Source organism: Tachypleus tridentatus, chromosome 8 (genome assembly GCF_004210375.1).
Source record: "Tachypleus tridentatus isolate NWPU-2018 chromosome 8, ASM421037v1, whole genome shotgun sequence".
NCBI classification, from domain to species: domain Eukaryota; kingdom Metazoa; phylum Arthropoda; class Merostomata; order Xiphosura; family Limulidae; genus Tachypleus; species Tachypleus tridentatus.
In genome coordinates, this window is record NC_134832.1 from 31,775,604 (window position 1) to 31,919,782 (window position 144,179).

The 144,179-nt window shown below is 33.9% G+C and overlaps 2 protein-coding genes across 4 annotated transcripts; one reads left to right on the forward strand and one right to left on the reverse strand.

The window, feature by feature from the left end:
* Positions 1–13,646: 13,646 nt before the first annotated feature.
* Positions 13,647–52,649, reverse strand: LOC143222106 (general transcription factor IIH subunit 1-like). Of its 2 annotated transcripts, none has more exons than XM_076448054.1 (13): positions 52,528–52,649; positions 49,306–49,488; positions 41,887–42,088; positions 38,639–38,735; positions 34,633–34,789; positions 30,235–30,384; positions 27,814–27,893; positions 25,177–25,461; positions 20,519–20,725; positions 20,101–20,191; positions 18,488–18,603; positions 18,047–18,139; positions 13,647–17,046 (listed from the first exon to the last, which is right to left on the reverse strand). In XM_076448054.1, the coding sequence occupies exons 1-13, from the start codon at positions 52,541–52,543 to the stop codon at positions 16,939–16,941; spliced, it is 1,785 nt and encodes a 594-aa protein (XP_076304169.1). In that variant the 5' UTR covers positions 52,544–52,649; the 3' UTR covers positions 13,647–16,938. The 2 variants fall into 2 exon arrangements, with proteins under 2 accessions (XP_076304169.1, XP_076304171.1); XM_076448056.1 differs by lacking the exon at positions 52,528–52,649 and adding an exon at positions 52,065–52,459.
* On the forward strand, positions 52,568–77,174 carry LOC143222107 (ciliary microtubule-associated protein 3). Of its 2 annotated transcripts, XM_076448057.1 has the most exons (8): positions 52,568–52,673; positions 59,150–59,298; positions 61,998–62,102; positions 63,734–63,861; positions 66,988–67,111; positions 67,446–67,558; positions 68,417–68,492; positions 76,954–77,174. In XM_076448057.1, exons 1-8 carry the CDS (start codon positions 52,655–52,657, stop codon positions 77,020–77,022), a joined length of 783 nt encoding a protein of 260 aa, XP_076304172.1. In that variant the 5' UTR covers positions 52,568–52,654; the 3' UTR covers positions 77,023–77,174. The 2 variants fall into 2 exon arrangements, with proteins under 2 accessions (XP_076304172.1, XP_076304173.1); XM_076448058.1 differs by lacking the exon at positions 61,998–62,102.
* Positions 77,175–144,179: the final 67,005 nt, after the last annotated feature.

Sequence of the window (144,179 nt, forward strand, 5' to 3'; positions counted from 1 at the left end):
TTATTTACTCTAGGTGTGTGCAATTTTTGCATAACACAACTTCAAGAAAATCATTAAAATGATTTCATTCTACATACCTTAGTTTCATGTCATCCAAAATATAACAGAACTAACTCTCATTTCTCCCATAATCACTTGGTTATTCTATATAAAGACATCGTTTCTAGCAAGAAATGTGGTTTAAAAATACAAACTAATTTATACACACATGAGCTGGCTTATATTAGAAAACACCAATCCTCTTTTTAACTACTAGAATATAACAGTTTTTACAATGCCTCTCCTTTGGAATCTTATTCCATTTACAAATTTAGTATTACTTTAAGATACAACTGGGACAAAGTAAGTATATGGACTTACAACGATAAAATCGATTCCCCTCGTTTGATACAGTAACCAGCCCAACGTGGCTTTGCTTTGAAAGAACTAAACCTTTGTCATCCCTTGTAGATGATATCTAATCTGTCCATGGGAGTATGATAACTTAATATATTATGTGTTTTTATCTTTAAATAAGATGACATTCTCCTGGGATCTGAAATTATATGATGTATTTCATTTTTTTATTGTAGAAAAAATTTTGAGTATACTGACTACCATTAAATAAGCAGTCCATCGTGCAGTTGAGAGCAGACATCATGATTTATCAAGAAGCTAGGATGCTTATTGGCTAGTTGAAGACAAAGAGAATCAGAATGGCCAAGAATTCGAACAAATGTGCATAATGAAAGTGTAGCATCAAGTGAAGTTCATTTGGTCAAAAGTTCAACTTGGCATTATAGATTGAAAAGGATCTTAACTTTTCAATTATGACAATTACCTGCTCTAAAATCCCTTAGAGATTGTCATAACTTAGTAAATTGATCAATCAACATTTATGCGGGTTTTATGCCCTACACTGCCCATAAAAGATGCATTCTTAATCCCTAGACTTCAATGGGTATCTGATTAACCAATACTTTTAGCTATACTAATTTCTGTTGTCCCTGCCAGACAAAATAGCAGAAATGACAGTCATTTCTCCCACAATCATTTGGTTACTGCACATAAAAACTTTCTTTTTAGCAAGAAATAGGGTTTAAAAATACAAACTAATTTACACACACATGAGCTGACTTAGATTAGAAAACACCAATCCTCACTTTTACGACTATAATACAACAATTTTTACAATGTCTCTCCTTTGTAATCTTATTTCGTTTACAAGTTAAGTATTAGTTTTAGGTACAACTTCCAAAGCTCTCGCAATACAGTTGCTACTTTATACTTCCTCCTAATACACGTACAGCCTGCATTTTCATGTTATTGTTACTGCACGTTGTATTATAACAATGTTCATAAAATATTAATAAAATATGTTTATAAAATATTTCATTTTGCATTACTGAAAACATTTTATTATAACTAAGTGAAACATTGACACACAAGTTTATACATGTTATGATATCTAAGCTTTTGTCCGTGAAGCTTATATTCTACTTATAATGTTCTCCTTCTGAATTATTTCAATTCAATCCAGTCGAAATATCTTACTCTACTCTATATGATAATTACTAGATAAAACTGTATTTTCTCTCAGACATTGCATGCGCTTTTTAGTACCATAATCTCTCTCATAAAAATTCACTTCTTGCCAAATAATTTAATTCCAAACTGAATCATTATTTTACTATAATTAATTAAAATTATAGGTTTAAAGTATCTTAAATGTTAAATTCCCAGTTTAAATGCTCACATTGTCCAAGAACGAAACAAACAAAACATTCTACAAACGGACAAAGTCTCATTGTATGGCAAAATAATCCATCTGTGCTCCTGTGTTCTGTACTCAGATGATGCAGCATTAAAAGAAAAGTCATATTCTTGAAACATTGCTTGTTTGTTTTTTGAATTTCACACAAAGCTACTCGAGGGTTATCTGCGCTAGCTGTCCTTAATTTAGTAGTGTAAGGCTAGAGGGAAGGCAGCTAGCAATCACCACCCACCGCCAACTCTTGGGTTACTCTTTTACCAATGAATAGTGAGATTGCCCGTAAAATTATAATGCCCCCACGGCTGAAAGGGCGAGCATGTTTGGTGTGACGGTTAAGTATGAGTTAATTTGCCACTGTAAACGTATTCACAAACAAGAATAAACCAGCAGCTCACTGAATAAAAACAATGTTTTTATTTCTTGAAGTCAATCAGGCGAGCAGGTTTTGGCATTAGTCTAGTCTTACATTAATCAAACAAGAAATGATAAATTTATTAACTCACTTAAATGCCTTTCTGTTCAATGGGGAACTTTTAAAAATGAGATAGTTTGAATTTTTTCAGTTTAACAAAAAGGGGTTTGAAACATATAATACATCCCAGTACTATAGTTTGATGAAAACAAATAAATAAAAATATAAAAAGATGCAGAAAAAGAAAGATGATTTCAGAAAGATTATTTCGATATCTTGTTATTATTATTCTTGCATAGTTTCTTTGAAAATGAAAAAACAGTACATGTAAATATTTAGGAACTCAAAATTATTGATTTCAGTTAAATTTGTTTCAATAAATTACATAGATCCAACAAAGCTGTCATTTGACATGTACTTCATTCTTATTTGACAATTGTAATATTTTGTAAGTACCTAAAAGGTTGGACTGTCAAAACCATAAAGCTGTATTGTATTCTAACGTTGGGTGGATTCTTTCAGATTATTTGGTGAAAATAATTCAAAGTTCACTCCACGTGACAACAACAAATTATTTTATTTTTTCCTATAACGTTGTCACAAGTTGAAATACATAACTCTGTAAATAAATGTGAACCGAATTTTTAATACAGCATTTATATCACAGGGACGGCGGGTATAAGTATTAAAAATTTAATGAAAATGAAACACAAGAACAAAGTTTCGGTTTTCTTAGTTCATCCTGAAGATGAAACTTTGAAAGTCGTCCTCACGAAATACAACATTTCGATCAAATTAAGAGATGCACGCCTAACCTAATTTCGTTACTTAGCTCTGACTAGTAAGTAAAAAAATTGAGTAACTAACAATAAGTAAAATAGAAGTGATAAATCTCATTGAATACTAAATAACTTCTCATTAAATACTTTGCTTTGATGTTCCTGAACGAGTTGACTGCTCACTCTTATTTATAACCAATATGACTATTCAGACCGCAGTCGAATTTAATAATTCTCAGCCTCATACGCCCTATAACTAACATCTAAATTAAAACACTGAAATTATGGATTACAACGTTTACCCTTCTTAAATTGTGAAGTCCCCTGAGCAGTCCCAATATAAAAAATAAAACAGTTTATTAAACTGTCCATGCAGTAAGTTTTTGATGGTGTTTTTTTCTAAAACACGTGGTATTCAACTTGGAAGACCTTTTGGTTTGTTTGGTTTGATTTGAATTTCGCGCATAGCTACTCTAGAGCTATCTGCGCTAGCCGTCCTTAATTTTGCAGTGTAAGACAAGAGGAAAGGCAGCTAGTCATCACCACCCACCGCTAACTCTTGGGCTACTCTTCTACCAACGAATAATGGGATTGGTATGACATTATAACGCCCACACAGCTGAAAGGACGAGCATGTTTGGTGTGACGGGGATTCGAACCCTCGACTCTCAGTTTACTAGTCGAATGCCTTTTGTCCTTACCGTTACTGGTTGTACTGTTGTTGGAGGAGTTGCTCCTAGTTATGTGGTCGAGTGTAACCACAGGAGCTAACCTTATTGACCATAAAATGGTCTTGAAAGGAACTAGGAGCTTTTCCACAGACAAATTATTCTCTAGTTTTTCTTTCGCCAAAGTACTTTCAAAGGCAATCTAGATGAATGACCTTTGACTCTGACTGCCTGTCTTTCTGAATTCTTTAATACATATCATTAATCCTCTTCAATGAACTGTAAGGCTCTTTTGAACATATATGTAACTTTGGACTTTGTCTTTTCTTGGGACGAGAATTTTTCAGCCATACAATGTTACCTCAACAATATCCAGTTTCAGCAGTATTAACACGATAGTGAATTTCGTTTTGTTACGAGTTGATTTAAGTCTCTCATGGGTGAAGTGGCATTTAACATCTTTATTATTCACATACACAATAAATCTTCTGACCATCAATCGCTCAGAATATACCAGTGTCTGTTCCCTTTACACACAAATTACTAAATGAATAATTATTCCTAATAACTCTTGAAAAATGTATTTCACTTTTTGTGGTAAAGGATCATCCTTCCTGTTGATACGAAAAGTTCAACCTGTGGTGTAGTAATTTTCATGTAGTACATATGGATTTCTTGGTCATAATCTGTGAAACTGTTATAGAATATATTCTAACCACACAACCATGCCTTTGCATAAAGCCAACACCCAGTATACACTCTTCCTCAGTGTCATTTACCAATACATCATTAGTTATATAGAAGCTTTTACTTAAATTCAGATGTCTAAGTACGCACTGGTTTCTTTGTGTGTTTAAAATTAAGCACAAAGCTACAAAATGGGCTATCTCTGCTACGTCCATAACAAGGATCGAAACACGACTTCTAATGTTACAAGTCCGCAGTATATACCGTTGTGACACTAGGAAGCGGTAAGCATTGGAAACTAGAAATAGTAACTAAAATAAATATGACCACATATTCGAGATTAATAAATCATTTATTATATCCCACTTTTCGATTCACGTCTTTATCAAAGGTAAAATTTCTATAATAGAATAAATTCCAACATACAATGTGAATGAAACATAGCATGTCATGACATGTTATCTCCTGATGCAACAATCAGTAAAGTAAAAAAAAAATGAGAAAATAAATATACCGTAAAGTAAATATGTATTAGAGGTAGCGAAAAGTTTATTTGTTTTTGAATTTCGCGCAAAGCTACACGAGGGCTATCTGCACTAGCTGTCCCTAATTTAGCAGTGTAAACCTAAAATGAAGACAACTAGTCATCACCACCCACCGCCAACCCTTGAGCTACTCTTTTAACAACAAATAATGAGATTGACCCTCACATTATAACACCCCCACGGCTGAAAGGGCGAATATGTTTGGTGGGATGGGGATGTACCGAAAAGTAGTGATGTTTTTTGTTAGCTTAAATTCAAACATTTTTAATTACATGCTTTCGTCGCTTTTCAGGTGAATGCGGTAAAAGTAGGCAAAGGAACCATTCTTTTTCATCAGTTTTCTGTTTAAAAAATAGTTTACTCCTAACTAGAAGAAAATGACTGATCACATTCCCAAAGATAATCACATTCAACATTGCGCCCTCTACGAGTTTCATAAGGGTAACAAAGGCAACACAAATATTTGTGGGGTTTATAAAGACGCTTTTGGTGCTACAAATGCCAGAGGTGGTTTAAAAACTTAAATCAGATGAATTTGACCTTTCAGATTACTTGCCATTATTCAGGAAAACTAGTAGAAATGTAAAATGACCCCCAGATATTAAAGGTTAAGTCAGATCCCCATCAAACCATCCAATAGTTGTCAAAAAATAATAATTCTTCTTGATCTAGCATTCAAGAACATCTTAAACAGACAAGGAATAATTCAAGAACATTTTAAACAGATCCTGAAGATAACCAGACAGGAATTTGAGTTCCACACAAACTATCAGGTGGCAACAAAGCCTGACACATAACAATTTGCCAGACTGATAACCAGACATGAGAAAGAATCATTTATTCACGAGACTATTACAGGAGATATCGTGAAACCTCGTTGAAACATATAGAGTGACTTTTATAGACACTGGTTGGTTTAAATGAAGAATTTTAATAGTGCATTATAAAACATTGCTTACTTGTGAATTTTAATATTTTAATTGTTTGTCGCATTTGTTTGCCTTAACCGAAAAAGAAACAGAAAGGTGATTGCCACATAACTTGCCCTGGCAAACATTAGAAATTAATCAAAATCTATTTCTTCACAACCATCTTTCATTAAAATTGTAAGATGACCATTACTAATTTATAAGTAGGACATCTCAACCAACAATGGATGAAATTAGCGATCTAAAATCAATCAATCTGGCACTTGTATTTTCAACATACTTCTTTTCTTAGTAACTTTCCATTTATTAGGAAAGCCAAATATAAAGATCTTTTGAAAATTGAGACCTCTGTTTGTTGTTCTAGGATACCAATCTGCAAAAAGTGCCTTTAAAATCCAGTATGTTGGACAATGGCTTTATCAGAAACAGATACTGAGTACAAATTAATAACGTAACTAATGGCTATACTCTGATCCATCCGTTCAATAGCTTTAAAAAATTCATTCCCCCAGTAAGTTGAATATGTAGCATTTAGAGTCTCATAAGCTTTGTAGAAATATCAATATCTTACAAACTGGGGTAAGCTTACAAGTCTCCACTCACAGTCAACTCTCGGGCTATTATTTTACCAACGAATAGTTGGATTGACCATCGCATTGTAATGCCCCCACGGCTGAAAGGGCGAGCATGTTTAGTGTGACAGGGATTTGAACCCTCAACCCTTATATTACGAGTCAAACGCCTTAACACACCTGGCCATGCCGGGACTCCTCTCTTAGGACGAATATTTTCCAAAAATTATCGCCAAAATAATATTGATAATTTTAGGGTAAAAATTCTACAATCAGTACTAAACTATAGTTAGAACTTAACCTCCTTGGCAGTTAATTCGAGACAGTATCAGGGTATTAAAGCTAAACAAAAATCAGTCACCCTGATGCTGTCTTGGGGTAAACTTCACTTTCTGATTCTCCAGTGCTTAGCTCAAAATTTTTTTTCCATGTGCTACTGCCATTTATTATTATTTGACATCACTAAACATTGCAGGTAGACCCAGTACAAACACTTAAAGCTCTGCTGTCTTTCTTGCTACATTGCATTGTGTATAATTTTCTGCCTTAAAGACTGTCACACCCAATACAAATTCTAATTACTGAAGCCAGATTACATGTATATAAATATCACGGTCTTTAATTTTTAATGTGCATGTCTTAATCCTAATAAATCACTAACAGCATATCGATATGCTATTTCTTATTATAACAAATACATTTCGATTCTAAGACAACGCCTCTGGGGTTGGATTATTTGGAGATTGTTTGTTTTGAATTTCGCGTAAAGCTACTTAAGGGCTATCTGCGCTAGCCGTCCCTAATTTAGCAGTGTAAGACTAGAGGGAAGGCAGCTAGTCATCACCACCCACCGCCAACTCTTGGGCTATTCTTTTACAAACGAATAGTGGGATTGACTGTCACATTATAACGCCCCCACTGCTGAAAGGGCAAAGCATGTGTGGTGCGACCGGGATTCGATCCCGCGACCCTCGGATTACGAGTCGAACGCCTTAACACACTTAGCCATGCCAGGCCTTATTATTTGGAGTTAAACATAAAGCTACACAATGGATTATCTGGGCTTTGCCCACCACAGGTATCGAAACCTGGTTTTCAAATTATTTTTGCTGCTTCTGTGACTTATGGTCATATGAAGGAATTACTGATTATTGCAGTTTATTTAAGTTCGTTTTATTTTCTACAAATAAGAAATAATGTGCGGGCACGAATACAGAATTTTCAGGAAAGGAGAAAGTGTTTGATAGAAGGAGTGTGTATGTGAGTTTTTCTCGGTCAATTCTGCCATTTTATCGTAAATTGTATCAATGTTTTAGGAAAAGTTATCCAAAAAGGGATTATAGGCCTCACCCCTTTGCAGTGCATGTAAGAAACATTAGTGGTTACTACCTGTTCTGTTGATATATACGACTGATAAGTAATAAGGGAACTAAACATTGTGAGAAAAAAATAACAACTGTGGTGCAAAAAAATTAACATGAACAATAATTCCAAGGAGTTAGTAAAGAGAACTAAAGTTAAGCCTAGTTTCATTACAAGCTTGTGTTGTTACATTGCTTTAATTCATGTCCTTAAATAGATTCCTTTAAAGGTTTATACTTCGGGAAGCAGTAAGACATACAACATTAACTCTCTGCTTGTGTAATCACGTTCTTCTACCTGCTTTAATGATATCAGTTCCTAAATTTTTTGGATTTTTTAAAAAACAATTATGCTGTCATGACACCAATCTGTGATTCAGAAAGTTCAGATTATCTTGCTTCATTTCTTTGTTCTGTATAATAAATGATGTCTCTTCTCTTTGAGAGGACATTGTAGTAACATATAGCATGTAGGTTAAGAGAATTGGCACTGAGATATCCTTCAGTAGCCAATGATGATATTGAATACATGCAGTAGCCATACAGCTGAAACCATATACGTGACAAAGGTATGAAAATTAAATTTTATGGTGAACAACTGCCAAGTTTTTGATATTTTTAAGAAAGATTATGTTTCCAGCTTGTGATCTTTGTCAGATCATACAGTTTACAAGCTGGCTGGCGATTCTTAAACCTATTATTTAATTTTTACATGTAACAGCCAACCAACAGCACGAGAGAACAGAAATCTAGAGGCACTGTAACTTTCTGGTAGATTTTCAAGTGAAGACTCTTTCAAAAACAGTATGTTTAATTTACAATAAAAGATTGCCATTTCTTAGAATAAAGATATTTTCATTCATTCATTGAATTTTGTTGTTGAATACTACCCTTATTCCTTGATCAAATCTGCTGTTATTTGTTGGTTTGCCAATCTGAAACTTGTCATGAACTTTTTATCTGAAAATATCACATGTTGATTCGTCTGTGGCAAAATGGCCATTGCCAATCTTGCAAGCTGAAGAGATGCATTGTTTGTTTGTTTAAACACAATGGTACACAATGAATTAGCTGCATTATGTCCGCCACAGGTGTCAAACCAATTTTTCTTAATATTAAAAGCTTTCAGACTCACTGAGGGAGCCTGAAGTGATGAATAAATGTTATAACTGTCCCTGGATAAATCAGATGAATGTTAAGCCTTTTTCAATTCTTCAGAAAAGTATCAAATTCAGAGCAGTTATTACATCAAATTATTTCCATAGAATTATTCTTCATAGGCGTAAAACTTAGTATATTAATCAAGGACTTGAATGAGTGACACTTCGTTTAGAATCGAAGAATTGATTGTCATGAAACTGTGACATCACACAACAGTGACATAAGTAGTGCAAACTCCCCGAGAAGAACAGCATTATAAAAATTTGTATACAATCCCATGCTCTCTCTCCCAAACTCTCTGTCTGATAAGTAGTTTGAGCCCAGTTTTAGTTATTCACTTATCTTCTTAGTTTAACAAGCAGAGTTAACTACTTCTTCAAGTCTTTTAACAAGTTCTTATGAAAGGTCAGGAGTTAAAATAAAGGTGTCATCTCTCATCTTGTACGTCTGTCAACTTTGACAGTTTAAGTATGGAATAAATAGTTTTCACTAGATCTTTACATTTTATGAGGTTTCTTTATTTACTATAAACTCAGTCAAAGTCAAGAGAAAATTTAACTCTGTAATACATTTCCTACTTGAACTTCTTGTATCTTGAAGGTACTATACTCCATTACTTGAAGGCTAAAACAGTGAGTTTTGGAATACCAAACCCATAAGCAATTTTTAGTGTTTAAGGCTTTTTTTTTTTTTTTTTTGTTGTTGGATGGTGGGTTGATTTAGTATTTTATGACACAACGTAACTAGGCTATCTGTGCCAAACATCCGGTAAAAAGTTAAAATTAAAGTAAATTTAGTAAAATTCATAAAAGGAAATTAAGGTAAAATAAAACAAAGTTAAAAAAAAATATATAAATAGCATAAAACCAATGTTTACATCTAGTCTACAACGTTAAGAGAAAAACTACAGTAATACAAGTTGTAGAGGGCTTCTGTAGTGTAACTGTAATTATCATAACTCGCCTGGAAGACTAAGAGGTAAGTACTAAAACCACCGTCAGTCACCTGAAGTTAGCCTTTCCAGTCCTGATTCCGAGTTATTTGACGTCATGGTCATTTTCAAAAAGCAATAAAAGTTTTAAAAAGACGTGTAGCAAAATTTTAATAACAACTCGCCAGGATGACTAACGGGTAGTTCAAACAGCAGCGCTAATCACCTGAAGTTGGCCTTTCAAGTCCTGGTTTCAAGTTATTTAACATTACGGCCATCTTCTAATTTCAAATCGAACTAGATGTACTTTGATTCTTAAAAGGAAATCTCATTAAAAAAGACTAATGTATAAATTAAAAAAAACTTAAATAGCATTAAAAAGATTAATGGCCTTTAAAAAACTAAAAACATTACCAAGGTTGACAGTGTCACCATCATCAATAACACTGTCTAATGTTATGGATAAACCTTGGGACAGAACATGTTTAAAATGGTGCCGTCGTTGAGAGCCGTAACGACGGTAAGAAAGTAAAATGTGGCTTATTGTGACCCGAGTGTTATACAGACTACATACTGGTACATCAGTTCTAAGATAAAAGAAAACGATGATTTAAAAACTGTGACCAATGCGTAGTTTAGTTAGAACAACTTCTTCTTTCCGATCCTTAAGGGAACAAGACGGCCAAGTTCAACATACGGTTTTATTTAGTAAAGCTTATTTTCGCGTTCCTAACTCCAAGTCGACTGCTAGCTGGCACGCAGCTGAGCCTTGAATACAGGACCATAGGTCCATGTATGGAACAGGCACAGCAGTGAAAGTGCCAGAGCAGATAGATTTAGCTGCGGTGTCGGCGAGCTCTTTCCTGCGAATACCAACGTGGCCCGGTATCCAGAAAAACTGGATAGAAGTAGATGTTAAAAAGAAATGGGCCAGTCGGGTTTGAATATCGGCGAAAACAGGGTGTGAACTATTGTGAAGCGATTCCAGGGCCAGTATAGAACTAAGCGAGTCAGTATAAATAGTGCAGTTTGAGTACTGCTAAGCTTCTATGTTATCCAGAGCAAGAGAAATGGCATACGGTTCAGCAATGAACAAAGAAGCTGTAGAGGGGACTTCTGCGCGCAACCACCAAACCACAACAAACCATGACAGAGCCCACACAGTCACCTGATTTCGAACCATCTGTATAAATAGGAATGGAAGGATGGTTCGAAAGATGTTCAGCAAATAGCAGACAGTATTTCCAATCGGGAGTGTTCCATTGCAGTAAGCTATGGTGGGATGGGCTGACCAGTGGATACAACAATGTTATCCAATGACAGACCCAATTCATCCAACTGCACCTGGATACGAAGGCCAAAAGAAGCAATGACAGATCGTCTGTTCTGAAAACGTATGACCTACTGAGGAAGGAAAATAAAGCCCTAGGTGGGATGCTTTGGTAAGGAACAAAGTTTTGAAGCATATAGTAAAGACAGTTGCAAATGGCAGAGGTGCAAAGAAGGTTCATAAGACTCTATGTATAAGCTCTGAACTGGGAAAGTGCAGAAAGTCCCAGTGCAGAGCCAAAGTCCTTGATGATGAATGGGGTCCAGCATCTTTAAGGCTGTGGTCCTGGCAGAGTCATAGACCAGTGATCCATAATCAAGTTTCGATCAAACAAGAGCAACAAGAGCACAATATATCTTCAGCATTAGAACATCAATCCACTCCCCAAGTGGTGGAAGAGAGGATGCGGAGGATGTTCAGTGTTCTTGTACATTTGACCTGTAGCTGCTTGATGTGTGGTATGAAGGTCAGCTTATGGTCAAAGATAAGCCCCAAAAACTTTGTCTCAGGGATCACAGGCAGCACAACTTCACAGATACAGAGTTCAGGATCAGGATAAATATCCTTTTGGCAGCAAAAGTTCATGCAAACGGTTTTAGAGAGAGAGAAGTTAAAGCCGTTTGCTGTGGTCCACTTCGGTAAACGATTGAGGGCAGTCTGGAGCTGCCGCTCAATGTACCTCATGTTTGACGACTGACATGAAATGTGAAAGTCGTCAATATAGAGCTCGTTTGTTGTTGTTAAGATAACATTCTGTACACTTTCACATTAGAATCTTTTCTGTTAGAAGGATGGCGTATTTCAACATCACAAGAAACTCAATATAACATTAAAATACTATAGTTAAACCTGGTGGATATTTAAACAGAATTATAATAATTTATAAAATTTTCTTTGTTTCTCCAGAAAGTTTAAGCTCCTCATTGTTTTCATACAGAAAAGTTTCAACATCTTTGAAGTTCCCATTTTTATGGTGCATTTACCAATCCAGTATTATTTTAAATGAAAAAGGAATTATGCTTTGACTTTTTACAAAGTTTTATCAACTAAAAGTTTGTTTTTATTTTTTTAACCTAATGAATTGACTTTGGTATTACATTCCCAATAAACTATTTCATAAGAAACAAATGTGGGACAAAACATTAGAAATTTTTGCAAAGCATTTTTCTCTCAGTAAGTTAAAGACTATAAGAATGTGCATGAGAAGTTTTCAGGTCTTGAAGAAACCATTCTCATGCATAGTATATGTAAAATTGAATATAACTAAACTGCATATAAAAGAAAAACAAGAAGGGCATACGTTTATACCAAGAATGTGTATATATATATATATATATAGGGCTGATATGATATGTACATATAGATAGAGAAGTTTAAACAATGGTTTGTTACAAAGATTAAAAATCGTGAGAAAGTTTAATTAGAAACAGACGTGTACTGTCAAGTACTTTAAAGTACTTAGTGTAAAGAAATATAGTTTCCTTCTACAATTTGAAATAATTCTAGAAGGAAGAAAAGAATAATTGATTTATTTCATATTTTTATAGTGGTTACTAGGCTGATCAAACTGACTGACTTCACATTGTTTGTTTGTTTGTTTTTTGAAATTTCGCACAAAGCTACTCGAGGGCTATCTGTGCTAGCCGTCCCTAATTTAGCAGTGTAAGACTAGAGGGAAGGCAGCTAGTCATCACCACCCACCGCCAACTCTTGGGCTACTCTTTTACCAACGAATAGTGGGATTGACCGTCACATTATAACGCCCCCACGACTGGGAGGGCGAGCATGTTTGGCGCGACGTGGGCGCGAACCCGCGACCCTCAGATTACGAGTCGCACGCCTTACGCGCTTGGCCATGACAGGCCCTGACTTCACATAAAATTAGGGTAGTGAATATAGCAGATACAATATTAAAATATATAAAAAAAAAAGGATGATAGTTTATTTTAGAGATTTTAGAATTATACAAAAGAAATTTGGTAATTTTTAGATGAAGAAAAGTATTTTTAATTTTAAAATGAAAAATCACTTTACACTCGGAGCAGTGACTACTTTGACTCCATATATTAAAACATTAATTTTTAGCAGAAATACTTTATTAGAAATTCTGATTTTTCAGTACAGAAGACTTATAATGTTTACTGAAAGCTTGCCAAATTTTGTGAAGATACATAAAATGTATCCTATCGGAAGATGTATCAGTACAATTGTATTACGGCTTCATGGTATCGTATCACTACACTCCTAATAAATGTATATACAAGCATATATACGTGTATGTACATAAAACATAAGCATGTTATTTCCAAGAAAGGATAAATAAATTTCACAATCAAACTGCAAACATCAAAGTGTTTTGAAATTCAAATATATGTGCTTTTCTAAGTCAAAAGAAATGTTTATCTTGTCACTATCAAATGCATATTTTTTGTACACTTTTTCTCACATAAAATGGAAGTAGAAAAATATAATTTTGTAACAATCTGAAAAGATTTTGATACAAGGAAGTGACAAACTATTGCATTTTGTATAAATTTTGTTTAATGCTGCCAAAATTGTGTTAACGAATAACTACGTTACAGAATATTGTGAAGGCCATGTACAGTTTATTCCAGGTTTTAATTTCTTACATATACATTTACACCAAGAAAATGTATGATTACGTGGTAATTGATATGAAAAAACCTTTGGGCTTAAAATATTAGTACATGTACAACTTCTCTATTTACTATTAGACTCTGTCTTTCAGGTTTCATATGTTTTCTCTCTCATCTCACCTTTACTAATGCTGTGCTTTTTTCTTTCAATAATGAAAAATAGTTAAAAACGTAACCTCATACATAAACACACACATTCATACTATGGTATTAACACTGTACAGATCATTGTCCACAACATAACATAGTACATTGCACATTATGAAACACAAAACAAATGGTACACTGTTTTTCGTTTATCTTACACTTGCAGTAAATACAATATTGAGAAAATGTCCAAGGTTGGTAGATGTAGCATTAGGTAATTAATGATTACTTTCATTTCAACATTAGATTGTTACTAACCTTCCATAATTAACTCTACAGTTCAAGGAAAAATGTCATTTGCAGTTAATTACAATTCTCTAAGATATGCACGTGACAGAGCCAAAGGTTAAAACATCGCTCAATCTTTCAACCTTGTACAAATGTGTGACAACGTATGCAGATAAGGTATTACTATGACTGGTAGTATAAGGCAACGATGGTAAGCATTTCTACAAAGTCAATGATTATAAAAGATATTTCCCCCATATGCTAATGCCCACAACTCAGTCACAAACAGTTAAGTAACACAGATGTACCATATAATGCAAAAGTTGTTACTTGGTACTAAATTACAAAATTTTCTATTTAATGCTTCTGTTATTATTCTAGATTACCTATAAGATTGTAAGTATGAGCTCTTAATAAATTAAAAATATCCTTATGGTAAGGTTGTGGAGATGAGATATCAGTCACAGTTGTGGTTTATATATATATTACCACCTAGATCTTACCTCCAGTTAGTTACTACTTGTTTGTACAATTCTTATTTACAAGATAATAATTGCATTGTAATTTATAACCTTTATTTCAGCTGCTAATCTGAGACATTTTTGAGGGCCTGCCTTTCAAAACAAGAAAACCCTGGATTGAATCCCAACTCTTATCACTACAGACAGTCCTTTTAATAACTCCCCTGAAAATGGAAGCAGATTATTATATCACATATAGAATATAAACTAAATAGTGAATACCTACATCAACTAATTAGGAATTAAATTCATTTGAACATATAAAGTGTACAATCCATGAGATAAACATTTCAACAATTATCAGTTGGAAAATTATTTTTTAACTACAGTGAAAAAGAAAAACCTCGCAGACAGTCAAATATAGCGTGAGATTCAAAATTCACTAAAACTATGTATGAGTGAAGTATTAAAATAACATGTGCAAGGAAATTATGACTCAAGCTTCCCAACTTCTTTTAAATGTAGGGTAAATTATTATAAGATTGCCTTTACCTTTTGTTTAATTTCACATTTTGAAATTATTATGTGTGATTTTAAATCAAAACATAGTTATGCTTAATTACAACAAACATTCTATAAGTATCATCAATTTTTATTAAATATCTTTAAACAAAATATCCAAACTTTGTACCTATTTTGGCTTCAGATATAAGATGGCTACTGAATAAAAGCAATAGCTTCAAATATTTCATTGCAATACTGAGTGCAGTCTAATGATAAAACAAATACAGGAGCATCCTTAAACAAGATAAAATAAAAACATACTGACTTAAAAAAAGACACCATTAACTTGTATGTGATTAGTTAGTAAGAACATATTTAAGAAATTATTTAACTTGAAAAATCTTTTCCTGCAGAAAAACAAAGTAAGCTAACACATCACTCAACATTTTTATTTTATCAAAGGTGAAATTATTGCTTGAAATATGAACTGATTTTAGTTGATGTAAGTTCTTAAAATACTTGATATACAAATGTGTTGTGACAACCACTTACAATCCAGTGTTTTTCCAAATACAAAAAATATAAATGCTGATACATTAATCATGTCTAAGAAATTAATTCTTTATGTGATAAAATGCTAACCAGCTTATATTTTCCAAATATAAAACTATTACGTATGTTACAGTACTTTATAATATCTTTGTCATTTTGTGTGTTAATATTGCTTAACAAACTACAAAGGAAACTCTTTTCCTTGATGGGAAAGGTCTTTTTTTTTAAATTACCAAATATTGGAGAACAAAGGTGTCGTACATATACAATACACGTAGATAATTTTTTTTACTTCATCATTTCAATTATGGAGATCTTTCTGTAATTAAAAGACCTAAGCTGTTTTAAGGAAATGAAACTGTAATGTTACTAATATCTATAACTATGTATCATGTTACCTTTGCTTACACACTTCTATCTGGACAGTCGAAATAACCTTGCTGAGGCTGGTTGAAGTCTTTTTCTATGGATAAACCTGAGAACCTATATACTTTTTTCAAACCAACAAATCTTAAACATTTAAACAATTTCATTTCTATTAACAATAAAGCTGCATATTTCAGTATTATGTAGCATATGCTTATGCCTTATTCTATGTTACAAATACAGAAGGTTTTATAACTACAGCCTTCTACAGTAAACCAATAATTTATTACTCAAATTCTAGATGCTTACTAACCCAAACTTTACCTACATTAACCTGAAACATTTAATAACTTTGTTATTTGTACCAACTGACACATTTCCATATAAAACAAACAAGATCAGCTAAGTACTCAAGCTGTCAATATTTAAAAAAGGTACAAACAGAAGTATATCCCTGTGAACAATTAGATATCTATTGACTGCTGCTCAAGAGCTTCCTAAATATCAGCTTCTAAGTTTTCTAATATTTTGAAAAGTGTAGAATTAGAACATTCAAACTACTTTTTAAATATTTCTTTAGTTTTTTAAAAGGTTAACATTAGTTCTGTAATTTTTGTTCAAAGAAATGATAGACTAAGTTTAATACATTCCAAGTATCTACAACAAAAACTATAATTGTACTTTTTTATAAGTACTGGAATCTTTTTTTTAGCTTCTTAAACATAAATACTACTGCAATTTTTCAAAATGTGACAATGATAACAAATGTCTGTAATAATGGTGCATTAAAAAAACAACCTGTGCTGGGATGTGAAAACGTATGAACTTGAGAACTGACACATTTTGAGGCTCAAAGGACAAAATTACAATAATGAGATGATGCAGAGATAGCCCGTCAAATTAAGATATGTCGTAGAGATTTTTGAGTTGATAATTTTCTGTCTTGCCACTTGTTGAACTTATCATATGCTGTCTGGAGCATGTCTGTTAGGTGAGATGTTAACTGTCATAAAACAAAACATTGTATTATCAAAATAATTAATTCAAATTAGGAATTCTGACTACAACAAATAGACAGGTACAAAAATCTGTTAGAAAACAAGGGAAGGACCTGAATAGAAACCACTGTGGAACAGAACAAAATAAAAAAAAAGACTTCTCCTTAAAATAAATATGTTGTTTCAGACATCTTAGAAACTCATAGACTTATATTAAATATAAAACTGTTTTTATTCTTATTCTATTCTTCAACCATAAAAGTAAAAATCTTACACCAAGAAACAAAAACACTAAGTGAAATACATGTAGCAAACAATATTAAATATCTGCAACTCTTAAACCATTCATTTTTTTGTTGTTTACCTTTGATTAAATTATTATTTTGATGAGCATGTAAAGCTATGAGTGATATTTTTTTAAAAGTAGTTCATGAAATGATATTGTGGGGCAACCCAGCATTAGTGGCTCCTTAATTCTGAGGTGACAAACTAGAGAGAAGGCAACTAGTGAACACTGCTTATAATCAATTCCTGAGCTTGTCTGTTAGATTGTTGTGTCTAAAGCAAAGCCACATTGGGCAACCTACTGTGTCCACCACAGTTATTCAAACCTCAGGTTTTAGCAATGTTAAATCCATAAACGTACTGCTGTCCCATCAGAGAACACTCTTGAACTTCTTTTTACCAATCAGTAGTGAGATTGACCATCACATTATAACACACCCACAGCTGAAAGTGGAAGCATGTTCAGTGATGGAGTTCAATCCCTCAATCCACAGATTACATATTGAGTGTCTTAACCACCAAGACCACATAATGAACGTTTATGTACAAGTCATAAAAAATGTGTAAATATATTAACAAGTTCAATAATAATTTTAAAGTATATTATCATATTTCATATTGATACATTTTTACTATTTTTTTTGCAAAGCAAAAATATTGCTTTAATAACAAAATTATTGAGTAAAAAAAAAGGCCTAAAATTCAGAAAGATAAATATACCTCTATACTGTAATGTTCCTTCATGAGATGTTCCTGAAATGGCTGAAGCTTAGCAGAATGGAACCGTTCTAAACTTTCTTTCATTCTAAAGACCTATATAAAAAAGTAAATAAATTGTACAAACATCTAATCTCTTTTTCTTTTTAACAAGTAACTTTTATCAGTATACAATTTGGATTAACAGTTTATTTCTAAAAAATATTAATTACATCTTACACTATTTTATATATTTTCTTTCTAGTATCTCACTACATGATTGGTTACTTACGCTATACTAATTCTTTCCCTAAATAGTCAAATACTATCATTTTTATCAAAACATTTAGAAATTATCAACTATGATATGAAAAAAAAGAGCAATATTTTTTTTATTTCTTCCTTTATTATGTTTCCATAAACAGATTAATAAAAGTTAATTTGAATATGATATTGAGTCCTTACTTTTTCTTCCAATTGAGGAGTTGTAGTAGGAAAACATGACCAGAAATGCCTTAAAAGTTCAAAAAGGGCACAATATAACTGTTTTATTTCTTGCTGAAGATCAGGGGGAACTGTTTCTGTGAAATAAGAAAGGTCAAAATATTTGGTGGAAGTAAAACTATAGATGTTTATTAAAAAACAAGGAATAAAAGACTAAAACACTTTGAAAGGTACCTTTTACTTCAAAAACAAAAAAAGGTAAAACATTCTATGTACCTTGAAAAACAAAACTTGATTACACTTCATTCCATTCAACCATAACTTTCCAGTCAAACTAGTGACCTTTAATGTTAAATAGTGAAATGTAATTTATTTTAATATCTTTTCATACTTCTTGACATATATTTATAAGTTTCTCATGAAGCATACTTATGCCTACAAAATTTAGTTTTCAGTATGTATATGCATATAGATATTTAAACACAGAGATGTACAGGACATTCTCTTTTCAAAAGTAATTTTGATCATTTCAAAATGTTTATACTTTATGCAAAATAAGCATGTACTTTTAAAAATTTTACCATATATTATGTTAGGCCCTTAGTTTTAATTATGGCATTCATTTAGAATTAGTATTATATCTTTATAGTATTTAAGCTATACTTTCTTGCAGGAATTATATGTTAGATAAAAAATTCTGTTCTATTTGAAAAAAATTTATATGGTTAGACAAATAAACTTGCATTGATGTATCTTTATTTAATAAAACTACACACATGTACCTTCATCAAACCTACACATAAAGCAAACAATACAGTAATTATATTTATAATGATGTACAAAGTATGAAACAGTTATGAGAGTTCAATGTGTAACAGTTTCATGGGTTGAAATAAAGAAACTAACAAAAGCAAAGAATAAAACTCATAGTAAAGAAAGACAAGTTATTAAAAGTGTTTATAGCAGTCTATGAAATGAACCAAACTAAATAATTGCAAAGTAAATGTAACATTGTAATGAAGGAAAACTCAGCTGAATATATATAGATGTCTAAATGTGTGTTCCCAGAGTGATAAACATATGGTTTTAAACAAACTGAACATTGCATATATTAGACCTAAATAAGTTGAGAAAGCCCATAGCAACTGTATTTAGTGTAAAGTTCATATTTTTAAGAGCTTACACATGGGATAAGTGTCATTTGTGTGAAATACTTTACAAATAAAAAAAATTAAAATTGAAATATAAGCCAGTTGTCACGTGACAACAATGTTATGCCATCATGTACGATATGCAATGCATTGAAAAGTTTGACTAAGAAAAAAATAGGTAAAACAATTCTGAATGGAAAAGCTAACATGCCTTGTGGACTTCTCAGACGAAGGCTATTCTAATGATATGTGATTTATAGTGTTTGATCAAGAAGTTTGTGACAAATGTTCCAGACAGACAAACACAAGTATATTATTTATATATGTGTCATAAATAAAGGACAAAAATCCCTTACCATAACAAAAAGAAAGTATTTCAATAGTGAAATCAGTATTCATTTCTCTATTTAAAAAATAACTTTTAGGTACAATGAAAAATATCTGCTAACTGAGAAAAACCTACACTCTTTAACATATTTTTACCTATAAGTGGAACTTGTGATGAACTCTTCATAAGAGCTCCACCTGGTGACAGTTCCCCTAGAGCACTAATGGCTTGAGTAGACGTTAATACCTGCACATATAAAAACAAAGTTTGTATAACATAATAGATACTGAAGTTCTGCTCGGCAGTCTTTAAGTCTAAAACATTTACATAAGTTTATATATATATATATAAAATCAAATATAATAGACCTACATTTAATAGGCATTTAATATATATATATTAAACATGACACCTTATGCATGTGTCATTTGCTTTCTTTTTTCAGTATCTCATTTGTGTAGGCATGGTTCTTGACAAAGAAAAAAAAATCAATGACTTCCAAAAGTTTTTTTAAACTGTAGTGGTTAAATTACAGGTTAGTATTGAAACACACACACATAGTTAGGTACTTACCTGAGTAAGTTGTGGTTGCCATTGGCTTATTTCTGATCTAATAAGGTTATATTTTTGAAGAAGATCTTCGCTTGAGATATCATCATGATCTGTGTCAGGAATAGGTCCACTTAAGTACCTGTCAGATCTAGTTAGGTTAAGTGTACTTCCTTCTTTTTCATTATGCTCTTCTAAATCTTCATAATACATTTTTTCCTGCAGCTTTATCTATGGCAATTAATACAGATTCAGTGAAAATTAACACATTAATACTTTCAGATAAGAACCACAAATGAACTTCTCATTTGTTATCTCTGGCATTAATCTGATGTGTGATCTGTCTTCTAAAATTTTAGTTAGAATATAAAAAGATCATACAGTAATGTGTAAAAGTGTTAAGACAAAGTCAAAAATTAGACTTCAGGCTATTTTCAGAGAACAGAGGAAGATAAACCACAAGTGAAATGTCAAAATTTTATTAATTCTCATACTTAGTGCAACAGAATCTCAGTGGAGGTGCTTCAGTTCAGCAAAAGGTTAATATCATTGTGTTTTATTAACTGGAGACAGTTTTTCAGGCATTGTTATATTTAATAAAAGTGTCCTTTGGGATTTTACTCCAAATGTCTCTAATACACTCCTATAAAGTTTCTTTGGAAGTAACTTTAGATTTTTCAAGTTTTCCAATGTATCAAATCCAAGACTGTTCAATTAAGTTGAGTTTGGAGCTTGTTTGGGATCATTTCACTGTTTGAATGACTCCAGCAGCTTCTTTCTTAGTTACATAATTTCTACATAGGTTTGATGAGTGTTTGGGCTCATTACCTTCTTGTTAACAGAATCCTTTACCAATAACATACAAACCACTAGATATACCATGACGGATCAGTATCTGATGGTACTTACTCTGGTCCATTATTACATCTATTTTGCAAATACCTCCTGTCGCTTCAGCAGAAAAACATTCCCAAACCATCACATGCTTCATGGTTGTATTCAAGTAAATATCTTTCACTTATCTTCCACCAAACATACAATCTACATACATTTTAAATAAAATATTTCAAGCTTAAACTCATCTGTCCGTAATATCGTTTTCTAATTGCCAAGTCTAGTTTTTGTACTTTATACTAAACTTCAGTCTCTTGACAATATTTGAAGATCAAAATAAAGTTTTGTAACTGCTACACAACCAAACACACCATTCTCATTGAGTCTTCTTGACACTGTAGACCTGGACACTTTTCTGTTGTTTGGTACATGGTTGTTTATCTTATTCCCGAGATCAGTGTCAATCTTCCTTTTGTATCATTGACTTTAAGTGTTCTGTCTCTTACTTTCACATTTTCAAATTCATCTCAGTCTTATGATACAGGGGGCATTTGACAGTGTTTGGGGAGCATTTCAAGTCTGCAGCAATTTCTTGGAGAGTCCAAAAAGCTCACCTAAAGCTTTTATGCAAACTTTCTGCTATACCTACAATTCTCTACATTTTTTGGGCTGTGGCATAACATGAAAACCTAACATATAGTGTGAAACACCACTTTTATCAAGGTTTATTTTTGGAGTGCTTTTAAACTGATTTATTCCAGCATATATCAGTACCATATGTTAACTCCTTGCTAGTTTCTTTCTACATAAGAAAGACACTGCATGAAGTATTATCACAGCTATTTCAGACCCTAAATTTGATTGGTATGTTCAGTCAAGTTGAACCTTATAACATGCTCTTGTTGGAAATATATGGGAATTCTAAATAATGATAAGTAATCTCATCCTGGCTAATTCAACTGTCAACATGGATCAGTGAAACATTATTATAGTGTTAAAATTTACATTCTGTACTGACAGAGAAGAATTAGCAACATAAAGTGGAAAGAATAACAAAATATTCTCTTGTCCTAATACTTCTACATACTACTGTATGTCATTTGAAGTTTGCCAAAACAAAAACCAAAACCAGCACAGAAAATAAAAAACTGATTTTTTGTTGTTTTTTAAATATGTATTCATATTGTGAAGTTCAGTTTTTATAACCACTTATTGTTTTAATAAAAGAAATAAGCCTTTATTGCTTTATTAAAATTGTATATACTGTTTATAATGACTTATGATTATATATGTTAGAAACTATAACTTTCTTGTGGCTACTATGAAATTAACGTATGATGATCATCATTGCAGATACTGGCCAAACATGATACTTATTGATTTGGTTAATTTGCAGATTTCTCACATAAAAGTTGTCCCATTCCATTTTTATTAAAATAAGAAGGGTACAAAAATGTTAAAAATTTAAAGGAAATACCTGTTGTGTTGAGCCATATTAGTAAAGCAAAGAAAGCACATTGAAGAATGTTAAACCATTTGTTATTGGGTGTAACCACAAAACAATGCAGTGTTTTGCAAGGAAAAAGTCCCAAGAAACTGTAAACAAGATAACTCCTTTTAATTTTTTTTCCAAATGGAAAAACATATGAAAGTAAGTTTTCACATTGGACAAAATGATTTACATAAGTGTTGGCTGGCTGATGATACCAAAATTCAAAAGGGCACAAAACATGTTCCAAAAGTTTTTGTTTAAGCTACATACAAGGGCTATACATGCTAGTAGAGCTTAATTTTTAACTAATAGTCTAAAGGGAAAGGAGGTGGTGAACAACATGCATTGTCATTCTTATGGTGCACCCATGGCCATAAATTGAAAGTGTATTTCCAATAATGCTTACCTCCACTGACAATACAGCTATTTCTTGATCTCCAAGGTTTCCACTCTTTACCTGTCTAAGCATAAGAACTCTTCCTCCAGTTTTTTATACCACACTCAAATAATGCCTTAGACAAATTCTAATTTGCAAAATTTTTCACCAACTTCATGGGTTCCCTCTAATATCTAGGTATTGTATATAAACACCTCATTCAGGTAATGCAATCACTTTTCAGACACATAAACTGGCTCATAAACTTGTCCTAAAATTGCTAAGGGGAAAAGTGCTCAGCTTTAGACAAAAGTTGGACTGAAGATAGATACCTCAGGACAGTCGTGAGAATAAAACAAATCCAAGACAACTATCACTTGTTTAAAATGATCATAGATTTCACCTAGAACCCCACAGATTCAAAAAGGGGTCCCATCGATTGGGAACTTAAACAGACCTCATCCTGGTGATGAAAAACCAAAGTATGCTGATACAATAAAAGTGTGGGATAAGGCACAACTATCCTACCATGTAAGTGAGTGGCAAAACTCTCACCATGAACAGCAATATCAGAAGGAAAGACAAAATAGTTATTTGTTGTCCTTTCTGCTAACGAAAATAAAAGTGGGGGATAAGGCACAACTAATCCCATCATGTAAGTGAGTGGCAAATCTCTCACCATGAACAGCAATATCAATAGGAAAGACAAAATAGTTATAGGTTGTCCTTTCTGCTAAAGATGAAGGAATGGAGACAAAAGCAATAGGAAAAAATCCCTAAAACTTCATAAGTCCATGTAACCAACTAAAAAAAAGGGGCTGGAGATGGTTGATAAAAATGTTGATGCCAACATGGTGAAAAAGGGAGCCAGTAAAGGCGAGTTAAAATTCTTGCCAGTCATTCCCAGGTCATTTGCAAAACCCTCCTCAAAACCCCCTCCAGAGAAACACTCTCAGTTTGCATATGTATCTCTATGTTGCAAAGGATCATATCACAGAAAATGTCAACTGAGAGTAACCCCATCCCTGGCTGATGACAGACACCAGATAGCAAAGGTGGAAGAGAAGTATGGTTTATGTTTGTAGTAGAAATATTAACTCAGGAAATCCTAACTGTCTGTAAATTATCAAAGTAATTTATAAACATAAATGAAAAGATAATGATAGAAATGCCAACTGCCTTCAAAATCACAACATAAATAGTGAATAATCACAATACTACTGCTGATATGATCCCATGACTTAACACTTTGTTGAGAAAAAGTGATTATGTTACCTCAATGAGGTGCTTATTTATTTACATACATACACACACACACACACACATTATATATATATATATATATATATATATATAGAGAGAGAGAGAGAGAGAGAGAGAAGGCTCACTAAAGTTGGTGGAGAACTTTGCAAATTAGAATTTGCCAAAGCATTCGAATGGAATATAAAAGACATGAACAAGTGTTTCAAATACTTAAAAGAGCAAAAAGTAGAAAACCCTGGAGAAAGAGAAATAACTATACTGTTAACAGATGGTAGGTATATTTTGGAAGCATAATTTTTGCAAAAATAAAACTATGGATCCTCAGATTCACAGTCCAACTCATTTTGCACTATGCTGCAACCAGCACTTTTTGAAGAAACTATAGTGGTTTCAAGTTACAGCTATATTATTTAATCCACAAACCCTGCATAATATCAGGTTAACATGCTGGCACCATTATACATCATGGAAATGCCAACTTTATACATACTGGTGACCAATAAGGTATAACTCCATCAAGACAAACCATCAGTTAAACATTTAAATCAACAGGATGGTTCTTTTAAAAAGATAAGTACAGTGAGATATTTATTGTACCATTTGCAGATATTTCACAAGTAATTTTGTACCTAATATGTTGCTCAAACAGGTCCTCAGAAGTTATTGTAAAACCTTAATACATAGCATGTTACTCAGTTGAAAGTTGAAAATATTCACCTTTTTTTTAATCTTAACTTCTTCATCTTCATGACCTCCGTTATTTATTTCAGTCGCCGTTAGCCTTTGGTTAACTGCTCCATTTGGAACGGAAGTGGAATTTTTTTCAGAAGAAAGCACCCCATTGGCACATGTGCGAGTGTTGACTGTTTCTCCTGACTTTTCACTTTCACAGACTCGAAGAACCATCATAGAATGGTGGTTGAATCTGCGAATCATTGACTGGTTAGCAGCATGTATTCCTTGAGTTCTGCTGTTTGAATCTGAACAGCACACTCCATAATCCTGTTAGATTAAATAATAAAAACATAATAGGTTAAATTATCATTTTCAATATTTATGTTAATATAGAGGAAATTTTCAAGACAACTCACTAAAATTATAATTTCTTTTTTTGGCTCTTAACTATTTGTTGTCAATTTTCTCAAATCTTGTGTTCCATAGAAAATCTTGACAGAGATACTGTGCAACAGAAAAAGAGACCGAGATATACAACACATGTAATACGTGCTGTATATCTTAAGTTCATTTTCCATTTTATAAGTTGAATCAATTTTCAATACACAAATTAAATACAGTCTAACTGGATTCCACATTTTATAAGTTCATATAACTCGAGGGAAAAGATTGTACAATTATTTTCACATCTATGATCTCCCTAAATGAAAAATATACCAAAAATTATGGTTGAAATTATTTATATTTTATTTAATGTAATAACTCCCAAGTTAATTAACACAGTCACTAACAGTGAGAAAAAAATACGGACTTGAAACCTTGATTTAAGTGATCAATTAATTCCAACGTAGAAATAAAATAGTTAGATGAGTATGTGAAAATTCCTTTTCGAAAATCTAATAATTTAATTGTCATTTAGGGTGATGATTATTTCCCTTCATGTGTTTCTACTGGCTTTTAAATTTCAAGCTTTTTCAGCTATAAATATGCACAGAGTTTAAAACCTGGTACAACAAGAGCATGTACAGGTTAAACAAAAAAAAGAGCAAGAAAAAATACTTTAAATCAGAAATGTATAACTAGTATTTCAAATCTCCTTCACAAGTACCTTCCATTCAAAACCAGAAGTAATCAACTTGGCTATATCTATTGACCCAGTATTTATGGCTTAAAATCTGTGATGAATTGTTATAATGATTGTGAACAAATCTACCTACTTGGGGTACAATAAATTATCAGTTTCCTGGCACATACTGTGCTTCACAAGCTTAGCATTTAGTATTGTGAAATTTGTACTGCAGATGATAAGTTCTGCTAACTGAACTAATGCCCCTTGGGTAATGATTTAAAATTCCTAACAGAATGACTTAGAAAATTAACAATCTAATATACTATACTGTCACACTTTTTTAGGGCTACTATGTATAATATTAGCATGAGAGACGTATCAAGAGGCAATTAAAATGACATTCAAAAAATAAACACAAAGAAAAAATCTATAGACAGAAGAATAAATCAACAAATCTAAAGTTGAGTTGTTTGTCAGTTAAGAAGAGCAAACTGTCCTTTTTTCTCAAGAACCACTTTTATATTGTTATACTACTACTGTAGCTGCTTCTTTAGTAGTCTGTTCTGCTCAATCCAATGTCCTTGAACCTTCTCCACTGTTCACAGATGGCAACTTCTAAGATCTCATTGCGTAAGTAGATCACTCCCATTTCTTTAGCCATCTATCTTGTGGAACCAGCCATTATTTTCAAAGTATGACTATAAACTTATAAAATGTTGGCTTTACAACCTTTGTAAGGTTTATGATCTTGTTAATTACCTTAGTCATGAAATCACTGCTCAATCACCATGCTTTATTTGGGATTGTAAATACATATGTAAAGTGTATATTTGTATTGTTCTTTGAATTTCCAATAAAGAACCATTCCAAGAAGAATATATACTCCTTTCTTTTCTTTTAAGATACAGAACCATTCTAAGTTGCTCAATTACCATGTTTTGTTTCTTTTATTGAAATGCCCTCTTTCATAATCCTGGTCCTAATTTTACAGATAAAGGTGTCACCCTGGATTGGCTTGAAGTGTAATTTTGTAACCATCGGTTGTCCTACACTTTGTATGAAGCAAGTTTTTCTACTACCCAGAAAGAATGTTGAGAGAACATTTTTACAAAATGTTCTGTCCTTTGGCTGTAGATCATTTAACATTCTTGTTATAAGAAAATCCTTTCTCTTAAAGAAATCTCCAACCCATAAGCCTGCCTGTTAGTGGCAACAGTGTACTGTCAGATGATGAAGATTTACTGTAAACCATACATATAAGGACTAAAATGTGACATCCATAACATTACCTACTTCTGTAGTGACATGCCATTACATTAGTAAATACAAGTCATTCTTTTAACATGCAAACAAGTCCATTAAGTTGAAATGAACTCTCTTACTTTAACTTATAAACCCAAAAAATTCAATCTATAAGATTGATTTCATCTTAAAATTTGTATTTTAAGGCACTAACAATATAGCATGCTGTAAAATGTCTATTTTTTTACAGTATACACATAGAGTTAGTATCAGTTTAAATCTTGTAAGCAGTATATTAAATATTATAATTTAAAGCAAAAACACATGTATGAAACATCCTTTTAAAAATAATCATACCAACAGCTTACCCCACTTAGAGTTTTGTCTTCAAACGAGGTAATATTTATAAACGGATCTTGTAAACTGTCTTTTAAAGCTTGCTTGATATCTTAATAAATCACAAAAAAAAACTTATGAAAGCTATGAACAAACATAAACATTAAAAGTTATTATTTCAATATCTTATTATTATTCTTCCACCAGTCATTTCACAGTCAAAACACAATATACTTTAATATTCAATGATTTAAAATGATTAATTTCAGTTAAATTTATTTCATTTAATGATATAGCTACTGGAAAGAATTTTTTTTATAAGTGTTCACAAAAATGTAATTTCTATTTGATGATTAAAGCATTTCAAATTGCTAGAAAACATAAGATTGAAACCTTGGTGTACCTCATGGCTCAGTCTTAGGACCTTTACTCTATTTGATTTACATCAACAGCATCGATGTAAGAATGTTCAATAAATTATTTAAATTTACAGATGATATTAAGATTTTGGGTGTTTTTAGCTATAAAGAAGATGCTGCTGATTTACAAAAGGATTTAGATAAATTTGGTGAGTTGGGAAAATAAATAACAGATGGATTTTAATTATAATGAATACAAAATAATACATGAGGGTTATATAATATTAATTATAAGTACAACTGTAATGAGAATAACCTTTAACAGTGTCATGAAAGAAAAGGATCTTGGTGTAATAATAACTGATCAGTCTCATAAGCCATTCAAGCAGTGTGTTAGAATATATAGGATTTTAGGTTGTATCTACAGAAATGTTGAATGTTAAAGAGATTTTAATTTAACTGTATAGGTCACTGGTTGGGCCACTCTTGAAGTATTGTATTCAGTCTTGGGATCTTTACTTTAAGAAGCCCATTGAATTATTATAAATGGTTCAGAGGAGGGTTACTAGAATGGGGCCTGGGATTGAGAGTTATTATATGACGAGAAGTTAAGATATCTCAAATTATTTCATCTTGTAAAAAAAAAGAGTCAGCAGGCATCTGACTGAGATGTTTAAAATTGTAAAGGGAATTAATAATGTTGAAGCATCATCCTTTTTCACACTTAACACTGAGAACAGTACAACTGGGGACACAAATGTAAGTTTTGGTAAGTTATCTTCAGCTAAGACAGTTTTATTTTTCTAACAGAATGGAATAAATTGACTAGGTGTGTTGTAAAGGCAGTAAATTTAAGTGAGCTTAAGAGAAAGCTCGATTACTATATGAATGAAAAAGGCTGATTTTAATTTTATAACAGTTTAGTTTAGAGGATGTGACAGCTGAGAGAAGCCAATAGGTCCAAAGTTGTTCCAAAAAATTATGTTATCAAAAATATATAACTGTATTAATTTCTATCGCTGTTTGAAATGAGAAATGATGTGTTTCTCCATTCCTTTTTAGAATCACTTGAAATAATGAATAATCAGATCTTTTTTTTTAACATTAATTACAACTAAAAGTTGTGTCTGGAACATATTTCTTGCCAACATTTTCATCTTACAATTTAAGCTCTTAAAATATACAGCAAGTACTCATTTGCTGTCTATCTAGAAACCACTATATATTATGAGATAAAAACTAGAAATATAATATTTGAAATTCTAAATGCCAAATTAATGTACAGTTTGAAAAAACGATATACATTTTTACAGTTTTATAAGTTATACTTTGAATTAAAGAATTGTATACACAACAAGCTGTTTTATAAAAAAATATAAAGTTTCTTTAAATAAAAAAATCTTGGATTTAAATAAAGTAAAACAATAATAAATAAAGAAATAAAAGTAAAACAATGCACAGTACAAAATCCAGGAAGAGAAATATTCTGATAGAGATAATTTAGGTGGGGTGTTCATCATGAACAACCAAACAAGGATGTAATGGGAAGGAACAACCTAATTGAAAATGACTTTTATAGAAAACATTGTCCTTTATGCTTGTGTGTCTGCAACAGGTAATTGCTATATACACAACTGAGTTACATCATAGAGAACTAACTTACATAAAGTTCATGTCCCTAGTTTATGAAAGCTGGTCCATAATAACTCTTTAAATATTCTTTCTTTCACAGGTGGCTTAAGAAGAAAACAAACTAAACTGAAATGGGCCATAGACTTCCTAGTTTAATTGTCACTTTAAAAATAGCATCAACCTGAGCTGCTTTTGTAAAGTTTTCCAATACCTTCTCTACAAACAACACACAGAAACAGGGATTTGCTGTCCATTTGACCTGCATTTGTTCCAGACAAGAAAAGAAACTGACACAATATTAAACATAAATTCAATAACTTACAGAGAAATTTGATATAATATGTGACTTCAAAGTTCTTGACAAATGAAAAAAAACTGATCACATATGGAAGGTAAGATCAATTTTATATACAAAGTAAGCAAGTACTATATTATTCAATTTTTAATCATAAGCCAACTCACCTTGTTCATCATTTTTGGTGCATTCTGAAAACAGGTCTTTAGATCCCGTATTTAGTCGGTCTCTGTGAAAGTAGTGAGATTGGAAGAATCTTGTCCAAAACTCACTTTCTGACAGTTTGTGAGGGACATTTTCTAGGTGTTTTCTTTTAACTAAAAAAATGTTGGATGTGTTGGGTACATCAATTTAATTAATCCTTCTGAACTTTAGTCTTAAAATTATTCAATTAACTTTTTGGACATTTCAAAGTAACCATCCATAGTTAGTAAATATTCAACTTTCTGAATTTTAATTAACATTTTTCCTTTCCTGAAAATGTATTTCAGATAGTTATTCACCACACTGCACAACAAAGACCTGTTACCTCATGCCATTGTTATGGAGGTTTTTGCTTGTGGCATAAGCCTCAAAAAATGCTCCTATCCCTAAATGTACTAACATGTATTGTGTCAACCTATGATGTAATTAACATTAGACTATAGCCCTCCACCAACAGAGGCTATACCTCCTCATAAAATAATAGCAGTTAACAAAGGCTTGCTCTTCATAAGGGAAAATATATATGCATCAGAAGTGAGGAGTTATACAGAAGAGAGTTATATTGTGAAATACATTTTCAGATAAGAAAAAGTTAACTTTAAAAACCTTTACTTATCTCTCTCTGCAACAAAGAGCTAGAATCTTGTATTAAGAATATGGTGGAAGAGTAAGTGCAGATAAAGAAATTACAAAGCTATTGTCAAAAAAAGAGATGGTGGTAAAAAGATGTGCATATGGGTGGACTAAGATTACTCAACTAGCCATTATTTTATAGGTGGTTGGCAGACTAAGTGTGCATAGTGTGAATAGAGCAATAAGTTAGGCCATTCCATATTGGACAAATACTTACCAGAGTAATCATAAGCAGAGAGAAAATATCACAGACCTGAGGAGAGCATATGACCCAACCAACTGACAAAACACCTGAAATGGCTTGGCTTATCGTGTGATAAAGTGGCTTGTACTACACATGTTTTCCTCGTGAAGTACAGTCAAAGGATATAACAAGTTAATTAACCCTTCTCAACTATCTTGCGTGGAGCAGACACAGATGAGCTTAGCACTTTCTATACTTTACTGCACGATGCAGATTTTTTGAAAAAAGAAATACCCCTGTGTGGCATTGATGGACACTTAGTGGTTTATGTTGTCTCTTGTGTATATGTATATATTAACATTGATTTTGTAACAACACTATGACAGAAGGACAACTGAGGCTGTCATAAAATGTACTTACATGTCAAATGTTACAGGAATGGAATCCATCACTATGCCAGCCACAGAGAAGCAATTATAATGTGTTGTGAATGATATCAGAAATCTTGGAAGAAGATGAATGTAGAATAGGCATAAAGAAAGAGAATGATTCAGAAATTAGACAGCCAGAAAACAGAGATTTAAAGTTCAAATGTTTCCCTATTGTTTGATGTAAGACAATAGAGTATACTTGTCTAAATGGATTATCATCAGATGACCTCAGAGATGAGACTGAAAATAACAAGTTCAATAAACAGACAACAGTTTCAGGACATTGATATGAAGGGACTGCATCTCTGGAAACCTTGGATAGGGTGTAAATGTCCAGAACTGCTCCTTCCCACCTCATAAAATGAGGCTTTGGTGATCAGTTGCAGATCCAGGCAACGTGGGGGAAGAGCTGCCCAGTGTTCATGTGGGATCAATCAAGACCACAACAATGAAGGGAAAGATACTAGAGACAATAGGGAATATCTGGGCACATTCTATTGATTAGACAGGTTCCACTCAAGAGGATTCATAGGAGCACATTGAACAGGAATAAAGAACTTGAACAAAGCCAGAGTTCCCAAAGAAATAGAATTTCTCATACACAAAGATTAGAAAGCATAAGAATTTTTGTAACAATAAATTTTATGTCTAAAAACTTTAAAGAAGGTATGTGACTGGGCCCACTTAACACCCAAGTTGAAAAACTCTCCCAGGTAAACTTGTATAACTTGAATAGCCAACCTAAAAGGACATAGGAAGAAGAAACCAATTGTTCATATAGTACTAGAAATGGAGACTTAATGAACGTATTCACCATATTAATACTCTCACAACCCAAATTAAAATATATGAGGCCATGGATAACCCAAGGGTAGAACACATTAATGAAAAATCCAATTATAATGGATACATTAGAGAAAGCAATGAGAGATTAGATAAATTGGAGTGGGAGAAGATCCTTCCAAACATCAGATTTGGTCATTCAAAGAATGGGAAAAAACACCAGCTGCAAGTTAAGAAAACTCTCCATCTTGATCTAAGGAATGATAAAGAGACCTATAACAGGGGGCAAAAAGGAGCATTAAAAATGCTAATAGAGATTAAGAACCTGTTCCATGATATTCATAATCCATAGAGAAAATACAGGCTCCACTAGGCAGATAGGATCTAAGGGGAATCGAAAGACAATCATAGAAGGATAAAAGAAAAGGCTGATTGCTATAAAAGAAGAAAGTATAATGCAAAGATCAGCTGTAAAGAGAGTTCACAAGATAAAAAAAAAGGAAAAATTGAGCTCCCACTAAGCTGGAGATGAGATTGTATCCAAAAGCAAGTCAACAAGAGGGGGATCTCGGTAAGAAACAAGACAAGAAACAGGAGAGGTGCAACCCATTGAGACATATGAAGCTGAGAAATATGTTGGAGGTCTCTTGACCATGAAGTTTGGAAATCCAGTCATCAGAGAAGACAACTGATAAACAACCTCAGTTCATGCTTCTAAAGTGTAGAACATCAACAAAGATCTCATCTCAAAGGAAGAGAGCTAGACAGAGGTCTTTGAGATATGACTAAGATAAACAGACAGACAGGCATTCTAACCAAATAAATTCCCCGAACAAAGAAATTGGTCAAATGAGATACTGCAGAAGAAAAAAGAAACAAAAGTGATTTAGCAATCAGAACAAATGTCCCCATTGAAGTTCTTGGGGTTGTAATGGGGAGCCTTTGAGAAAAAGTGATGTGTACACACATAGCATAGGTACTGAGTAAAAGTAAGACAAAGACAAGCAGATTAAGAATGAATAAGAAAAAAAGCAGCAGAAGTCAAAGCTTCAAGATGTAAAAGAGATTCAAGGAAAGCAGAATCTTGATCATAGGCCACAGAAAAAGTAGGAGTCACTGAGAAGCTGAAATGAAATAGTATCAGTATGAACATCAATATCAGGAGAGCAAAAAAAATATGTTAGTAGGAGAAAGATCATGAAACAAAGATAGCCCAATACTAGCCAAAATACATCTGGGTTTGGTTTGAATTTTGTGCTATCTGTGCTAATCATCACTAATTTAGCAATGTAAGACAAGAGTGAAGGCAGCTAGTCATTACCAGCCACCACAAACTTTTGGGCTACTCTTTTACCAACGAATAGTTGGATTGACTGTCACATTATAATACTCCCACGGCTGAAAGGAGTAAGCATGTTTGGTGGGTCTAGGATTTGAACCCGCAACCCTCAGAGTTCAAGTCAGGTCTCTTAACCACCTAGCCACGCCAGGCCAAAACATCTGGGGATAGATAAGTAAATCATCAAAAGACAAGTTAGGCTCAGCTGAAGCAACAAAAATATGTGATCAAAGAACATGGAGAAGGTAGAATAGACCAACCTCCTTTTGCACAATGGCTGGAACACTGTTAACTATCATTGTACCTACGGCAGGAGTGGGTTCCAGAAGTAAAGTGTCAGTGCCTAGGGAGATAAAAGAGATGTGGATCTGGAGATTCATTGCCAAAATGATTCACAAAATGTTTTTCTTTCTGGAAAGTAGTAGTAAGTTGAATTAACAGTAAAAAAACTTTACTACAAACAAGATGAGTAAGACAATAAGGTTTAACTGAAATTTACTAAAAACAAAAGCAATGCCAAAGCCATGCAATTCCAAAAACCAGTATACAAATTTTAACAAATCTGAAGACAAAAGTATGAGCTTTTGTTCACACATTAGTGCTCATGAAGATGTGTCATCCTCCAACTGGTTAAGGGCTATAGTCTAACAAAGATTACAACACAATACAGATAAGTATGTGTCGTGGTAAGAGGTTCATTCAAGACTTGTGACATGCACAAAAATATTTTTGGCAGTAGCACTTAGTCACAACTCTTTCTTGGGTAGGGAAAGGACTAAGTATTGCAGAAAAAGCAAATAAACTATCAGATAAATACTGTTAAAACTATAGTTTTTTGCTTATGTTTATTTGTAAAACATATATCCCTTAGTAACAAAACAAAAAGTAACAAGAAAGCTTTCAATTTTTAAAACTTGTAGGATGGAAAAAATACAATCATTTTATATGATTTTATATGAGTTATAAGTAAATATAACTTTTGCATATTTACCAGCTGGATATGTTCGGAATATTGATTCGATAATATCTGCTGTAATATTGTACTTAAGACCATTACATCCATCTGTTTGAGGTTTAATATCGGCAAGAAAAGCAGCTGAAACTCCAACATTCTGCTTTACAGTCTGTTTAACAGTAGCTTTTCTTTGCTAAAAGGAAGAGAGAATACTTAAATACACATATATTTATTGTGCACATTCTTACAAGTAAAATATTTCTTTCCCTACTAAGAATTTCTATAAACATGTAAAGTCCATTGAGGTCTTTACCAGTTGTAAAAGATTGAAATTACACTTGAAAATAAATGATTCATCTTTCAAAATGTATCTTTTAGTAATTAACATACAAGATCTGCTAAGGTATTGTCAAGTTTGAGTGTTTTAAACTAATTTTAGTCCTGTAGAAGTGTGATACATTGGAACAAGTAAAAATATTTGTGAAAGTTGGACAAATTTACTGATGTCTTGATTGTTTGCCTAAATTTCATATTTTTAAAATTAGGTTAATTCCAAACATATGCTAATGAAATACGAAATGCCTTTCCTTTTTAAGTTGCTTTCATGATGTCATCAATTATATGACTTAAGGTTTTAAATGTCTATGACACAATACAGATCATACATCAAGTTAACAAGAGTTCTCTATTCTTTCAACTTCCAAAAGCATGCAAAAGCTCTGCTTTCCCTCCATAATCCAAATTTCTCAGATGTGGTCCTGGCTGTGGAAATGTGTTTCAGAGGTAAGTTAGCTGTTTAAAATTTATTTTATTTATAAAAATGTAAAATTCAAATCAGAAGATTTGTCTTTTAAAATACTGACAGCCAGAATTCCTGTAATGATATGGAGGAGAGAACAGGAGAAAGTTATAAGGACCACCAAACACTGGGATAACTGATAGTAAGATAACAGTATGGCATGTAGGCATACCTTATTCTCCAAAGTTCTACAGTAATGCAGAATTATTCCAAATTATTGATTATTTGGTTTTTGCACTGTCATGGCAATGTTTCAGGGTGTCTAACATTATATTTTTAGCCACTTTTAACCTTTATTCTTTATTTTAGATAATGTCTTCTGTCCACAAGAATATTTTAGTGTTTAACCTTGAGCCTCAGATGAACTAGAATTTATGTTGCTAGCCAAACTATCACATCAACTAAACCTGACAGCTGGAAACAGCTATCATGGAACAGAGTTCAAAAGACAAAGCCATCCACTGAAAAAAGAATATGAGAGACTTCTCAAAATCCAGCCCATTTCTTTGTTCAGTTTTACTTAACTTTCATTGTCACAAGTCAACAGCTTTTATCTTGACAAATCTAAAGCTGGCATGCTATTCAATAATACAGTAGAGACAATCATTCACTTGTCTATGCAGGCATGAGAACTATTTTTCTATGTTTTACCTAAATAAAAGTTGTTTACATTGTCATTTGAATCTGTTCAATCTGTTTACTTCACATGCATCTTAAAATTCAGTAGTTATCAATTACAGACCATTTTCCATATTTAATGATCAAATCCAATATTAGTGGGTCTGCCTATCCATTTCATGTTGAAAAATTGGTTTTACCTAAAAATACCACAACATTCTAAACCACATAAAGTGGAAAATGTGATGAAAATGAGGTTTAGTAAAAAGAAATGGATTGTATTTATGAGATATTTATAAAGCAAAGCATTTTTTTCAGAAGGGTACTCACTATCATAGAAAACATTTAAGTAGCATATAAAATGGGGGAGGCAATAAATAAATACCTGCAAAACAATGTATCTTCTCATATATAATCACAAATGGTAGTGTAATAAGTATGCAGGGTCAGAGGACAATGAACTGTCCTGTACCTGCAATCAAATGTTCTCATAGGATGGAGCTAGTAATCTACAATAATAAAAAGGTGTGTCTATGTGTGTGACTATGACAGCTGGAAAGAACCTAGAAACCTAAAGTTTGGCACACATATTAAGTAGACCCTGAGGGTATATACCTAGGTATTATTATTTATCCATATGACTGTGCATTTGCATATCTATGAGAGGCAAGCTCAGGAAAGTCCGTATAGAACAAGAGTGGTTTCTTAAATAACAATTTGTAATATGTAATATGCTTAGCAATAAAAGTATATAAGTTATACTTTTACACTAAAATGGGTTCAGAATGCACACACTATCAACCTAATAACCTGAGGAAAGCCAGGTACTTTTACTACTTAATAACTAATAAGTGAACAAGCTCTTGGGGCTGAGGCCCCCCTTTGTCTTCACTTGAAGAGACTATCAAAGTTACTGGGTACCCAAGAATAATTGAAAGACCCAGACAGACATGAGGATGGGCTTAATATCCCTAAGACAATGACAATACTAATAGGGTAAGTTTGTGTGTGTGTGTGACTGCTGTAGCTCCAAGATGAAAACCGAGAAACCAAAAATTTTGCACCCATACTAATGCAAAATCAGGCTGACAGAAAAACTAAGTTAATGTTTCACTTTTCATGAGGTATTTTTTCTTTAACATATCAACACCTGGATATTACTACTTATCCATATTTTGTAGATTTCAGATTCTTCTAGTAAATGTGAGATTAGTGATGCAGAGAAAAAAACTTTCAAAATCAGCTGAATACTGGGGAAAAAGGGAAGACAGGTGCCTTGAACAAACCATGATTGGCAAGGTGTCAAGGGAAAATAAATGTTGTGTGGCATAAAACCTGCCTCAGAATAATGACAATAACTGCTATGTAAATATCATTGAAGATGAAAGTATCAAAATTAGTCAAATCCAAACATACAGGGTAGAAAATTATGAGTCAAAGCAGAAAACTACATGGAAGAGCCAATCCTCAAAAAAATTATATCAGAGCAGTAAACTCAAAAAGTAAGATGAGTAGATGAAGATGACTTTATTAGTAAACTGTTGGAATTTAGCTTATTTTTAAAAGTATGAGCAATGACACAAAAATCAGGAGAAACTGAAAAACAAAGATTTAAAAATGAATATTCTAATATGACATACACCAAACATTACCATTACATAAATTAGTTTAAGGATGAAGAAAGAAAATACCAGAGGAAAAAAAATATCAGACTAGCAAAAGCTTCTTTGGAAAAAGAGGTGACTGATAAATCTATCTTCTCATACAATGAAGTAAAAAATGACTGGGAAATTTGTTTTTTTATCATCATGAAAAAAGGATAATCTTCACAATTCAGCATTCACATCAACATGAAATCAATCATGAACAACAGTAGACAACACAGAGTTTATGGCCTGAATACATTGATCAATATAGGCTGACAATACAACCATGCAACCTCCATGCATGCTAGAAGCAAACTACTAGGTTAAGGCCTCAAATAAAGTTCCAAAATTTCCACTTTTGGTAAAAACATTTGCAGAAGTATTTATCAATGACTTTAGAATTCTTTGTGATCAGTTTAACAGCAGAATGACTGTACAGAATAAACTTGAACCATGATGAGAGAGCTCACATATGTTTTCCAAACATATGCACATTAAGTTTGTGGAAGGTTGAGAAGAGAGAATTCTGGGTAAGATGACATATGCTCTGCATTACATCAAGGGCATGCAGAAACTTATAACTGCTAACAGCATAAGAGAAAGCTCAACAAGGAAAGGCTTTTCATATTTCAAACCATGGGATATGAACACAGGGTTTGAAGTCTTTCTTATATGAACATCGTACACAGGGTTTGAAGACTTTCTTATATGAACATCATACACAGGGTTTGAAGTCTTCCTTGGTAAAACTATTTTTTATTTTTTTCCCAAGAAATTTCTAGAAATATTTTCTTTTTGAAATTAAGTCTCAAGATGAACATTAACTGAAGTTATGTATCCATGTCCATAAAACACACTATTTTTATTACATTACAAATTCAGTTGCTAGCGTATGTTCTTATGCTAATAATGTGACATTATTTTCTGAAGTAAAAGTTTTAATCAGTCTCACAGAATACAAGTTTTTTTTTAAACTTACAGCAGCATGGTTGGCCCAGAACTCCTCAGGAGTAATGACTTGACTAACAACCAAATCTCTATACAGCTGGAAAAGCTGGGGGTCCTCTTGTAGCATTCTACATTAAACCATATTCATATTCACACAAATGTAGGTTATAAGGATTAAGTACAGTGATGTAGAAACTATTAATAGGCAGTGTAAAAGAAAAACTTCAATAATTTCTTCAAGATGAAGCACTATAGTTACAATTCAAATATGTTAAATATTTTGAAAAGGAAAAAACATAAACCCTTCTCTAAACCCTTTAAAACCATATGACACAGAATAAATTCTAATAAAATAAAATGTATACATTATTCAGAGCCTTTGGTATTTAAAGTATATAACTAGTAAAAAATTATTATATACACATGTGAATGAAAAACAAACATATGGTAAAAATTCAGTCCATCAACACCATGATTTAATCGCACATTTCACCTCATTTATATTTAAATAAAATCTATTCAGTACTGTTCAAAATAATTTAATATTTAAAAAAATTATAATTTATAAGCCACCATACAGAGAAAAAATTCAATTTACAAAACTACGCTTTTCTATAAAAGCTGAATACCAAAAAAATTCCTCACAAATAAAGCTTTATTGTAATCATAAACATAAAAAATATCTATGAATAATGGACAAAATATAAAGTACTAACTCCTTTAATGCTGCAAAGAGCAGTAAGATGTTAGGATGTCAAGTAAATGGATATGCATGTTACAATGTGGTCAAACTATACTACAATTTATTATTCCTGTTAAACTATAATATTATAGATGTAATTCAACAGTTATAAAATACATAAGTAGAGAATCTGATATGAAGGTATTCTGTTCTGTGAAATACATAATTTTGCACAAATAAAAATCTTTCACAAAAATACAGTATTAAATTTTATACTTTTACAATTAAAATTAATTACAATCTTGCATCTGAAATACTGAAAGACTTTCCTTGTTGAATTTGAGCCTCATTTTGTCAACAAAACATGTGACTAAAAATTCAATGTAGGAAGGGTTGAATGTAGTTTTAACAATATAAGCATTTTTCTTCACAATGTGAATGTTGGTTGAGAACTAATGTCTATTAGCATGAATTTCATGTTTGGTAATCTGCAGAACTATTAACAAATTATTTTGACTCTTGTATCTTAATAATTTACAGAAAATGTTTCACTTTTCATGAGGTATTTTTTCTTTAACATGTGAGAAATCAATGAGAACTAATATTATCAGGAAAGAATTTGAATTTTTGTAACTTGAATTAGTATTTGTAACATATATCAAACCTTGTACCTTAATGAAGTTTTGATGTTTTCTATTCAACACAGGATCTCTCCCTTAACCAGAGGCACTTCTGCAGAAAGGATAAGACACAAAAAGTAGAAAGTTTATCTGGTTTTGGGAGAACTTATAGAGGATGTAGCATACAACACTCAAACCAGACAAAAACTGACCAAGTTATGACTGGCTACATCATTAGCAGAAACTCCATTGTTAATAACTTACTGTTGTGTTACTAAGGGGTCAGCTACACAAGTCTTCTTCTTTGCCTCTTGTTGCATCTGTTTTCAGACTAAAATCAGGCAAATCTTCAGCAGATAGCTACTGATTGTGACTGGAACTTTACTTCTCTTTGGATTGTCATCAACCCACCATTATTCTCTTAATTACCTGCATGTGCAAGGTTCTGAAATGTTCTACTTGCAACCTGTGCAGCTTCTGTGAATACAATTATGATGCACTTTGTGATGGCAGTTGTTGAGGCAAATTCATCAATCAAATCTGAATATGCTGTGGCAGCACTCACATGTAGGCTTGGCACTGAGGGACAATAGTGATAGTAGTGACAGTTATTTATCAGATCAGAAGATTATGAACAAAGTCTCCAACTTCAAACAAATACTGAAAAATGGCCACATAATTTGTTTGATAATAATAATAAAAAGAAATAATTTGTGTGTGTGACCATTGTTGGTAAAGTAAGGCAATTACTCGAGAACCTTGTAGGTGTCTTTTTGACTGCTCATAACTCTCTACTAAAATAACTTATCAACATATAGCTTGCATATTTGAATACAATAGATTAACACTTTTAAACAGTTTATACACCACCTCCAAGAAGCAATTATTGGAGTTTCTTGTTCATTGCTCTTACATCATAAAACATTACTTCCCCTTTGGCTGAGGAACAGATCCCATGTTAAAAGAACAATAAACATTTACACTGAACAATCATGTATGCAAATGTCATAAAAAATGTCCTTTTCGTCTTTTCAGAGTTCAATGAAAGTACGAACAATAATAAGTCCACCAAAAACAAAACTGTTTCTCAGCTTGTACAATATACTAAATAGTATATCAATTAAGTGGAATGGTTACTTTATCCTCGTGATTCCAGTGCATTTTTTTCTTTTTCTATTAATGATAGTATGAAATAAAAAATAAATGTGTAACACACCTTCACCAAGCCAGTTTAATTTTGAATTAGAGAGAAAACTCATAACTTGCATGTGAAACATTTTTAGTTGTGATATCTTGTAATTGAGTGCACAAATTTATCAAACGTACAACCAATCAGAATCACTTTTACTACTCTACAGTTATATGACCTGCCTAAACTACTCATTAAAGAGGTTAGATACAAAGAGTTCTGAATGAAGTTGATGGTTATGCTGAGTGTCTCAATGACTGTGAGGTTAAAGCTATTCCACAGCAAGACAGTTTGAACCAAATGGCCTTATCAAAGATGACAAACTGATCAACTTTTCTAGTAAGAGACAATAGATCTAGTAGTGCTTTCAAAATCTGGATAGAGGGAACAAGTATTAAAACTTGATGATACTGCTCCCATGCCCCCTAATAAATATAAAACACTAACAAATAAACACTCCTGTTTGAGACAAAGCTCTAAGAGATGACAAAACCATTCCCCAAATACCTTTATCTTTCAAATGCAATGCAAAACACTATCTACACCAACTCCTCCCTTACAGAATGAAACCATCCAGACTACCATATTTATTCCTAAATTTTGAAAAGCTTCCCATGCATTCACACATGCATAAATATTTCAGTTATACAGGTGCTATTTCAAGGTTATTAGAACTAAGAGGTGTTGCTATTTAATGTTTTCAAAACCTTTAATGGTCATTTAGAAATTTAAAGCTTTCAAAAATAACCAAGCCATGCACCAATCCTACCACCACAGTTCTGACATACCTGTTCTTCTCTTCCAATTCTTTATTAATTTTACGTTTGAATTTGGGCAGTAGTTGTTGAAGCAGCTCCTTCACGTCATTCCTGTCTTTTAGTTGGACTTCAATTCCCATGGGATTGACAAAATGAAAGGTAGTAGCATCGCCACTATGTAATACTACTTGTAGTTGAATTTTTTGCTTTCCTTCAGGTGATACCTTCTGCACTTAAATTAAAATATAAAACATATGACAGTCATAATATGATATTTACACCTGTGTTAGTACACTGGTTAAGTTCATAAATTCCAGTATTAAATTTTACTATCAATAATGTATAACAACAAAAATCTCAAAACCAACAAAGTTCAAAGAGTTTAAACACAAATGCTTGGCTTTTTTTGGATTGTACACTGAAAGTTAACATTTTCTATACTCACATGTGTATTTCAGACAGGTACTTACCTCACTTCACAACAAAGAACTGTTATCTTGTACCACTGCCAGGAAGATTTCTGTGCATGTCACAAGTCTTTAACAAAACTCTCACCACTATATGTATTAATGCAGACTACACCAACCTATGATGTAATCATCATTAGATTATATCCCTCCACTAATAGGAGAATGACACATCCTCCATGTACAGTAATTCCCCTAAGTACTAGCATTTGAACAAAGACTCATTATTGGCAAGGCAAAAAAAAATATATATATACATTTGACATAAAGAGGAAGGTTCTGCAGAGAGATGAGTATATAAGTGAAATAATTTTTCAAGTGAGGAAAATTTTAACTTCAGAAACATTTACTAACCTTTCTGTGCAACAAAAAACTAGAATCACACATTGATAAGATGGTGGAGGGGCTGATATGTGCATAGAAATTTAAAAGATGAATTCTTATCTGTAACCAAGCATCAGAAAGGGAAAACTCATGGAGTGTGTTACTCATTTGAAGGGAGGTAGCCTATGAAGGTATCAATTGATAAGACACTACATCCTTGTCATACACAGAATATCTTTTGCCCAGTGAAAGTGGTAGGGCTATATGTACTGTGAAAAGAACCTTCTGTTGCACAGGTGAACAGTATGAATGACAGTTCAACTGACCAAAATATCTCCCCAGACAGTTAGCAGAGCATTTTTGTGTAATATGGCTGCAGTAGAAGTAAGGTTATACTGTAATGGTGAAATACCTACTAGAATGACCAGATGCAGGAAGGAGTCATTCTAAACCCACAACCCCAGGAAAACACAAAACTCAACTGTCTGGCCTAACCACTGGAAATGGTCTGATTCTTAGTGACAGGGGCAACTTTTACTACACTTCAAGAAAAAAGCCTTTTGAGCAATCAAGGGCAGCATTCATTACATACCATACCATAAGAATTACACCAACCCACAGGAGTTCTCTTCATATTGACCTTAGGACTGTGGCAACATCAAAAGAAATGGAAGGGGGTACTGTTTAGAGGAAAACACTTAAGAGATGTTCAGACTAAATAGGAATGATAAATAGGAGGTTGATTGGAGGAAGGGTCAGGAAATAATATGAGATTGTTCCAGTGGTAAGACTGACAGAAATGTGCAAAGCAATTGTCTCCACAAGTGAACAAGAGAAGAAAATATAATCTAAAAGAAAGATGGCACAGGGAGTATGATACAAATGGTTTGAATGGGAGAGCCAAATAGGGATTCCAGTTCAGAAGAGGAACCAGATGAAAAGAATGAATGATGTAAAAGGTTCTGACGAGATCTATAAGTACCAGAGAAAAAAACAGAATGAATGAAGAACAGACAGAAAGTCATGTACAAAAGGATTCCATTATCAGTGATATGAACTATGAGAAGGATACAAAGAGAAGTAAAAAAAAAAAGTGACTGGCCAATTTGCTCATACCACTCATGCCAGAGCTGAAGAATCCAGATCTGGACTTGATTATTTGGAATTATGCACAAAGATATATAATGGGCTATCTGTGCTTTGCTCACCATGGGTATCAAAACCCAGTTTCTAGCAGTCTGAGTCTGTAGACATACTGCTGTGCCATTGGTGGACCCGAAACTGGAGAACAAAATAGTGGAAGCCAGGTGTGACAAAGAAAGGCAGCAAAGAAAGGACTCCTCAAGAAGAAGCAAATACATTGAAAACATCATAAGAGGGAGAAACAAGACTATTCAAGGTATCTAGTTTAAACAAGGTAGTTGTTCCATTGCCAAAATTGAAACTTCCTAAACATGACAGATTAAAACAACAAAGCATGGTTTTGTGTCCAAAATAAAAATCTATAGCTAGGGGGATAGAGGTCTCAAAAGTGAGTGCTTCCATGTAAGCAGATGGAAAAATTATAAAGGTGTTTAAATCAAAAAGAAAAAAGGCCACATGGTGAGCAGCCAACATCTCAAAGTCACTGATAAAACAAATGCTCTTCCAGAGACAAGATTCTTGAAACTGAGCCTACATCCAAAGCTATACCACAAACACAAAGCCTACAAGATATAAATTCTGTTGCACTGGAAAATAAGGAAAAGAAGATAATCTTGGAATCAAAAGTCCCATATTTCAAAATATGAAGAAGACTAAGCCTGCCTATCACACAAAGTTAAAAAATGATATCCAAGGAAGATACAGGGTTGACATCAAGATTGTTTGTTTGTTGTTAAGTGCAAATTTACACAATGAGTTATGTTCCTTATAGGATCTTCTGAGTGTGCTGTCAGTTACACACTTATACTTTAGATGTTCCCAAGCCGTAATGCAAACTTACAGCCTCTAAACTTCTTGCTTTATTGATATATATATACAATAAAGTCACATGCCTTGCTCATCCCATCTTTCAAAAAATGTCAATAATCCTCTCTGACATTTACTATTAGATTACTTATAATCAATGGAAAGAGCAGATTCTACTTTATATGATTTGTTATGAGGCTAGTTCATCTAGTACCAGATTAGCAAATATTTAGCCTTAACTTCATTGTTTTTCTTTGTGTGTTTAGTTCAGCCAGCTAATAAAATGTTTTTCAAATTTACCTATAGTTTAGTCAGAATGCAAGTTTAATCATAATTATTTTAGTCCATTCAATTTTTTTAATGTGTGATAATATTTTTTGTTCTCATTTGTATATTTGAAATAAAAATAATATCTTGGACCAACTCACTATAAAAAGTAAGTCTACAATGCTTTATTTTTTCCATTGTGAACTGCCTAAGTCCAGATTATGTTCTAAATTCCCTATTTTGTTGTACATATTTTTTTTTAATTATTGTCATAAAAATGATAACTGAAATGTAAAAATTAGAAACTTATGATGTCATGTAAGACAACGTAAATGAGTAAAACAAATTAATTACTATCTCTTGATATTTAATGTCCTGTCACATGCATGATGCATTTATAATTCGAACATTACTTATAACATGATTGTCTGTTGACATAAGATATGACTGTGATAATTGGCTTCCAACATTCTCTAAGACTATGTGTGGCATAAAGTAATAAAGCTAAATTAACCCAAATCTGAAAAGTTTATTAGCTTGGGCTGTAGAAATAAATCAAGTGTATTTTTCTTTTACAACATGCAATCAACTTAGAAATTATAAAATGGTACTTCAGATTTATTTCATATTTTTCAGCTTTTTATTTTACCACAGCCTACTGATCTTACTACAGCTAGTATTCAGGTACAGAAAATAGCAGATAAAATTTTACTGAAAACAAAAAGATTGATATTCAATTAGGCAGTATTAGAGGTTATGCAAATGAAATATGAAAACTGTAAGATGAAACAAAAGTATTATTATTTTTGACAAGAAAATCATTTGTACTCAGAATGATTCAGTAAATTCACAGACAAATCTTTATCAAAAACACTATTAACATTTTTTTGTGCACAAAGTATTTGTAATACTTAATAAAAACCTTCCAAATTTCATGGAGATGAACTTAACAGTTTTGGAATAATAATAAACATTTGTATGTATAGTTTCACAGAAACTGGGTAGGTACAAAGCACCAATGCCATTCTTCTAAATTAGTCAAACAATAGGCCTAAACAATGCAACATCTAAATCAACCAAACTTGACATGGCACATGGGGCCATCTCCAACTTCAAGGAAACAGTTGTTAATAGAGTAGTTAATCAATGTAGATGAATTAAATGAAATGAAAGATGGGCAAATAAATCAGGGTGTAGAGAGAGCATTTAATCATCCATATTATAGGGGAGTACCCCTCTCAGAATGAGAAAAAAAAAATTCATACTAAACTGGGAGTTCCACAACCAAAGTTGGTTCAATTAGTACAGATCTGTAAAAGTTTGTCAACCTCCTGTCTTTCCCACAATTGACTACCGCTAAACTACTTCAGCAAAAGATTACAAAGTGCAAGAAACAGCCTCAAAGAAACATGGCATTTAAATCTGATGAGGTAGAATGAGATGACAGGAAAATCCCCAGAAAAACACAAATGTAAACCAGAAGTATGTGGCAAAGGGAGTCAACAGATGTACAAAGTGGAATAGCCAAACTCCCATTAGAATGAAACTGAGTGTTAGAAACAAGTTGCCTCTAACACCTGCAATAACCACCCTTCAGAGAGGGAAGTGTCTGATAGAATAAAGAGGACTAGAAAAAGGGGAGTGGTCAAACATAAGGCTGGAGAGAACAAAAAAACATCGTGGAGTCCCTAATCCAAAAGAAAAAGTAAAGAAACCAAAGCAAACAGAAATAACTACTACTGAACTACTTCAGCAAAAGATTAAAAAGTGCAAGAAACAGCCTCAAAGAAACTGACAATGACTGAAGAAGGTCGAAACATTGTTTATTCCTCTACATAGAGCTTTCTCTACCCATACCAACTGTTTTTACATATATATTTTTATCAAAGAAACTTCATTATGAAGAAGTTGGTGCAACACAGAGGTCCCTGAGAGATGAGGAAAAGGCACATATCAGAATGTAAGGCATTTCAACAAAATATATCTCTGAAACAGAGAAAACTTAGTTAACTGGAAAGCAATAAAGAAACAATGAAACCAAAATAAATATGTGAAACTCTCCCCATTAAAGTTGAAAGGACCACAATGTAAAACTCCTAAAATAAGGTGAAGGGTCAAAGCCCAATGAAAAATTTGAAAATATATAGATTAAAAGGAAGAAAAATATATCAAAAGCATCAAACTTAAAAAAGATATTCAAGTGACTGACCTGCAACAGGGTGGTACAAGATACAGCAGCAAACAAACGAAATGTATCTGTGTAATAAAAGCATTAAAAGCTGAAGGTAGGATTATCCAATTCTTGTTGGGAAGTGGAATTCAGAAACAAAAGTAAGCATGGAAACAACCTACTAAAGCCATCAAAAGGTGGAGCATGTTCAGCTGAAGTAACAGAACCAGGAAATCATGGATTTGAGATAACAAGGAAACCAACCACCTGGTGTACAATGGCAGTAATAAAACTAACTGAATGACTGGGATTTGAGCCCACAACACTTGGATTACGAGGCTAGTGCCTTAACCATCTGACCATACTGGGCCAGTGTCTATGGGTATTACCACACATGGAGGATGTGTCACCTTATTGGTGGATGGTTACAATCTAACATCACAGGCTGGCATAGTCCACAGAAACACAGGTAGGCTTTGGGCATTTAAATTCTCTTCTTCTCAGTGGCACAAAGTAATAGCTCTTTGTTGTGGAGAAAGGTAGGTAAACATTTCTGAATTAATGTTTTTTCTTAACAATATAACCCTTCTATAAATTGCAGCTATGGCCATAAATAAAAACTTAGTCCTATTGCCCCAGGGATCCTTTACTATGACACAAAGTTTTAGTTAGTGTCATATATTCAAATAATTTTATTGAACTAGTTTTTGTTTATGTTATAATAATTAGAATAGCATAAAATTGTAGCTGATTATCCATATTTTAATGGTACATAAGTTTTAAGTTCTTAATTCTACAAGGCAATATTTAAAAAAACCCTGAATTTCCTCCAGTGTGACATTTTCTCTTAGCATGTCATCATCCCTATTTTATCCACTACCTCTTGAAAAAGTACAAAATTAAACTCAAATTCCTCACTATAAAATCATCATTATTAGATAAACTACATTTATTATAATCTTGAACTCTGTTTGGTTACGAAACTATCAAATAGAAAATCAGACCCTTCCTGCCACACCCACCTGTCCCATCTCTTCTTTCATAGTTCGTGAATAGTTCACTCTTACATTTAATTATATATTACCTATAACCAATAGAAACTCATGATTTTCATCTATGAAATGACCTGTTGTATAACATCATGTTCTGAATGGTTAAATGAGAAAGTTATACCTTCTCATTAGCTTCCCTGCTTACAAACTACCGTCATATATATATATATATAATTGTACTGTTTTCTATGAAACATCACTACTTATAAAAACATTCCTTTTAACCTGCAATTATTTTTTTAAACTATTTGACAACACTGGTTGGTCTGAATATATCAGTATAAACAAGGATTCTCTTAAAAGACACAGTGTGTTAGTATTGTATTCTGAGAAAAAAGTTACATTTCTGAAAAACTCCATTAATAAATCACCATTGACAACTTTTCTCACACATAAAGTACAACAAACTACCTGAAACTGTTTAAGTAGAAAACATTACTGTTATATTTGTTATAAGACATTACTGTTTGGCCCATTACTTTTTCTAAACATTACATTCTTAATATAAACCCTATATGGACCATCTTAAGAATGCTATGTTTAGAAAATGTAATAGGCCTAATACTAACCATCTTATGATAAATATAAATGATATTAATAGTTTAAAAATAGCATTATACCATAGTTTGAAAGAAAATAGTTATGTAACATAAACAAAATTTGATTACTCCAAGACAAGAAATAAAACCTATGATGTGCAAAAACAGCCAATAATTTTCAATTTTTACTTGTTTAAAAAAAAAAAAATACTCATTAAACATAGATTCAGAAATTTAAAAAATAAGCTACAAACAGTTCTCTTTTTGTTTTTATGTTATTTATTTAGTTTTAACACTGTCTTTACCTAATAAATCTGTTTAGAAAAATAACATCATAACCAATACTGGTGTAAAAACAAAAGTTACAATTAGCTGAATACTTATGTAATGGCATGCCTAACAAATTTAATTCTTATACTGACAACACAATAAGATTTCATTAATTCTAACGTTGGTATCTGAGAAATTTTATACTTTCAAACGTGAGGGTAAGCTGAGTACCAATAACAGACATACATATAAAAATATTTATGTATATGTACAAAAAAAAATTGAAGTACAATAATAAAGTAGTTTAAATTTAGATAAATCAAAGCCCAAATAAATTTGTTTTAGCTAATTTTTAACAGCTTATAAGAGTGCTTTAAAAATATTTAACAAAATTCTAATTTCATACTTACTTTTAATGTTAGCATACATGTGACTGACAGTAAACGTGTCCTTCCCATCTAGCATCCACGCAATTCGTTCGGCCATCAGATACAGGGTCCCATCATTCTTTTTATGACGAACGTGGCTAACCATCAACAAAACATCTTCTGATGATGTTCCCATTTCGTGAATTCTTCTTTCACATGCAACACCTCAAAGTTTAGGAAAGGTAAAAAATAATTATGGTAAGAGATAACTGTGTGTTGACATCCTTTGAAATAACAAAGTGAAGTACTGTAAAAATATAAATGTTAGTAATTTTAATCAATTTTCTTGTGACCTAATTAATATAAATCCTTATAAAACTAGCCTTTAAGCTAAGTATATGTAAGTTGTAACTCAGACAGTCTAAAGAGCTATAACATTCAGTAAACATCATTCAATGTTCAATGAGTAACTTAGAAGTACTGATTTCTTGCTGCAAACAGCACTGGGTCAGTAGTGAGTATGTAACATCTCATATTTGTTACCCGGAAGAGGACTCTGCTTTAACAACAGACTAATTGCTACATAGAATATAACTATGGTTGAACTTAGGAGTACAAAAAGTGCAAAAGTACAAAAAGAATTATTGTTATGAAAAGGGTTGTATCCTACTTAGTAGTTTAGATCTAAGAACTATTACTGAAGATGGTTTTGAGATGAGAAATCAAAAGGTATTTTCTGCTGATAGATACACTTTCACTCAGTGAGGGTAAAAATATTTTTAAATAATTGTAGTTAAAACAAGGCCAAAATAAAATATTTTTCATGAATACTTACAAATACCAGCAAAATATTTAATTGTTGTTGTTTCTTTAAATGCAACAGATACAACTCAGATCTGTATCAAATTCTTATTGAGGCACTCTTACAATGTTCTGTGCAATTTTAATTTCCTTGTTTTGAACAAATCACTGATTTGCTGGGAAAGTGTAGAAATGAAGGATACCCAAATGATTTGGAGTCGTTAACAGATGTTGACTGTATGTTAGACAAATGCACACATCTTTAATTTATTTTCTTAAAGAAATGGCAAACTTTAAAAAACATATTTCATTTCTATGAAGACAGAATGTACAGTTGTAAATGGTGAATTAAATGTTAAAGAATGTCAGTTTTTGGAAGCTTATATACAGGTTTATTCTTAGGCAAAATACAGTGTCCTTCATGTGGTTGGTATCACGGTTTATTTAAGAAGGTGATGTCTGCTGTTCACTTCCTTCATGTCTTTAAGAGAGAAGGCTAGATCTAAATATAGTGTAATCCCACTAACTTGTGAGTGGAATGCCAGAAACACAAAATTTTGGATCAATGACCCTGAAAAACTACTTTTAGACACTAATCATGGATGGGTGATATTCTAGGTATATTTGTTGTTTCTTGTTAGAGAGGCTACCTCCAACATAATGAAAAGAATACTCCCCTCCAGTTCTCAAGCTGTTTTCACAAACAAAGTGAATTTCAGAGCTCTCAACATGTCCTTTTAAGACAACTTTAATATCACAAGTATCACCCCAATAACATAACCCCCTGAATCTTTTCCAACAATCCGATGTCTTTTCTTTTGTAAAACGTCCAAAATATAATATTCCAAATGTAGCCTAATCATGAACCTATACAATGAAATTATAGGTTCTTTAAACCAGTATTCAATATTTCTGTAGATACAATCAAAATTCCTATTTGCTTTACCAATAGCAACAGCATATTGCTTGGATGGCTTAAGGCACTGCTTCTCAACTGGGGTTCTGCAGAACCCCTGGGTACTTGACAAGCATCATTTTTCATAATGACAAAACATATGTCACTGCATTATTTTAAATTAGTGAGTGAAATTAGGTACAAGCTGGTGTTCAACAAATTTTTATTATCAGAGAGAGCACACTTCTCATTACATGCAAGTGTGCTCATGTAATTGGCTCAGGAAATTTTTCATGCTTTGTACCATATATGAGTATATACCTACATTAAAAAACACATACTTTCTCTGTAATTACTGATATAGCACTATTTTAATATTTTTTGTAATGAACGTGTTAAGGGTTCTATTAAACAAATTGTAATGCTAAAAGAAATCCATGGTTTCAAAAAGGTGGAAAACTACTGACATAGGAGACTGATCAATCAGAACATTAGTCTTTTTTCTTCCATAACACTGTTAAAGATATTCTCAACAAAATTATACCTATAATTAAAATTGTAATATTTCATATGCATTACCTTATAGTAAAATCCTATCTCTCATTTATTCAGCCAACTTATGAAATGATCCAAATCCTGTGGTAAATCACTAACATCCTTCTGTGGTAATTATGAAGTGAACCAGCTTTAACAGCAATTATTATTCACTTTGTGAGAAGGTACAGGAAAGACTAAGACACACAATAGGATAGCTTCAACCCCAGCAAACAACCCCCCTCTCTACATAATCACAACTGATTCCAGCATCACATTCAAAACTTTTACCTCGTTGTATAAATCATTAAATATTAATACATTTACCAGTCATGGCCTGTTTGACAGTCGAGAACTAAACTGGTTTCAATTATGCCCACACATTATTTACTGTATACTTTTACATACAGTTTTTGATTTAAAAGTTCTATTATTCAGATTAACGTTAATCATATTTATACACAGAACTATATCAGTATAATGTATTATTAATATACGCAGCTAGAAATAATACATTTCTTATTAAACCTTAAGCCTTTTGTTCTGCGATAAATAATATAAAATACAATACCTGACCACAATCTCTGGTACAATATTGTTCCTTGTAACTTTGATTCTTTACGATCTGATTTTACTGTGCTTTAACGATGACAGTTAACTTACTATTTTACCTTTTAACGTTTTACTATTACTTAGTAACTATTTTTAGGCTTATCACTGATAGTAATACGTAACTCTTATTGTTCAATATTGATTACATAATCACAACAAAATTGATGAAATACATCTGTATTAATATATTTTGACGAGTAAACCGTTAATTAACTTCAGTAAACTTTTAATAAACGAAATAATAATTAATATGATTAAAAACGTTCCATTGAATACAACTTCGTTTCCTGTATCTACTGTAGGCTGCCATGTCGAATAAGAAATGGGCACCGGAAATACATGTTGTGCCCGTGGGACAAGAAACGTTTTACCATAGTAACAGAAATAAACACAAAAACCACAGAATGAAGCAGCATACTTACCACAAGCTGGCAACATTTTTCATGTTGATTAGCCTTGTATAATCAATAGCATAGCATGCAACGAGCTTCAAAAAATTGACAGTATTCAAGGAATTCAGAAAATTTTAGGTATACTTAATATTTCCATATGAAGAAAGAAAGTATCGGTAAGTAGATTCAATAGAATGTACATGAACACAGGTTTCGTAAATAATGTAAGAAGCGATAAATTGGAAAAGTGACTTTATATTATTGTAACCTTGCTTTCTCTTAAATATGCAGTCATAAGGAAATGTATGGATGAGTGACAGAAATAATGCACGAAAGTAGCGAGTGTCAAATAGGTCATAATGATTGCTTTGGTATGTGATTTTTTTTTAAGGTCCATTCATAACGAAAAATTTTTCTGGTGATATTTTCCTCATAAAAGATATTTTTAATAAATTAACTTTAGCTTGGATTATGATTATTCATAATTTATAAACTACTTAAACTGTAGCGCAGAATAAAAAAAAAATAAGATTCAGCAAAGTGATAAGAGGTCGTTGAGCCCAGAAAGTTCACTTTTTATGTATCACAGCAAATAACTCGAACTTTGGTTTATTTTTGTTTTGAGTTTCGCGCAAAGCTACTCGAGGGCTACTTGCGCTAGCCGTCCCTAATTTAGCAGTGTAAGATCAGAGGGAAGGCAACTAGTCATCACCACCGACCTCCAACTTTTGGGCTACTCTTTTGCCAACGAATAGTAAGATTGACCGTCACATTATAAAGCTCCCACGACTGAAACGGCGAGTATGTTTGGTGTGACAGGTATTCGAACCCGCGACTCTCAGATTACGAGTCCAGTGCCTTATCCACCTGGCCGGACCTAACTTGATCTTAATAGATGAATTAGAATCAATGTACTTACTTAATAAAAAAAATACATTGTCAGAAAAACTATATCACAAAATAATGTCAACAGAGAAAGATTATCATCAGTTACTCTGTTATTCAAATTTTCATTTCTAATCTTATTTATTACCATTTAGACTTAATAGGCAAATTATCCAAACCTTTAATTTTGAGCACCAGAAGTGTGTCACCTCTAAATCCTCCATGCTATGGAGTGGACGAAATTCGTCGTAGTTTCTAGGACTACTTCATATTTCAAAATCCTTAATTAGGGTATAACACATTATTTTCACCATGTTGCTTTCCTTTCTCTTTACAAGAGTACCGAAACTAAACATACTTTGCAATAGATTTTATACAGATAATTTATAAAACTGTACTCGTTTCGCTACAACTAAACTACCAGCCGAAGGCTACGATTTATTGTCACCAGAGTTCCTTTGTTTAAATAACTCTCTCGATATTTTTTTCCCTGCTAAGATTATCTGTGGTTGTCCTTAATTATAAGCTATTATCCAGAAGGAAGGCAGTCTTTTAACAGTACTCTACCACGAACATATATGGCATTAACTGTCGCTCTTACAATGCATCAGCATTCTAAAGTACAGGAAATATTTATGGTTTGACACAGTGAAAAAGTAAGACCTTTTCAAATTCCTATATCGTACAATTAACTACTTTCTTAATTAAGTTGTTGTTTGTTCCTTTTAGAGCAAACCCTCACAATGGGCTATCTTTGTTATATTCACCGCAGGGAATCAAATTAAACCCATATTTTAGCGTTGTGAGTGAATAAACATACCGTTGCATTACTAGAAGTTCCACTTTCTTCAGACTGTTCTGAATTTAAAAAAATTCTTCACGGAATTGATGTTCCATGTATCTTAATATTGTTATCAATTTTGGTATCATTACAGTCTAAAAAGATCTCCAAGCTGTTGAGATAAACATCGAAAACTAAAGAACCAGACCAAGGCCTATGGGCTATTACGCTAGCCACACACTAGATGGTATTTTATATTTTTGTTTCTGCTGATACAGAGTATCAATCGAACTTTATTTGGATAATTTGTATATATTAGTGCCGTAAAGTGCACCACTGATACTAACATTGGTGTCATATGCGATATATTTAATACCTGTATATGTTTGTTGACAGGGAATTCCCAATGGATACAAGAAAAGCTTTCTTTCATACAGAGGTACAGTCCATCGAAATACAGCAAAACAATAACAGCAAAATAAAATAAAATGTTCCGAAAAGGGAAACTTCGATCTGCGATACAAAAATGAAATGAATTATCATATAGCAAACTTATCCAATGTGGAGCAATGCCCATATCCACAAAGTGAAGACTATGATTATAATATAATGAAAGAAAATTTTCCGACCTCATACACACAAAGAGACGAAGCTGGTCATATCTCCTAGTACCATTAACAAAATAATAAAGAAACTTAAGTTAACGAAAACCCACAAAATTCTTGACATGCCTCGAAATAAACGCCTGTTTTCTAGAGAAAGATTTGCTATTAAATTGAATGACAGTGGTATCGTTCGACTACATACCTGTCGCCTCATTAGATAATATTCCAATGGGCACAGCATGGCCAGCTGGCCAAGGCACTCGACTCGTAATCCGAGGGTCGAATCCCTGTCACACTAAACATGCTCGTCCTTTCAGCCACGGGGGTGTTATAATGTTACGGTCAATCCCACTATTTGTTGGTAAAAGAGTAGCTCAAGAGTTGGTGGTAGGTGATGATGACTAGCTACCTTCTCTCTAGTCTTACACTGGTAAATTACGGACGGCTAACGCACATAGCCCTTGTGTAGCTTTGCGCGAAATTCAAACCAAACCAAAATATTCCAATGAATTTTCATGTATTTGATCTGCCTAAACGCAACCTAGGAGACTGATGTTCAGATAAATTGAATGCTTATGGATAGGTTGTTGATATATATTCATGATGTGCTAAATCATGTGGATCCAAGAAGTTTTGATAAAACTGAAATAGAAACCCTTATAACCCTAACGCTTTCAAAAGGTGGATCTTTCTTCTTCAGGGGCAATCTGGGAATGCCCAGTCAGTTGAACAAGTGATATATAAAGATTTAGTTTAGTAACGTCATAGATGTCATCGGACGTTTTGGGAATTGTTTATTTCTCTGTGTAGTGTTGTAAGCGTCTCATTTCTGGTGCTATGTACCCGATGGCGAAAATGTATATGAAAAAATGTTGGTGGTATTTTAACTTTGGAATGGATAAAATATGTGTGTGTTTTTGAGAACTGTGTTCAGGTGTTTAAAGTAAAAAAGTAAAGATAACACCTGGAGAGTGATTGAGAAAGATATGTTATATAAATCAATTTTAAAACGTGAAAAAAGGTGATATATATGCATGCAACGTCAGGCAATAACAACAAACTAAGCCCAATCGATTAGGAAGAACATAGTTTCAAGGGCAGCGCGAAACCTGAAACATAATTATTGCAATTTGCATTTAATCTAATCTTAAATTATGTTTAGCTAGAATTTGACTTATATGTCATATCCAGCATATTATAACGCTTCCATGGCTGAAAGGGAGAGCATGTTTGGTGTGACGGGGGTTTGAATCCATGGCCATTAAATTGCGAGTCAAGAGCCGTAAAACACTAAACCATATCGGGCATTGAAGACTAGGGTAAAGAGCATGGAGGGACGGAAGTAGAATGAGCGCGTGGAGAACGGAAGCAGAGTGAGCGCGAAAGTATCTGAGAATAATGATACTTGAGAAAATATCACTGAAGAGAGGAAAGCCTGAGCCAAGGCCGATGTCAAATATAAAATAAAATAGTAATAACTATATTAACTTCATTTTATTTACTTTGGGTACCTATTATTAAAAACAAAAATACTGACAAAAAAAAAAGACATGTAGCCATTTATCATAGTAAAGTATTGAGCAAAAGTGGTTGCTTCCGGCTGTTCGCTTCTCTGTTCTCAAATGTTCAGGATTAGGGACAGTACAATGTTACCTGAACAAATATCGTACTGCGATGGGATTCCATAATTAAAGAGAGGAGAGTTTCTGTTTTATCCGGCTAAACTCCATAGCTTGTAAACTAAATTGAATGTCGTGAACATATAGGTTTAATAACTTATTTCAAATTGGCAGATTCTGCCGCTAATGTTTTGGCTTTTTTTTTAAATTTCGTTTTTTAATAGACGTATCTTTTTTTTTAATATCAAGGTCTTTTCTTGAAGATACCCTAACTCATGCCATTTAATTTATTTCTGCTTTAAATTTTAATTTCTGTATAAAACTTGAAGAGGTCTTATACGGATTGTAATGCATAATTAATATTGCGTTCCTTCATTTCAGAATGCTTATTATATAAGTTATCACCATCAAGAGAAAAATATGTGTTCAATGGGCATTGAATAATAATTAATAGTAACGCTGGGAAGTAACTATTAAAACACTGAAAAGCAACAGCTTTAATAGCAGACAACATTTATACCACAGTTGATAGTTTAAACTATAATTAATTGTTATAAGTTATCTAATCATACTACAAACGTAGTAGCCGGCTTCATCTTTGTCATTAATGTAAATCAAAAAGTTAAAAGGTTCTAAGACTGAGCCCTGAGGTATCCTACTTCCAACATTAATCCAGTTTGTAGCATCCCTCTACACTCTTCCATCTAGCCATTCTTCTATCAAATCTGCTAACTTATTCCCCACACCTATAGAGATAATTTTTAGAAGCCTTTTATGTAGCAAATTGTCAAATTATTTCTGAAAATCATGATACACCAAATCTGTATGTGTTTTCTTATAGCAAAGCCACATCAAGCTGTATGCTGAGTCCACCGCAGGGAATCAAACTCCTGATTTTAGTGTCGTAAATCCGTAGATTTATCACTGTACCAGCATGGGACTACACCAAATTTAAACTCTTACTCTCTTCTACTTAAGCAGTAACATTTTCAAATAATATCAAAAGATTTGTAAGGAAAGATTTTTCCTTAGCGAAACCATAGTGACTATCCAATAAAATTCCGGCGGGGCAACTATGGATTAACGGGCTTAATACGATAAAATCTGGGGTTCAGTTCTTCGCATTGGTTACAGAAAATAGCACAAAGTGGCTTTGCTATAAGAAACACACACAGATTTGGTGTATCATGATTTTCAGAAATCATTTGACAAATTGCTACATAAAAGGCTTCTAAAAATTATCTCCAAAGGTGTGGTGAATAAGTTAGCAGATTTGACAGAAGAATGGCGAGATGGAAGAAAGTAGAGGGATGTTACAAACTGAATTTAGTCTGACTGGATTAATGTTGGAAGTGAGATACCTCAGGGCTCAGTCTTAGAACCTTTAGCTTTTGATTTACATTAATGACAAAAATGAAGGCGTGGTTAATAAATTACTTAAATTTACAGATGATATTAAGATCTTGGGAGTTGATAATTGTGAAGAAGCTGCTACTGATTTACAAAAGGATTTAGATAATTTGGTGAGTTGGGCAAATAAATGGCAGATGAGTTTTAATTATAATAAATGTACGATAATGCATGTGGGTTATCATAATTTGAAGTATAAATACAATTGGGATGGGAATAACATCGACAGTGTCATTAAATAAAGGGAATTTGGTGTAAAAGTTGATCAGTCTCTTGAGCCATCCAAGCAGTGTGTTGTTAATAATATAGTAAATAGGATTTTAGACTGTATCTACAGAAATATTGAATACAAATCTAAAGAGGTTTTAGGTTAACTGCACAGGTCACAGGCCACATTTGGAGTATTGCATTCAGTCTTTGGCTCCTTTCTAGAATGTTGTCTTGTGAACGAATTGTTATATGAGAAGGGGATGAGATCTCTCAAAGTGTTTTCTTTTGAAAAATGAAGAGTTAGAGGAGATTTGATTGAGGTGTTTAAAACTGCAAAGGAAATTGATACTGTTGATGCATTATCTTCTTAATATTTAACAGTGAGAATAATAGGACACAAGTATAAGTCATGAAGGGTAGGAGTCATCTTCAGCTAACTCAGTTTTATTTCTATGTCAATGACTTATATCAAAGTTCTGCAGAACTGGTAAATTGTAATCTTCTTAACAGTGAACATTGTCACTTACCAACGTAGTAAATGTGTAGTTTTAATTTCTACACTTTACCGCACGCTGTTTGCTGTTGAGTGAACCATACAGTCCACCACATGAACATGTTTCGGTGTGATAAAGCGAGAAAAGGTATTAGAGTGATTATCTATAACTGTTCAGACTGTATTGTGTATGTAATGTAATAACATATTATAATATAAGTATTAATTTTCTTGTTGTTTATCACAAAGCGATACAATAAGCTATCGGTGCAGTGCTCACCAAGGGTTAAGGAAGCCTTATTTTTAGTGCTATAATTATTCAGCTAAACCACTTTTGGAGGCGGGAGACATGTAAAAATTTAAGAAAACCTTTGACAAACACTCTGAAAATCCCACGTGTAACCCTCAAACAATTAAGGAAAGAATTAGTTGCAAAAAAAGTTTGAAATCGAACATTTATTTTACACAATTATGACTTTAGAGATTAAATAAAATTAAGATTTAAAAATTTAGCTAAATTTTTGTGATTCAGAAGTTAGCCTAAAGTTGACGTAAAATTGGCTATTCTTTCTTGAACATTCTATTTCAGATGAAATTTTGACTTCCATTGTTGTTGTTATTTTTAAGCTAATTATATTTACTTTTCTAGGAGGACAAAAGAGGAAAGCGAAAATGGCTTTTGGATCAATCCAACAGCGCCCTCTTTTGCCCAGCTCAATTCCTATGGATCGCATGGGAATAGCTTTATGTAGTAATAGTTCTCCACATCTTGGACCGGGATCATACGATTGTGAAAAAGTACTTTTTGGTTTTATTAATTATGATGTTGTTATGATTAAGATAAAATATCAACGAACATAAAGTTTCTGTTATTTTCTTCAACGTCTCTTTGAATATTTAAGTCGTACACTCGGATCATGCGATATACATATGTGACATATCTGACTTAGTATATAGTGCCATTTTCGTAAAATTTGCTATTACTCGTTAGAAATTTTATTTAACATTGATAAAATGTTTTAAAAGTTTAACAGTAAATGAGTAAAGGGTCTGAAATATTTGAAACTTTTAAGAACGAATAAAGAAGCACGGGGCCCGGCATGGCCGAGCGCGTAAGGCGTGCGACTCGTAATCCGAGGGTCGCGGGTTCGCGCCCGCGTCGCGCTAAACATGCTCGCCCTCCCAGCCGTGGGGGTGTATAATGTGACGGTCAATCCCACTATTCGTTGGTAAAAGAGTAGCCCAAGAGTTGGCGGTGGGTGGTGATGACTAGCTGCCTTCCCTCTAGTCTTACACTGCTAAATTAGGGACGGCTAGCACAGATAGCCCTCGAGTAGCTTTGTGCGAAATTCCAAAACAAACAAACAAACAAACAAACAAAGAAGCACGGTATGAGGATATTCGTTATTGCCTTCTGCAATACGTTTCTAAAGATTTAAAAACATTTTAATGCCATCATTCCATCCAATATTTAATGTATTGTAACCATTGCTCTGCATTGACGTAGCTACAACCTTCTATACAAAAATACTACATGCCACCCATATAGGTGAATGGTGCTTTGCAGTTTTGAATAAAATTGTGTTTTTTAAATTGTTTTTCTATCTTATTTAGGCACTCGACTAGTAATCCGAAGATTGCGGGTTCGAATCCCCGTCACACCAAACATGCTCGCCCTTTTAGCCTTGGGGGCGCTATAATGTGATGGTCAATCCCACTATTCGTTGGTAAAAGAGTAGCCCAAGAGTTGGCGGTGGGTGGTGATGACTAGCTATCTTTCCTCTAGTCTTACACTGCTAAATTAGGGACGGCTAGTGTAGATAGCCCTTATCTAGCTTTGCGCGAAATTAAAAAAAAGCAAAATAAATTATATCTTATTTTATCCTTATATAATATTTCTATTTAGTATTTTTTATTCACCCTTCATAGTATTTGACTTACATTTAGATAAGCTGTGATTTATTACACTATTTTATATTTTTATCCATGATGCTGGTTCTGTGAATATATATACATATATATATAACATTAAAATTAAAAAAAGGTATTATGCAAGTCTGTCTCCTTCCATCAGAATAAACAGCAATCTTTGTAACAATTCATTAATTATTAATATTCATATATGTTATCAAGTAATAAAATAGCTATATAAAAGATGTAGGGATGGCAGTACCAAAAATAATGCAAACAATAATACAGGGATAATGGAGTTATACATAGATTATCTCTCCATAACTTTCAATATTAAATATTGATATTACACGGTAAAATGCATGAGTACAAAATAGACACGAGGTCGATGAATTCAACCGACGTAGTAGCGAGAGTCTGTAATAGTCTTTAATAATCAAGACATGTTTTGACTCAGCTTGGTTTTTCTCGTACGTAGGTCTCTTAGTTACATTATATTGACGCCTACCTTGACATGACCGTGACATTATGATAAACAAACTGCATACCAGCACCAGAAATATATAACTTTCAACTGCTGTATTATTAGAACTAAGTATGCATTTTACGGTGTATCATTAAATTTTAATATTGAAAGTCATGTAAGGATGATCTATGTATAGCTGTATCATTCATATTTTCTTGTTTGCATTATTTTTGACACTGCTGTCCCTAATTTCACATTTACAAAATATTTTTATTACTTGTTTATGACATTTTCCCATGACAGAAAGTTAGAGTATTCTATGAATGTGTGGGTAATAAAATTAAATATTATGTGTATTGATTATTTTTTTTACTTCTTCACTTCATACATAATTAGGGGCTGGCATCATAAAAAAACACCAATTGTCTAGCGTACAAAGCATTAAACATTCTACATGTTACAGTCATTTAATGTTCGTCTATTACTGGTTAATAATTCATGTTTCACTGTGTACTTAAGATTTTCAAAAGAACGCTAGATTTCTATATAAAAAAGCTAACTTCAAGGGGTAATGACAACATCGTTTACGCTAAAATTATGATTTAAAAAAAAATTATTACTAGATATTATGACTAAGCAATGACATCGTGCACTGGCCAGGAATACATTGAGTGGATTTAGGTTTGAACTGACGTTAATGATAGACTAGTTGTACAGTTATCTCGACTGAAACAAGAAGAAAGATGAACAATTTGACAGGTTGGTCACTTTCTAGATTGGTATCTTAGCGATGGTTTCTTACATTTTTCTGGTGCTTATGAGTAGAGAAACAAATAAAAGTAAGTGGAAATAATATTTTAAAGTAAAACTCTCTGTCTTTGTTGATTTTTAGCGTGTATATTTGTTTGTATTGTGCCTATTGAGTACTTTGACCATCTTTACATATATACTCAATTGATTCTATATTATAAATAAACGATATTTAAACAACAAAATTTGAAACAACTGTAAAGCAAAACTTAGGCTTAAATCATAGGATTTTGTTCGCAACAGCGTTTTCACAATACTTTTAAATAAGATTATAAGACTATCAGATTTACTATTATTATTTGTTGTACAGATCACATCTTTATCGACTTCTTTGAACAATCGCAAATTCAGTAAACGTGGTTGGGGGTTCGGTGCTAGAACCAGCGATCGTGTAGTTTTTCCAAAACAAACAATGGTGAGTCATTTCTATAAATAATCTTTAAGTAGATGATAGTTAATTTTTATTTATACATTAGAAAAAACTATAACGAATTCATTTCTAGCTTATAAACATTTATATACTGATTTTTTAAAGATATATTTGAGGATTTATTGTTCTTCAAATACCCAGTTGTTTAGTAAAAACGACGACATTAAACTGATTCTCAGAAAAATAAGTGTACGGGGGGATTTTCAGAGATAATTTTACATCTTTTAAAGTAAAACTCTCTGCCACTGTCGATTTTTTAGCGTGGATATTTGTATTATGCCTATAAAGTACTTTGGTTATCCCTACATATAAAATCAACTGAATCTATGGTACCAGAAATAAACGTCTTTAAAATACCAAAGTGTGAAAAACTGTAAAGCGAAACATAGACTTAAATCACAGTTTTTTATAGGGACATCTACACAATTTTTGCTCGAATAAGGTTATGAGTTAGAAACTTCTGCAACTAGTTTTTCCCAAATTGTCATATATATTCAAGCTAGGGAAAGCTGCCCACCACGTCGTACCCCGATGATCAGAGGTAAGAATGCTGGACAGCCTGTTAACTGTTTTCTGTTCATGATAAACTGTTTCGTGTACTCACAGCTATTGCAGAAAATCGTTGATTTATTCTTACCTGAAACTATATGAAAAGTAAACCAAGACGTCAAAATACAAAAACAAGTCATTTGCGCCTATGTTTTGTTTCTTTGTTTTGGAATTTCGCACAAAGCTACTCTAAAGCTATCTGTGCTAGCCGTCCCTAATTTAGCAGTGTTAGACTAGAGGGAAGGCAGTTAGTCATCACCACCCACCGCCAACTCTTGGGCTACTCTTTTACCAACGAATAGTGGGATTGACCGTCACATTATACGCCCCCACGGCTGGGAGGGCGAGCATGTTTAGCGCGACGTGGGCGCGAACCCGCGACCCTCGGATTACGAGTCGCACGCCTTATGCGCTTGGCCATGCCAGGCCCCACGCCTATTTTCAGAGGTCAAAACATCAAAATATTAAAAAACAAGTTATGTACGCCTATGGTCAGAGATCAAGACGTCAAAATACAAAAACAAGTTATGTACGCCTATGGTCAGAGATCAAGACGTCAAAATACAAAGAGATATGTGTTGCTCACAAAATCACGTCAAAAGTAAAGCGGTAGAAAATCATAGAAAGTTATGTTTCAACACTACAGTTCATGTACACGTACAAACAGGATCGCCTTCTCTCCACCCTCCAGTGTCTCAGTGGTAAGTCTGAAGGCTTACGTTGCTAAAAATTGGGTTTTAATACCCCTGATGGGCAGAGCACCAAACCAAGAATATTTATACTTTCTTATGTTTATGCTATTTGAAGTAATATGTAAAAGTGAGAAGTCTGTATTCACTGTTTTATTAACATGCAACAACGCCCTCTTTGTGTAAAATGTTTACAATACAATTACTTCGCTATATTGACCACTTTACCATAACTACATACTTATCTCATTTCTGTAGATTTATTCCAAGAGTCAATGTGATATGGCATGAAATATTAACTCTCACAATTTATTTTACAGTAATCATGTTACGGTCTACGTTTGATATTTTAAGGCTTTATAAATTGTGACTTCTTAGGATGTTCCTGCTCCATGTGATCTCCAGCCTGACCAATCGGCTATAAAAACGTTCAAGCAGAACCAAATACCATTCGGTATCGGAACTCCCAGATTTTTGGATTACTGTAAATCTGAGGATATTCCTGGGTGAGTGAATACAGTAAATCTGAATTGGAATTATAGCGGAACAGCTTATCATAATGTTACTTACTGGGTAAGCAGTTGTGACGTCACTCTTTAATAATAATAAAAAAAAGCGGGAATTATAAAGAAAGTTCCGTGAGAAGGAGATCGTGAAGCCATTAAAACTGTCTTGCCACAACAAGAATTTTAATAATAATGTAGTCATTTTTCTTTTTGAGCGTGTGTGATTGGAGTTTTAAGTTAGGGCGTGGGCAAGGGGTGGGCGCTTGCTGCGGTTGAAGCTAGTTATTCTTCTCTGTGGCACCGCCGCACCCAGCGAACTATACTTGCTGTTAGAATTGTACACAAATACTGCAGTATCTGCACCCACTAGCTGTAGAGTGCTACAACTGTCTCAACCGTTTGTCTAGTCTACCTCAGGCTCCTGATTCGACAAAAACGTGCTCCTTCAATAAATTACGGAGGTTAAAGGTGATGTGGGGAAAGAAGACCAAATAGTACAAAAAGTGTTTAACGTCGTTTTCAATAATTATGTCGTAACAAGAAACTAAACGTAAAGTAAATAGTTACGGTTATGATTTTTGCTTTGTCTTTTTTACGTAATGGAATTTGTAAAGTACAATTGGAGAAGTCGAAGATAGACACCGGTTATAAGTTTCATGGCGTGAAAGGACGCTAAACTATCCATTAATTCATTTTAACACTAATAGCTGATGTTTACCATAGACTTCACTAAAAGAACAAAATAAGAGAGAATCCTCAGTAACCGCGGTTGTGATTAGATCTCTAATCGGTCATGGGATGGAGCTTTATGCTAAATGTTTGCAAATGAAAAAAAACAACAAGAAACAAACTCAGGACCATTCTATAAGCCGCTATGCCACGGCTAAAAAGTGACAGTTGATCACTGTTAAACTCTAGAACCATTAAAATCATAACTAGTTTGAATAGCTTTTAATATGTTTCTACATCTTTGAATTCGCTAAAAAACTAATTTTAAGACTCGTAACTGTTTTATACTTCTAACTACTTTTCAGTAATTTGTTCATTTTGAATTTCGGACAAAGTGACACGAGGGCTATCTATGCTAGCTGTCCATAATTTAGCACTATACGACCCACCGTCAACTCTTGGGCTACTCTTTTACCAACGAATAGTGGGATTGACAGCAACATTATAGCACTCCCACTGCTGTAGGGCAAAAATGTTTGATGTACCAGGGATTTGAATCCACGACCCTTAAATTGCGAGTCGAGCGCCCCATCGCCACCTGTCCATGCTTGGCCTACTTTTCAGTTATTGGCCTAACTAATTTATACTTAACTAATTACTAATTTTAGAAAACTAGCTAAAATAATGTATTCAATAAAATGTTGTCAATGATATTTTTATTTGAGATCTAGAGTTAACAACTTGTGTAAGCTATGAAATATGCACATATATATATATACACACTAACTGTTTGCAACACAATTTCTCTATGTATTTGTATATTTAAATACACGTATACTGAGGTTCGGTTGCTTATAATATGAAAAACAGTGGCGGCGCCAGGATATTTTCATTGGGGTGGGGGGAGGGGTTGAGGTAAGCTGTGGAGGGGCTGACTGCTAGTACCACTTCTTACTTCCAAGTTGTGTTAGTTTATATGAAACGAATGGGAATTTCTCTCCTTATATTGTCATTAGGGCTTAAAAGGATATTCATTTGAAACATCGACATCTGAGGAAAAAGATATAACATACATACTATTGGGTCATTTCACGAATAAGGAACAAATAACAACTAAACATAGTTCAACATTACGAACAACTGCTCCGCGGCATTGAAATCACCAAATTATATTAATAGCACACGAAAATCCAGAACATATCCGTGAAATACTCTTAGAGAAAGTGTTTATCTTTAACCATATAGCACAAGTACTTAATTAGAGGGTAGTGATAATGTAAAGTTACAAGGCTATTTAGCGAACACAAACACAGCTTTAATAGGGCATGTTGTAAAACTGTGGGCAGCTAATGGAAGTGAGCGGGGGGTGTGGCGTGTGGCTGGCATCTGGATCTCGATCGGGCTGAGCCGATCGTTAGCCGTACCCAGAGCATACACCATGGTCAGCGGCTTGGTAATCATACGCTTAAGGGTTCGAGACGGGAATCGCGCGCTCGAACAAAGCAAACCCGCATAGTAGCACCAAAACAAAATGTCTAAATTGCAGTTGACCTTCACAGAAAGGCTGGTTTCTTCATAAGTTCACATTATTCATACAGGTCAAACTGTGATTGTGATATTGTTCTTATTATCATAAGTGTGACAAGCACCTGTTGCAATAATGTAACTACTACATTACATTAAATTAGGCACTTGTAAATAGTCCAATGACAATTTCAAAATTCATTCTAGAATTGTTTAGAAATATTATTTGGTCAGTTAACATGTAAGGTTATTTTCTAATCATAAGTATAACATTAATTGAATTGTAAGTCACAATTTTAAGTGTATGCCACAATCATCAGTACAATTTTGGATGGCTGATACACAATGCAAAATGATCTCACAGAGGACACAACATCGGCTAAATGCTTCATAGTTTTGACCTATGCACAATACACTAACACATGCATGCTGTGTTTTACTTTTCAATAAAAGATAAATGAAATTAATGGGTAAATAACTGTGAAACCTTTGGTTTATCAAGTAAAATCCCTGATGATCTGTTGTAACTTGAAATCAACGTGGTTGTCTAATCTTCGTCAAAGCTCAAGATGGAATGGCGTTACACAGGGAGTGGCAATACAGCGCATGAGTTTCAGTGCATTCAGTACGTTGCTATGGGATGCATGACACATACTTCCGTCTTAAGAAAGACGTTGAGTTCTACAGATCTATGTCTCTTTGATGTTAATTGTTAAGCAACAACTACGATTGTGTTTTCCATATTTTATGAATATATGTAGGTAACAATATTGGGGTGGCTTGGCTTATTTGGTGGGGGCTTAAGCCCCCAAGCCCCCCTTGGCGCCGCCACTGATGAAAAATTCACAGTGATTTATTGTGTAACGAATTTCTCTGTTAAATACTTGTTGTTAAAATATATTTGCATTCAGTTTATTTATATTTTGCTATTAGACCAGGAACATACAGTAATGAAATGGAGCAGAAACGTCAGTATATGATTGAAGGATCATTTGGCGGACCCATAACTATTGTGCCACCAGTCACCATCAAGTGTGTTGAAGAAAACAGTGACAGAGTAAACAATTTTAAGAATTTGTTGTTCAGAACGGATACACCAGAGTGCCTCCTTTGTGTGTTTGTAACATACTGTATGAAAGTCACTTAGTAGCAAACAAAAAATGTCAAATAAGTGCTGATTTACATTAATTCAGCGACATCTATAAAATTATAGACGAATTAATTCCTGTGAAAATGGCGAAGCGAAATGTAAAATAAATAAATAAATAACATAAAATATTAGGTTATCAGAAAGAGAAATTTAGAAAATATATTATTTATACGTATACCTGTTGACAGGTAATTTTGTTATTTAAAGATTTTTTTATAATTCTTTTTCTGTCCCCTATTAGTGTTACCTGTGTCGTTCGTCTCCAGTTGGTGATTATTACTGCCACAGAAAAGAAGTTTTATGTCGTCAGTGTTACAAAAATCAGTGGGAAACAGAGAATGTCTTGTCTAAAAGGTACTTTCCATACATTCACTTTATTTTTATATCATTAATGATGAAATGTTTACCATTTTTCGCACCATAGAAAACGCGCGTTTATGAATCTGTAATTTAGACTCGTCTTTTATATTTGAATTGAAATCTTTGTAATATTATGTTAGTTTTTCTTTTAAAGAATTCACATTCTTAATCCTTCTCTCTATATGCTTCATCAAATGTTCGATGTTTATTTCACCGTTATTTTATTTATATACTTAGTTATATAGGTAATTAGAAAATGTATACTTATTTACACGTATGAAGATGATACAACATTCATGCTACTTTTACACGTATGAAGATGATACAATATTCATGCTAATTTTTACACGTATGAAGATGATACAACATTCATGCTAATTTTTTACACGTATTAAGACGATACAACATTCATGCCAATTTTCTCAAAAGGGGCCTAAGGCCACCTGGAGAGGTTACCTGTTTTAACCACTCGCACCATTATGCAGTTGTGTGTTGTGTGTCAGTCAGTCATTAGAAGCTAAAATGACGTCACATTAGGGACGCTTAACATTTTAATTTGTACTTTTGTGCCGTTAGTAAAATGTGCACATCACAAAAAGAATTATGCACCCTGTAGGGTACAACACAGAATGACATATGAACTTGAAAATAAATAAAAATATATTTGTTACTCTTAATTTTAGTTTTATTCACTCTTGAAATACAGCAGGAGAGGATAAATAACAGAACTTTAATATTTTTCATATTATTTTAATTTCAAATGACTATATAATGTTTTGGTTTAATGTCGTGAGTTTTAATGTATATGAGTAATTCTTATTAATTTAAATAATAAAATTTACGTTTTAATAGGAAGTTGATGACATTTATCAAAGTGCGGGATTGTTCTTTCATGCATGACCACCAGGGGACCCCTGCTGCCATACAGGTATTGACTTCACCATAAGACAATTTTGTACAGTTCAGAAAATATCCATACAATGCTAGATAACTCAACCCGCTAGGTGAATTCTTTACTAATGTTTGGTAGGTCGTTATAGCGCAAAGCTTTCTGCGCTCAGTCCAGGAGGATTTTAACCGGATTTAAGCAGGATTTTAACATTGTACGTCTGTAAGCTTACTAATAACACTATTTGTGGAACAATAAATGTATGTGGGGTACAATCCATAGTTTATATTACTTGCTTTTATTTTCAAGCTAAATGTTGTTTGAAGAACGAAAAACTAGACTTCTTTTTTCTTAACAAAGCTATATTTTCATAACTTGCAAAGTAAACAAATATTCTTTGGACAAAATACACCAATATTTTCATGTAAAATTTAGCCTTTGCTCTGTATTTGATTTATTTATAGAGATACAAGTTAAATTTGTTTTTTGAATTTCGCGCAAAGCTACACAAGGGCTATCTGCACTACCCGTCCCTAATTTAACAGTGTAAGACTAGAGGGAAGGCAGGTAGTCATCACCACCTACCGCCAACTCTTGGGTTACTCTTTTACCAACAAATAGTGGGATTGACCGTAACATTATAACGCCCCACGGCTGAAAAGGAGAGCATGTTTGGTGTGACGGGGACTCGAACCCGCGACTATCAGATTACGAGTCAGACGCCTTGACATACCTGTCCATGCCAGGTCTCTTATAAGTTAAGACATGCATCGTATGTGTGAAATATTTTATACAAACAATTTTATCATTGACTCCTGTAAGTTATTCTAATAAATACTGCTTGCACCACAATTGTTAATACTTGTAGCTTTGGGATTGATAATCTGTATATGAGAGAATGAACGAATAGTAAGTTTTATGATATTATAATCATTACGCAAACGGTTATTGTATATTTATATTGAATTAGTTGAAACGAGTTTGATTAAACGTAATATATGAGATAATGTTTTAGGATACAGTCTGAAATATATAATTCTGAAATAAGTACAATAATATTATTTTTGAATATTCTAGTTTCCTGTTATAATAATAATAAAGTTAAAATCAAATTGTTCTCAGAGTATGTTTTGTTTTATAACATGATGTTTGAAAACTATTTAGGCGATTTTAAGCAACATTTTTAGGCTTCGTTTCTTTCAAGGAAGCTATCCGATCATACTTTGCAAAGCAAATAAATATTCTTTGTACAAATACACCAATATTTAAGTGTCTTATGCCTTCACTAGATGGCGATACATTTTAAATATACAGCTCTAGAGTTATGTATGTCCGCTTACCAGTGTAAAATGGACCATTTAGAAGTTAATAAAATCAAGTAGTTTCAGTAAATAGAAATTTAAAAAAGCATAGTATATAATATAAATGTATGTATATTTTCTTATGGTTCAAGTACTATTTCCTAAAATTAGAAAAGGCCAACTTGATTTATTGTTCTGTTTTCATAAAGTTAAGTTTTCTGTTGTTTTTTAGCGATTTTTCATCAATGTTTAGAAGCGCAAAAGTACACGATTGGCTATTTATGCTTTTGTCAACCGTGAAGAATAGAAATCCGAGTTTTAGCGTTGTAAGTCCATAAACTTGTTGTTACCATTTTTTAGAAGAAACCATTTGATTTTAAATATCAAAATTATTTTTTCTGTATTTATAAAAAATGTTTTTGTAATATTTCTATTTAAAGCTGTATATTCATTTTTATATATAACTCTAGAATGCTTCCAGGTTTTATGGAGCCTGGATTCTTTGCAGTAGGTGTCTGTAACTTTTTGCCAATACAGTTGAACAATAAACGCAAAGCTCACAATTCACTTGTTTTAAAATAATTATTTTGTTTGTTTTTCGAATTCCTCGCCACGCTACACGCGGGTTATTTTCGCTAGCCATCCGTAATTTATCAATTTAAAACCAGAAGGAAGGTCACCACGTTATAACACGCCATGGGTGAAAATGCGAGTATATTTAGTGTGATGGGAATTTGAACCCCCGATCCTCCTATTACGTGTTAAGCTTTCTAACCACGTGGCCATATTGGACCTGCAGAACAATTCAAACATATGTACAACATTTCGTTACGCTATTTGATATCACAGTTTTATCCAGAGCTTTAAATAATTGACTCTTTTTTTTCCACACAAATGGGTCAATTACTTTATAACACCATTTGATAAGATAAATTATTCTCTTAAGTTCCTGTTATTACAATACAAGCTGTGGAACTCATTTTAGAAATCGTTCCTCACGACTAAACTGACTTCACTTACACTAACTTATCTTACTTCCTCTTTGAATCTGCACGTATTTATAATATGCGACCGAAAAATCTAGTCCCGCAGTAACAATAATATTGCACATAACGAGAAAACCTTAGAAGTTTTGAGTAAGATTAGGTAAACATTATCACCAAAGCCTATCACAATATGCTTTTCGTATAGAGCTACGTAACGAAACTTGTTATAATTGTTGCTTTTAAAATAATTAACTTTTAACATTCTCATTATAAAAAATAAATAATCAATAAATGCTAAAGCACACAATGATTAAATAATAACTCTTAAACTGAACAGTCTTCATATCCAACAAATATAAAACATTTTTGCATAATTGTTGCGGTTTCTGTGATGTAAAAACTTCCACAAAGAGCTAACATTCTACTTTAAATTATTTTACCATGTGAAAAATATTCTATTTAACTAAATCCATCAGTAGATGCAAATGTAAACAAGGTTAAATGCCTCTCATTTGATAAGAGAAACATAAATAATGTATTTAATTAACTGCTATGTTCAACATTAATTTCAGACCCGGCATAGCCAGGTGAGTTAAGGCGTTCGACTCCTAATCTAAGCATCGCGGGTTCGAATCCCCGTCACACCAAACATGTTCGCCCTTTTAGCCGTGGAAGCATTATAATGTGACGTTCAATCCCACTATTCGTGGGTAAAAGAGTAGTCCAAGAGTTGGCGATGGGTGGTGATGACCAACTGCCTTCCCTCTAGTCTTACAATGCTAAATTAGGGATAGTTAGCGCAGATAACCCTCGTGTAGCTTTGTGCGAAACTCAAAACAAACAAACAACATTAATTTCATTTCCTCATCTCTTAATCACGTGAATATCAAGTGATAGAAAATAACGAATTCATTATATATTTTTTATCTTTCTTTTTTTTTTTGGTTGAAACAAACATTGGAATATATTATATTATAAAATTATATTTCCCTTCATTCCTTATCTTCGTTGTTAACAAAAAATCAAAGTCAGTGAAAAGATTTATTTGAGAGGGTTATAATGAATTTCGGTTTTGAACTTTGCTTGAGACTGAAACTTTTATCACACAGTTCTGAACTACGTTTTTACACCTAAACCTTCCTTTAAACAACACTTCAGAAAAATATATACTATTTCTAGATTACAGGTTCCAGTAAAATGTATGGTATATAAAACATTTTTTCGCTCTGGTATGTGGTGTAGTTTGTTAAGTGATAAGTTTGTTTTTTTTTGCTTTTATTTAACCTCAGCTTGTCTCTGATTGACGTGGCTACTTAATAAATATTCCAGACTCATTAATTCTTTATCTTTATAAACAAATAGTATGATCGTTAAAACGTACAAAAATAATAAATTATAAGCTATGAAATATAGGCTTAAGCTTATTAAAATATGTGTATATATCTAAGAGGCTTATATTTCAACACCATTATGTGTCGTTTTTGCTAAAAACAGTTTAATGACTTTTAAGGAAGCATCAGATGAATTCGTTTTCAACCAAAAGCCCATTATATATTTTTCTGTTACTTACAATTTATAAAGCTATTAAAATGTTTACGATGCTACACAAGAAATTGTTCTCACTCGCGAGCTAATTCCTTGTAAAGCCAGATGTCATTATCTTTACCTTAGCCAATAAGAAGATTAAGAAAACAAATTATTCAGTGAAAGAAAAGATCTTTTAAAATCTTGTTATACAAAGTAAAACAGCTTTAAATATTTTCGGGTTCATTTCCTTTAAGTATAATACGCACGTGATAATTTAACGCTTGTAAAACATTAGTTTCGATGCGTTAATATCAGCGGAAAATCTGTTAACGACATATTTTTGGAAAGTTTGCTGATTTACTGGCCTTATTTGTGTTTATTTGTGTGCAGCAATTAAAAGAAAAGTCATATTCTTGAAACATTGCTTGTTTGTTTTTTGAATTTCACACAAAGCTACTCGAGGGTTATCTGCGCTAGCTGTCCTTAATTTAGTAGTGTAAGACTAGAGGGAAGGCAGCTAGTCATCACCACCCACCGTCAACTCTTAGGCTACTCTTTTACTAACGAATAGCGTGATTGACCGTCACATTATAGCGCTCCCACGGCTGAAAGGGCGAGCATGTTTGTGTGACGGGGATTCGAACCCGTAACCCTCGGATTACGAGTCAAGCGCCTTAACCACCAAGTAATATCTTTATGAGATTTGGAACGAGTTTTATATTGTTATCACATCTTATATCTCTAGAAGGGTTCTTTTGAATTATTATTATGTGGTAAAAAAATAAAGTAAGGTCCACTCCACGTGACATAACGAATTAATTCATTTCTTCCCTGACGTTTACTACGGGTTACATTTACTTTTACACATGCTGTAGGCTTAAGTTTTCAAGTTCCGCATTTTCATTTTCAAAAGTATCTACGATACTTGTGTTACTTAAGCCTATTTGACAAAGACAAAACTTACATAATTTCCTTAATAATTGATAGAATGACTAAGTATACGTTACACCTTTCACTGCTTAACAATGAACTGAAACACTCATTGAATATTCTTTAACTCCACTAACTGCCTACTCATATTTATAAATAACGTACTTTTGTTTCTCATTATTAGACGAATCTTCCCGATTATTAAAATTCAAGAACAGTCTAGGTACAGCATCATCATCATCACGACAAGCAGCTACCTCTAAACAACTAAATTATAACTTTGACAATATAGCTTACAACACTGTCCCCTTCCTGGATTGTGAAATCCTTTAAACAATCCTAGTACACAAATAAAACCGTTCATTAAACTGTTCATTTAGCAAGTCGTTTTGATGCTTTTCTATTTCGAAATTTATACTATACACTTTCCTTGTCATCATTTGCTGTCCTGTCACAGAGAGACCTCTTCTTGGGTAGATGGTCGAGCAATATCACTGTTGACCGTATTAATGATATCTTTTGAAAATGGCCTCGACAAAAGCTTTGTGTTAGCAAATTCTTCTCCTTTAGAGTTACCAATTTGACCATTCTTTCAATAACGTACCTTCAAAAGACAATTACATTGGATAATCTTCGATGTGAACTGTCTTTTACTCTAGGTTCTGTAAACTAAATACGTTCTTCAGTCCCATTTATGTCTTTACAAACATTTACGTAACTTTTGAATTTGTTTTCTTGTTTAGCTATGAAATCATGTCTTGTCAGCATTAGCATCATAATGACTTTTCATTTTATCATAAGCTGATTTAATTCTTTCCCAAGTAAAGTCATGCATGATATCTTTATTCTTTCGGTCCACGATAGCTCTTCCAACGATGAATACCTAAAAACATAACAAAGTCATTGGTTCCACCACCACTTACATTTATACTCTTGGTATAAATATTTTACTATTTGGCGTTACAATGATCATTCTCGGTGTTGGCACCAGAATTTCAACTTTTGGTGCAATAATTCTGTGTAGTACACAGGAAATTCCTGGTCATAAACTGAGAGGCTATGTGAATCTAGCCCAAACTTTCATCTATTAAACGTAAATTACCCACAAATTATGAAACAAAAAGAAATTTCCTATTGTAAAGGTGATTTACAGCTCTCCTACTGCTGGAACTTTATGTCTACGCGCTGCTTGCATCAACTCACCATTTTTCTTCATTGCTGGAGACAATCCTTCAGGTTTCATTATCAACTCGGGTTTAATTACTGTAATTGTATAACTAGCGTCGATCAACATATTACAAAGCTTCCCAATAATAAAACCATGGACTCATGGATTGTCCTCCTATTTACTTGATATAGATAGGATATTCTTATCTGAACGTTGCCCCGTAAGTTCATATAATTCCCGTTTCTAGATGTCTAGTTGGCCTTTTATTGATTATTTGATATGGTTAGACTTAAATATTTGTCCATGAGTATCGTCGTCATGGTGTATTAACAGCTGTTAATTCATCACATTGTCGAATGTAATGACCAGGTTTATAACAGTTCCCTCTTTTGCTGACATTTTTTGTGAGGAGTTGTTATTCGCTACCAATTTTTGTCTGCAGTTTCTGGCAAAATGTCTTTTCAATCCACACTAACAAACATCTAATAATTTTCCTCCATTCTGTGTAACCAACTGTCTAACTAATCCTTCAGTTCTTCTAGACTATCATCACAGTGAGTTACTGTTTCAGTACCACTGATGCTGATGATTCTGTAACTTCTATGTGGTATTTTTAATTGTTTATTTATGTGCAACTGTAATGGACTCAAGTTCCATCATCAACAGGAAGCATCTTTTAAAGATGTGCAGCTATATCGCTTCAAACCAATTCTAATATCCTCATCTGTTGTGACAACAATGAATTAGCCACCTGCCAACTAATCCATCACTTCACGTGGAAGTTCTGGGTAAAATAATTTTCTACAAGTTCGGCTAAGAGTTTTCCTTTTCTCTGTACCTTGTTCTCGAACTATTCTCTGGATATACGTCTTTCTTGTGTGTCACTCCAATAAATAATGCAGCTATTCATGCTTAATAGTTGCTGCGCCTCTGAGCTGGAAGGTAATTTTCTTAGAACTGATCCTTTTAAATGAGCACCAATACTGACAGCTTAACCTTCACTGTTCCATCTGTTTTCTATAAAATATTTCAAACTAAACATGAGAGCTTCCAATGGTATCTTTCTATTATAGTCCGTTGGTTTCCCAATCGAGCAGTATTATTGAGTTGACCAGCTAAATTCTGGAACTAATTCTGGTAGCGACAATAGATGAAACAGCAGTAAAAGGATTAGGTGGAGGCCAAATAAGTCCTATTCCATACTTTGTTTTAGGTTGAAAGTCTTGGACAGATGCATAAAGAGATATGATTGGTCTAATCTTTGCATTTACCAATTCGTCTTCTCATTTTATTTTCTCACTGATTTCTTTTCTACTTGTTTTTTACCCTTTTGTGCTTTCTTCAACATGTTATAAGAACTTCGTACATCTTCAACACCTTCATGAACCTTGGCTTCTATAAGGTTCATTTTTCTGGTCTTCTTCGAATTTCCTGTCCTGTTCATCTAATTTTCGGTCTTTTTCTTCTTACTTTTCTTTTCAACTGTTTCATCAGGGCCTGGCATGGCCTAGCGCGTTAAGGCGTGCGCTTCGTAATCTGAGGATCGCGGGTTCGCGCCCGAGTCGTGCCAAACATGCTCGCCCTCCCAGCCGTGGGGGCGTTATAATGTGACGGTCAATCCCACTATTCGTTGGTAAAAGAGTAGCCCAAGAGTTGGCGGTGGTGGTGATGACTAGCTGCCTTCCCTCTAGTCTTACACTGTTAAATTAGGGCTAGCACAGATAGCCCTCGAGTAGCTTTGTGCGAAATTCCAACAACAACAACTGTTTCATCGTTTTTAGAAGATTTCGATCTAGTTTTTTGCACATATTATTTTATCAAAAGTTAGGGAAAAGCAAATATCTCTCAAGTAACTCTGTGCGAGATTCAGCACAAACGAAATGTTCCTGATAAAAACAGTACTTTAACTCTCGACGTATTCATCTCTATAGAGTCTGAGAAAACTTTCAGCTCATGAAAAAAAAAAGTTTGAGGAAACTTTGTTTTTGCCTCCTATAAATAATAATCTAATTCAGGGAATCATGGGAAAGGCACCAACAATACTGCTAACTCAGTAACTCAATTTTAGCATGTTACTTTCTGCAAAATTCATTGATCAGTTTATGAATTTCACCGAAAAACGCTTTTAAAAGGCTTAATCTATACTAAGAATCCACTGCCTGATCTAAGGACATATAACTAAACTTCTTGTGGGTCAGGCATTGCCTGGTCGTTAGGGCGCTTGACTCGTAATCTGAGGGTTGCGGGTTCGAATCTTTGTCACACCAAACATGCTCGTCATTTCAGCCGTGGAGGGGTTATAATGTGATGGTCAATCCCACTATTCGTTGATAAAAGAGTAGCCCAATAGTTGGCGGTGGGTGGTGATGACTAGCTGCCTTCCCTCTAGTCTTACACTGCTAAATTAGGAACGGTTAGCACAGATAGCCCTCGTGTAGCTTTGCGTGAAATTTAAAACAAACCAGTCTTATAAGCTAGAACGAAAATCAACAAAAAGTCTTCGTGTTGTTATCGGATAGATGTTGTTGTTTTTTTGTATTTCCATAAAATAATCTCAAGATACTTGTTGTTATTGTTTTATTTTGCAGTTAGTAAATGCCAAAGACTTGAAAAAACTACAACGCAGAGAAGCGTACCTGAGCAAATACTACAGTTAAATACGCCACAACAATATTGGTAGAGATGATGGAAACATCCTGTAAATATAAATTACACGACTCCACCCACAGAAAACCTGAAATAGAGTTTGATTGAAGATCCTAACAATTTATAATAGCACCAGTGTCTAATGGTTCTTTAGATGTTTCGAACACCATTTGAAAATAAAATAATAATAAAAGAAAAGTAATAATGCATTTTTTGTTTTGCACTATTTGTTTATATTATCGACTGGTCATGGTTTGATATGTTAGCATGCTGGGCTGCGGATTGCAAGGTCCAAAATTCGAACCGCGGTATACCGCTTAACATGCTTTGTAGTTTCAGCTGTGGGAACGCTGTAACTGACCATTAATCTTTCTCCTTGGTTAAGTGTGGCTGTATAGGCTACAAGTGCTACTAACTGGTGATCTTGCCTTGGCCACCAGTTCTAAATTAAAAATGACTGTTCATAAACCTTTTAAGGGGTCTCTGGTGTTACGTAATACTTTGTTAAGGTTGAAAATGACAGTTACTTGTTTGCGTTTTCAATGTTTATAAATAATGCCTCATGAGCATTAACTCAAATGTAGAACCGATTTATTTACGCACACTATTGTAAAATGTTCGGGTAAACTATCAAGTCATCCCATAAGTAATGTTCAGACAAATAAAAGAAACTAATCCAACTCCACTTTTTCAGATCATTAATCAAATAAACCCTTAAGAAGGTAGATGTGCCTGAGGAGCACATTAGACATATAATGCTTTACGAGTTTAAAAAATGCAATAGTGCAGTGGAAATTACAAGAAACATTCAAGGTGTTTATGGTGTGGAGTCTCTCAGTGAAAGAAAATATCGAAGGTGGTTTCAGAAGTTCAGATCAGGTGACTATAGATTAAGTGATGCGCCATGTTCAGGTCGTCCTGTTGAGTTTAATGATGACTTGGACTTGGTGCTGGCTGCACTTGATGAAGATTGTGCTGTAACAATTGAGGAACTAGCACAGAAGCTTAATTCAACCCATTCAACAGTTCACTATCATCTGCAACAGCTTGGAAAAGTGTCAAACTTGGAAAATGGGTCCCCCATGATTTGACAGAAGCCAACCTTAGAGCAAAAGAGGTCATTTGAACTTCTCTGCACTCTCGTGAAAGTAACTCATCTTTTTAGACAGATTATGACTAGAGATGAAAAATGGACATTTTATAAAAATGTAAACACCGGAGTCAATGGCTCAGTGCAAGTAAACTGGCTAAAGCACAGCGCAAAATGGACCTCCACCTTAGGAAAGTCTTGTTAAGCGTTTGGTGGGATATTGTTAGTGTGATCCACTTTGAGTTACTGCCACTCAATGTAACGATTACATCAGACTTCTACTGTCAACAGTTAGAGCGCTTGAATGTTACACTGAAAAAAAAAAAAGGTGCCTGCTTTGATCAATCGTAAAGGTGTTATGTTACACCAGGATAATGTACGGGCCCATACAGCAAGGATCACATCTGCAACGATTGAAGAGCTAGATAGGGAAAAACTTCCACATCCTCCTTCTTCTCCAGACCTTTCCTCGTCTAATTATCATCTATTCCAAAATTTGCAGAACTATCTTGATGGAAAAGAGCTTGGACCACATGAAGATGTCAACACTACCCTCTCTACATTCTTTTCCTCCAAACCCTTAGAATTTTACAGAAGTGGCATTCAGAAACTTGTGAATCGTTGGCAAGAAGTAATTAATAATAATTAAACATACATTATTGACAAAATAACATCAAAACCGTTTGAAATTCTTTCTCTTTTTCTGAACCTAAAATCGGAAATTACTTAAAGGATAACCTGGTACATATACTTAGAGCTATGTCAGATAGGTCCGCCAACCACGAGATTCGTTGAAAATATGGAATAATACTAAAGACGCTTACTAACTAAGATTAAGTTAAATTTAACACAGGCAATGTACAAAGAGTGATAAACTAAACAAAAAATCGTTGTTACAACACTTAATATAAAAACAATGTGTGTACCAGTTTGCCAAAATGAAAACTAGGTAGGAGTGAGAACACAAGGCTGCATAACTGCAGTATATCGTACCTTGACTCGGTTTTTATGCTTTGCTTTGTCCTGCGCTCATTAGCTTATGTTTGAAAAAGACAGCTTGTAATTATGCTATGTGACAGGTGCTACCACGTAACAAGTCATTCTCAGAGAACCTACTTGAGACATTTAATCCTAGAAATTATCTGAATAATCTTGAGGAAAATTAGTAAGTTAATCCTTACACGACGTGGCATGTAGCAATGATTTTCTCGAACTATAACAAGTATCACCTAACTTTGAGAATCACATAGCGCAAAAGTAACTTGAAAAAATGATTTTAAATGTTTGCTTGACCGTTAGTTATATCAACAGATTTGCGCATACCTAGAACAAAGAATGAACTGAGAATCAAATATATAGGTCTGATGGTTAAAGCACTCGACGTCCCAACCTACGGATCACGGGTTCGTATCCTTAATCCAAACATGCTTGTCATTTCAGCCTTGGGGACATTATAATGTGACGTTCAATCCCACTATTCGTTGGTAAAAAGTAGTCTACGAGTTGGCGGTGGGTGGTGATGACTAGCTGCCTTCCCTCTAGTCTTACACTGCTAATTAAGGACGGCTAGCGCTGATAGCCCCCGTGTAGTTTTGCGCGAAATTCAAATTCATTCTTTTTTTAAAACCTTTGAGCAAAGCTATACAAAGTTATCTGCGCATGAATGTTCCTGCTCAAAACAACAAATAACAAAACGTCATTTCTTGGACGACTCTTGTCTATCCGAATAGAACGATTTGTTCGTAGTTTTTATAAGCAACTCACGATTCCAAAGAGGTTCACAGTCCCACACGTTTGATAGAGCCGAGTAATTATAAACATATAACAAACTTAATTTCATACTTATACTTCACATACTGATTAAATTATCCATTAATAGAATAAATTATAATAAAGTAATAGAATAAATTATCAAGAATAACCATTTTTGTAGTTTGAAATGTGAAATTTCTCGTTCGGATTACTTACAATCAGTTTGTTTTTAAGTTTTTGGTGTACTTTCCGCTCGCCATGGCCAGGTGGTTAGGGAACTCGACTCTTAGTCTGAGGGTCGTTGATTCGAATCCACGTTATACTAAACATGCTTCTCCTTTTAGCTGTGGGAGCGTTATAATATTACGGTGAATCCCACTGTTTGTTGGGAAAGAACTAGCCCTAAAGGATTTGACGTAGTTTCAGTTTAGATTTTGTTGCTTGTGATTTTGTTTGTTTTGAATTTCGCGCAAAGCTTCACGAGGACTATATGCGCCTAACCGTCCTTATTTTAACAGCGTAAGAATAGAGAAAAGGTAGCTAGTCAGCACCACCCACCGTCAACTCTTGGGCTACTCTTTTATCAACGAATAATGGGATTGAGTGTCACATAATAGCGTCCCCATGGCTGAAAGGGCGAGCATATTTGGATTATTTGTGATACATTTTTTTCTCTGTCGCGAAAGGTTTAGCATCATACGTGTTACGTTTTGTTATTTGAAGTTTTTAATTTAAATACTTAACAGAATAGTTCTAATAAAATTCTGTTGTGTTACAAATATGATTTTCAGTATTAATCTTTGTGTTACAAGTAAACGTTTTTATGGCTTTAGCGGAAAGTTCCACTATGTGCTATTTGTGCTTTGTTCACTGAGGGAAATCGAACCCTGAATTTTATCATAAGAAGTATTTAGCATTATTTCCCATTTAAATCAGTTGTGAATAAAATAGTAATTTCATATCAATTTTTTGTCTTCCACAAATCAGTGTTAAGTAAGCTCTTTTTTGGGGGATGGCAGAGATGACAAGGGAAGTTGAAATGCTATTATATAATATATATATATATATTATGCACGTTTTATAACGCCGAAAGCAGGCGAAGAATTTTAAACCAGTCCAAATAATACCTTTGTAAAAAAATCAAAATTTTCCCTAATTTATCTGAATTTACTTCAATATTTTAAATCAGAGGTGTATACGTCTAACAAATATATGTTTTAGCGTTTAATGAGAGGAGTGTGTGTGTGTTTTCTTATAGCAAAGCCACGTCGAGTTATCTGCTAAGTCCACCGAGGGGAATCGAATCCCTGATTTTAGCGTTGTAAATCCGGATGAGGAGAAACGTAGGTCAAATTGTCCTAGTAGTGGAAATAAATATTTTCAAGACCATTATGAGGTTCGTTGTTACAACATTCGTTTTGTTTAAGAAGAATATTTAGCCGTTGTGTCACTTAAACCTTGTCAGACGTAGTGTTTCTGTTTTCCCCTACAGATACAAATATTCGAATAGTTAAGAGTTAAAGATATTTTTAATTGTGTGTATTTTTTATGTTTATACCTTGAAAATATATTATAGTTTATTAACAATGATTGATTTCGATAAGGTGTTTTATTAGATTGGATTTCTAGTATTATTTAAACGTAAGGAATAACATGCTTCCGACAATGTCAGTGTTTTCGTTTATCGAAATAACCCATAAAGTTACCGCACAAAGTTTATAGACTCTATAGATACACTGAGAAGTTACACGATTTATGACTATTGGGACTAAATAAGCCCTTACCATGACGTTGGACTACTCTAGTCTGACCTGAGTACCCAGAAACTTTGATTCTTACAAGGTCTAACAATGACATTCGACTCTTAATCTGTAGGTCGTAGGTTCGAGTCCTTATTACTGAAGATGATTGCCCTTTCACTATTAGGGGCGTTATAATATGACGGGCAATCCCACTATTTGTGTGTACAGAGAAGGCCAAGAGTTGGCGGTGGATGGTATTGACAAGCTGCCTTATCTCTAGTCTATCATTTCAGATAGCACATCGTGTAGCTTTGATCGTATTAAGAAAACAACAACAAACAAATATATTCTATACTTTCTAGCCAAACACAGTCCATCTATAAAGTTCTAAAAAATGGATAAAGAAACACTCACCACAGATATATTAATAATTGAAAGTGGGTACAATACACAAAAATGAAACCAACTATATCGGTGGATAATAGAATTCTCTACACAGCATCAGAATCTTGGTTACTGGTTAAACTTTTTTCCCAAGTTTCCGAAATGAAGGCAAAATATTATTCTGGAAGTGGATAGACGAATAGTTAAAATTTAGTTGTACGATTTCATTAAACAAAGGTTGTGGTATAAGTCACTTTTATAGGTTACATCTCGAGAACTGGGCGTGAAACGTATTCTCAAACGTCTGTACATCTGAATAATCCAGGATATAATATTTGATTGTTGTTAAAGCTACAGAATGTTCTATTCTATTTCTATGTGTGGGTGGAGGTGCTTATACACACATGTTACAAGGATCTTTCCAGCGGTTTTTGGTCCTCAGGATAATTTGCTTTTCCATAAAGCGCTTATAATTTAAGCTTATTTTCAAAGTAGCAATAATTATAACGAGAAATATATATGTAAAAGCGGCTCGTTTGGGTTGAGAAAATATTTTACGTAGAGAAACGTTGTTCGTTGTTCGGTCATCGTCAGCGTTGTTCGCTCCTCTACGTAAAATATTTTCTCAACCCAAACGAGCCGTTTTTAGATATATATTTCTCTACAAGTGGGTTTTCTCGACATCACTGAATAATTACAACGTCTAAGACTCGTCACATTTTCAGATATTTGCCGTATCTTCAACTCTATTTAATAATTTATAATTATTTTTAAATTTCATTATTTCCAGCGAGTTTCGAGTATTGGATTCTGTAATATCTCATATTTATGCACAAATGCAAAATTGATATTTAAGAAAATATAAAGTGTAAAATTCATCGTTTGATACTTCTCTCCTGAAGATGACGTGTGACACGTCGAAACATATAGAGTCATTATTTTGAAATGACTTTAATTTTGTATTAATTTTAACATCGTTTATTAATTATTTTAACATTATACATAAGTGTCGATATAAATATGAGCACCTGAATCTCGCTCTCCTAATTTCAATTTTTGATCAGTTAATTATTTTATTATTATTTATGAATTTCTTCAGTTGCAACTAGCGAATGGAGTTTAAGACTGATAGAAGGTATCCCCACCGCAGTGTGAGCCCTACTTCCTCAGTTACCTTCAACACCTAGGATACATTTTATATCCCACAACATAGCCTTTATCCTGGAGATCCTTTTGATGTGTGTAACGTTTTTTATTTTTGTTTGTGCTTGTTGTTTATTAATAAATATGTATATATATATATACAATCGTCCCTTAACTTAAACTACCAATCACGCCCAGCATGGTCAGGTGGTTAAGGCACTCGACTCGTAATATGAGAGTGACGGATTCGAATCACCGTCACACCAAACATGCACGCCCTTTCAGCCGTGGGGACGTAATAATGTTTCGGTCAATCCCACTATTCGTTAGTAAAAGAGTAGCCCAAGAGTTGACGGTGGGTAGTGATGACGAGCTGCCTTCACTTTAGTCTTACACTGCTAAATTAGAGACGGCTAGCGCAGATAGCCCTCGTGTAGATTTGTGAAATTCAAAACAAACAAACAGTAGCTTTTGGACTACTTCATTTCCATCAAACAGTGCGATTGACCGCAACATTATAACGCTCCAACAGCTAAAAGGGAGAGCATGTTTAGTATAACATCGATTCGAGCCCATGACCCTCAGACGGATAGCGCAGATAGCCCTCGTGTAGCTTCGTGCGAAATTCAAACCAAACTCTCTAGTCTTACACTGAAAAATTAGGGACGACTATAGCAGATTGCCCTCGTGTAACTAACTATGCACGAAGTTCAAAACAAACAAACTACCAACCAGAAGGAAGGAAACCTTCCGTGACAACTTTTGGAAACTCCATGTAACGTACCCAACCTTTCATATGTTTCTCCGATCAAATTTGGTTGTTCTTGAGTGAAATGTTTATGAAACTACTTAATAGTTTTACTTAAATAATATTTTTCCTGGTTTACGAGTGACTAAGGACGTTATGAATTTGGAAAGCGTTGGAAATGTACGATTTCCCCCCCTTTGCACAGTGGCTCTGGGGCTTATTACGCTAAAAACCCGGTTTCGATACCCATAGTGGGTACAACAGCACAGACAATCCATTGTGTAGTTTTGTGTTTAACAACAAGCAGTCCAACTAAATCACGGACGTAAATTCCTGCAAGTTTGGTTTGTTTGGAATTTTGCACAAAATTTCACGGAGGCTATTTGTGCTAACCGTTCCTAATTTAGCAGTGATAGACTAGAATGAAAGGCAACTAGTCAATATAATCCACCGCCAACTTTTGAACTTTTCTTTTACCAAAGTATAGTGGGATTGCCCGTGATATTATAACATCCCCATAGCTGAAAGAGCGAGTCGGTAATGGACATTTGAATTTACTACTATAAATAAGCTCGCGAATCGAGGATCCTAATCCACCAAGCCATGCTAGGTGCATTCCTCTGAGAGTTTATTATATTAAGTACCATTCTAGATAAATTAAACCTTACGCAAGTACGTTTATTAGTTAGTAACTAGTGGATCTGCTGTTATTATTAAACAGAGTATTGTAGGTGGGTAAATAACTTTATCTGCGAACACGATTTGAACGTTCTTTATTTTGTATCATTACTGAGAGACGAATTTTACCGGTTCACCAATTGCCGATTGTTGTCAAAAGTGTACAGAAAGTGTACAAGAGCACGTGTTTGTTACTGTGACATCACTACATATATCACAAACTTCTAATAACGCATACATTTTGATAAAACAATTGTGTATGTGTATGTGTTTAACTTCGTAAAATTGCGAGTGAACATTTCGGTATCTCTTGATTGGACTCAGCTTAACAGTTGGGCTGCGGGTGAAAAGCGCCAAGGTTCGCGAGATAATGATGCCGTACACATCCCGTATTTTCATCTGTAGATGTCTTTTGTAAAAGTGACAGTTAATTCCGCTATTTAGCTCAGAGAGCTGACCAAAGTCCCTGTGTTCACTGATAGACTTTTCAAATCTCTTTCCCTCTCACACACACATAAAAATATGATTCTAAAGTATCGTAGTAACTCGACAGCTGAGCAGATGGCATATTTCACGGAGATTACACCCTCCTGAAAATGAAATTCTAATTATCTACATAAATATGAGTGTGTGTGTATGTTAGGGCCAGTTTCAGCTCACTGAGATACTGAAAATTGCGTTAAACACACATTTTTACAGCTCATTATTTCTCGAGTTCTATAGTCAGTGCATACAAATTTAGTTCATGGCAAAAAAATGATGGGCAGAAAAGATTTATGGCGATATTTTGCCATCGTTAGAGAGGGAACGGGCGCGAGCAATAACGAGGGAACAGAATGTTGTGACGTTAGATTAGTTGGTTATTATCATAACTGTGACTATTATTCTGATCGCCTCCTCTACATTGTGTGAACACGTGTTTAACAATGTATTCCATCTTTTCCTTCGTTGCAAACAGATCTTAATGAGTGACAAAGGTTATCGTTTGTCTTTTAACACATTAGTCTCCAGTAAATGGATTATTAATCCTTGTACACGTGAGAGTCGTCACTTTTGTTCTGTAGTTTGACCTTGTAGCGTGACTGTTTGATACCGTAAATGACACTCTTTCAACCATGTCACCTTTGTTGACGAACTGACAATAACACAGCAGTTAGAGATTGTTCATAGACGTTACCCATCGGGAAATTGGTGTTTAGGGACATAATGTTTGAATAAAAGCACTTAAGGTTCTACAGTCAAGCGCCATCTGCGAAAAGACTCTTACATTAACTACTTGAACAGAAACTCAGAAATATCAGAGTGCTCTTGAATATTGGAGGGAGTTCGTCGCCTATACGGGAGTGCACTATATATACACATTAGGATCTTTTCGAAAGTATACGATATGCACATTAGGGCAATCATTACTGAGAGACGAATTTTACCGGTTCATCAATTGCCGATTGTTGTCAAAAGTGTACAGAAAGTGTACAAGAGCACGTGTTTGGTACTGTGACATCACTACATATATCACAAACTTCTAATAACGCATACATTTTGATAAAACAATTGTGTATGTGTATGTTTTTAACTTCGTAAAATTGCGAGTGAACATTTCGGTATCTCTTGATTGGACTCAGCTTAACAGTTGGGCTGCGGGTGAAAAGCGCCAAGATTCGCGAGATAATGATGCCGTACACACCCCGTATTTTCATCTGTAGATGTCATTTGTAAAAGTGACAGTGAATTCCGCTGTTTAGCTCAGAGAGCTGACCAAAATCCCTATGGTAGCGAATATTTTAACTGGTATTTCTCCTTCTAGTCTGTAGGTAAAAAATAGGGACGTTTACATCTCAACTTTAGGGTCTTTTACCATTCAGCCCAAATGTACATCACATGCCATACAGGCAAAAGTTTCCAATTCCATAATTTTCCACATTAACATTCTATTACTTTGTTCGTTTTTAAACACAAAGCTACACAAAGAACTATCTGTAGTTTGTCCACCACGGGTATTAAAAACCATGTTTCTAGTGTTGCACGCCCACAAAAATCCCGCTGTGCCACTGGGGCGGCAATTTTCTTCATCCTCGTTCTTCGTTCAGCACACAGTACGAACATTAATTATTAATTTATAAGAAGCGCATACTGTTGTGAGATTCGCTCCTAGTCTGTTGCAAGCTTTCAAAAACTATACAAATATATAAAGTAATTACAAAACAACATTGGTTGTTGTACTCGGGAAAAATGTTTTTTCATGTCTTTAGAATCTTTAGCTATTTTATTTCAGTGTTTAAAAATTTCATATTGTCTTCGAATATAAAAGATAATGTACCAGATCTAAAAGCAAGTTTGAAATATTTTGTTCTGAAGCCTAAAAATGGATGTATTAATATCAAAAAACGTTTTATCTAGTTATAGTCTGATTTGGAAAGTTAGGATTTTTGTATACGCCTGATTACGATGGTTGTGTTGTGGGCCTTACCATTCAAATGTTTCACATAACAGCTTGATATACCTCAAAATAATTTAATTTTCTACACGAAAGACGTCCAATCATATGACCTTTGAACTAGAGTGAATGGTGTTAAAGGTCAAGAAAAAACGGGATTGGATTGTTACCACTTTGTATACTTAAAATTAGTAATAAGTTAATATGGACATTTAGAAAAGTTATAAAATTCTATTAACGTTGCTACCAAGCGTGAAATGTATATATATTCACTGATAACTTCGTTTGCAGTGAAAGTAAAACGGTTTTGAATCGTTCGGGCTGGTTGAGGACCTAGCATGGCCAGGTGGTAAGAGCGTTTGACTTGTAATCTGCGGGTTCGAATCCCTGTTACACCAAACGTGTTCACCTTTTTCTTCGTGAGGGCATTATAATGTTAGGATCAATACCACTATTCGTTTGTGAAATAGTAACCCAAGAGTCGGCGGTGGGTGCTAAATTAGGGACGGCTGGCGCAGATAGCCCTCGTGTAGCTTTGCACGAACTTCGAAAACTAAACCAGTCGATCTGATTGAGAAAGTTCCAACATGCGTATTATAAATATTTAATACTTTATGTGGAATGTAAAGTATCAAATACCATTTCTAACATTGATTCACTTCTCACATAGTAATTATAAGTAGCGTTTAGAGATTTAGTTTATACATATGTTTGGGCGAATATATTAAAGTATATTAAAATCATTATGCTAACTAAATCCGTTGTATATGGATTTAAAAAAATTAAAAAAGAGCTTTGCATACAAAAAAGAATATGTTTTTAAAATAAAATAAATATCTTTATTAGTGTGAGCAAGAATACTGTTGTGATTTAATAAACCTGGCTATCTACTTCTAATTGTTTTAAGGAGTCAATGTTTATTGTTATTTCTGCCACCTAACGGAAAGAAAACTTTTTGTTTATTTTATATAAAACAACATAAAAAATGTATTAATTTAAAAAGTCAGAAACTGCAAAACATTATTTCATTATTAGAGAAAATTTTAATAATAATCAAGTTTGCTTTCTTTATCTCCAACTAAAAACATAAAACGGTTGGTTTATAGTATTAGTTGATAGTGCTGGTTTATAGTGTTGCTTTAGAGTGCTGGTTATTGTGTTAGTTTATAATGTTAGCTTATAGTGCTGTACCAAGTTTATAGTTTTTCTTGACGACGAAGAATAAAGTATATAAAAAACCTTTTCGAATTGTGTCACAAATCTGATAAAAAAAACATCAAAGGCAAAAGATTGATTTAATTGCAGTAAATTCCTTGTGTGTAAAAGAAATAAATGTAGCAAGAGTTTAAAAAAAAATCGAAGAGAGCGTTTTGTGATACAAAAGTTATATTTGTTAGAAGCTCTATGTGTAAGCATCCATACACCACCCCTTTCTATCACTTCGATCCATTTAACACAATATTGCTTAGACACAAAAACCAGAACTTTCGTGGATCTTTGCTGCTTCGTTCTAAGAAAGCACCTCTCTCTCTCTGTCGTGAACCTCATGAGCAGAACGTGAACTGACAAGCGTGCGATTCACTGCGAGCTCATTTGTGCCAGCTAGACCTCGTAGAGATCGTTTTAATTCGCCGCCTTCACAAGAATTTTTCCGCCCTGTTCACCGAGTGTGAACAGCGCGATAAGAGTCCACTGCCTACGACTAAAGGTGCCCCCTAAGGAAACCTCAGCACGCGCTCGGAGAGCTCGGTGGTATTTCATTTCACGAACTCGGTGTCATTACGGGCACATGTGTACACTGAAAGATAGTTGGGCGGCTTTTCGTAAACGAGTATGTGTGGTGCTTGTTCGATCTGGAGGTCGACGCCGAAACCGAGAGTTTTGATCTAAATGCAAATCAATTATATTTAAATAATTTCCAAGCCGGTTCGTAGCAAGCCATATTTCCACAAGACTGGTAGCCACGTGGTTTTCTTAACACTTTCAGTGAGAGCTCACTGAATTTTTGTTGTAAGAATGAAGAGGAAAACTTTTAAATATCACGTTAGATCTTCTAGGAAAGGCATTAGAAAACAGAAAGAAATACCACACAAATTTTAAGTTCTGTAGCTAAGACATCGGGAACTAATTGATTGTTCTCTTAGATTCTAAACTGACATATGATTAGCTCAATTCGAACAAAAGAACGAACCTTTTAGTGAAGGGGAAGGGAGGGGCGTCGATGATTTCGTTAATCTACAAAATATATTCACTTATTTCGTGTAATTTCCATCAGTTCATAGTTAGTTTCAAAGGAGGTTTGTTTATGCTAACTTTATATCAGCTGACGCTTCTTTGCTATGCGGAGTTTTTCTATATCTTATTTTTATGCTTTCAGTTCGTTGACTGAAGTAAATAAAAGACTTCGTAATAATAATATATATATACACACATATTAATATTTAATTGGTTTGTTTGTTTGTTTTGAATTTCGCGCAAATGTGTGTTTTTCCTATAGCAAAGCCACATCGGACTACCTGCTGAGCCCACCGAGGGGAGGCGAACTCCTGATTTTAGCGTTGTAAATCCGTAGACTTACCACTGTACTAGCGGGGGACGAATTTCGCGCAAAGCTCCACGAGGGCTATCTGGGCCAGCTGTCTCTAATTTAACAGTGTAAGACTAGAGGGAAGGCAGCTTGTCATCGCCACCCACCGCCAACACTAGGGCTAGTCTTTTACCAACAAATAGTGGGATTGACCGTCACATTATAACGCCCTCAACGGCTGAAAGGGCGAGAATGTTTGATGCGACGGGGAGTCGAACCCGCGACCCCTGGATTACGAGTCGAGTGCCTTAACCTACCTGGCCGTGCCGGGCCTTGTTTAATTGGAAAAACATTGTATTGCAGACACATATATTTTGTGCATTTGTTAAAACTTAATCTCATATAACAGCACAAGAGTGTCTAGTTTAAGAAAATATTGAAGATCTAAATGAATACAAGAGCTTTGAAATGGGCATTTATTTTATACATATTTGTAATATGTACACTAAAGGGGAAAACTGGGTGGTGTTGAGTAGATTGAACACTGTTAAATCACTTTAATTAATAAAAGGAAAACTGGGTGGTGTTGAGTAGATCGAACACTGTTAAATCACTTTAATTAATAAAAGGAAAACTGGGTGGTGTTGAGTAGATCGAACACTGTTAAATCACTTTAATTAATAAAAGAAAAACTGGGTGGTGTTCAGTAGATCGAACACTGTTAAATCACTTTAATTAATAAAAGGAAAACTGGGTGGTGTTGAGTAGATTGAACACTGTTAAATCACTTTAATTAAAAAAGGAAAACTGGGTGGTATTGAGTAGATTGAACACTGTTAAATCACTTTAATTAAAAAAGGAAAACTGGGTGGTGTTGAGTAGATCGAACACTGTTAAATCACTTTACTTAATAAAAGGAAAACTGGGTAGTGTTGAGTAGATTGAACACTGTTAAATCACTTTAATTAAAAAAGGAAAACTGGGTGGTATTGAGTAGATTGAACACTGTTAAATCACTTTAATTAAAAAAGGAAAACTGGGTGGTGTTGAGTAGATCGAACACTGTTAAATCACTTTAATTAATAAAAGGAAAACTGGATGGTGTTGAGTAGATCGAACACTGTTAAATCACATTGATTAATAAGAGAAAAACTGGTTTTATTCACATAATACTGAGACAGTAAAAACAAAATGAAAGTAGAGAATATTTAGAACAAAATTATGGTTTGATAGTTCAGCACTCGTGGTTCGAGAACTATTGGATTTTTAATAACTTTGTGGCCATGTTTATTCACAGACACCAACTTTTATCTGTTTGTATACCAAATACACCTTAGCATTCTATAGAAACGATCTGCGGTGTTTGACGGGGCTGATATATTACTTTTTAATGATGTCTCATCTTTAGTGGGAAAACTTACACCGGGTGTTATTTGTCAATAAATTAGTGTTAACAGTAGTTGGTAATAACATTACATACTGTATAAATACACTAGCTGGAGTACCGGTCCCCTGGACATAAGTTATGTAACTTCATGATTAATGAAAAGTTATCCTAGGACATGAAACGTTACTTCCCTTGTACGTAACTATAAAACACACACAAACTGCAAAACGTAAAATGTGAAGCCGCAAGTTTACATGTTCCTCCGCATGGATCCAAGAAATCTTCATACCAGTTTTGGGAAAAATCTTATAACTGGGGCGAATATGTGGTAAAAAAAAAACGCCAAAAATCCTATGAAAAGTACAAAATGCAAAGTCTAAAACAAAAAAATGTTTTCGTATCTTCCCATGGATTGCCCAATGAAAGTCTGTATAGAATTTCGTGAAGATTCGTCTTCAGTGTACGAAGTAGTGGTAAGAAAAGGGGAAATGCATAAAAGCCCATAAAAACCACAAAAAGCAAAATTAAAAATTGAAATTTAGTGTGTGTCTCTCTGTAGATCGAATAAACCTCCATACGAATTTTAATGAAGATCAATTTATATACTGCGTAGTAATTACATAGATATACAACAAACAATGCTATTATATTGGTAGAGATACAATTTAATATTCATTAGGCTTATATGAAAGTTTTTGTTTCTCGTATTATTTTAGCATGCACAAAAATACAAATATTAATTATATAGTAATTAAAGTTATTACACAGTTAATTAAAATAAGTTACTTACGGGTATAAATATGGGGAAATAATAACGTGCTATCTCTGACATTCTCCCTATATGTAAACACGTGGCCTTGCTTGGCCAGATGGTTGAGGCACTCGACTGTAATCCCCGTCACACCAAACATGCTCGCCCTTTCAGCCGTAGGTGTGTTATAATGTGATTGTCAATCCCATTATTCGTTGGTAGAAAAGTAGCCCACGAGTTGGCGGTGGGTGATGATGACTAATTGCCTTCCCTCTAGTCTTATACTGATAAATTAAGGACGGCTAGTGCAGATAGCCCTCGTGTAGCTTTGCGCGAAATTCAAAACAAACCACACGTAAGCATGTCATATGAATATATGTAGGACGTATTTCAAAAATACACATGTAACCGTATTTCCGCCACTAGTGAGAATGCATAACTATACAGTATTTTTCTTTAGACATCCGTTTTAATATTATACACCATCTTACATATCCTCTTCGTGACAAGTTATGAATAAGACCTCGAACATTATACACGTCCAGGAAGAAGTTTCCGGCACAGGTTTTGTTTATCCCTATAGGAGGCGCTTATCCCAATACACTTTACGTTCTGAAACTTTTTATTAATTGTAAATACACATATCAGCATTGTATATGAGTGTATCTATGTGTGTGTTTAATATTTTAAGAGCTAAAAAACAATTTGTAAAAATTAAAGAATTATATTTTTAGAAATGGAGACAATGCCAAGTTAGACGTTTACTTTTCTTTTTGTTGGTAGACTAAAAGTGTTACGATTTTTTTTAATTATGTCTTTTTACTTTGGAGTCTTTAGTACAACAATGTAAGTTCCATAAAGTAAACGTAATTCTTTTAAAAGCTTCTGCCTTCGTATATACATAACTGACTGAGAGAAGCCTAGACATCTATGAATTTCAAACACAAAAGCGCAACAACGTACTGCACAAAGGACAGACTTAATTTCTTCCATGCATCAGATGATTCTGACAAAACTTGCTCTATGTGTGTGTAAAGAAGATAGCATTGAATGCGAGGAGCCATTTCTGTGTGGAAGACTTGATGAGGCTTTGCGTTATTCACCATCGCGAGTTTTATACCTCGGTGGGTTTGTTCGGACCTAACAATAGCTGGTCATCTTCTCTTTCTGAAATCCCGTTTGAGTGTGAAATTTCTCATCACCCGAAAAACGAACGCAGGAATGCAGAATGCTGAATAAACCTGTGTGTGTTTATGGTTCTCGGTCGGCATTCTCTTGGGTTCTATAGGTGGCCTCTGCATTTTTCTGAGACTTTGTACCTTATACATCTTTCTAACGTCAAAGTTATGAAAAAATAATACTAATTAAAAGGGAGGGGGGAAAAACACTCGTTACTGGTGAAGGTAGACTTTAATGGAAAAAAATAAATAAAAAGGTTTTTTTTATTAAGTATTCTTAACAATATTAATACTTATTTAAAAAAACGTAATATACTAATTTCAAGTCACTTTTAAAAGCTATCGTAATAATAAGACCGACATTGATCATCTATTTGTTTCTTGCATTTTGCTACACGAGAACCGTTTGACGGGGGTTCAAGCGCCCTAACCACCTGGCTATTCTACAAAATATTATCAATTCGGAAGTGGGATAAACTATATTAAACTTCACTTTGAATTCTCGATTGCGACCCTCGGTGGCCTCCGCAGATAGCCCGATGTAGCTTTGCTATATAGGAAAACAACAATTCAATTGCGATAAATAATTTCTACGTTTTTAATTGCGTTTCATTCTTGCATTCTTGCTGTTGTCGTAGTATAGATCTACCGCGAGGAATCGAACCCCGAACCTTAGTGTTATAATTGCGTTAACATACTACCGGCCCACCAGGAGACGTTGCATTTATTAGAGTCAATCGAAATTACACACTTTTAACTCGTGGTTAGCCATACCGGAAGTTTAACCTCAGGGTTATAGATGATTGATCTTTTCTTACCGCAAACAATACTTTAGAAGTAAAGAATCGACCACAATGTATCCCCACAATTACTTTAGAAATAAAGAATCAGTCATAATGTTTCACCACAATTACTTTGAAATTAAATAATCAATCACAATGTATCACCACAATTAACTTAGAAGTAAAGAGTCGACCACAATGTATCACCACAATTACTTTGGAATTAAATAATCAACAATAATGTATCACCACAATTACTTTAGAAGTAAAGAGTCAACCACAATGTACCACCACAATTAATTTAAAAGTAAAGAATCAACTACAATGTATCACCACAATTAATTTAAAAGTAAAGAATCAACTACAATGTATCACCACAATTACTTTAGAAGTAAAGAATCGACCACAATGTATCACCACAATTACTTTAGAAGTAAAGAATCGACCACAATGTATCACCACAATTATTTTGGAATTAAATAATCAACAATAATGCATCACCACAATTACTTTAGAAGTAAAAAGTCAACCACAATGTACCACCACAATTAATTTAAAAGTAAAGAATGAACTACAATGTATCACCACAATTACTTTAGAAGTAAAGAATCGACCACAATGTATCACCACAATACTTTAGAAGTAAAAAATCAGTCACAATGTATCACCACAATTACTTTAGAAAAAAAGAATCAGTCACAATGTATCACCACAATTACTTTGGAATTAAATAATTCACCACAATGTATCACTACAATTACTTTAAAAATAAAGAATCGACCACAATGTGTCACCGCAATTACTTTAGAAGTAAAGAATCGACCACAATGTATCATCACAATTACTTTAGAAGTAAGGAATCAGTCACAATGTATCACCACAATTACTTTAGAAGTAACTAATCAACCACAATGTATCACCACAATTACTTTAGAAGTAAAGAATCGACCACAATGTATCACCACAATTACTTTGGAATAAAATAATTCACCACAATGTATCACCACAATTACTTTAAAAATAAAGAATCGACCACAATGTGTCACCGCAATTACTTTAGAAGTAAAGAATCAACCACAATGTATCATCACAATTACTTTAGAAGTAAGGAATCAGTCACAATGTATCACCATAATTACTTAAGAAGTAACTAATCAACCACAATGTATCATCACAATTACTTTAGAAGTAAGGAATCAGTCACAATGTATCACCACAATTACTTTAGAAGTAACTAATCAACCACAATGTATCACCACAATTACTTTAGAAGTAAAGAATCGACCACAATGTATCACCACAATTACTTTGGAATTAAATAATTCACCACAATGTATCACCACAATTACTTTAAAAATAAAGAATCGACCACAATGTGTCACCGCAATTACTTTAGAAGTAAAGAATCAACCACAATGTATCATCACAATTACTTTAGAAGTAAGGAATCAGTCACAATGTATCACCATAATTACTTAAGAAGTAACTAATCAACCACAATGTATCATCAAAATTACTTTAGAAGTAAGGAATCAGTCACAATGTATCACCACAATTACTTTAGAAGTAAGGAATCAGTCACAATGTATCACCATAATTACTTAAGAAGTAAAGAATCAACCACAATGTATCACCATAATTACTTAAGAAGTAAAGAATCAACCACAATATATCACCATAATTACTTAAGAAGTAAAGAATCGACCACAATTACTTTAGAAGTAAAGAATCAACCACAATGTATCACCATAATTACTTAAGAAGTAAAGAATCAACCATAATGTATCACCATAATTACTTAAGAAGTAAAGAATCAACCACAATATATCACCATAATTACTTAAGAAGTAAAGAATCGACCACAATTACTTTAGAAGTAAAGAATCAACCACAATGTATCACCACAATTACTTAAGAAGTAAAGAATCGACCACAATTACTTTAGAAGTAACTAATCAACCACAATGTATCACCACAATTACTTTAGAAGTAACTAATCAACCACAATGTATCATCACAATTACTTAAGAAGTAACTAATCAACCACAATATATCACCACAATTACTTTGAACTTTTGAAGCATTTGTCATAGCGCATCAGTAAAGTTTGAAAATAAACTTAAATATTACAAAAAAAAACGCTTTAGTTACAGTAAAGTGAAGTGAGTTTCACTTCTTAACTACTCTCCAGTGACACGGCGGTATGTCTGCGGACTTACAACGCTAGAAACTAGGTTTCGATACTCGTGTTGGGCAGAGCGCAGATAGCCCATTGTGTAGCTTTATGTTTAACTACAAACACACACACTTCTTTTACCACCTTTAAAATGTGCAAAAAATTAAAACATTTGCTATATCATTCTACTACTTTAAACCACACAATTTCGTAAAACTACATTCTAAGAAGTGAAACTACAAGCGGTTAAACCTCTGTAGATGTTTGAAGAGAAGAGTTTCTTGTCCTAGGTCAAAATGTGAATTAAGGTCGCTTTTATCTCTTAACCAGGTACAAACATCAGCATGTTTAAAAGAATCTTTATCGAAATTGTTTGCTTTAATTTGGTGCTTTTAATCTTGATAAAACAACACATGTTGCAGTTTAACGCCTTATTGCCTTCCAAACGATATGGTAAGAAGTACAAAATCGAGTTTGCGCGGTCAAGTGAGCACGTATGACACTGTACCAGGCACTGTTCGTCGTTACTTGTTTCACGCGCAAGCCGCGATCGTGCACCGACTCGTAAAAATGGCGCCAAAAAGTTCAGTGAGCGAAAACGCAGCGATTTCACAGCTCGTCTGTTTCCTGGATGCTCGAGAGTTTTCCTGCGCTTTTAGCCTATCCAACTTGCTGAGAACTAAAACTGAGACACTTATATTAGTACAGTGCCATCTGTACCGTGATAAAATTTTAATGCTATATATAGATAGATAGAGAGCCATCATGGTCGCAATACCACTCATCTTTCCGAATGGCATATAATACTAAACGTCGAGAAGACAGCCTTTAACTTTATCTTCCAAATGGCCAAGACCAGGCGTCTACTGGACGAAAATCTATCCAAAAATATATTTTTTGTACACAAGATTTAAAGTAATGTGTTAAACTGTTAAGATATTTTTTCTCCCTACTTTCTGAAGGACCAATGAAAGCGCTTTTGGATGTAAAGCCCGCCTCCTGATTAAATACCGTACGTATATCACTGCTCTAAAGAGATTGGACTGTCGTACCCTAATGTACTCACGAGATAAACTCACAAACATTAAATCCAGACATTTCTTAAAGTCAAAGCGCATTCGCAAAATTAAGGTATTAAATTAACTAGAAAACATTCGGTAAGTACGTAAGCTCTTGATTTACTATACGGAGTACGTTCTCCAAGTAACAAGGTCGCCTATCCTTCAACTGAACAAGAATGTTATATAAGCACCCAACGAGGAACCATGTTAATTGCAAGTTCTTCTGGTTGAACTCACAGAATGTGTTAACTAACTAATTCTCGCTATTTTGTAAACTTAATTAATCCACGTAGTTTGGTACTGTTCGACTAATTTGTTACACTTTGCTCGTTTAGCCGAAGAAGAAATCCCGACAGATTCTTTTTTGGGATGAGGAACGCATAATTAGCAATGTTTGAAGAGCATTATTTCTTCCCTTGTAACTAAATATTTAACCATTTTGTTGTTTATATAACGGTTCCTCTTCGGTATGTGTCACGTGTGGCAACAGAAGTTCAGAGCTATAGTTCTCTTTGTGGTTGCTATGGTTATTACCTAATTTTTCATCTCGTTTTCGACTCCGTCGCTTTCGTAATCAATGTTCACAGTTTCCTAGTTTCAAAAGGCAGTCGCAAAATTATCAACTCGAGCGCAAAGAAACCAGCACGTGACGCGGAAAGACGCAGTGATACCAGCAACGACATAATATTTGCATATCTCTCGCTCGGAGTCTTGGGTTTTCTACGTGATGAAACGAATTCCCCAGTGGATCAAATAGTCCCATATAAAGCCGTATTCGGAAACTTCTATTCCAAACTTGTCCCAATCTTTACCACACCAGTAGCTTATGCTGCTATTATATTTCTTTCGACCAATACAGGATAGTATAGAAAACAAGACACGTACACTTCACGCCAGTCTCTAGCCGTTTCATATTCCTCAATTTTCTCGCTCGTTGCTCAGACTCACGTGACTCGAATTGACCTTACATAACGATGACGTGTACAGTTCCAGAACAATCTTGCCCTTACGGAGCAGCTGTCCTGACACTTCACGTCTTCTGAATCATTAATTGCAAGATCAATTGGATGGCCAAGGATTATCTGTAGCTTTCAGAAATTTAATGGCTGAGCAAACTATGTGATGATGTCAGAATTCTCGTAACGTTCCTGGCTCAGATGCTGCAATGGTTTATCTGTATCTGAACAGTCGTATACATAATAAATAGTCAGATGTCTTAATAAACATCAAACCTTATTGTCGTTGTTACAAACGAAATAAACCAACTTTAATTAGCTTCGCTCTTAAAGGAAAATTAAACAAAAACTCGACATTAAATGTATGAAAATCGTGCACAAAATTTTTTATAAAGGAAATCGTATTTTTATTTATAATTATAATCTGAGCAATTACAAAAGGAATGAAAAAATAATGTAATGTCGAATGGACTACGGAGTTTAATTTTTATGTCAGTGTTTCCTCATATACTGATTATTAATCAACAGAGACACTAGCTGTATGATGTTTATATGTATGTATGATAAACAGAAACACTAGCTGTAATATGTTTATACTTACATGTGTGTAATCAGCAAAAACACCAGCTGTATTAAATTTATATGTATGTAATCAACAGAGACACCAGCTGTATTAAATTTATATGTATGTAATCAACAGAGACACCAGCTGTATTAAATTTATATGTATGTAATCAACAGAGACACCAGCTGTATTATGTTTATATGTGTGTGATCAACAGAGACACTAGCTGTATTATGTTTATATGTGTGTGATCAACAGACAGACAGCACTGCCATATACAGTGGTACCTCGGTTCTCGAACTTAATCTGTTCCAGAAGGCTGTTCGAAAACCGAATCAATTTTTCCCATAAGAAATACTGTAAATTAAATTAATCCGTTACAGACCTCCAAAAATTACGCATTATGAAGCATTTTAAGTAAAAATATTGCTTATTTATACCTGTATAATAATACTTACATGCATAAAGTCAACCACAAAAACTATAAACACAATAAAAAAACAATAAATGAAAATTTAACTGCACTTTACCTGTGCTGAGGAGAGCTGATGTCGTAAGTGAAAGGTGGTGAGGAACGTGGAGAGTAGGAGGGTTATTATTGTTTGGAAGGGGAGTCACCTTCCATAAAAACGTCAGGTAACTCTCCTTCTGAAGTTCTGTCTCTTTTTGTCTCTTTGCTTACAACCTACTTGAGACTCACTGGACCTATTTCTCATTAAAAACTTGTCTAATGAAATTTGTTTTTGCCTGGCACCCACCCCATGTCTCACCACACTATGTATGCCACTTTTCTTCCTAAATTTTTCAAACCACCCCCTACTAACCTTAAAGGCATCACTTGTATCAGCACTCGTTCCAGGGGTGTTTTTCAGGAGGTCAGCATGCAACTGCTTTGCTTTTTGACAAAAAACAAAAAGAAAAACAAGAACGTTCACAGCAGATTTTAGCGGGGGTGTGGACTGAGCGACAGGTGCAGGTAAAATGTTTTGGGCAAGCTTGGTGTGGGCCAAAAATGGTTTGGGAACCGAGTTTATGTTCGGCAACCGAAACATTTTTTTTTCAAACAATATGTTCGAAAACCGAATTGTTTGAGAAGGGAGTCGTTCGAGAACCGAGGTACCACTGTATATAAATTAAATTAGACTTTTACAAATAAAATCACCTTAAAAATTGTGAAAATAACTTATTAAGTTGTTGATGTTTCGAGGGAACGTTCTTTTTGAAGGCAAAAACAAGCCCGAATCGTTCGTTAATACCCAAAGGACTTAAAAAACAGATTAGTTCTTTTACGATTGTGATTCTTTAATTGGTGTTGGAGGGGGCATTATGTCAGGTAAGCACTTTGAAGTGCTCAATAGAATGATCAGCTGTGTTGAAATGTCAAGATACAGGTATACCTTGTATTGTGATCAATGTGCTTCGTAAGTGTTCTCGTGGCGCGGCATGGCCAGGTAATTAGTGCTCTTGATTCGTAATTTGAGGTTCGAATTCCCGTCGCGCCAAACATGCTCGCTCTTTCAGCCGTAAAGCCGTTATAATGTGTCGGTTAAATCTACTATTCGTTGGTAAAAGAGTAGTCTTACACTGCTAAGTTAAGGACGTCTAGCGCAGACAGTTCTCGAGTAACTTTGCGCAAAATTACAAAAAACAAACAAACAAATAAACAGGTGTTCTTGTGTAAGTTCAGTAAGCATTCGGCCAGTGCTCGTATGTACATTTGGTTCCAGTTCTTACAAATATCGTAATTCAATAAACTAATCATTTAGATGTACAGGTGGAATGGCTGTTTACAGAATACGTTGAGTTAGGGCCTCTAACAGAAGTTTTATGATCAATGTAAGGGAAAGTTTTGCATCTGCTCCTCTGACAACTGTATATATTAACTTGGGAATCAGGTGATAGTTGTATGTTGTTTAGAAGTCGACTACGGACGAGTAAAGTTTTAATTTTAGTGTTCAATGGTATTGTCCTGTTTTATGATTTGGAAATTATGAATACATGTGTTAACTGTGTGTTGAATGGGTGAAACGTAAGTTTAAACAGAATAGGATTACAATGGACATAGGAGTGTGTTGGTTGAAGCGAGTTTGGACGCTTGTAATTGGAAGTTTTGAATTGACTAGACTATTGGTGTTATCATTACTGGCATAGTTTAAATTAGGCAAAATCGGGAAAGCTAAGTTCGGACATTTATTGTTAATGTAATGAAGAAGAAAAGCAGGTAGCCATGTTTTCTAATAAGTTGACAGATTTTATATCATAACCTTGATCGTTTCTGCAGAGATTACGCCATCTGGTGAGCTGTGGCTTGGGAATGGTTCTTTGACGTAATGAAGATGCTGGAATGAAAATGTAAGTAGCTATGTGTGTTTGTAATGTACAGATATCAAAAGACTTGCGTCATCAGTAACGGAAATATTTATGTGAGGAAATGAAATGTTTTGGTGAGAAACATAAGACATGTATTGAAACGATGGGTGAAAGGGTTGAACAAAAAGGTCGAGTACATCATTAGTGCATGTAGCTATACCATAAAGGTCATCAATTTGTTTACAATATAAGGCAGTTAGGATATCTGTGTAGTTTCAAAATATTCCTTCTTCAATGTAACCAACAAAGCAATTAGCAATGGAAAGACCCTTCCTTCCCATTGCTACACCCTTCACTAGTTTATATAATTTGGTGTCAAACGAAAAGGTATTTAACGATAAAGATATTTCTGTTTGTCAGGGTTTTAGTAGGTGAGTCTGTAGTATCCCTTCTGTCAAGGTAGTGTTTTATGGCATTGAATCCAACTTCATGTGGAATGAAAGTACACAACGACGTTATGTCAAGTGTGAATAAAATAATCGAACCTGATTTTGACTTAAAATTCGCATTTTTTCTAGGGCGTCATTGGTGTCTTGAATGAAAGTAGACAGTTGATGAACTAAGGGATTTTGGATGGAGTCAAGATAACTAGAAATAACTTCAGCAGGACAACTGCAAGTTGAAACAGGATAGTTTGGGTTATATTTCTTTAGTAAAAGAAAGAAAATACAAAACTTTAAATATCCTAGAGTTTTGTATTCTTTTTTTACTGAAGAAACATAACACACACCATTAGAGTGTAAAAAGCTCAATTGTTAAACTTTTTAGACTCTAATGGTGTGTGTGTTTTTCTTATAGCCATATCAAACCCTTGATTTTAGCATTGTAAATCCAAGGCTTGCCACTGTAATGGAAGTTCGTTATCGCTTATCATTAGAGCTATAGTGGGACGAACAGTAATTACAATTGAAAAGAAAATTTTTAAATCGGGTTGTTTAAGTCCTTTGAATGTTCACGAATGGTTCAGATTTCTTATATTTTGAATATCCTTTTTTATTATCATCAAACGTTTAAGTTATTTCTTTCGTTGCTATGTAAAATTGTTCTATATTTCTAATAATTTTTAATACTGTTCTTAAGAACCAAATTTATTATATTGTTTTTACTCTATTCTTTCATTCTCGCAGTTCTATCTCTTGTTACATCTTGTTTTGTGTATTGTTTCATATCAAAAGGTTCCACTTATCGATAGGCTTATTTCTGGTTTGCTTCAAACGTCGACAACTTAAAAACTATTACAAGTAGTTTCTAAAGGTAATATTTTTTTCTCTAAAAGACCAATTTATTTCATTAGCTTTGCATTTTTTCTAATTACACTATTTAGCATAAATTTTGTTCCTGGATAGTATGTCCAATGGTGAGGACAACACTTTCTGGAGGCCCACTAGTGGCTCACACTTGACATTGTGCCTCCCCCCAGAGGACTCGGTCCGTTGTGGCCAGTGCTTCCTGTTGTAGTGCGCTGCGGTGTCCCTGCTGTCCCAAAGGCAAATATAACAGGGAAACTTAGTAAAGCTTCCTTGGAAACCCATCAGTAATGCCACCATTTTGACGTCTTCGATAACCTCCCAGCCATATTCATCACACTTCAAGATCTTGACACTGTTGTATTCCTCTTTGAGGTGCACCGAATGAGCCAGGCGAAGAGACGGATACTTATTCTCATTATGGAGCAGCACAGCTTTGAGACTTCTGGATGAGCTATTAATGAAGAGGCGCCACTCGTTCGGGTTACAGGCAATTACAATTGCCTTGCACAAACCGGATACATTGTGGCAGAAGCAGAGCCCATTTTTACGAGTGAAGAAGCTTGAAAAATGTCGGTGATGCTTCCTCTGACTTGCAACTTGCATACTTTCATCTAACAAATCCTACTCCTTGAGTCTAGAAAGCTCGGCATTCGATTTTGTTAGACCAAGATTGTCCGTTTTACCTTGTAGAGTTTTTTTTTTTTTTTGCTTTTTTGCAGTGCTCGCAAGTAAAATGACGTGTCCAGGGTTTGTCATGGTCCCCGAGAGGCATGCCGAAATATGCCTTGTAGGCTTCACACATTTTAGCAGATGCTGTCACAAAGTACTTTTTCGCTCTTGTCTTGATAAATTGGCCACATACATAGCCGAATGCGTATGGAGAATGCTTGCAGCTTTTTGATGCCATTTCTAATAAAATCAGATAGGTTGAGCTGAAAAAATTGTAATTCGTTTCAACGTCTCAGAACACATTACACTATAATAAATACCCACTGAAACTTAATCTTTCCAAACTGCAATAATGTAAGTAGATCTTTGAAACTAGAACCCACTTTTAAGAAAATAAACCTTTTGAGACGGCTTGACTGGGTAATGGAAAAAACTTTATTTTAAATGTATGACATTCCTGTCATTTTCAGGCACAAGTAGTTTAGAGAGATGCACGAGCATATATACGCAGTACAGAACAATGAAATCACATGACCAGATATTTATTCATATTCCAATATAGATATCTTGGTACCATAAGGTGTTAATCTGGGGTGGGGATATTTTGCGTTTATTGATGTTAGCTACTTTGTTTAAGATCACTGTGTTTTGTATGGATATGCTGTATTTTTTTTAGTTGTAATTGTGGTAAACATGGTAGGGTTTCTATTTTATGTTCACTGAGTCTGAATTAAAATTTTCCACCTGTTTCTCTAATGCAAAATTCTGGACAGTTATTGCACGTTATTATATAAATGACGTTGGAATTGTGTGTTCCTATGTAATTTTTATGTAATAATGATTTTTGTGTAGTGCTTGGTTTTGGGGCGAATTTAACATCAATAGAAATATTGTTTTTGATAGCAAATGTTCTTCAAGCGTTGACTATTTTTGAAGAGGTGTCAGGGATAAATGGTAAACTGCAGTGTAACATTGTTTATGGTGTAATGGTGTCAGTACTTTTTGAGAGCTGAAATTTGAGGTTTTTGTTCTGATGGTCGTGTGTAAATGTTTCGACAATGGTTAGTAGACATTTGTTGAATGAAGACTTGCTTTATAGAATTGATTTCTTCATTTATTACTCAGTTGATTCAAGTCTTGAAGATATGTGTATAAAATAAAAGGTAAATCGTTTGTGTTTAATCGCAAAGGTACAAGAATTGTTATGATCCCTAAACCTTACAGTTGAGCCACCAAGGACAGAGCTAAGTAGCTAGATACACAGACAGACAAATAGACTGATTGAAAAATACATTGATTTAGAATTAAACTTTTTTCCTGTATTCAAGATGAAATTCAAATACTAGTTTTTTAGTTATTTTTATTTCCCTGGAATTAAAAACTATTACTTTTTGCTACTGACAAGATGTTATTATTTTCATAAAAAGTTCTAATTTTACCAATCAAAATCGAGGTACGCACGAAGAAGTCTTTCCCAATTACATAGTCAAACAGGAGGGAATCCTCAATAGCCGCGGCACTTGCAATTCTTTTAGGTAAGATTACAGGAAATTAATCCGTGATATTTTTATTCCATTTTATTAGCTATATTTTTTGTGCGTCGATAATACCAAGCGTGGAGCACGCAGACACTGATTCCATTTTATTACTCATTAGGATATTTACCCAGGCTGCTACCCTCAAATTGAAAGTATGTTAGGTAGGATATCTTGGGCGTAGTCAAATATATCAATCAAGAGGTTTGACTTCCTGAGTCCAAAACTGTAATTATATTTCAAATCATTCAAGAGATGACAGAGCTATGACCTGAAAGTTTGTACTTTAAAAAGAAAAAGAACATTCAAAACCCTTTTATGAGCCGTTATGCCGCGGCTGAAAAGGACATTTTAAGATTATTCATGTAAGTATGTTTTATATTCTATTCATAACTTCAAAACACACATAATGAAATCAGTAAGGATGAAGAATAATTATTTTTTCGTCAAAGCTTGAAAAGTAACTATAGGAGAAACTTCGAGTGTTGGAGAAAAAAATTACTAAATCGTTTGTCATAATAATTTTTCAAGGTTGGCAACTAATTCAGGGACGTAGGTAGAAATCTATTAGGACGAATAGCGCTACTTTAGGAGAGAGAAAAATGAAATGAGTAGCGAAGTAAAAATGTGGTTCCTAGGGGATCAACCCCAAGGTGCATTTTGATCATATTTGAGATTGTTTTCATTTCTTTTAAATGTTTTTATAGAAATATATAAGTGCAACTTAGGAAATGTGATCGCACCCTACTTGTAATTTCATAAAATAATTCGTTAATATCCTTTATGAGAAGATAGTTGCCCTAATGATGACTTTATAAAAAACTTTGTGTACGTTTAGCTGAGCTAGTATTTGTAAATACTTCCACAGATTAACGCTGCGGGTCTAATAAAGTCTAAGAGCTTACATTTATAGAAATAATGTTTTTCATCTATGTGTGTCCGTCCGATAACAAAAGTGATCAAAACTAATTAAACGTATTTGTATTAAGTAATTTATTTGAACTAACAGCACGTTTTTAGTGTGTTTTTTATTTAATGCACAATCTTTAGGCTCCATTACTTAAGCCTTCTGCAGGTGCAACACGTTTAATAAACAAAGTAAATGTACTTGACAAGCTATTTTATCATTTCGGATTTTTTTATTAGGGTTAAGTTCTATAGTTGTAAATTACATTGCATTACAGGTCTGGTAAAAAAAAAATCAATGCTATGCATTGAGTTTCTAAACGCGCTTTTTGGACTTGTTAGTTGAAATATACCTGTAAACATGTCTTCCCTGTAAGACATCAGAGTGTAACGTGGAAATATCAATAACGAATAGACATTCTCATTGTTTCATTCTTTCAACCAGTCACTTCTTTCTTCTCTTCGGTCGATTTGTTTTGAACACCATTAAATATTTATGTGATAGAAATAAACAGTTATGTGTTTATCATTCTCTCAATCAACCCGTTTCTTCTTCGTCCCTGTTAATCTGTTTGAAATATCATTAGAAGATTAAGTGACCTAAGTAAACAGTTACGTGTTTATCAGTCTCTCAACCAACCCGTTTCTTCTTCGTCTCTGTTAATCTGTTTGAAATATCATTAGAAGTTTAAGTGACCTAAGTAAACAGTTACGTGTTTATCAGTCTCTCTGTCAATCGCTTCGTTTTTTCTTTTACTTTACTTGTTTAATATATGATATGTTTAAGTGATAAAAAAGATAGAATGGTCTGAGTCTCTCTAGTAAACCATACATTATTTTCTCTTGTCGGTCATACAGTTAGAAAATAAGGGGTTTCAATAAATATTGAAATTACTTTTCCGCTTCCCCACGCTCTCCACCAATCACTTCTTTCTTCTTTTTTGGTTGTTCATTTGTAAAAGTATTAGGAGTTTAAGTGATATAGGTAAGTATTAACGTGGTCTACCTTTCAGATGAATCAACACTAAGGAAAGGGAAAAAATCTCCGTGAAATTTAATGATTCATTAAGCAGTGTGTGAATAAATCGTGACTACGTTTTCCATTAATGTTCTCAGAAGGAAAATTTAATTTCTGTTTTCAAATTTCGAATACTTTACATGCGTATGTTTCACAATTAAATAATGGTACATTTTACTACAGAAGAGTAGTTAGAAATAACTTACCACAGATGGGTTATTAGACATAGCTTACCAAATAGGAGTTGTTAGACATTAAACATAGTTTACCATAGAGGAATTGTTAGACATAGTTTACCATAGAGGAATTGTTAGACATAGTTTACCATAGACAAATTGTTAGACATAAATTACTACAGACGAGCTACTAGACACAGATTACTACAGAGGAATTATTAAACATAACTTACCACAGCTATGTTTACAAGTGAAACTCCCGTTATATTCCCTATCTGCTTCCTTTAAAAAATGTTTCAAGCAATGTGTTCAAATGATAAATAGTCACATAAAGACTTCTCCTACTTCTGTGCCGTTTCGGAGACGACGTTTCGAACTCCGTGCTGAGTTCTGTTAAAGTATCATAGCACAGTATCAGAAACAGTAATCTGTAACAGCAGTTAATGTGAAGCAAATTCAGCCCTAGGTGTTACACCCTATAGTTATTATATGTTAACTCTGTGAAAAGGTTTTATCTTTACCATAAGAAGTGACATTGTTTTAAAACCGTTATAAACCATGTCTGAGTATCCATGTCACAATATTTATATGATGCAATTAACTCTCACAGAATAGATTATCCTATAAGTATAGTTTCATAATGTGTTTAGTTAGCTGAGATAATAATTTTTCCTTTTATTACCGGAATCTAACACGAACACCATTCATTTACGATTTCATTATGGTAAAACATTAAGCTACAATATTTTGTTAAGTATAATTTACCGTCTTATTAATGTGGAAGCATGACCTAAAATTATAGATTATTACAAATGAAAATGAAACGTGGTGAAAAGGGTCCTGAAGTCGTTCCCTTCAATCAGAAATAGTTTAACCTGATTTGATAAATTGACCTGCAATTTCTTAATCCAATTAAGTCAACGTTCTTCTTTCCAGGGCGTTTCATCCACGAAACGCTAAAGGAGGAATATTATTTAAATAATCAATGTAAATTTAAAGTATTAAACTGGCGTTAAGTTAAGGAAACGTTTAAGCTTCACAACAACAGAAACCCTAGTGGTGAATGACAAATGGTTCTAAAGGAAAGAGTCTTATTAAGAAACTGGTGTTGTAATTATGTAAATTGTAAATGTAAATTAAATTAAGATATCTTTTGAATCATTGAACAAATGAGGTATTGATCCCACAAGTGTTCCTAAATTACTTATCCATTATGTCCTGCTAAGTTTCTTGGAGCTCTTACTTTTCGTAAATAACTAATCTAAGATTTTGCTTTTACGACTGAAACTTAAAACTTTGTGTCATTGTTGCGCTCTAGTCTTTGAAGTTGCTGTTTCAAGAGGACTGGACATAATATGTGTTTTTCTTATAGCAAAGCCACATCAGGCAACCTGTGTGTCCACCGAGCAGAATCAAGCCCCATATTTTAGCATTGCAAATCCTCAGACTAACCACTGTCTCAGCGAAGGAGTAAACAGAAGAATTAGAATTATAGAAGTTTATTATTTCCACCTACACAAGCTAAGTTACTTATAAATCATACAGAAAATATGGTGCTTTCGAATGTAATGCTCCAAGAGATCTTGACTAACCATAAATTTAAAAATATTTCAAAATACACTTATGGCAACATGTACTTTTTTATTCGCGGGACGTCCTTACTTGTGTCAACGAAAATTTTTCTAAACTTTTTTATTACATATTTGGAATGATTGTTTGTTGTTTTTTAATTTCGCACAAAACTACATGAGGGATATCTGCGTTAGCCGTCCCTAATTTAGCAGTGTAAAACTAGAGTAAAACCATCTAGTCATCACCACCCACCGTCAAGTCTCGGGTTACTCTTTTATCAACGAATAGTGGATTGACCGCACGTTAATGCGCCTCCACGGCTTAAAGGGCGAGCATGTATGATGCGACGGGGATTCAAACCTGCCACCCTCGTATTACGAGTCGAGTACCTTAACCTCCTGGCCATGTCAAGCCTATGTAAAATTAACCCTGAAACCTAGTGATTTAGTGTTTTAGAAACCGTTAGAACCAGCAAATCTAGTTCAATTGAATACAAAAAGCACAACCTTCCATTACCGATGTAGCATTCGCTGTTACACAACAAAGTGTTAATTTTATATATGATTATTCGTTACGCATGAAGTTGATCTTTCTTGACGCCACTAACCACATCCACGCTCATTCTCAACACTAATGTGATCTTTACGACTCGTTTTGAATTTCACGCAAAGGTACACGAGGGATATCTGCGCCAGCCGTCCCTAATTTAATAGTGTAAGAGTAGAGGGAAGGAAGATATTTAGACTGTTCTTACACCAACGAATAATGGGACTAATCGTAACATTATAATAGTCCCCACGACTGAAAGGACGTGTATATTTTGTTGGACAGGATTCGAACCCAGAACGGTTAGCCAAGCGTTCTAACTACCTGTCCATGTCGGGCTTGTGCATACGATGAATTTTTACTTTCTATACCAATATTTGTCATATGTTATTTTCAACATTGTCACCTGTTGCATAACGAATTGTTTGTTCTCACTATTATTATCTACTTGTTACACAGGAAAACGTTTTATTGTATGTAATATTTCTACTACCTGACGAATTGTTTGTTCTCACTATTATTATCCACTTGTTACACAGGAAAACGTTTTATTGTATGTAATATTTTTGCTACCTGACGAATTGTTTGTTCTCACTATTATTATCTACTTGTTACACAGGAAAACGTTTTATTGTATGTAATATTTCTACTACCTGACGAATTGTTTGATCTCACTATTATTATCTACTTGTTACACAGGAAAACGTTTTATTGTATGTAATATTTCTACTACCTGACGAATTGTTTGTTCTCACTATTATTATCTACTTGTTACACAGGAAAACGTTTTATTTTATGTAATATTTCTACTACGTGACGAATTGTTTGTTCTCACTATTATTATCTACTTGTTACACAGGAAAACGTTTTATTTTATGTAATATTTCTACTACCTGACGAATTGTTTGTTCTCACTATTATTATCTACTTGTTACACAGGAAAACGTTTTATTGTATGTAATATTTCTACAACCTGACGAATAGTTTGTTCTCACTATTATTATCTGCTTGTTACACAGGAAAACGTTTTATTGTATGTAATATTTTTGCTACCTGACGAATTGTTTGTTCTCACTATTATTATCTACTTGTTACGCAGGAAAACGTTTTATTGTATGTAATATTTCTGCTACCTGACGAATTGTTTGTTCTCACTATTATTATCTACTTGTTACACAGGAAAACGTTTTATTGTATGTAATATTTCTGCTACCTGACGAATTGTTTGTTCTCACTATTATTATCTACTTGTTACACAGGAAAACGTTTTATTGTATGTAATATTTCTACAACCTGACGAATAGTTTGTTCTCACTATTATTATCTGCTTGTTACACAGGAAAACGTTTTATTGTATGTAATATTTCTACTACCTGACGAATTGTTTGTTCTCACTATTATTATCTACTTGTTACACAGGAAAACGTTTTATTGTATGTAATATTTCTACTACCTGACGAATTGTTGGTTCTCACTATTATTATCTACTTGTTACACAGGAAAACGTTTTATTGTATGTAATATTTCTGCTACCTGACGAATTGTTTGTTCTCACTATTATTATCTACTTGTTACACAGGAAAACGTTTTATTGTATGTAATATTTCTACTACCTGACGAATTGTTTGTTCTCACTATTATTATCTACTTGTTGCACAGGAAAACGTTTTATTGTATGTAATATTTCTACTACCTGACGAATTGTTTGTTCTCACTATTATTATCTACTTGTTACACAGGAAAACGTTTTATTGTATGTAATATTTCAACTACCTGACGAATTGTTTGTTCTCACTATTATTATCTACTTGTTACACAGGAAAACGTTTTATTGTATGTAATATTTCTACTACCTGACGAATTGTTTGTTCTCACTATTATTATCTACTTGTTACACAGGAAAACGTTTTATTGTATGTAATATTTTTGCTACCTGACGAATTGTTTGTTCTCACTATTATTATCTACTTGTTACACAGGAAAACGTTTTATTGTATGTAATATTTCTACTACCTGACGAATTGTTTGTTCTCACTATTATTATCTACTTGTTACACAGGAAAACGTTTTATTGTATGTAATATTTCTACTACCTGACGAATTGTTTGTTCTCACTATTATTATCCACTTGTTACACAGGAAAACGTTTTATTGTATGTAATATTTTTGCTACCTGACGAATTGTTTGTTCTCACTATTATTATCTACTTGTTACACAGGAAAACGTTTTATTGTATGTAATATTTCTACTACCTGACGAATTGTTTGATCTCACTATTATTATCTACTTGTTACACAGGAAAACGTTTTATTGTATGTAATATTTCTGCTACCTGACAGATTGTTTGTTCTCACTATTATTATCTACTTGTTACACAGGAAAACGTTTTATTGTATGTAATATTTCTACTACCTGACGAATTGTTGGTTCTCACTATTATTATCTACTTGTTACACAGGAAAACGTTTTATTGTATGTAATATTTCTGCTACCTGACGAATTGTTTGTTCTCACTATTATTATCTACTTGTTACACAGGAAAACGTTTTATTGTATGTAATATTTCTACTACCTGACGAATTGTTTGTTCTCACTATTATTATCTACTTGTTACACAGGAAAACGTTTTATTGTATGTAATATTTCTGCTACCTGACGAATTGTTTGTTCTCACTTTATTATCTGCTTGTTACACAGGAAAACGTTTTATTGTATGTAATATTTCTGCTACCTGACGAATAGTTTGTTCTCACTATTATTATCTGCTTGTTACACAGGAAAACGTTTTATTTTATGTAATATTTCTACTACCTGACGAATTGTTTGTTCTCACTATTATTATCTACTTGTTACACAGGAAAACGTTTTATTGTATGTAATATTTCTACTACCTGATGAATTGTTTGTTCTCACTATTATTATCTGCTTTTTACACAGGAAAACGTTTTATTGTATGTAATATTTCTGCTACCTGACGAATTGTTTGTTCTCACTATTATTATCTGCTTTTTACACAGGAAAACGTTTTATTGTATGTAATATTTCTACTACCTGACGAATTGTTTGTTCTCACTATTATTATCTGCTTGTCTACATAACAAAGCGTTTCTTGTAGATGTCATTGCCTGTTACATGACAAACTCTTTGTTCCCACTGTTATTGTCATGCACGTGGTGCATATGGATCTTGATCGCGAAGCATTAATTATTGGTATCAGTATATTTGTTTATCCTTGATATCAGTTCTGTTACACAGAAAATTGTTTTCGATATCATTTGATGGTAAAGGCCAGAGTTATTATTCTATATATCAAACAAAACAATAGTTTTTGTTTGTTTGTTTTTTGAATTTTGCGCAAAGCTACACGAGGGCTATCTACGCTAGCTGTTCCTAATTTAACAGTGTAAGACTAGAGGGAAGGCAGCTAGTCATTACCACTCACAGCCAACTCTTGGACTACTCTTTTACCAACGAATAATGGGATTGACCGTCACATTATAACACTCCCACGGCTGATAGGGCGAGTATGTTTGGTGCGACTGGGATTCGAACCCGCGCCCCTCAGATTACGAATCGAACGCCTTAACCCACCTATCCATGCCGGGCCTCAGTTTTGTAACTACGGTAATCATTCCTGTTTATTACATAACTTGCTACAACGCATAAATTAGAGAGGTGGCGATCCTACTGGACTGGCGGTTGGATTTATTTTAGAAAGGATTTGCCTGTGTATACGTTACACAGAAATGTTTTTACAAAGAAATGTTATTTCTTTATTGAAATATTAATTTTAGCAAAAATATTTTATTTGGAATTCTGATTTTTTATTTCTGTCCAAACAACTTACTGCTAAATCTATGTAAGATTCCTTCACAGAAAGGATGTTGTGTTTCCACATTGAAGCAAAGAAAGATCTGAGTGGTTTTAAATGGAATGTCGTGTCTCCGAGTTTTTACCAACATTTACCTTTCCCTATGTCTGTAAATACGTTTTTTTTAATTACGTGAGTGGAAGGTGTAGCGGTTTCTGTCACATCAGACATAAAAATATTTATTTTTTGTCCTGGTGGCTCAACATGGTTTGGTGGTTAAGGCACTTGAATCGTAATATGAGGGTCGCGGGTTTGAGTCCACGTCACGCTAAGCATGCTCACCCATTCAGCCCTGGGAACATTATATTGTGACGGTTAATCCCATTATTCATTTATAAAAGAGTAGCCCAACAGTTGGTGGTGGGTGGTGATGACTAGCTTCCTTCCTTCTAGTCTTACACTGCTAAATTAGGAGCGGCTAGCGCAGATAGCCCTCGCGTAACTTTACGCGAAATTCAGAAACAAATCTAGATAACAGAAGTTTTACCAACGGTTTGTTTCAGAGTTTGACACACTTGTCTATAATCTATTATCTATATTACTGACATTGTATTATTTTAGTACTTTACAGTTTTTTCAAATTGTCAGGTTTCATCAACTAAATTGTAGCTGGCAAGAGAAATAAAATAATAATAATAAAAGGTTAATATCTGTCTATATATTTTGTTATTGTTAATTTATGTTACTTTGCATGTAATGTTTTTTTTTTTATAAAATAAATAAAGACAAACATTTTGTGTTCAATACTCATCTTTCTTTATTGAAATATTAATTTTAGCAAAAATATTTTATTTGGAATTCTGATTTTTTTATTCCTGTCCAAACAACTTAAAAGGTTAATTGAAAGCTTCCCAAATTTTGTGAAAATGCAGTAATCATATGGTATCGAACGAAGTGTCGATACGATCGCAGCGCCACCTTTAGTAAATATCTTGAAAAGTTCATCAAACAACAGTGTGCTAGAAATTTGTCAGTTTGTTACAAGAGATTTCACAGCAGAGAAAATTCATTTTCTATATCATCTCTGTGTTTTTGAAACAGGATCGAATGTTGTGTTTTGAGTGTATTATTACTTAAGATATTAGTTGTTTCTGGTCTAGCAATGGCCCAAAAGTTCGTGTTTTTTGCGTTTTTTAATCACACGTGGCCGAAGAGGGCTTACGAGACCTCGTTAGCTACTCCCATTTATACGTTAAATAAAACGTCTTACAAATGATTTTTCCAGTGTGAATCTCAAGTTTGCACCTAAAGGCAAATTACATGCTGTGTTGAAGATTTAACAGGCGGATGCAAACGCCTATTCAGGCGCAAAGCGGTTCTTGCTACAACTGCCAGTTTTGTCATCTGTCTGCACGTGCACACCTTGTCTTCTTCCGCCTCAGTGCTGCCATTCGCGCCGCCTTGCGGACAAACATGCAGGTGCACGTTTGACGCTCGTCTGGAGATACGCATTTCAAACGATCGCCGAACGGCTTTGTTAAATGACCCCCCTGTTTTTTTTAACTCCGTCTCTCACTCTTTTACGTCCATTCTTATTACCATCTGTCGATTCACTGTCAGTACTTATATTGGCTAGTAAAATAAAGTTGTCAAAAGCGAATTTGTTACGGCGTTGAAATTTGTCACTGAACGCGATTGATGTTACGATACATGAGCGTAAACGCGGTTCCAAACTTTTGCGTATCATGCATGAAATTGTATCTGCGTTATAGTACTATCTAACATTACAGTTTTATATGACGTTTTAAGACAAGTTAGTAAACCAGATTTCCCGGATTTTCGTTTAATTTCATCTGTTTATAAAATCACATGAAAAACACTGAAGTTATGCCCTAAACGTCCTTGCTCAGAATTTATAATTACTCCTACGCCTACTGCTATGGCGTATGTTTGTGTGTTTTTCTTATAGCAAAAAGCAGGGTCCACGTTTCTAGTCCTGATTTCTCCAAGCCCGTTTCCTTGGCTGTGGTTTCGCTAGAAGGAAGTCGAACCCCTGATTTTAGCGTTGCAAATCCGTATACTTACCTCTATCCCAACGGGGACATATAGCTATGGTAATACAGCTGGTGGAACCAGCTATGGCTTTGCCAATAAGTTGCTTCGAAGAAAATATAAGTAGCGATCTAATAGCAGAATAATAGAAGGCTAGGACTAACTACAGCTTCATTAATTATTACAGTTTGTATTCTAAAGTAACATTTGAATATATTTAACTGGTAACTGTCAAATAATTTTGATTTTGAAAATCGTTTGTTCTAAAGTGGTCGTTATTCTTTCCCGGTTTTTAATGAAATGAGAGGAATTTTTCCAGATAAGAAAACGTCACGTTTTACAATACTTAATGTTTACAAGTACGCTTATCAAAAGACACAAGTGTTAGTCCTATTATATTAGGCCCAGCATGGCCAGGTGATTAAGGCACTCGACTCGTAATCCGAGGGTCACACGAAACATGCTCGTCCTTTCAGCCGTAGGGACGTTATATAGTGACGGTCAATCCACTATTCGTTGGTAAAAGAATAGTGCAAGAGTTCGCGGTGAGTGGTGATGACTAGCTGCCTTCCCTTTAGTCTTACACTGCTAAATTAGGGACAGCTAGCGCAGATAGCCCTCGTGTAGCTTTTCGCGAAATTCAAAACAAAACCTATTAAACACCATTTTTAATACATTCCTTAGGGAGACTTCAATGTATTAGAAAGATATATGCAAAAACGGCTCGTTTGGGTTGAGAAAATATTTTACGTAGAAGAGCGAACAACGTTTCGACCTTCTTCGGTCATCGTCAGGTTCAGGTGGGTTTTCTCGACATCACTGATTTCAATGTATTAGACCTAACCCTAATGTCTTATGACAATTATTACTGTAACCATTTTTGAACTACACGTAAAAGATAATATTTGATGTTACAATTCCAGTATCATGAGACTGTGATTATGATTTGATTATTTTCTAATACATCGTAATATACATTTATATGCGATTTTATGTGTAAACATTTTTTGTTTGTACGTAAGCGCGAGTTTGATTATACATATATATATATTTATCAGGTATAACCAAGAAAGGATATATATATATATATATATTGTTATACAATATCTTCTACCCGCTGAAACTTACCTAAAACAAAAAAATGAAATGTTTTAAATCAATAATTTTCTTCGACGTAAATACAAGTCATTGCTTTCTGAAAGGTCTGAGAAATAAATGACGCATATGTTAATGAACATGTCAGACTAGAAGAGAAACAAGATGACTTCAACACTGAAAAAAATAACTCTTTAATCGTAAACAAAAGATAATGTCTTTTTATTATTATTATTATTCGGTTGTGTTACAGGAAGAATGAGATAGCCGCAATTACAGAACTTACGCAAGAGTAAGTGGCGCGGAATATCGCATGCACTTCGCGTGTGCCTGGCTGAGCATTGCGGGCTTTGATCGGACGTCCCTTTTCATTGCTTTATCGCTCAATGCCCTAAAGAATCCCTGAACCGAAAGAGAAAAAGTGAGCTGATATAAACAGTTGCTATAGCCAAGTATCTTCCACAACTCCTTTCAGTAATGTTACCAAAAAAAAGTTCAAACCTGATTCCCATAAGATTTAGAATAAAATGATGGAAACTGGGGAAAATCAGTGACTAAATCACGTGGAACTGGAATAATTAAGTTTTGTTACTTCTATTGTTTAGTAATGTTTTTATGTTCCAAGGCAAACTTTATTATTACAACAAAGGATTAATTGTTGATAAAATAAAAGATAATTCATAAGAATGTGAAATCAACTATATTCTGACAGAATACTCTCTCTTTCTCTCTCTGGTACCTTGGTTGGATGACGGTAAATTTACGTACTTAAAACCATAGATTCTGGCGTTCGATTCCCCGCTGTGGACTCAACATATAGTGTATTGTGGCTTTGATATAAGACAGACAAAAAACTCGCTTTCTTTCTTTCTGTGTTTGTAACATTTTCACACACTCCACTAAGCTCCAAGCATATAAAATAGAATCTAGTTGGATGTATATGTAAAACCGGCTGGTATGGGTAGAGAAAACTCTACGTAAAGAAGCGAACAACGTTTCGACCTTCTTCGGCCATCGTCAGATTCAAAAAGAAAGAAAGAGGTAGCTGACCTATAGCTGACCACATGTTTGAAGGCGGTTGTGTAACTGCTTAGATGTTTGTTTGTTTTTGAATTAAGCACAAAGCTACACAATGAGCTATCTGTGCCCTACCCATCACGGGTATCGAAACCCGGTTTTTAGCGTTGTAAGTCAGCAAACATACCGCTGAGCCACTGGGGGGAGGCACTTAGATGTTTGATTGCATATTAATATGGGTATAAAGGTGTTCCTTTGTATTAGTTTATTTTGGGCTTGAGTTTTGTATAACTAAGGCTTCTTTAATTTTGTATCCGTTTATGTTTGTTTCTTTATTTAGTATTTGAGTGTTTTCTGTGGTTATGTTGTGTTTATTTTATTTGCAGTGTTTGAAAACGTGTGAAGGTGACTTTTTGTGTTCTACTCAACATACTAAAACACAGCCACAAAACTTTGCTCATCAGATAAAATTAACGACGAATTAGATAAAATAAAACAATACTTCATCAACATCAATAAGTTTCCTCCACAAACCGTAAAAAACATTATACGCACACACCTAGACAGAAAGCAAAATCAACTAACAAAAGTAAATATACTCCACGATTTAAAAAATCACGAAACCATATACTACTGCATACCATAAATTCCCGACATCAGCAGAAAAAAAAACTAGTAATAAATTATGACATTCCAGTTAATACCAAATTTATTAAAAAACCAGGCACAAAATTAAGATTTTATAAATAAAATACAATGTGATAACTGCCACGTCTTCTATATTGGAGAAACAAGTAGAAAAATGGAAAGCAAATTCGAAGAACACAAAAAGTCGCCTTCACACGTTTTCAAACACCGCAAATCAAATAAACACAACATAATCATAAAAAACACCCAAATATTAAATAAAGAAACAAACATAAACAAATGCAAAATTAAAGAAGTCTTACTTATACAACAAATTACGCCCAAAATAAACCAACACAAAGGAACACCTTTATACCTATATTAATATGTAATCAAACATCTAAGCACGCCCTCTACATTCCTACACTAAATTACACAACCGCCTTCAAACACGTGGTCAGCTATCGGTCAACTACCTCCTTCTTTCTTTGTGAACCTGACGAAAACCGAAGAAGGTCGAAACGTTGTTCGCTCCTCTACATAAAGTTTTCTCTATCTTTACCAGCCGTTTATACATAAATATTTTTCTATACAAGTGGATTTTCTCGTCATCACGAATCTCGTTGGATATTAACGATGGCTCATGATTCTTATTGGTCAATGATGTCACATTCAATTTTTTTTTTCTTACTTCCCATTTTTATAATGTTTTAGTTTAATATGACCGTTTAATAATACGTAATTGATGTAATCTGCTTATATATGATACAACCAACAGATTTGTGAGTTGATTTTAAGTAGCAGTTTCGGAGCGCTTTCGCACAACCAAAAGCGAACCTCTAATGAGAGACCTGGCATGACCAGATGGTTAGGGCGCGGGTTTGAAAACTCGTCCCACCTAACAAACTCCACCTTTCAGCCGTGGGGGAGTTATAATGTGACGGCCAACCACACCATTCGTTGGAAAAAGAGTAGCCCAAGAGTTGGCGGTGGGTGGGGTTGACTAGCTGCTTTCTCTCTTCTAAATTAGGGATGACTAGCTTAGGTACATCTCGTGTAGCTTTACGCTAATTTCAAAAATAAAGCAAAATTATTTCTATAAACGTCCGAGTAGTCTGAAATGAATGCATTCGTTGGAAAAAGAGTAGCCCAAGAGTTGGCGGTGGGTGGCGTTGACTAGCTGCTTTCTCTCCAGTATATCGCTTCTAAATTAGAGACAACTAGCGCAGATACATCTCGTGTAGCTTTATGCGAATTTCAAAATAAAGTATAGTTGTTTCTATAAACGCCCGAGTGGTCTGAAATAAATACATTTGTTTATTAATTTCCTAAATGCAAATCCTATATGCGTGTTAGGATTATCTCATAAATATATTTGTTTCAATTCTTCCACGTTGTTGTTTAGAATTATATTTATTTTTAGATCTCTGTACAACAGAGAAGATGACAAATTGTCTTATTAAAGTCTAAAGATCCAAAATTACTCCCATAGTTTTCGTAAAACATTTTAAACTGTATATTTTAATATCAATACCATCGCAGCTAAGCATTGTTGCAAAAGCTTAATAAAAACATTCCCAAAAAAATCTCGATTTATCTCTACATTGGTTGAATATGTTATAATAAAATGTTGTTTGTTTGTTTTTTGGACCTCATCACGTCTTTACAGTATATGTTTCCACGTCCGGTCTTGCTCTATCTGTCGGCTGTGCATCTTGACATAATACACCTGCAGTGTAATTTCCATTGCGAAAGAAGACGTTGTAAGACTGTGATGTCAAAGGTGCTTTCCATAAGCTATCCAATGTATGAAGACGACGGTGTCCCAATGCCTGTTTCAACAGTCCGATCTCACAGAATTATTACAAATTGATACGTATACCTTGGTATGAAATATTACAGATATGTGTGAAAAAAATTTAATGTATACGAGACTTGTGTAGCTTTTCTAGACGAAGATTTTTCTGGATTACGTTGTGCACTGTTTCTTGTGGGAAACGGACGGCTTTTGATCTTTGTGTTCGCATAGCAGGTGACTGCTACAATACATTGTATTTTATTTCCACAGCTCCAATGCGACTTGTTGCAGGTCTTTTTCAGGACAGTCCTGATTCTCCACGTTGATCCATATTTCTTTATTCTCCGATATTATTAAAAATCAAGGATATATACCCTCGTCTTGAAAATTCTAAATCTCTAAGCCAAAGAGGACTTACATACCCTTCTTCAAAACGGTATAATCAGAACATGTAAATTTTAAAAAATGTTAAAATACAGTTGTATTATATGCTGGTTCAACTTGATTTTATTTGAGATGTAGTTGTTACGTGACCAGCTTATTTGTATATTCAAACTCGTTTTAATATTACGCACTTAGTGCTCTTTAAAGAAAATTAGTGAAGTGACAGGAAAGACTCCATCAGCAAAAACAGGATGCTTAAAATCTAAGAATGGAGAAATCTTGATGGATAAAAAAGATATACTTAACAGATGGTCAGAATATATTGGGAACTATATAACAACAACAGAAGCCCAACCCCACACATAGAAATAGACATAGAAGGCCTTTCAATTATGCCTGATGAAGTGGAACATGCAATGAAGAAGATACATAAAGGCAAAGTAGTTGGTCCAGACGACATACCCATTGAACTTTTATTAGCCCTAAAAGAAGTGGGAATCCAGGAACTGACAAAACTACTGAACACTATTTATGACACGGGTAAAATACCGGAAGACTTTAAAAAATCAGTCTTTATTGCATTGCCGAAAAAGCCCGGAACAACTGACTGTGAACAGCACAGAATAATTAGTCTAATGAGTCATCTTACCAAGGTTCTTTTAAGAGTGCTCATGTTTGGAATGAGGAATAAGATAAGACCAGAGATTTCTGATGCTCAGTTTGGAGTTATAGCCGATAAAGGCATTAGAAATGCAATTTTCGCTCTAAACATGCTCATGGAAAGATCACTGGAAGTACAAAAGGATTTATATCTATGTTTTATCGATTATTCTAAAGCCTTTGACAAAGTGAGACATGGTGACCTATTCGACATGTTGTCAGACCTGAACATCGATGCTAAAGATCTAAGAATCCTTAGAAACCTTTACTGACAGCAAATGGCAGCTATCAAAATTGAAAATGAATTGAGTGAATATAGACCAATTGAAAGAGGGGTGAGGCAGGGATGTGTATTTTCACCAGATCTTTTTAACTTATACAGTGAAATAATCCTACAAAACATCAATGAACATCAGGGAGTCAAAGTAGGCGGATGCAATATCAACAACTTGCGCTACGCTGATGACACAGTCCTTATTGCGGACTCCGAACGAAATCTACAGACTCTCCTCACAACAACAGTAGACGAGAGTGAAGAAAAAAGGCTTGCAGTTAAACGCAAAGAAAACAGAGTGCATGGTTATCTCAAAACAATCAATTACACCCACATGTAGCATAACCGGCAAGGACGTGAGAATAAAACAAGTCGAAAGCTTCAAATATCTTGAATATACTATAACATCAAATGCAAAGAGTGACACAGAAATAAAGAAAAGAATTGTAATGTCCAAGGATACTTTCTATAAAATGAAGTCCATATTCACAAACAGGAACATAACAAATGTCACTAAAATTAACACCTTGAAATCATATGTATGGTCTGTTCTCTTATATGGCTGTGAGAGGTGGACACTGAACAAAGATACAGAGAAGAGATTAGAAGCTGCTGAAATGTGGTTCCTTAGAAGGATGCTAAAAATATCATGGACTAAAAGAAAAACAAATGTGGAAGTCATGGAACTGGCAGGATACAAAAGGTCCCTCATGAAAACTATAAGAAAGAGACAAATGGAATTTCTAGGACACATCTGTAGGAAGAATGGGATAGAGAAACAGATGCTATGTGGAAAAATAGAAGGGAGGAAAAGCAGAGGGTGTCAACGAACTAAATATATCGACAGCCTCAATAACTATGTCACCAAGAACTCAATGAGCAACATCGAGTTGATAAGGAGGATTGACAACAGAGAAGTCTGGCATGCCATGGTCGTCGATGTCTGTCGCAGATTTGACACATGAAGAAGAAGTCCTCTTTATGAGACATATGACTGTAATTCCATGATGTCAACCAACGCCGTATAAATGGAGGAAAATAAAAATTGTAAAAAGTTTGAAAAAGAAGAAAAGCATGTTACGGAACAAATATATATAAAGCATTGCATACACAGTATTATATTATATATAAAGCATTGCATACACAGTATTATATTATATATAAAGCATTGCATACACACAGTATTATATATATATATATATATAAAGCATTGCATACACAGTATTATATTATATATAAAGCATTGCATACACAGTATTATATTATATATAAAATTGCATACACAGTATTATATATATATAGCATACACAGTATTATATATATATAAAGCATTGCATACACAGTATATATATTATATATAAATTATATTATTGCATACACAGTATTATATTATATATAAAGCATTGCATACACAGTATTATATTATATATAGCATTGCATACACAGTATTATATATATATAAAGCATTGCATTGCATATTATATTATATATAAAGCATTGCATACACACAGTACACATATATATTATATATAAAGCATTGCATACACAGTATTATATTATATATAAAGCATTGCATACACAGTATTATATTATATATAAAGCATTGCATACACAGTATTATATTATATATAAAGCATTGCATACACAGTATTATATTATATATAAAGCATTGCATACACAGTATTATATTATATATAAAGCATTGCATACACAGTATTATATTTGTTTACGTAATACTTGGAAATACATGTCTATCGACTTTTATTTTCTTTGTTTCTGAGGTATGCTTTCAACAGTTTAGATGCAAATGTAATATCCAGTCCCTAACTTTACTTCAACATTGATCATAATAACTCTATGAGGACAACATTAAATCTGTGTTACGCGCTCTGAAAGAAACTTTATCGTTTAAAGAGGGTAAGAACTGTTATCACTGTTAATTATCAGATCTTCTGGTGTTACTACTAAAAACACTCGTGAATAGAAAAAGGGATTATGGCCCGGGGGGATCTAACTTCATTTCCTAAACATGAATCGTCGACTGGTCTTCATTTGGCGTGTGTATCTTAGACTAAAATCAGAGCAGATGTGAAAAGTCTCTGGGGAACATAAGAGTTTGCGACTGTGAGCTGAACTGAAGAAATTTTTTAAGAGTTCTACGTTTCAGAAACCTGTGATCATAGTAAAGAGTACGCTCATTTGGCCCGGCATGGCCAGATGGTTAAGGCGCTCGACTCGTAACCCGAAGGTCGCGGGTTCGAATCCCTGTCACACCAAACATGCTCGCACTTTTAGCCATACGGGCGTTATAATGTGACGGTCAATCCCACTATTCGTTGGTAAAAGAGTAGCCCAATAGTTGGCGGTGGCGTAGATGACTAGCTGCCTTCCCTCTGGTCTTGCACTGCAAAATTAAAGACGGCTAAAGCAGATAGCACTCGAGTAGCTTCGCGCGAAATTCAAAACAAACCAAACGCCTCATTTATAAGTTACACATATATATCGATGTTTTGTGTAGTTTCATTCGTGTGTTTTCCTATGTTTCACACTTGTTTGATTCTTGTTAACCTGTTTAGATTACATCATGAATAAATTGTGTTTCGTCTTTTATATCTTTGTGCAGGTAAAATTTCGACTTTCTTTTCTCATTAGAAAACTCGGACGTTTAAATAAATATTCAAATAACGTATACAACGATGTCGGACACCTGATTTTGTTTCTTCTGTAAAATCGTATTTTTATATGTTATTGAGAGTATTTTTAAATCAATACTCTGTCAATAATCAAGGTTAGTGATAGTTTAACAGAAACCCCAGATAAACTGCTGCGCTAGAAGTTTCCTCTACAACATATCTTCAGTACAATACATGTCACAACTTTCCTTCTTTAAACGTTGTGGTCATTATTTTACTTTTTTCGTATATATATTTTTAATGAACAACTTTGCTTTTTTAATTATACCTTAATGGTTCCTTCAAATGTCTTAACATGACGTGTACATGTTTGTAATAACTGTACACTGGATTTCCTCTCCTTCCAAAGTTGGAAGAATCTACATTATCAGTTAGTTGCATGTTAACATGAAGTGAAAAGAGAAAGAAGGTTTTCTTGTAAACTTTGTTGTTCATGTTAGCTACATATTCGGATGAAATAAGTGAATTATTTTCTCTTGAGACTTAAAACACTCTATCTCATCAGCTATTGACATGTTAACCTGGAGTGAAAACTAGTGCTCTTGCTTTTTATAAACTGTTGTTTCAGGTAATTACTTGTTTGAGTGGAGCAAACCTAAATTATCTTCTTTACAGACGGGAGTCGCCTTGTGTCTTCACGTGATAAGGTTTGTTACAACAGTAATATTTCCATCTTATGAAATAAACATATCTTTACGTAATATTTTGTTTGTTTTGTTTTTGGAATTTCGCACAAAGCTACTCGAGGGCTATCTGTGCTAGCCGTCCCTAATTTAGCAGTGTAAGACTAGAGGGAAGGCAGCTAGTCATCACCACCCACCGCCAACTCTTGGGCTACTCTTTTACCAACGAATAGTGGGTTTGACCGTTACATTATAACGCCCCCACGGCTGGGAGGGCGAGCATGTTTGGCGCGACTCGGGCGCGAACCCGCGACCCTCAGATTACGAAGCGCACGCCTTAACGCGCTAGGCCATGCCAGGCCCACTTTATGTAATATACAGAGCAGTTGCACACTTCTTTTAAACAAAACACGCCCTATTTTTTAAAGGGTAACAATACCTTGTAATTATTTCCCTTCAAACAAAACTCGCTCTATTCTTTAAAATAAACTACATTTTCACCTGCAGTAGTTATTAGAATTGTTCAGTTTACGTGTAGCACTTGCAACTCAAAACACACCCACACGAAGGGCACGGTAATATTCCCCACGTGACACAAAAAACCCTGATAATATTAATTAAATAAGCACTGATGATTCTGTTAAAATATGAAGCGTTTATCACCTCTTAACAAGCAAGAAAATATACACGTACATACAGAAAAAGCTCCCCCATTTGAAAGAAAGAGGAATTAAATTTATATTATCAGATTGATTGTGCATTCTATATTTCAAATGGGGCATTTTTCTCTGTATGTATGTGTATATTTTCTTATAACAAAGTCACATGGGGCCATCTGTTATATCCACCGAGAGGAATCGAATGTCTGATTTTAGCATTGTAAATCCGTAGACATACTGCTGTACCAACGGGGGATCTTTCGTTGTCATTTCATAACATTTTTTAGACGGCTTTTCTGTCGAGATCCCCCTTCGGGGATGCAAATCTGGTGATGTAAATTATAAAGTTGCTTGAAACAGACGTTCTTTTTTACCCACCAGACTATCAAATCAAGTAATATAACTTGCCTCTCTGTTTATAACAAAGGATTTATTCTAACTCAGACGTAATAAATAGAGTAACGTAATTAACCTGCCAATTCTTTTGAAGAAGTGGGTGTTTGATTTATTATTTAGACCTGTTAGGCCTAGCCGCTGAAATTTGTAATTTGAAGGTTATAATAGCTTTGAATTATGTACAACATAAAACAAAGTGTGTGTCCGAGAAAAAATACGCCTGTCATTTCATATCTGATCCTTTTGTATATTTCCACTTTTGTTGGTCAATCAACAACTCGATACAGTGATATAAGATAACAGGAGGAAAGACATGAAGTAGTGGGGGCGCTAGCCATCTCTATTTTAGCAGGTGTTTTTTTGTTAGTGTAATTCCATCACAGCTATCCTCTCGTACTTTACATATCCAATTGTGGCGTATTTTATGGAGTGTAATTCCATCATAGATATCTCCTTGTTCTTTGTGAAAGGATTTGAGACATCCGGTTTTCTGACAATGTTGGTGACACTGCAGAAATTCGAAAATAATTATACTGTAGGGAGTTCTTGTAACGGCCGTTATTTCTTATTGTGTTGACGTTATTTTATTCTAGCGGTTACGCCCATAGCATTTTAATGTTTTATTTTTGTGTTTAGCCGATAGTTAAGGTTAACTTTAATTGGATTTGCTTTCATTCGTTCTGGAAACTACATTTCCTGCTTTTTCTTTTAATGAGGTGTCGTGTGAAAGTTCTGAATTGCTGACCTGGACACAGCTATTCAAAATATGAAGACCTGTGTAAAATCGTATCTGAAATAACGAACCCGAATCACACTGGGAGACCTTCTGTCAAACCGGTCGAATTTGAAGGGCATGTTCAGACTAAGCTCGCGCAAACTGGTCGACTCTACATGTCGTGTTGAGTCTGTTGTGTTCATATCGTTTGGTCCTGTCATCGTTGTTGTTGCGAAGGGAACTTCGGATTCGTCGGGCCAGTTGTAGTAATTTTTTCCTTCTGGACGCCATATTACTTCCGCTACATGAAAAAGAACAGAAACCATTATTGAAAGGAAAGAGACATCCCACATGCGTTGTAGACCCCTCGTGACTCGCGCGTCCACTGTTTCAAAAGGCTCATCGGCGCGCAAGGAAAAAGGCAGACAGACTTGCTGATAATGCAGATTTATTGTGGGCTGTCCTTCAATAGATAGTTCTCAATGAGAGACTTATGTATGGCAGGGGGTCATACAAATTCCATCCTTATTCACCTTTATAAGTGTTCTGTGTAGGTTTAACGAAGATAATTACACGGTTGAGAGTTAAGAGCGACCCCTTGGGATGACTGGACAATAAAATGTAGCTTAGCGAGTAACATGTAAGAGGTTTTTAACTTATCGGATCAAGAGGTGTTACTCTACTTTAAAAAATATGTATATATCGACCTGTAAAGATATTTTGTTCTTTATTTACTGGACGATAATTAGAAACGAGTGTGGCATTCTGGCATCAGTACATGCGCCTTAACCAAAATAATTTACATTTCCTATATTTCTATAGGTCCTAAATACAAATGTTTATTACAGTAAAATTACTGTTATGAATAGGTAACTCCAAAATGACTTGTAAGCTTTTCTTTTCCATTCCATTAAACGCAATACTCATAAAGAAAGTAAAAACTTTTTTTATAATGCCATTCCATCAAGATTAACATTTACAAAGCCACGTTTTAGGTGATGCGAACAAACTGAAAATATTAATTTATTTTCGTTAACTCTTTTCTTTTCAGTACTTTTTATTGTAATTTGTTTATTTATCAAAAAATTATTTTATTATATTAAAATATTCGTCAGAATAAAAGTGCCAGAAAATGCACTTTTTCTAAAATGTCATTTTTTTTCTTTGTACAGCTACATCTAGCGGGTAAAAGAAAGCACACTTACCGCCACTATATTTTTCGCTACCTCTTCCAAAGTCACCCTCACTATCAAACAATGTATACCTTGTTTTAAGTACATACACACATAGTGAGTTCTTAAGGTTCTATCAGCTATTTGTACTCTACCCATTAATGGTATCGAAACCACGTTTTTTAGCACTGTAGGCCTTCAGAACGTCCGCTGTGGGAGGACATTAAAATATTTTTGTAACAAAAATTCTTAAAATAATTAATTTATAAAGATTACAAAACGGGAGATAGCATATCAATAGTTATTGGAAATACTAGTTTGATGATGTTTTATCTCGGGGTGGGAATTTTTTTTTCTGTAATGAACAAACTTCCACATCATAGAAAAACATGACCTGGAAAATGATGGTGTTAAGATGCAAATTATTCTGTTTGTGGAAGGGTTTTAAAACCGTTGACAGGTATAGTGATACCACACACAGATTATAAGCGCTGTTTGACTGCATGTCTTGTTGCTCAAATAAGTGTTTGAGTTGAACGTGGGAAACAAGGAAGAAAACGAATTTTTTCATAATGCTGACGTATGAAGGAGACCCGAGGGTGAAACATATAAAGGTTCGGTTTATTTTGAATTTCTGCGATAGTTATCCCTAATCTATCAGTGTGAGACAAGAGGGAAGGAAGCTAGACATCACCACTCACCGCCAACTCTTGGGCTAATTTTTTACCAACGAATAGTGCGATTGACCGTAACATTATAACACCCCCACGGCTGAAGGGGCGAGCATGTTTGGTGTGACGGAGATATAAAGGAAAAAAAATTGAAGAACTAAGCTTAAACTATCCAGGATATATAACATTTCCAACACGCTCTAATAATATTTTAAAAAAGAGCTGTAATGATGTAATGGAGACTAACATCGTTGACTGTATTAAGAATTAATTAATAAAAACTTAAGAAATAATTATATGGAGTACGTAAAAAGTAAATATAGGAAGTTGCAGTGATACTAGAAATGTGGAAAACTGAATTAAGATGTAATGATCTTGATTGTTTAGACAAAATCAATGAACTGAGATGCAGTGATTTAGGCTGTACAGAGGAAATATAACAATATTTATTTAACGTTTGTTTTATGTATATATAATATTATTGTCTGTTGTATGTCCATTTAACTACTTCGTAGGGCATGAATGGATGTTCACCAAAATTTGTTTGAAGGTTCAATGGGTCCGTGCGGGGATACATACAAATTTTCAGTTTTTAAATTTGCGATTTGCGGTTTTTATGAGCATTTTCGCGTTTTTTTTTTACCACTTCTTCGCCCCCTTTGATAGATCTTCACCAAGTCTGAAATGGGGGGTTTGTCGGGTCCATGCAGAGATACAAACAAACTTAGGGTTACACGTTTTGTCTTTTGCGGTTTTTAGAGGCAATTTTACGTGTTTTTTGTTTTTTTTTACGCATAAAGGAAGCAACTTTCCATGTCCTTAGATAACCTCCCATTAATCATGAACTTACATAACTTCCGTCCAGTGTACAAGTACCCCACATAGTATATATAATAGCACTCTCTGTTGTGTGTCAATGTAACTACTTCGCAGGATTTTGATGGATATTAACCCAAATTGGTATGGGGGTTTATTAAGTCTATGTAATGGTATATACAAATGTTCAGTTTTGTGTTTTGCAGCTTTTATGTACGTTTTTAATCACACTTAGCCCCCTCTAGATGGATATTTACCAAATTTAATAAGGAGTTTCATTAAACACATTGGGAGTTACAAATAAATAGTTTCAGGCTTTGCATTTTGCGGTTTTTATAGGTGTTTTCGTGTTTCTACGTTTTTCGCTACAATTTCGCCCCATGGTACTCTAGCTAGTTGTAATTAGTGTATAAAACAACCAAGAAAACCAAAATGTAACAATGTTGAATATTCAAAGAAAGTCTCATAAGCTTTTCTTGAATTTTTTAAAGCGGTGTTAACTGTGTTGATTATAGAAGAAATAAAAGAACCTCACGTCTTCAGTACTGGTGAAAAGAGAAAATCAAATATTAACTTAAATCAATACTAGCTGTCGAGAAGTATAGAGATGGAATGGGTGTGAAAAATAATAAAATGATCAAATATTATCTATTCTGGAGTTGTAGAGGACATTTGAGAATATTAATAATGTTTATTGAGTAAAATCAAGGGGTTTGAATACAGCAATGTCAAATATACGTAGAAAAATGAAACCGAACTAGTATAATGCTGGTTGTATCGAAATAAAATAAAGGATAGAGATCTTATAATTTTAATGATAACTAAATGTAACAACAGTGGTCATGTAGAGAGAACTTTAATAGACTAAGTTGATGTTATCCACGTTGATTTTTTTACAGGGAACTCTTACAGGATACAGGACGTGGACGAAATTCAAATGATAAATATCTCATGATACAGACTGTAACTAGATGTGATAATATTGGATAACCAGAGAAAATTAAAAAACCCTAAGGCAACAGTGTTGGATGAACAGAGAAAATCAAGAAATCGGAGGTTAACAGTGTTGTATAAACAGAGAAAATAAAAAAATCTAAGTTAACAGTGTTGGATGAACAGAAAAATCAAGAAACCGGGGGTTAACAATGTTGGATAAACAGAGAAAATAAAAAATCTAAGTTAACAGTGTTAGATGAGCAGATAAAATAAAAAAACCTAAAAAAAATAACAGTGTTGGATAAACAGAATACATAAACACCAAACATACTCGCCCTTTCAACAGTGGGGGCGTTGTAATATGACGGTAAATCCCAATATTCGTTGGTAAAAGAATAGCCCAAGAGTTGGCGGTGGTGATGACTAGTTGCCTAGTCCTACATTGTTAAATTAGGGAAGGCTATCGCACATAGCCCTCGAGTAGCTTTGTGCGAAATTAAAAAAACAAACAAACAAGCAAGGGAATAATAGGAAATATTGTTGTCCTTTGTAATTGAAATTTTCAATATGTAGCATTTGATCTCAAAATTTTATGAATTTTGCTGTTTCTTCAAATAATCTGAAGTTATTAAATCTTAAAGAAAATTGTTCAAAAATTGAATTAATGATTTCTGAAAACTGTATTAGGAAATTCCGAATGTGTATTTTCTCATGGATTTCAAGATCTGTCATGTGCTTTTTTAGGTTTGGGAAATCTTTAAAAGTGCCATTGTGAACATCAAGTTTAAACATTTTCAGTTTGATTTCAAAAGCTTTTATTTCATGAAACATAACATCAAGTGTTTTGCCAGATTCCTGCAATTTGATGTTCAAGTCATTTAAATGTGACGAGAAATCTGTAAAACATCAATCTACAAATCCACACGTCAGATAATTCTTGACAAGAAAATTTTTCATTTGTCAAAAACAGACTAATTTCATCCAAACACTTAAATTGTTTAAGGACAGAACCTCCACTTAGTCAACGAACATTGTTGTACACAAGTAGTTCTGTGTTCACCTCTCTCAGTAAATTCTGAAATTATATTTTCTTCAATGCATGAACAGAAATAAAACTAACGACCTTGGTTACAATTTCCATCACTTTTTAAAGCTCCTTAAGGCCAGCTTAAGGCTTCTCATGTATAATACAATGAAATCCTACCAGTAGACGTCCAATATATTTTGCAAACATAGCAGAACACAAGATATTGGTTCACGTAAATTCCTTTCCATTTGTCTTGATGAGAGCCCTGATGTTACATCATTAGCTAGGCTAGCCATTATTGCTCTGTTTAGTAAGGGTGATGAAATCTGCGAAGAAATCGTTCACCCCTGTAATTTTACCTGAACATACCACAGGGACTGAAATATGTAAGGCAGTAGTAGACAAAAAGGAAAGGAGCAAATTCCAGCCATGATTCTTTAATATACTCTCCATCACTTTCCATGTTGAGCAATAATATTTGAAATCTCAAAAGTAGCAGTAATTAAGTTAGAACTACCCGAAATAAAAACATTTGACTGCCTGTTGTTGTTGCTGACTTCTTGTGTTATTTTTGTCCTTGCTCACTCTTATCACAAAGCCATCTATGAACAGTTTCATAATGCCGCTTTACAGAGGAAGTCCTGCACACCATTGTTTCAGAACATAAGATGCATAATGCTTTATCACCCTTTTTGATCATGTCAAATCTTTTAGTCCACGATTCTTGAAAATCTCTACTGCTGCTCCTTCCATTTGAAAGTTTTTGTTTCTTCGTTAGTTGAGCTGACGTTCTGACAAGCTGAAAAGGGTAAATACAATGTAAAAATATCTCACCAATTAACTTAAATACGAAAATTTAACTTACCGTAATATAACAGCAGGTGATAATTCATGTCATTGCTATAAAAATAAATATATAATTAACTAGTTGATCAAATATATATGCATGCCACGTGAAATAACATAATTTTAACAATATAATTCATATATTTATTGCGAAAAAAAATAAATGCATGTTTACCATTATTATCACTGAACATCCAGTATTTACTCACAAACAACGGAAGGAAAAATATAAGACGAGCAAAGCCAATACTAACAGTTTACTTCTACTTTTACTGAAATACTGAATCTGCGAGGAATTCAAAATGTGTCATTCAATGTCACATGTTCCCGCAACTACAAAGCTGGCGCCAAGAGAACGTGAGATTCCCATGTGAACTTTTCTCACTGCTCCCGGTTTGGAAAAAATTATTCGCGGCTGCATTTGGCAATAATGATAATCAATATATATGCGAGTGTGTGTTTTCTTATAGCAAAGCCACATCGGGCTATCTGCTGAGCTCACCGAGGGGAATCGAACCCCTGCTTTCAGTGTTGTAAATCCGTAGACATACTGCTGTACTAGCGAGGGACTTTATATATATATATTACTGAAAATAATTACATTTTAATGACGTTAAATAGTGAAATAAGTAAAATCCTAAGGAAGGACTGCGTTAAAAACAGCAAATCTAGACCTCTGACTAGTTATATAATTTGTTATTTTAACTTTAATATATATATGTTACTTAAATATAATATCATAGCTAATTTGAAAACACAAAACAAACTATACACATGGCACTTACTCGTGTTGTGGTGCGAACTTCAATGATTATCTTACGATGGTGCGACTTTCACACGAAATATGTACTGATGCAACTTGCAGTTGAGCTGAAATGTGTTTTTTTTAAATAATCAAACTAGAACATTGAACGATAACAAGAACATACAAATACATTAAAATAAAACTTACAGCGAATTGGACAAGAATGTTTTCCCTTTATTTTAACCATTTTAACGAAATATTTAATTTTGTTTTCCCTTTCTAAGTCTCCAGGCTTACGACGCTAAAATTCGGATTTTGATACCCGTTGTAAGCAGAACACTGATGGCCCATTATGTAATTTTGTGCTTAACAGCAAACAAACCGAGGAAATGTTAATAACTTATTTTAAAACCATTCTTCTGAGATCTAACAGTCGAGATTTTAATGGACTCACACCGCTAGAAACCGGGTTTCGGTACCCATGGTGGGCAGAGCACAGATAACCCATTGTGTAGCTTTGTGATTAATTCCAAACAAACAGTTGAGATTTGTTCTTTAAGAATGGCAAGGGGTTTAAAGTATTCCCCTCTGTGGACTCAGCAGATAGCCCAATGTGGCTTTGCAATAAGAAAAACACAATATTCGATTTAAAGTACATGATAGAATCGAGATTGTCTTTCAATGGTGACAACAAAACTCTGTGTATCTCATACAACATTTCATGTTCTTATCCTGTTCAGTAAATTTAAAGAAATACAATGTACCAGTGTTTTAAGATTGTCTTAAAAATCAAGGGCTCGTCTCCCCTCTGTGGACTCGGCAGAGATCCCGATGTGACTTTACTATAAGAAAATACGCACACACACACATTGTCTTAAATCACAGTTTTCTGGATTTTAGATGGACATGAAATAGAAGATATCCTCTTAAATATTTAAAGAATAATGCGGATTAAATGTTTAATTGTAAATAGTTAATAGTTAAATAAACTGCTATTAATAAATGTGATGGGTTCAATAGATCGTTAATTTAATAATTTCAAATGGAGTGTGAGCAAATTATTAAGTTTGACAACAAACATTTTATTAATTACATAATATGTGTCAACATGCATATACATCATAATAGGTAGGTAAAAGTTTAAGCGTTATAAGGTATCAGAGTTAAAATAATAATAAAAAAGTAGTGGATACAAAGCAGACGATTCTCTTTTTAAAATATTAATATAAATATCTGCTCCAAGACGCAGTAAGACCCGCCTTTAAAGTTTCTTCGTCCAATCGCATTCTGCTATTAGTTGTAACTGATGTCGCTCTCACTTACCATCCCGCAATTTTTCGGTTCATGTGCATTTTTGATTCTCTGCAGAGTACTCTCAGGAGTCACTTTGTAATAAAAACACCTCGAAAGTTTCTACGTCATATAGAGCGTGGCACTGAGAAGGCGAAAGAGAAAACCTGATATTCAGAAAAACGTTCTGTGCGTAATTTAATGGAACATTATATTTCGGTTTCAAGAGCGAACAACGTTTTAATGTGGGTAAGTGTTTTTTACTTATGAATTAATTATATATTTTATTAATTAAACTACTCGAGATTTACTGTTTGTTTTTTTAATCACGTTATTATATAATTAATCTTGAATAACGCCTTCTACTTGTGTGAAACAAAATCAAAGTTCCCAGTCGATAGTTCTATGTGGTCAGTTATGGTCTATTTATTTACAATCAATACATGGTTTTATACTTTTAGAAACAATGTCAAAGATATAAAACCAATACGCTATCTTTAAATAGCATAAAACAGAAGAGTGTGTGATTTGTGAGTGTGTGTGTGTATTTTCTTAGAGCAAAGCCACATCGAGCTATCTGCTGTGTCCGCCGGGGGAAATCGAACCCCTGATTTTAGCGTTGTAAATCCATAGACTTACTGCTGTCCCAGTGGGAGACAAAAGAAAAGAAACAAGGAATGTTGACATTCTTTACTAGATTATTTGCTAATGTGTCCGAACTGTTAAACCTAGGATTTATTGTTTTCAGCTCGTTGTTGTAAAAAGAGGTTAGTAATTTCAGTTATGGGTAAGTTATAAAAAGGCCCAGCATGGCCAGGTGGTTAGGGCGCTTAACTCGTAATTTGAGAGTCGTAATTTCGAATTCCTGTCCCACCAAACATACTTGCTCTTTCAGTCGTGTGGGGGCATTATTACGTTGGTCAATCCCACTATTCGTTGGGGTTGACTGTCACATTGTAACGTTGTCACGGCTGAAATGGCTAACATGTTTGTTGTGATAGGGATTCGAACCCGCGGCTCTCAGATTACGAATCGAGCTCCATAACCATCTAGTTATGCCGGCTCCAAAGAAAAAGAAAGCTAGCTGTCTAAACATCGTATGAGTGGGGGGCGTCAAGTACCACAGGCAAAGAAAAGGAGCGCTATCTAAACATCGTATGTGTGGGGAAGTCAAGTACCACATACAAGAGGAGAGGGCGCTACCTAAACCATTTCATGAGTGGGGACGTCAAGTACCACATATAAGAGGAGAGGACGCTATCTAAAACATCGTATGAGTGGGGGACGTCAAGTACCACATACAAGAGGAGAGGGCGTTATCTATAATATCATATGAGAAAGGGAGGGGGGTGTAAAGTACCACAGATAAGAGGAAGGGTAGTTAACTAAAATATTTAAACTTTCTTCTTATGAAAGGAGCCACATAAAGTTTCTCACGTCTTTAGTTTTGTATTTTCACTTGAAAATTCAAAGTTCTTTTCCAGAATATGTTCATTATTAGTGGGTTGTAAAACACAACAACGACAAAAAAACTCCAAGTAAATTAATACAATTACTTATTGTCGAAATACAATGCTCGATTTGAATTTTTAGTTTTCTCACCAGATGGCTGACAGTTTGTGTTGTTTGTTTCTCTACGTGTTTTTTTCTAATTCCAGTTGTCATGATTTCAAATCGATACAGCTAAACAAGTACCAGCGAATATGTAGTTGTTGTTTCACTTAAATATTTCAAATTTTCGGGTTATTTTTTTCTGTTTGACGAGAAAAGTTGACATGAAAATTAGCGTTCAAAATGTGGTTCTTGTACGTTTAATCTTTTATTTCTTAAAATATATTATTTTCAATACAAAAAAATTCAGAGTTATAAAACAACCAGTTTTAAAAGCCTTAAGACTTTTGTTAAAAGCTCTGTAATAAAATGCACACACTAAAAAAAACACTAGAAAAGTTTTTTTTTGCAAATAATAATTCCACAAATACTGCAGAGACGAATTACTTTAGAAAATTCCAAACATCTTCAGAAAAGCCCACACAAAATACCTAGCACAACAAATTGTTTTATTCTTTCTCTCAAATTATGCATTAATTCACAATTGTATGTTCACTAAACAAACAGTTCCATTGTTTTACTACTCGTCACCTCTACTTTTTCTAAATAACCAGTTCCACACTTTTCACTAGTTTTAGCTCTACTTCTTTGAAAGAACCAGTTCCGTAGTTTTCATTACTCTTCAGGTCTACATCTTATAAAGAACTAGATTCATGGTTTCACTACACTTCAGCTCTACGTCTTATAAAAAACCAGTTCTATAGTTTTCGAAACTTTTCAGGTCTACATCCTATAAAGAATCAGTTCCACAGTCTTCACACCACTACATCTCAACATCTTATAAAGAACCAGTTGCATAGTTTTCACTACCCTACATCTTTACATCTTATAAAGAACTAGTTTTATAATTTTCACTACTCTTCAGCTCTACATCTTAGAAAACATGAGTTCAGTAGTTTTTAATATTATTCAGCTCTACCTTTGATAAAGAACCAATACCGTAGTTTTTACTACTCTGCAGCCCTGCATCGTATGAAAAACCAGTTTGGTATCTTTTACTACTCTTAGGCTCTACATCTTATGAAGAACCAGTTCTATGGTTTTAAATACTCTTCCGTTCTACTTCTTATAAAGATCCACTTCCATAGTTTTCACTCTTCAGGTCTACTTCTCATAAACAACCAGTTTCGAAGGTTTCCTACTTTTCAGCTTTAAATCTTATAAAGGACCAATCCCATATTTTTCATTACTCTTCACCTCTACTTCTTATATAGAACCAGTTTCATGGTTTCACTACTCTTCAGTTCTACTTGTTTTAAAGATCCAGTTCCAAATTGTTCACTTCTTTTCAGCTTTACTTCTTATGAAGAACCACTTCCACAATTTGTACTACTCTTCAGCTCTAAGTCTTATAAATAACCAGTTTTATTGTTTTTACCTGCTCTTCAGATCTACATCTCATAAAAAACAAGTTCCACGATTTTCATTACTCTTCTGCTCTACATTTTATAAGAAATTAGTTCCATAATTTTCACTACTCTTCACCTTTACATCTTATAAAGAACTAGTCCCGTAGTTTTACTAATTTTCAGCTCTACGTCTTATAAAGAACCAATTCTATGCTTTTCATTACTCTTCAGCTCTACTTCTCATATAGAACTAGTTTCATGGTTTCACAACTCTTCAGTTCTACTTCTTATAAAGATCCAGTTCTATAGTTTTTACTACTCTTCAGGTCTACATTTTATAAAGAACAAATCATATAGTTTTCATTAATCTTCAGCTCTACTTCTTATATAGAACCAATTTCATGGTTTCACTACTCTTTAACTCTATGTCTTATAAATAACCAGTTCCATAATTTTCAATACTCTTCATCGCAATATCTTATAAAAAAAATAGTTCCGTAGTTTTATTAATTTTCAGCTCTACGTCTTATAAAGAACCAATTCTATGCTTTTCATTACTCTTCAGCTCTATTTCTTATATAGAACCAGTTTCATGGTTTCACTACTCTTTAACTCTATGTCTTATAAAGTACCAGTTCCCTAGTTTCCACTACACTTCAGCTTTACATCTTACAAAGAACCAGTTCCATTGTTTTCAGTGCTTTTTAACTCTATGTCTTATAAAGAACCAATTCTATGCTTTTCATTACTCTTCAGCTCTATTTCATGGTTTCTATACTCTTCAGTTCTACTGCTTATAAAGATCCAGTTCTATAGTTTTCACTACTCTTCAGCTCTACATCTTATAAAGAATCAATTATATGTAATTTTCATTACTCCTCAGCTCCACTTCTTATATAGAACCAGTTTCATGGTTTCACTACTCTTTAATTCTATCTCTTATAAATAACCAGTTCCCTAGTTTCCACTACTCTTCTGCTCTGCATGTTATAAGAAATCAGTTCTATAATTTTCACTACTTTTCATCTTTACATTTTATAAAGAACTAGTGCCGTAGTTTTACTAATTTTCAGCTCTACGTTATATAAAGAACCAATTCTATGCTTTTAATTACTCTTTAGCTCTACTTCATATATAGAACTAGTTTCATGGTTTCTATACTCTTCAGTTCTACTGCTTATAAAGATTCAGTTTTATAGTTTTCACGATTCTTCATCTCTACATCTTATAAAAAAAACAATTCTATAGTTTTCATTTCCAGTGATGTCGAGAAACCCACTTGTTGAGAAATTTATATGCAAAAACGGCTCGTTTGGGTTGAGAAAATATTTTACATAGAAGAGCGAACAACGTTTCGACCTTCTTCGGTCATCGTCAGATTCACAAAGAAAGAGGTAACTGACCGGAAGCTGACCACATGTTTGAAAGGGGTTGTGTAACTGAGTGTCGGAATGTAGAGGGCGGTGTTAGATGTTTGAATATATAATTTTATATTATTTTATTATATTAATATAGGTATAAAGGCGTTCCTTTATATTGGTTTATTTTGGGTTTAAGTTGTTGTATAAGTAAGGCTTCTTTAATTTTGCGTTTGTTTATGTTTGTTTCTTTATTTAGTATTTGGGCGTTTTCTATGGTTATGTTGTGTTTATTTGACTTGCAGTGTTCGATAACGTGTGAAGGTGACTTTTAGTGTTCTTTGAATCTGGTTTCCATTTTTCTACTTGTTTCTCCAATATAGAAGTCGTGGCAGTTATTACATTGTATTTTGTAAATAATGTTGGTGTGGTGTTTGTCAGTGTAGTTTTTACCAGTTTTGTGCCTGGTTTTTGAATAAATTGGTATTAACTGGAATGTCATATTTTGTTACTAATTTTTGCCAAATGTTGGTTATTTGTTTCCTGATGTCAGGAATATACGGTATACAGCAGTATATGGTTTCGTGATTTTTTGATTCGTGAGATATATTTACTTTAGTTGGTTGATTTTGCTTTCTGTCTAGGTGTGTGCGTATAATGTTTTCTACGGTTTGTGGAGGAAACTTATTGATGTTGATGAAGTATTGTTTTATTTTGTCTAATTCATCGTTAATTTTATCTGGTGAGCATAGTTTTATGGCTGTGTTTATTTGATTTCTTAGTATGTTGAGTTTTTGTTTTGTTTCATGTACTGAGTCCCAAGGAATGTATAGTCCAGTATGGGTGATTTTTCGGTGGATTTCTGTTTTGAATTGTGTGTCGGTTCTTGTAATTTTGAGGTTAAGAAATGATATTGGATTGCTTTCTTCCTGTTCACATGTGAAGTTAATGTTGGGATGTATAGAGTTAATGTGATTGAAAAAATTAAGTATGTGTTCTGTAGATTTGAATCCCGCAACCGTGTCATCTACATATCTGTACCAGTATAGTGGTGGATGTAATGCTGTGTTAATTGCTTGTGTTTCAACTTGTGTCATAAAAATATTGGCTAGAACTGGTGATACTGGGTTGCCCATGCTTAGGCCATTTGTTTGTATATAGTTTTGGTTGTTGAACATGAAGTTTGTCTTTATCGTGGTGAATTCTATTAGGGTTGCTAACTGGTTACTGGGAATTTCTATGGTTGGGTTAGGGTCTCGGATATAGAGTTCTAAGGCTATCTTGCAGGCTTCAGTGGTTGGAACTTCTGTAAAGAGGGATATAACATCAAAACTGGCCATTAAGGCTTTATGATTAAGTTGATTTAGATTAGACTTGAAATTAAAAGAGTCTTTGATGAATGAGCTGGCTGATGTTATATATTTGAAGAATGCCCATGCTATGTATTTACCAAGATTGTAATTAAACGATTCATATGTGGACATTATTGGTCGTAATGGACAATGTGGTTTATGAGGTTTGGGGATGCCGTATATTTGTGGTGTGCGTGAGTCGGTTTTACGTAGGTAGGAACAAAGTGTTTGTGAAATTGTGTTGGCTTTTTTCATTTGTAGTAGTAATTTGTTCAGTTGCGTCTCGTGTGTCTTTGTTGGATTTATGTGTATTGGTTTAAATTTGTTCGTGTCTGATAGGATGATATTCATCCTATACTGATGTATACCATATATTCCTGACATCAGGAAACAAATAACCAACATTTGGCAAAAATTAGTAACAAAATATGACATTCCAGTTAATACCAAATTTATTCAAAAACCAGGCACAAAACTGGTAAAAACTACATAGTAAAAACTACACTGACAAACACCACACCAACATTATTTATAAAATACAATGTGATAACTGCCACGACTTCTATATTGGAGAAACAAGTAGAAAAATGGAAACCAGATTCAAAGAACATAAAAAGTCACCTTCACACGTTTTCGAATACTGCAAGTCAAATAAACACAACATAACCATAGAAAACACTCAAATACTAAATAAAGAAACAAACATAAACAAACGCAAAATTAAAGAAGCCTTACTTATACAACAACTTAAACCCAAAATAAACCAATATAAAGGAACGCCTTTATACCTATATTAATATAATAAAATAAATAAAATTATATATTCAAACATCTAACACCGCCCTCTACATTCCGACACTCAGTTACACAACCCCTTTCAAACATGTGGTCAGCTACCGGTCAGTTACCTCTTTCTTTGTGAACCTGACGATGACCGAAGAAGGTCGAAACGTTGTTCGCTCTTCTATGTAAAATATTTTCTCAACCCAAATGAGCCGTTTTTGCATATAAGTTTTCATTACTCTTCAGCTCTACTTCTTATATAGAACCAGTTTCATGGTTTCAGTACTCTTTAACTCTATGTCTTATAAATAACTAGTTCCACGGTTTTCACTACTCTTCACCTCTGCATCTTATGAAGAACTAGTGCCGTAGTTTTACTAATTTTCAGCTCTACGTCTTATAAAGAACCAATTCTATGCTTTTCTTTACTCTTCAGCTCTAGTTCTTATATAGAACCAGTTTCGTGGTTTCACTACTCTTTAACTCTATGTCTTATAAAATAACAGTTACCTAGTTTCCACTACTTTTCAGCTTTACATCTTACAAAGAACCAATTCCATTGTTTTCAGAGCTTTTTAACTCTACATCTTATAGAGAACAAATTCCGTAGTTTTACAACTCTTCAGCTCTACGTCTTATAAAGAACCAATTTTATGCTTTTCATTACTCTTCAGCCCTACATCTTATGAAAAACCATTTTAGTAACTTTTACTACTCTTAAGCTCTACATGTTATAAAGAACCAATTATATAGTTTTCATTACTCTTCAGCTCTACTTCTTATATAGAACCATTTTCATAGTTTCACTACTCTTTAACTCTATGTCTTATAAAGATCCAGTTCTATAGTTTTCATTACTCTCCAGCTCTACATCTTATAAATAACCAGTTCCCTAGTTTTCATTACTCTTCAGCTCCACTTCTTATAAAGAACCAGTTCTATAGTTTTCATTACTCTTCAGCTCTATATAGAACTAGTTTCATGGTTTCACTACTTTTCAGTTCTACTTTTTCTAAAGAACATATTGCATAGTTTTCACTACTCTACTGCTCTGCATCTTATACAAACGCAAACGCAAACAAACGTGGCAGGGGTTTAGTTTAAAGAGAGAGAAATCAGAAGAATTATCTCTCCAACTGGGGTGTTCAGGAACGTTGTGGTTCCTCTTCGTCCCATTTCGTGGAAGGTTATTGAATTTAGCTTTTTTAAAAAAATAATTTTTTAAACTCTTTTTGGGTGAAGGAGTAAAGTTTTAGTATTATTCGTGAACGAGGCGCAGGTAGCACCGGAGAAAACGGCCACATCCCGTCCCGAAAGGCAGTTGTCACGTTAAATGTGAACATAAATCTAAACCGATTCAGGGCATGGCAATAGTTGCCTTGGCTGGGATCTAAAGATCCAATGTCTGAGTTTTTGCTGTGGGGGGAAGCGGGAGTGCCCCGAGAAAATTCCACTTTCACAGTATCACGGTTTTTAATTACTCTTCATTTCTACATCTCATAAAGAACGTGTTCCATAGTTTCAATACGTTTCATATTTACATCTTATAGAGAACCAGTTTTATCGTTTCAGTGCTCTTAAGTTCTATTTCTTATAAGAAATCAGTTCCATAGTTTTCACTACTTTTCAGCTCCACTTCTTATAAAGAACCAGTTCCATAGTTTTCACTACTCTTCAGCTCTACATCTTATAAAGAACCAATTCTGTAGTTTTCATTACTCTTCAGCTCTACTTCTTATATAGAACTAGTTTCATGGTTTCACTACTCCTCAGTTATACTTCTTCTAAAGAGCCTGTTGCATAGTTTTCACTTCTCTGCAGCTCTACATCTTATATAAAACCAGTTTCACGGTTTTTTAATTATTCTTCATTTCTACATCTCATAAAGAACCACTTCCATAGTTTTCAATACTTTTCATATTTACATCTTATACAGAACCAGTTTTATCATTCAGTACTCTTCAGTTCTATTTCTTATAAGGAATCAGTTCCATAGTTTTCACTAATTTTCAACTCCACTTCTTATAAAGAACCAGTTCCATAATTTTCACTACTCTGCAGTTCTCATTGTTCTAAAGAACCAGTTCCATAGTTTTCATTACTCTCAACTCTACATCTTATGACGAAGCAGATTCATAATTTTTACTGTTCTTCAGCTCTACTTCTTTTGATCTTAAAAACTATAAAATTTTGATATAAATATTGTCTTCAAAAACACTTTAAATCAAAGCAGGCGGTATAATCCGTGAATAAAACCTTGGAGATATAAATGTACTACTTACCTGATAAAAACTTAAACCCTGTAAATTATTGGTAAAAATAAATGGTATTCTTAGAGTTTAAAGATTTTTAAATACGTAACCATTACAACGTGTAATGAAGCACTTAATCTGGGATTGTTCATAAATCTGAGTTTAGCGCGTGGTGTAACCTAATTCTCTGTTTCGTTCCCATGCAGTTCACAAGCTAAGGCAGAAATATTATATTTTGAACCAGAGTCGAAAGTGAAATTTGTAGATACTGTGTACCCAAATTTTTGCTTTTTTTTTTGTTCCTGGTCAAAAAGTGCTATTTCCCAACTTCTTATGCCTAAAGTAAATGGAAAAGACCTACTTTTCTCTTCAAACTTTGCTTTTGTGATCTGGTTAATGAAGTTTTCAAATTCATCAATTTTCCAGAACATTCCAGGTAGATTCAGCACTGAGTAGCGGATAGAGAATTTTCTCGAACTTACAAGAATTTTCAAGAGCTTTCTAGAATGTTGTAGAACTTACAAGAATTTTCTAGAAGGTTGTAGAACTTACGAGATTTTTCAAGAACCTTTTAGAATTTTCTAGAGGTTTCCATACTAATATATATACAGGGGCTCACCACTATCTGATTTTATCAGAGATGGCATAAAGGAGCTGCAAGCTTTCTCCAGACTCATTCTGCTATGTATGTGGCCAATTTATCAAGATAAGAGCAAAAAAGTACTCTGTGACAGCATCTGCTCAAATGTGTGAAGCCTACAAGGCATATTTCAGCATGCCTGTCAGGGATCAAGACCTGTGCACCTTATTTTACCTGCGAGCACTGCAAAAAACTCTAGAAGGTAAGACGGACATTTTTTGTTTGCTTGAATAGTAGGATTTTATACTATACAAATTTTAGACCTTTACATTTTAAATATAGTTTTTTAAATTTCCAATAATATGGAAAAAATATCACAAAGTATTTTGCAAGAACCTCTTACACATTAGTTGTGGATGAAATAAATCTATTCTTCATAATAATAATTTTATTTTGCTCTTTTGCAGGATGGTACAGAGGGGAAAAGAGACCCATGAAGTTCGCTATTCCAAGAATTTGGCGTGAACCCACTGACCACTCAAGCAATTGCTACTTCTGCATGGTGGACACTTCCAAACATCGGGCTGGCAAGAATGCATCTGCTATTGTGTACCCAGACCTTCCATCATCCATTGCCCCAGTGCCACACAGCCCTGAACTCCCTGTACCCACTCTGCCAGAGAGAAAGCAGCCATCCTCAGAGGAAAGCAGCAAATCAGAAGAGGCGGTGGACATTGAAGATCTAGATTACAATTTCAGAGGTGCAACTGGTGAGAGAAACCCATACTACCCCAACCAAAGAGACCTCAATGACTTGATCAGAGATCTTGGTCTAACAAAGTTGAATGTCGAAACTGTATTTGAGGGCTAATACGTGAAAGTGATTTACATTACAATCGCAAATCTCGAAAAACTACTCACTTCTAAACATTTTTTGTATAACTCTGGTATAAATACATATAAATCTTGATTCATATGTTGTTTTATTCAGACATTATGTCAATGAAAATGTGCAAATTTGTCCGTGTTTACATAGAAAATAGGTCACAAAAGCAAAGTTTGAAGGTAATAATGGCTATTTTCTGTACTTTTATAACGTAAGTAATTAAGAAATAATACATACTATCCAGGAACAAAATTTGTGTTACATGGTGTAGGTAAGAATTGAAATATATGTTTACATTTACAAGGAGGATGACAAGAAAAGGGGTGGATTACATCACAACCTCTTCATCCATTCATTATAATGTATATCAAGAGTTTAGCTTTTTTTTTTTAATTTCGCACCAAGTTACACGAGAACTCTCTGCACCAGCCGTCCCTGATTTAGGAGTGTAAAATTACAGGGAAGACATCTAGTCATCACCACCGACAACCAACCTTTGGGATACTCTTTTTCCAACGAACAGTGGGATTGATCACATGGCTGAAAGGGCGAGCATGATTGGTTGAACGGGGATTCGAACCCGCGACCTTCAGGTTACGAATCGACCGCCTTAATCAACCGGCCATTTCGAGCCTCTGCAGTTTAATGTTTCATTTAATGTAATTATAGGACTGAAAGTAAAATAAAAGCCAGATTTTTTTGCTTGTTTTGTATTGAATTTCGCGCAAAACTACTCAAGGGCTATATGCGCTAGCCGTCCCTACCTTAGCAGTGTAAGACTAGAGGGAAAGCAGCTAGTCATCACCACCCACCGCCAACTCTTGGGCTATTCTTTTACAAACGAATAGTGGGATTGACCGTAACATTATAGCGCTCCCACGGCTGAAAGGACGAGCACGTTTGGTGGGATGAGGATTCTAACCCGGAACTCTCAAGAGTCTAGTCAAGAGCCCTAACCCTCTTGTCATGCCGGGGCTTAATAGAATGTAAACCTACTGTTGTATCTTATAGAAATACCTATAAAGAATCATCACTTACAGCTAATAAAGTGTCGTGAAAATAATATTATCGCAACTAATATTTGCATTTGTAACGATTTCTTAGTAGTGGATTTCATATTAGTGGCACAGGATGTAGGTTAACTTGTTTTTGACAACAAAACAAAGAGTAAAATAAGTCACTTTTATGAATAGAACGAAGGACAGGCATGAGTCACGCAAAAAAAAAAATCAGCTCAAATTTCGGAATTGGCTGCCTGTCTCTACAGCGTGAGTTCAAAATACTAAATGATTT

Excerpts from the sequence above, each read along its gene's own strand:
- LOC143222106 (XM_076448054.1), bottom strand. Across the intron at positions 30,385-34,632 it reads ATTCCGAACATATCCAGCTG|TTAAAAGAAAACACCTAGAA; the intron begins GTAAATATGCAA and ends ACATTTTTTTAG. Across the intron at positions 20,726-25,176 it reads AAGTTAAGATTAAAAAAAAG|ATAAAGCTGCAGGAAAAAAT; the intron begins GTGAATATTTTC and ends TAATTGCCATAG.
- LOC143222107 (XM_076448057.1), top strand. Across the intron at positions 62,103-63,733 it reads TTTTTCCAAAACAAACAATG|GATGTTCCTGCTCCATGTGA; the intron begins GTGAGTCATTTC and ends GTGACTTCTTAG. Across the intron at positions 63,862-66,987 it reads AAATCTGAGGATATTCCTGG|ACCAGGAACATACAGTAATG; the intron begins GTGAGTGAATAC and ends TTTTGCTATTAG.